This window comes from Salmo trutta, chromosome 4 (assembly GCF_901001165.1).
Source record: "Salmo trutta chromosome 4, fSalTru1.1, whole genome shotgun sequence".
Lineage (NCBI taxonomy): Eukaryota > Metazoa > Chordata > Actinopteri > Salmoniformes > Salmonidae > Salmo > Salmo trutta.
Genome location: NC_042960.1, coordinates 46098415 through 46242593, shown reverse-complemented (window position 1 = coordinate 46242593; position 144179 = coordinate 46098415). Strand labels below are relative to the sequence as shown.

The 144179-nt window shown below is 41.5% G+C and overlaps 1 protein-coding gene across 2 annotated transcripts; it reads left to right on the top strand.

Annotated features, from left to right (window-relative positions):
• Positions 1-97305: 97305 nt before the first annotated feature.
• LOC115192472 (calcium-activated potassium channel subunit beta-2-like) lies at positions 97306-143677 on the top strand. 2 transcript variants are annotated; one of them, XM_029751006.1, is made up of 5 exons: positions 97306-97340; positions 128153-128272; positions 128977-129147; positions 130189-130384; positions 140924-143677. In XM_029751006.1, exons 2-5 carry the CDS (start codon positions 128220-128222, stop codon positions 141206-141208), a joined length of 705 nt encoding a protein of 234 aa, XP_029606866.1. In that variant the 5' UTR covers positions 97306-97340; positions 128153-128219; the 3' UTR covers positions 141209-143677. The 2 variants fall into 2 exon arrangements, with proteins under 2 accessions (XP_029606866.1, XP_029606865.1); XM_029751005.1 differs by lacking the exon at positions 97306-97340 and adding an exon at positions 125941-125981.
• Positions 143678-144179: the final 502 nt, after the last annotated feature.

The following is a 144179-nucleotide window of genomic DNA, read 5'->3' as shown; positions in this document are numbered from 1 at the left end:
TGTTTCTAAAGTATACTTTTACCCGTATCCTTAAATTGTTTTCCAGTTCTGTCTTGAATATTGATATACTGTACATGACTCCTGACAAGATGAGTCTTGGATGGGATTCTGTCTGTGTGGAAACAAGGACATCACAATCACATCAATCTTCCCTTCCCGGTTTACCACAGGATGTAAACCGGCGGTGTAGCGTCCATGTAGTTGAACAATTCAGAATTCCCCCCCCATAGAGCATAGATCTAGGTAAAGACACAGAATCAAAGAAAATAGGTCATCTGTGAGTTTACTGTCGTCGTTCAGTCCTCTAAGTCAGCAAGTCTGTCTTGACAAAGACTCCCTCATCCAGTTTCAAAGCTTCTCACAGTCACACTGTACAGTACAGTGAGAGTGCCAGAAATTGGTTTACAACACTGTATTAAATTACTGCAGTATGGGCAGAGAGAGGGAGAGGGAGGAAGAGAGAGAGGGAGAGGGATGGAGGGAGAAGTAGAGAGAGAGCGAGAGAGAGAGAGAGAGAGAGAGAGAGAGAGAGAGAGAGGGAGAGAGAGAGAGAGAGCACAACATCTGCTCTTCTTTAGCTGGTTGAAATGCAATCCTTAATGAACATCAGTTTGTACCAAAGAGGAACAATATTTACTACAATCACAATATGTGGAGTAATGTGTTTTGTTCTTGCTGTTATCCGAAATGAAAACATATTTTTTATGGTTTTAGACACTGTATCTTACACATTGTTACACTAACTCACTTTAAGTTTTATTTTTGTGCAGACGGCACAGTGGTTATACCAGTCAAATTAATTTTACAGTCATGTCTCTTCCTGTTTGGTGAATGGCACGATGGCTGTACATTGTTGTGCCGATAATATTACTGTAAATGGCTAGTCTTATAGTACAGTATTATACGTTTTATATAATGTGTGGTCAACACACTTTTGTAAGACCCTCGTCAAATGAGGGCCCTGATACAGTGTAATAGCAGCGATGGCAAGACTACACAGCACAATCGCCTTAGCTGACCCTACCTCCTGTCACCATGTCAGGGCCATGGTGACTTACACCTGCTCAAACCAGTTTGCATCCTGTTTGTGGCTCTGTAGGAAAGCATACAAATTCACATTGACTGGTTAATTCCTAAAGGCTTATAACAATTTACATATATCTAATTCTGTCACTCTTCAAAGGGGGTGACACTCTAGACCCAAACTGCTACAGACCTATTTCTATCCTACCCTGTCTTTCTAAGGTCTTTGAAAGGCAAGTTAACAAACAGATTACCGACCATTTCGAATCCCACCGTACCTTCTCCGCTATGCAATCTGGTTTCAGAGCTGGTCATGGGTGCACCTCAGCCACGCTCAAGGTCCTAAACTACATCATAACCGCCATCGATAAGAGACATTACTGTGCAGCCGTATTCATCGACCTGGCCAAGGCTTTCGACTCTGTCATTCACCACATTCTTATTGGCAGACTCGACAGCCTTGGTTTCTCAAATGATTTCCTCGCCTGGTTTACCAACTACTTCTCTGATAGAGTTCAGTGTGTCAAATCGGAGGGCCTGTTGTTCGAGCCTCTGGCAGTCTCTATGGGGTTGCCACAGGGCTCAATTCTCAGGCCGACTCTCTTCTCTGTATACATCAATGATGTTGCTCTTGCTGCTGGTGATTCTCTGATCCACCTCTATGCAGACGACACCATTCTGTATACTTCTGGCCCCTCTTTGGACACTGTGTTAACTAACCTCCAGACGAGCTTCAATGCCATACAACTCTCCTTCCGTGGCCTCCAACTGCTCTTAAACGCAGGTAAAACTAAATGCATGCTATTCAATCGATCACTACCTGCACCTGCTCGCCCGTCCAGCATCAGTACTCTGGACGGCTCTGACTTAGAATACGTGGACAACTACAAATACCTGAGTGTCTGGTTAGACTGTAAACTCTCCTTCCAGACTCACATTAAGCATCTCCAATCCAAAATTAAATCTAGAATCGGCTTCCTATATCGCAACAAAGCATCCTTCACTCATGCTGCCAAACACACCCTCGTAAATCTGACCATCCTACCGATCCTCGACTTCGGTGATGTCATCTATAAAATAGCCTCCAACACTCTACTCAACAAACTGGATGCAGTCTATCACAGTGCCATCCGTTTTGTCACCAAAGCCCCATACACTACCCACCATTGCGACCTGTACACTCTCGTTGGTTGGCCCTCGCTTCATACTCGTCGCCAAACCCACTGGCTACAGGTTATCTACAAGTCTCTGCTAGGTAAAGCCCCGCCTTACCTCAGCTCACTGGTCACCATAGCAGCACCCACTCGTAGCACGCGCTCCAGCAGGTTTATCTCACTGGTCACCCCTAAAGCCAATTCCTCCTTTGGTCGTCTTTTCTTCCAGTTCTCTGCTGCCAATGACTGGAACGAATTGCAAAAATCTCTGAAGCTGGAGACTCATATCTCCCTCACTCGCTTTAAGCACCAGCTGTCAGAGCAGCTCACAGATCACTGCACCTGTACATAGCCTATCTGTAAACAGCCCATCTATCTACCTACCTCATCCCCATTTATCTTGATCCTTTGCACCCCAGTATCTCTACTTGCATATTCATCTTCTGCACATCTACCATTCCAGTGTTAAATTGCTATATTGTAATTACTTCGCCACCATGGCCTATTTAAATAAATGTGAAATATATATATATATATATTTAAACGTAACAGTCACCTGCCTCTCTGCCTTGTACAGGGTCCTGTGGGATCATTTCTGGATCAGTTTCTATTGTGACATTTGTTTTTTACGTCCCAAAATAGATAATCCTGGCATCATACTAAACTGCTTTTGTTCTTTCTGTCTGCCTTCTTCTAAGAGAACTTGAGGTCATGGTGATGATGATGGTTTATTGCTAATGAAATGGACCATAGACCTTTGCAATTCCTGAGGCCAGCTCCCCCTTAATACTGTTTGACATGTTTGACATCATAAACCGCTAAAGTAATGGGGAGTAAGGGGAATAACGGAATAGCTGAGTAGCTATGTGCGTCTGCCTGAGACAAAGAGCTTAGAAGCAGGAAATATGCCTCTCTCTTCTCTGCCTGCTTGCCTGTGTGTTGTGTGTGTGCGAGAGATAGAGAGAGAGAGAGAGAGAGAGTGAAAATAGTGTAGGTTTAACATGGACAATCATTAAGCACATATTCCCAAATAACATCAGCTTTGTCAGGCTTTTAAAATTAAAACATTAGTGTCTGCAGAGAACTGATTTGAAAAAGGTTGAGAAGACTAAATGGCCGTCTCAAATAGATCTAGTTAAATTAACCACATATGTCCTAGAATAAAAAACTAACTATCTTTAGGACACCGTGTGTTATTGATAATGATCAAGGAATTATGATTTTCTTGAAATGTGCCAATGCTTTCTCTTGAATAACCAATGCAGGTTTTGTTGCTTGTTATGTAAATCCTAGTTTTGTTCTCAATTGCTGTCCATTAGCCCACACAGTCAAAAGCACATGTAGGTCACAGCTAGGAATTTACATTAAACACTGAACATAAATATAAACACAACATACAGTGTTGGACCCGTCATTCATGAGCTGAAATAAAAGATCCCAGAAATATTCCATTTGCACAAAAAGCTTATTTCTCTAAAATGTTCTGCACAAATTTGTTCACATCCCTGTTAGTGACAATTTCTCCTTTGCCAAGATAATCCATCCACCTGACAGGTGTGGCATATCAAGAATCTGATTAAACAGCATGTTCATTACACAGGTGCACCTTGTGCTAGGGACAATAAAAGGCCAATCCAAAATGTGCAGTTTTGTCACACAACACAATGCCACAGATGTCTCAAGTTTTGAGGGAGCATGCAGTTGGCATGCTGACTGCAGAAATGTCCACCAGAGCTGTTGCCAGATAAAATAATATTAATTTCTCTACCTTAAGCCACCTCCAACATTGTTTTACAGAATTTGGTAGTGTGTTCAACCGGCCTCACAACCGCAGACCACATGTATTGCGTCGGAATGGGTGAGCGGTTTTCTGATGTCAACGTTGTGAACAGAGTGCCTCATGGTGGCGGTAGCATTATGGTATGGGCAGACATAAGCTATGGACAATGAACACAATTGCATTTTATTGATGGCAATTTGAATGCACAGAGTACTGTGACGAGATCCTGAGGCCCATTGTCGTCCATTCATCTGCCGCGTTCGCCTCCTGTTTCAGCATGGCAATGCACGGCCCATGTCACAAGGATCTGTACACATTTCCTGGAAGCTGAAAATGTCCCCGTTTTTCCATGGCCTACATACTCACCAGACATGTCACCCAGTGAGCATGTTTGGGATGCTCTGGATTGACGTGTATGACAGCCTGTTCCAGTTCCTGCCAATATCCAGCAACTTCGCACAGCCATTGAAGAGGAGTGAGACAATATTTCACAGGCCACAATCAGCAGAATGATCAAATCTATGCGAAGGAGATGTGTCACACTACATGAGGCAAATGGTGGTCACACCAGAGACTGACTGGTAACTCAGTAAAATCTTTGAAATTATTGCATGTTGCGTTTAAATGTGTTCAGTATAGTTGCAGCCATAAATCAACATAATGTAGGTACCTATTACAATACTTTAAGTAACAATATTGCACAAGTAGCCTATTTGATGGGAAATATTTGCCATCATATCTATGGTGATTAGTCTAGAATAAGTAAGCCTTGTTCCTTTTCTGAAACTTTCGATAAATAAATTACATTTTAAAAGTGAAGGGTCAAAGGTATCAGGTCATCCAACCAACCCTGTTTTAATATACATACCATAGTCATAAACTCAGAAAAAAAAGAAATGTCCTCTCACTGTCTAGTATGTTTTTTTTCAGCAAACGTGTAAATATTTGTATGAACATAACAAGATTCAACAACTGAGACATAAACTGAACAAGTTCCACAGACATGTGACTAACAGAAATTTAATAATGTATCCCTGAACAAAGGTGGGGTCAAAATCAAAAGTAACAGTCAGTATCTGATGTGGCCACGAGCTGCATTAAGTACTGCAGTGCATCTCCTCCCCATGGACTGCACCAGATTTTCAAGTTCTTGCTGTGAGATGTTACCCCACTCTTCCACCAAGGCACCTGCAAGTTCCTGGACATTTCTGGGGGGAATGGCCCTAGCCCTCACCCTCCGATCCAACAGGTCCCAGATGTGCTCAATGGGATTGAGATCCGGGCTCTTCACTGGCCATGTAAGCACACTGAAATTCTTGTCTTGCAGGAAATCACGCACAGAACGAGCAGTATGGCTGGTGGCATTGTCATGCTGGAGGGTCATGTCAGGATGAGCCTGCAGGAAGGGTACCACATGAGGGAGGAGGATGTCTTCCCTGTAACGCAAAGTGTTGAGATTGCCTCCACCTCCAATCAATACCGCTCCAGAGTACAGGCCTCGGTGTAACGCTCATTCCTTCGACAATAAACGTGAATCCGACCATCACCCCTGGTGAGACAAAACCTTGACTCGTCAGTGAAGAGCACTTTTTGCCAGTCCTGTCTGGTCCAGCGATGGTGGGATTGTGCCCATAGGCGACATTGTTCCCGGTGATGTCTGGTGAGGACATGCCTTACAACAGGCCTACAAGCCCTCAGTCCAGTCTTTCTCAGCCTATTGCGGACAGTCTGAGCACTGATGGAGGGACTATACATTCCTGGTGTAACTTGGACAGTTGTTGTTGCCATCCTGTACCTGTCCCGCAGGTGTGATGTTTGGATGTACTGATCCTGTGCAGGTGTTGTTACATGTTGTAACGGCTGTCTTTGGAAGAAGAGGACCAAGGCGCAGCGTGGTGAGTGCTCATCATTTAATATATATTCTGAGAACACACTATACAAAGAGAAAACGACAGCCAACCAGTTCTGTCAGATCTACAAAACACTAAACAGAAATTAACCACCCACAAAACCCAAAGGAAAACAGGCTACCTAAGTATGGCTCCCAATCAGCAACAACGATGTACAGCTGTCCCTGATTGAGAGCCATATCAGGCCAAAACAAAGAAATACAAAAACATAGAAAAAAGGACATAGAATGCCCACCCTAGTCACACCCTGGCCTAACCAAAATAGAGAATAAAACCCTCTCTATGGCCAGGGCGTGACACACGTGGTCTGCCACTGCGAGGATGATCAGCTGTCCGTCCTGTCCACCTGTAGCGCTGTCTTAGGTGTCTCACAGTACGGGCATTGCAATTTATTGCCCTGGCCACACCTGCAGTCCTCGTGCCGCCTTGCAGCATGCCTTAGGCACGTTCACATAGATGAGCAGGGACCCTGGGCATCTTTCTTTTGGTGTTTTTCAGAGTCAGTAGAAAGGCCTCTTTAGTGTCCTAAGTTGTCATAACTGTGACCTTAATTGCCTACCGTCTGTAAGCTGTTAGTGTCTTAATGACTTTTCCACAGGTGCATGTTCATTAATTGTTTATGGTTCATTGAACAAGCATGGGAAACAGTGTTTACACCCTTTACAATGAAGATCTGTGAAGTTATTTTGATGTATACGAATTATCTTTGAAAGACAGGGTCCTGAAAAATGGATGTTTCTTTTGTTGCTGAGTTTAGTTAGTGTAGTGGTTTTTGTTTTGTTTGACTGTAGACAGGGTTTTGAAAAAACATATTTGTATCTGTGCTCACATCTACAGCACTCTACTTGGACACTGTACAATGCAAACCAACGGTACACTTCATATAAGCACTTGGACTTGGATGTACTAATGTACAAAATAGTTATGTTTTATCTTGCTATTAGAATATCAAATATGGCCAGGTCTAAAATAAAATAAACATTGACTTAAACCCAGGAACTTGTTCAAATTAATTAAGTACTTTTACTCCCCAAAGCTTCAAACAAGAGATTCGCCCCCTGGTAACTATCCTTGGCACTGCCATTTATAACCCAGATCCACATGCTTGAGTGTGCTTTAACGCCATGCCATTTCTGAGATAAATCCAGTGAGAGGCTTTGAGCTTCTTCTCAAGCTGCCATGAATCCTTTGATCTTCCCTCTCAATTATCTGTGCCTTCATCTGGGGCTCTCGCTCAAGCCTAATGAACAAATCCATTTGACTTGCCATTTAGATTTCAGATGAGCAGGACACCCTTTTTCCCTTCAACTCGCTGCGGGCGAACATGGTATTATAGGGGTAGAAGCTAATGGACAGCCTCCATCAAATGCACCTCACAAAGCTGCTCAGTCCCTTTGAACATGACGGTGTGTTGTTTTCCAAAATAATCTTTATCTTATTATGGGAGGTCACAGAGGAAAAATCGTATTCCGAGAAAAAGCAGTTTTTGCTGCCCAAGACACTGAAAACAAATCAAATCAAATGTATTTATATAGCCCTTCTTACATCAGCTGTACAGAAACCCAGCCTAAAACCCCAAACAGCAAGCAATGCAGGTGTAGAAGCACGGTGGCTAGGAAAAACTCCCTAGAAAGGCCAAAACCTAGGAAGAAACCTAGAGAGGAACCAGGCTATGAGGGGTGGCCAGTCCTCTTCTGGCTGTGCCGGGTGGAGATTATAACAAATGTTCATAAATGACCAGCATGGTCAAATAATAATATTCACAGTAGTTGTCGAGGGTGCAACAAGCCAGCACCTCAGGAGTAAATGTCAGCTGGCTTTTCATAGCCGATCATTGAGAGTATCTCTACCACTCCTGCTGTCTCTAGAGAGTTGAAAACAGCAGGTCTGGGACAGGTGGCACGTCCGGAGAACAGGTCAGGGTTCCATAGCCGCAGGCAGAACAGCTGAAACTGAAGCAGCAGCATGGCCAGGTGGACTGGGGACAGCAAGGAGTCATCATGCCAGGTAGTCCTGAGGCATGGTCCTAGAGCTCAGGTCCTCCGAGAGAGAGACAGAAAGAAAGAGAGAATTAGAGAGAGCATACTTAAATACACACAGGACACTGGATAAGACAGGAGAAATACTCCAGATATAACAGACTGACCTTAGCCCCCTGACACATAAACTACTGCAGCATAAATACTGGAGGCTGATACAGGAGGGGTCAGGAGACACTGTGGCCCCATCCGATGATACCCCCGGACAGGGCCAAACAGGTAGGATATAACCCCACCCACCTTGCCAAAGCACAGCCCCCACACCACTAGAGGGATATCTTCAACCACCAACTTGACAAGGCCGAGTATAGCCCACAAAGATCTCCGCCACGGCACAACCCAAGGGGGGGCGCCAACCCAGACAGGAAGACCACGTCAAACACCCATAGATGTTCCATACAAACAACATCTTACAAACTGAAAAGTTTGTGTAATCTTTCCAATCATGCCAATACATTAGAATTTGTGTGTTTTTCGATTTGGTGAAAATGACTGCCGATCTGCTTTAATAAAAGCCATTTGTGGTGTTTAATTTCATATGACATAGCTGATTAAAATACAGCTCTAGCTATCTTGATATCATCAAAGACCATGTTTGATGGGAGTCTTCCTTCAGCAGAGCTTGGTCCCCACGGAGCCTCTGGTGAAATGACTGCACTGCCAAAGTAAACACACTGCTTAGTAGGCGTGAGGGGAAAGGGAGAATAGAAAGTCTAACAAAGGATTGTGAGCTTCTCTCTCTTTCCCTCTTTCTCTCTTTGTCAGCAACCATGCAGAGCTTCAGAAGTGTCAATCTTTGCATTTGTTTGCTATTTTATTCTATAGATACAGAAATATCAGTTTAATAAATCTTCCATCCACACATAGTCAAATATATGAAATGGCAGTGCAGGATTGAAAATCTGAATCTTTTCCATAGAGGACCAGTCAAACTAGTCCATGTGCAACCACACACACAAACGAAACAATCATAAACCTACAAATGGACACTTCTATCTTGTCAAAAGAGGATAAACATTTGCTTTGCTTTCATCCACAATCTCACTATGAGCCTGTTCTCCTACATTTTGTAATTTTTTCATGCTGCTGTCAACCCTCTTTCAAACCCTGGTGTAGGAGTGTGTCACAGGCTAATGATCACAAACGTAAGTAAGTAAGTATTAGAACGTTATAGTAGATGGTTAGGTCTCACAGCTGTCAGCTAAGGCTAAGCTATCTCTTAGCTAGCCTATCTGTCTCAGTCCTGATGTTAACGTTACTTACGTTAATGAACATTGGAAATTGTAGTCCTATTACTCCACTATGTAGTCAGTCAGGTCCTACCTTCCCCCTTCTTTGACTAAGACCCTAAGTCAAGATAAAGTCATGGAGTCTAGTAGTAATGGCTCCCAAGTGGCACAGTGGTCTAAGGCACAGCATCACAGTGCTAGAGGTGTCACCAAAGGCCCAGGTTAGATTCCGGGCTGTATCACAACCGGCCGTGATCGGGAGTCCAATAGGGCGGTGAACAAACTGGCAGAGCGTTGTCCTGGTTAGGGTTTTGCCAGTGTAGGCCGTCATTGTAAATAATAATTTGTTCTTAACTGACTTGCCTGGTTAAAAAAAAGTTGTATTCTTCGTTCACGAGCTGGTTGTGGATCTGCTTGAGGTTCTTCTTGTGCTCTTTCTTCTTGTCTTTGTCCTAACCCTAACCCTAACCCTATCCACCATACAGGCCATTTCCCATGAGTCTATAGGGTTAATGAACCTTGACAATTGTAGTCCTATAACTAAACTCTGAACTATGTAGTCAGTCAGGTCCTACACCTGGCTCATTTATTTTTTAAACTTACTAGAAGAAATGTCACAAAATATTACATTTAAACTTCTTCAGGATCGGAGTCCCTTCCACGGGATGGTTGAGCTAATGTAGGCCAATGCGATTAGCATGAGGTTGTAAGTAACAAGAACATTTCCCAGGACATAGACATATCTGATATTGGCAGAAAGCTTAAATTCTTGTTAATCTAACTGCACTGTCCAATTTACAGTAGCTATTACAGTGAAAGAATACCATGCTATTGTTTGAGGAGAATGCATCATTTTTAACATAAAAAGTTATTAATAAACATATTAGGCACATTTGGGCAGTCTTGATACAACATTTTCAACAGAAATGCAATGGTTCATTGGATCAGTCTAAAACTTGGCACATACACTGCTACACTGCTACCATCTAGTGGACAAAATCTAAATTGCATCTGGGCTGGAATAATACATTATGGCCTTTCTTTTGCATTTCAAAGATGATGGTATTATCTTTGTATAATCTTTTACCAGATCTATTGTGTTATATTCTCCTACATTCCTTTCACATTTCCACAAAGTTCAAAGTGTTTCCTTTCAAATGGTATCAAGAATATGCATATCCTTGCTTCAGGGCCTGAGCTACAGGCAGTTGGATTTGGGTATGTCATTTTAGGCGAAAATGGAAAAAAGGGGGCATATCCTTATTAAGCAGCCTTCTCAAGTATGAACACTCGGGGTAACATGAGGGGAGGAAAACAACCCGAAATGAAAGCAAAAAAAACAAACTGTGCCAACAACACACAAACACGCATCTGCACACACCCACATCCAACCGCTCATGCACACACAGACACAGGGGTTATGATGGTGAATTGGTCATACCTTTCAGTTATGTCAAACGAGATGCATGAAGGCATTAGTCACCTCTAAACCAACAGCAAACCAGATGGGAAAATAAGTCATTCTTGTGCTTTCAGACCTACAGTACCAAAGAAAACCAGACTGGTTCATATTGACATTTTGTATTTTGTATTTTTATTATGGATCCCCATTAGCTGCTGCCAAGGCATCAGCTACTCTTCCTGAGGTCCAACGAAGTGTGTTTGGAGATAGAATTGAATTTTACTGCATTAACCACACAATATTATTATTTTTTCTTTTCTTTTTTATTTCACCTTCATTTAACCAGTTAGGCCAGTTGAAAACAAGTTCTCATTTACAACTGCGACCTGGCCAATATAAAGCAAAGTAGTGCGACACAAACAACAACACAGAGTTACACATGGGATAAACAAACGTGCAGTCAATAACAATAAAATCTGTATACAGTGTGTGCAAATGATGTAAGGAGGTAAGGCAATAAATAGGCCAATAGTGGCGAAGTAATTACAATCTAGCAATTTACACTGGAGTGATATACGTGCAGATGAGGATGTGCAAGTAGAAATACTGGTGTGCAAAAGAGCAGAAAAACTAAAACAAATGGTAGGCCACACAAGCTCACAGAACAGGACCACCGGCTGCTGAAGCGCATAGTGCGTGAAAATTGTCTGTCCTCTCACTACCGAGTTCCAAACTTCCTCTGGAAGCAATGGCAGCACAAGAACTGCTCATCGGGAGCTTAATGAAATAGGTTTCCATGGCCGAGCAGCCACACACAAGCCTAAGATCACTATGCGCAACGCCAAGCATCAGCTGGAGTAGTTTAAAGCTTGCCACCATTGGGCTCTGGAGCAGTGGAAACACATTCTTTGGAGTGAGGAATCATGCTTCACCATCTGGCAGTCTGATGGACGAATCTGGGTTTGGTGGATGCCAGGAGAATGCTACCTACCCCAATGCCTAGTGCCAACTCTAAAGTTTGGTGGAGGAGGAATAATGGTCTGGGGCTGTTTTACCATGGTTCGTGCTAGGCCCTTAGTTCCAGTGAAGGGAAGTCTTAGCACTACAGCATACAATGGCATTCTAGACGATTCTGTGCTTACAACTTTGGCAACAGTTTGGGGGAAGACCCTTTCCTGTTTCAGCATGACAACGCCCCCGTGCACAAAGCAAGTTCAATATGAAAATGGTTTGTTGATATCAGTGGGGAAGAACTTGACTGGCCTACACACAGCCCTGACCTCAACCCCATCGAACATCTTTGGGATGAATTGGAACCCCGACTGCAAGCTTGGCCTAATCGCCCAACGTCAATAGTGGTTAGAGCGTTGGGCCAGTAACTGAAAGGTTGCTGGATCGAATCCCTGAGCTGACAAGGTAAAAATATGTTGTTCTGCCCCTGAGCAAGTCAGTTAACCCACTGTTCCCCAGGCGCCAAAGATGAGGATGTCGATAATGGCAGCCCCCCACACCTTTCTGATTCAGAGGGGTTGGGTTAAATGCGGAAGACACATTTCAGTTGAATGCATTCAATTGTACAACTGACTAGGTATCCCCCTTTCCCTTTCCAATGCTCGACCTCACTAATGCTCTTGTGGCTGAATGGAAGCAAGACCCCGCAGCAATATTCCAGCATCTAGTGGGAAGCCTTCCCAGAATAGTGGAGGCTGTTATAGCAGCAAAGGGGGACCAACTCCATATTAATGCCCATGATTTTGGAATGAGATGTTTGACGGGTAGGTGTTACATACTTTTGGTCATGTAGTGTAGTTTGCAGTTGGCATGAGCCCCAGACAACAGTAGCAGTATACTTCTCTTCCCTCTCTGTTCTACTCTGTAACACTACCTTTCACACTTTCTCCAGGCTGTACTCTCTCTAGTCTTTGAAGCCCCATACAACTATAGTGTGGCTTCAGTGTGAGTGAGTGCAGAGAGGTCTAGAGAGGGAGAGGGGAGAGGATTCTTCACTTCCCCCACTCCACCTCTCACTCATCCTGCCCCCTCCCTACTCCTCCTCACTCACTGGCACTACCGCCCTCTCTCTCACTCACTCGCTGGCAGCTGGAGGGAGCAAACAGCAGTAATACATCATCTATATTTTAAACCTGCTCGTTGAGCGGAGAGAGAGGAGGAAGAGGCGGAATCTCAATCTTAAAGATACAGCTGTCTCTGTGACTCAATTTATTTTGATAGTCAAGAGAAAAAAGACGTGGCTATTCTGTCTGTTGTGAGAACACATATGATCAGAGAGTTTTGCAGCCTCATGGTGTTGGTCCACGTAGGAATAGCCTTTGCCTTTACCATATCTACCCCCTTGCCTACACCAGTATTTTGGCTTTTGTTCTAAAATCTATAGAATGATGAACGAAGGATGAGCTATATGCCTGGGCTATGTAATCTCCCAGTTGAGTGCTTTTCCTTCAGCAATACAAACACTGCAGGCTGGGCTGTCGGTTTACCCCGTTAAACTTTCTGACACAATGCTTTTAGCGTTACAGTTTTATATTTCTCTCTCTCTCTCTCTCTCTCTCTCTCTCTCTCTCTCTCTCTCTCTCTCTCTCGTAGGTAAATTTCAATTCCACTGCCTGCCTGTGGTACGAAACATATACACAACATATTCTGCACCATCTTTGTGTTTAATCCAATCAAACCACATCCGAGCCAGCTCTCTCCTACTGTCACCATATTTCATCTCATTTTTCAAAGGACTGTAGGGGCTTGGTTTTCAATAGTTCCATATCCTCTGCCAAATCTACCTTCTGGCATTCTAAACGTTGGCTCGCACATACAGCTGTGTCTAATTGAAATGCTGGATTAAAATATTATTGTGCCCTTTTCCCAACAGAGATTAGTTTCCTATGCAGGTTGTTGAGATGGAATACTCCAGGTAATTAACTCCCAAATATGGCCCTGGTGGAAACAGTGAGGGACATGTTGAGGGACAAAGAACAGAAGCATCTACTGTGAGAGCAGAGGGAGGTTACAGTACATGCCCTGGTGTTGGAGGTCAGGGTTGATCTACTGGCCAACGTGGAATGTCCTAGCTATCCCCACATCCCAACATCCTCCTTCCTTCTGGTGGAGTCATTGAGTGGCAGGGAGGCCCAGTCCTGAGCAGAGCAGACAAGCCAGGGATCTTCCTCCCTGTGGACTGTCTACTCTACTGCATGACCTCATTACAGTTATGAGAAATCCTTTCATATCTCTAGAGTTCTCTACACACTAAACACGGGCCAGGGTCACTAAACTAGGGCTCACGAGGGAGGCACAAGTCTTATGGGTCCAACTGGGATGCAGATCTTTTAGAATTTTTTTTACACACACTGAAGGCTATAGAGTGGTTAGATGATTTCTAGCATTTCTCAATGGGTGGTATGTGCTGCTTTTCCAAGTATCTGTTCATATTCAAGCAACATATCCACCTGTTTAGCATGCTTCTCATGTTGGGGTGATTATTTTGCTCCCCTCTATATGGATGCCAAAAGCAATCTGTTCAGTCTACTTTCATTGTCTTTGATTTCAAATCTGGAATTGACTTGATATTTATATATTCTTTTTATTTTTTATTTGACCTTTATTTAACTAGGCAAGTCAATTTAAGAACAACTTCTTATTTACAATGACAGCCTACCAAAAGGCAAAAGGCCTCCTGCAGGGACGGGGGCTGGGATTAAAAAGAAATCAAAAATATAGGACAAAACACACTTCACGACAAGAGAGACATCACAACACTACATAAAGAGAGACCTAAGACAACAACACAGCATGGCAGCAACACATGAAAACACAGCATGGTAGCAACACAACATGACAACATGGTAGAAACACAACATGGCAGCAGCACAACATGGTAGCAGCACAACATGGTAGCAGCACAAAACATGGTATGAAACTTATTGGACACAAACAACAACACAAAGGGCATGAAGGTAGAGACAACAATACAGTTGTGGCTGATTCGCGTGATGTCAGTAAAAGTGTCCATGATTGAGTCTTTGAATGAAGAGATGGAGATAAAACTGTCCAATCTGAATGTTTTTTGCAGCTCGTTCCAGTCGCTTGCTGCAGCGAACTAAGGAGCGAACTAGGGATGTGAATGCTTTGGGGACCTTTAACACAATGCGACTGGCAGAACAGGTGTTGTATGTTTATTTATTTTACCAGGTAAGTTGACTGAGAACACATTCTCATTTAAAGCAACAACCTGGGGAACAGTTACAGGGGAGAGGGATGAATGAGCCAATTATAAGCTGGGGATGATTAGGTGACCGTAAGAGGGCCAGGTTGAGAATTTAGCCAGGACACCAGGGTTAACACCCCTACTCTTACAAAAAGTGCCATAGGATCTTTAGTGACCACAGACAGTCAGGACACCCATTTAACGTCCCAGCCAAAAGACAGCACCCTACACAGGGCAGTGGAATTGGGATATTTTTTTAGACCTGCGGAAAGAGTGCCTCCTACTGGCACTCCAACACCACTTCCAGCAGCATCTGGTCTCCCATCTAGGGACTGCCCAGGACCTACCCTGCTTAGCTTCAGAAGCAAGCCAGTAGTGGGATGCAGGGTGGTATGCTGCTGGTTACATGGACAGTGAGGGCTGCAGTAGGTATCTCAGATAGCGGGGAAGTGAGGCCTGCAAGGGCTTTATAAATAAGCATCAACCAGTGGGTCTTGTGACGGGTATACAGAGATGACCAGTTTACAGAGTAGTATAGAGTGCAGTGATGTGTTCTATAAGAAGCATTTGTGACAAATCTGATGGCTGAATGGTAAAGAACATCTAGCCGCTCGAGAGCACCCTTACCTGCCGATCTATAAATTACGTCTTCGTAGTCTATAATGGGTAGGATGGTCATCTGAATCAGGTTTAGTTTGGCAGCTGGGGTGAAAGAGGAGCGATTACGATAGAGGAAACCAAGTCTAGATTTAACCTTAGCCTGCAGCTTGGATATGTGCTGAGAGAAGGACAGTGTACATTCTAGCCATACTCCCAAGTACTTCTATGAGGTCATTACGTCAAGCTCTAAACCCTCAGAGGTAGTAATCACACTACATGACCTTTGTTTTGGAGGTGTTCAGAACAAGGTTAAGGGCAGAGACAGCTTGTTGGATACTAAGAAAGCTTTGTTGTAGAGCATTTATTACACTCCACATCTCTAGGCATGGGCAAAGTATGACACTTATGACCACCATTGACAGGGATGTAGGTAGCTCTAACAGACATGAAATAGAGCAGGTATTGCTCTTTTTACAAGACAGTATATTCTATATGAGTAGTAAGCTTGCTTGTATAATCCCACAGTGTATAAAGGTGTTACAGTACAGTAAGAATGATTCATTAATTTCCATTCATATGCTCTTGAGTTTATTCCCTGTCTCTCTTGCAGTAGAAAACTGGAAACTCGATGAGCTGACCTTAGAGCGGATGGTGGCAGGTAGCCAGGAAAGCTAGTGTTCTCCATAAAAGCACTGATTGAAATAGAGGAAGGAGGCAAGCAGGCGGTTCCTTCTCTGTAGAGTGGGGGAAGGGCTGAGGAGTGAGAGGGGGAAGGTAGAGGGAGAGACTGGGGGAGGGGAAGAAGGAAATGCCTTTTTGTTCTACCCCAGACTAGCCTGTCTGGTTTCCCTATACACACTAGAAAATGGGGAACACCCATGGTTGTCATCTCTCTCTACAGAGGACTATACAACTAAATGAGATTTCAGACAGATAGCTAAACTACAGATGTAGGATCTTAACTTCATCACTTTTTTGTTGCTGAGTATTTTTTTGCACAGCAGGAAATGCAAAACGGTTGTGTATTTGTCATGAAATGTCCACTTTAAAATGTCAGACTTAATTTGCCCTGACCAAAACGTCCATGAATTATTATCGACATAATAATTCACATATCCTGTTGCTGCATGATTATTTTCCTGCTGTAGCAAACTGGCTCAAATCAAGACCCTACATCTGTAGAAAAGAAGTCAACCCTATTATTGTATGATCAAGTTTCCAGCATACTCAGAATATCCAAGATTACAACCTCCCCCCAGCCACTTCCCCTTGGCAACACTGTCTTCTGCTTTCACAGTGAGTCCTTTTGATATGGATCTTTGTTGAAATCCCTGAATGGGCTTATTGTCGAAAAATAAAACTCACTAATCAGCATCTTTGGCTCTGTACTCGGTGCATAAAAGCTGGAAGCCTCAAGGGAAACTGCCCTAAATGAACTTAATTGCTCTTTGGCAACTAAAGCACCCTGAAAACAAGACTCTAATATCTAAGCATTCCTTTAGCCACTGTTAATGTGAGGGGGCTTCTAATTTGGGGTGGTAAGTAACCTAGTGGTTAGAGCGCTGGGCCAGTAACCAAAAGATTGCTGGATCGAATCCACGTTCATCTGTACTAAACAATAGTACGCAAGTATAAACACCACGGGACCATGCAGCCATCATACCGCTCAGGAAGGAGATGCATTCTGTCTCCTAGAGATGAACGTACTTTTGTGCGAAAAGTGCAAATCAATCCCAGAACAACAGCAAAGGACCTTGTGAAGATGCTGCAAGAAACAGTGACAAAAGTATCTATATCCACAGTAAAACGAGTCCTATATCAACATAACCTGAAAGGCCGCTCAGCAAGGAAGAAGCCACTGCTCCAAAACCGCCGTAAAAAAAGACAAACTTGACAATCAGTGGGTAAATGGTGAGATCCAAACCTACTTGTTCATTATGACACATAATCATAAATAACAACTTGCCTCAAGAGTTACTTTTGCTTATGGTAATCTTACAGATATTGTTCATAATATCAACGTAGAGACTGTTGTCAGGCTGTTATGTCAGGTTATTACTCTTACATTACTGGCCTATTAATATCAATGCTGAATCAAACACGGGGGCAGGGTGAGGGGGTGGACTTTGCTACACAGCCTAGTCTGTAAACTGCTGCAGGATCCCTTATCTTTCAGCCATGGAGTAGTAAGGTCTGAATATACAACTTCAACATGACACCCTGCTCTCCATTTATTATCTACAGTATAATATGTCTACGGTACAGAGTCCCTAGGGGAAATACTTATATTAGATTATATTGGTACATTTAAGTGTACAAATGCTTTACTCATGGTTTACTATCCAGCATGATGCAGTAAGTTACGCAAAGGCTTGTGCCAGCAATGTGCGAATAAAGTAATTTAACAAAAATGTATGTTAGTTTATCTCTGAACATTGAAACACTAGAGTGAACATTTCTGTGTGCAATCTCAGATCTGTCCTCCAATACATCCTGTGATGGGGAGAAAACTGGGCTGAGAAGGTGCATGTCAAACTCCACAAAGCTCCACATGGTAGCCAAATGGCTTGAGTCTTGTAGAGTAACTGATGCTCATTGGATGATACGTAAAAATCTAAATTGTGTGTGTGTGTGTGTGTGTGTGTGTGTGTGTGTGTGTGTGTGTGTGTGTGTGTGTGTGTGTGTGTGTGTGTGTGTGTGTGTGTGTGTGTGTGTGTGTGTGTGTGTGTGTGTGTGTGTGTGTGCAGCCTGCTTTCGGGTTGAGCCTGGTAGGGGCTTTCTGGGGAATGGCAGAGGGATGTGCAGGTATTGTCTAACTGCCTGGATACAGCTAAGCCAATAAAAGCCATTGCCGTTTCCTTAGCAACAGTATGTAAGTATTCACTCTAAATGAAGCAATGTATGCTCTGAAAATCAGAAAGGGAAAATCCTTGAAGATTAATTCACCTGTTCATACATTGTTGGCTGTTCATACTGTTCATACATTGTATCTTAAAACGCATATGCACTAAAAATGAATCTTATAACAAATACCTAGCGGACACCCAAAGACAGATAAAAGGGAAAGTCTGTGTTGTTGAGCAGGTTTTATATCAACCTACAGGATCCCATGTGTTCCTGCATGCCCAGCAGTTACTAATGAACATCTGCATTCATATGAGCTCATTCATCCTTAGAGACACAATAACACAACACTAGGTTTGAGGACATTCTGCACTGCTCAGTATTATGTGGTGTTATGCCAATATGCTTCATTGAAACGCCTGTTTCTCGATTGGATCCATCTCTATATGTATCAGATATACACTACCGTTCAAAAGCTGGGGGTCACTTAGAAATGCCCTTGTTTTTGAAAGGAAAGCACATTTTTTGTCCATTAAAATAACATCAAATTGATCAGAAATACAGTGTAGACATTGTTAATGTTGTAAATGACTATTGTAGCTGGAAATGGCTGTTTTTCTAATGGAATATCTACATAGGCATACAGAGGCCCATTATCAGCAACCATCACTTCTGTGTTCCAATGGCACGTTGTGTTAGCTAATCCAAGTTTATCATTTTAAAAGGCTAATTGATCATTAGAAAACCCTTTTGCAATTATGTTAGCACCGCTGAAAACTGTGGTTCTGATTAAAGAAGCAATAAAACTGGCCTTCCTTAGACTAGTTGAGTGTCTGGAGCATCAGCATTTGTGTGTTCGATTACAGGCTCAAAATGGCCAGAAACAAAGAACTTTCTTCTGAAACTCGTCAGTCTGTTCTTGTTCTGAGAAATAACATTTATTCTACGTGAGAAATTGCTGTGTACTACTCCCTTCACAGAACAGCACAAACTGGCTCTAACCAGAATAGAAAGAGAAGTGGGAGGCCCCGGTGCACAACTGAGCAAGAGGACAAGTACATTAAAGTGTCTAGTTTGAGAAACAGACGCCTCACAAGTCCTCAACTGGCAGTTTAATGAAATAGTACCCGCAAAACACCATCCTCAATGTCAACAGTGAAGAGGTGACTCCGGGATGCTGGCCTTCTTGGCAGAGTTGCAAAGAAATAGCCATATAATAGACCATCCAACTACCTCATGCCCATACTGTATTTATTTATTTATTTTGCTCCTTTGCACCCCAGTATCTCTGCTTGCACATTCATCTTCTGCACATCTATCACTCCAGTGTTTAATTGCTATATCATAGTTACCTCGCCACTATGGGCTATTTTATTGCCTTACCTCCCTTATCTTACCTCATTTGCACACACTGTATCTGGACTTTTTCTACTGTATTATTGACTGTATGTTTGTTTAATCCATGTGTAACTCTGTGTTGTTGTATGTGTCAAACTGCTTTGTTTTATCTTGACCAGGTCGCAGTTGTAAATGAGAACTTGTTCTCAACTAGCCTACCTGGTTAAATAAAGGAGAAAAAATTATAATAATAAAAATATATATATATCTTAGACTGGCCAATCCAAATAAAATATTAAGATGGGAACACAAACACTGGACAGAGGAACTCTGCCTAGAAGGCCAGCATCACGGAGTCGCATATTCACTGTTGACGTTGAAACTGGTGTTTGGTGAAAGAGTTTTCTAATGATCAATTAGCTTTTCAAAATGATAAACTTGGATTAACTAACACAACGTGCCATTGGAACACGAGTGATGGTTGCTGATAATGGGCCTAGTGTAGATAATGTACGCCTATGTAGATATTCCATATTCCATTTACAATATGAGCAATGTCTACACTGTATTTCTGATCATTTTGATGTTATTTTAATGAACAAAAAATACAAATCTTTAAAAAACAAGGACATTTCTAAGTGACCCCAAACTTTGGAATGGTAGTGTATCTCCAGACATCATAGTGGATGGTTATGGGTGTTATCATGATGGAAATATGGGCATATGCTTTTGATGAGGGACGTGGCAGCTTATGCAGTATATGTATTACATATGCATGCGTCAATATGATTCCACTTAGCTCTCTGATTCTCATGTCTGGGATTCCCCAAGTGCATGCCTGCATAAGGGGTCATGCATCACAGCACATTTAGAGAAGTAACACACAAACAAACAAACACAAACATGAACATACACACGTCAAAGTGCCTTCTAGTGAAAACTGGATATGATTCCAGTCTCCCTCCCTCATTGCTCAACAGTGACTGCCTGCCTCCAATTCCCCATCCCTCCCTGGGGGTGAGATTTTACAGGAACTCAGCCCTGCTCTGTGAAAGAAGCCCTTTCACCTACATTTCAAAAGGGGCTGGGCCTGCCTGGGCTTGTCATGCAGAATGCAGCACTGCACCACAAGACAAGAGTGCTCCCTACAGTGAGAGCTGTTCAGCCATCTGCTATGAAGTACATTCATACAGCAGACATACAGATAAAAAGACGAGCATGATCTCCTATTTAAAAAGTGGAGGAGGATGATTCTTATTCAGAAATAACTCTTACTTAAGAATCCCGTGTAGGCTGTTACTTTTGTTACATATTCACAATATCACTCCCACGCGCTGCCACCCAGTCACTCCTCTACATATACAGTACCAGTCAAAAGTTTGGACACACCTACTCATTCAAGGGTTCTTCTTTATTTTAACTATTTTCTACATTGTAGAATAATAGTGAAGACATCAAAACTATGAAATAACACATATAGAATATTGTAGTAACCAACAAAGTGTTGAGATTCTTCAAAGTAGCCACCCTTTGCCTTGATGACAGCTTTGCACACTCTTGGCATTCTCTCAACTAGCTTTACCTGGAATGCTTTTCCAAAAGTCTTGAAGGAGTTCCCACATGTGCTGAGCACTTGCTGGCTGCTTTTCCTTCACTCTGCAGTCCAACTCATCCCAAACCATCTCAATTGGGTTGAGGTTGGGTGATTGAGGAGGCCAGGTCATCTGATGGTGCACTCCATCACTCTCCTCAGTCAAATAACCTCTACACAGCCTGGAGGTGTGTTGGGTCATTGTCCAGTTGAAAAACAAATGATAGTCCCACTAAGCGCAAACCAGATGGGATGGCGTATCGCTGCAGAATGCTGTGGTAGCCATGCTGGTTAAATGTGCATTGAATTCTAAATAAATCACTGACAGTGTCACCAGCAAAGCTTCAAGGTGGGAACCACACATGCAGAGATTATCCGTTCACCTTCTCTGCGTCTCACAAAGACACGGCGGTTGGAACCAAAAATTTCAAATTTGGACTCGTCAGACCAAAGGACAGATTTCCACTGGTCTATTGTCCCTTTCTCGTGTTTCTTGGCCCAAGCATTTCTCTTATTATTATTGGTGTCCTTTAGTAGTGGTTTCTGATGTTGAGATGTGTCTGTTACTTGAACTCTGTGAAGCATTTATTTGGGCTGCAATCTGAGGTGCAGTTAACTCCAATGAACTTATCCTCTGCAGCAGAGGTAACTCTGGGTCTTCCTTTCCTGTGGCGGTCATCAAGAGAGCCAGTTTCATCAAAGCACATGATGGTTTATGCGACTGCACTTAAAGAAACTTTCAAAGTTATTAACTACCTCATGAATCTGGTTGAGAGAATGCCAAGAGCGTGCAAAGAATCTCAAGTATAAAATATATTTTTATTTGTTTAACACTTTTTTGCTTACTACATGATTCCATATGTGTTATTTCATAATTTTGATATCTTCACTATTATTCTACAATGTTGAAAATAGTCAAAATAAAGAAAAACCCTTGAATGATTAAGTGTTTCCAAACGTTTGACTGGTACATATATATATATATATATATATATATATATATATATATGCTGTATATTTAAACAATAAGCAGTAATATAGGTTCACAGGATGACAGAAAGGACACAAGATCAGTTGGATAACAAAGCAAAATCAATTATGTCTTCCTTTATGCTCAATCATGAGTCTAAATACAAAATCTGGAGTGAATCTGATATATGGTTCATGGGGAGAAGATGATTACAGATGATTTTGGGCATTAGTGTTGCATATTCAAATAATAAATTGTTAATATTTCCTTGTTTTTTGAGATATCAATATACAAGTTTCAAGTTGATAGGCCACTGTGTGGTGGATTTACAGTGGTTTAAATGGACAAAATCAGATTTCTAATTTGTCAATATCTCATCTTTGACCAATCTCAAACTAAGTTAAGGCATGTACCATTGCTCTACATTCATAATTTTGTGTCATTTGGTCCAATTTGTGTCATGTTTCATGAGAAGATTTTTAAAGTATTTTAGCATATCTTTACATATTAGCGTATGTGCCAATATACATCTACTGGTATAGTGTGGCCATCTTTGAATGCATCAACGTTATTTTCTCAAACTCTTTGGGACTATTGAGTCCAAAGACCACATTTGGAGTGAATCTGACTTTTAGTCCATGAGAATAAGATTTTTTATGATTATTTTAAACATTAGCGTTACATAGTCAAAAAAGTGAATCGTTAATACTTTTGTTATTTTTTAAGATATAAATGCCAAACTTAACATGGTTCATCATCTTTGATTACTCTGGTTCATCTTTAAAATTGATTTACAAAGGATTTAAATGGACACAAAGTCTGATTCCCTAATAAACCAATAACTCAACCATCTCTTAACCAATTCCTTAGAACTAAGTTAAAGGATGTACCATGGGCCTACATGGGCAAATTTGTAAAGACAACTACATACGAAGTTTGAAGTCTCTAGGTCAGATATGAGGGTTTAAGTAAGACTCCTTATCATAGCACCACCTATAGGGCAATTGGTGCCATTATTTTTGGCCAAGTCACTCATGGCGTCAAGTTTGTGTGTGTCAAATTAGAAAAAGTTACCAATCTATGCTTCAGTTATTTGACCACGTCAAGGAAAAAAAAGAACAGATGAATAGCAATAGGTTTCAGATTCACTGTGAACCCCTAATGAATGTACGTGCATCTATATACGTTGAAAAAATATAATTAGCTGAATTAATAACTTAATGAGAATGGGTGCATTATGATTTACAAAGTGAGTGGTATTGACAACTCTCACTCTGCATATACTTTATCTCAGGTGTAACGGTATGGAACTAAGTTGTTCAGCAATTTGAAATATTCAATAGAGACCTGTAGCAGGTGGGTGGTTGCAAAAAAGAATTGCTTACCATAGTGACCATGCAAAAATATGAATTACCCGATTCAAATACTGACAGGCTTGCGTGAACAATAGCAAAACCATATTATTACCACTTCGACAGGTTAACGCAACTCTCATGTTTATGTGCTTTCTTTTGCCAAAACATGTTGAGAGCCTCACCCCCTTCAAAAGCTTAGAAACGCTCTCTAAACCTCAAAGTATTAGTGGGCATCTTCATGTAGCACCAGCATGCAGGGCCAGGCTGTGGGTGGATGTGTAGCCTATAGATGACCAATGAGGTGTCTGCACTCTGCAGTTAGTGGAGCGGGTCATTAGTGCGGACTTACCATTAGGCAGAAAAGGCAATTGCCTAAGGCCTCACATCATCATGGGGCATCATAAGCTGGACATAATAAAACATGCATTTTTTTATCTGTCTTTTTAAGATAGAGATTTTCATGTATGAATCTGTTATTCAATGCGTTCAACATCCATTAATCTCCCATACCCATGATGCACTAACAAGGGTGGACTTAGTGATTTGGAGACCCCAGGCAGAGGCAAAAACTGATTTATGTACTTTTTTATACCTACTGAGGTCCTAAAATTCAAAATCAAATAGTCAAATTATCCTTGGTACGACCATATTCAAACCATTCCATATGTTAGCTTATTAGTAGTCTAGCGTTGCCATATCTCCAAAATCACATCGCTGTCACGCCTCCCTTGGAGGTCTGAAGAATTAAGTATTGCAAAAAACATTTTGAATGGACATTTCATTTCAACAACCCTCCCCCACATGCCTGTTGGTGCTACGTGTTGTTTGTCACTGTTTTCAAGCTGGGAAGGACAGATTTTGCAGAGAGTTGTTCTGTATGCTAGTTTGCAACATTGCACAACATTTAAGAAAACTTGGGGGAAAAACTTAATTCTGATTTGTCAGATGTGTGTTCTAAACACAAAATTGACATACATCAACATATTTTGATGGGGTATTATTGCGATTACCATCCTCACCATAGACTTTCAAAATAATCATCACGCACAGTTGCACCTACGACACTAATTGTAGTGAGCACTATTCGAGCTCCACCCAAGCAAGGCATTTGATTGGTTTGACGTGTAGCAAGGAGTCACTGATTTACACTGGGTCTCCACCCTTATTTAGCAGGTTTACCCGTATTAGGGAAGCCTGGTTCTCGATGCGGCTAGCTTAGTAGAAACCCAGTCCCGGGCCCTTAGACTCTAGGAGGATACAATACACATTTCTTTAGTAAAAATTATGGTTCTGCTGATAATACTGCCATCATTGTCAAGGCAGAGGGAGGCACAGGACATGTACAGTTTTCATACCCCTTGACTTATTCCACATTTTATGATACAGCCTGATTTCAAGATGTATTAAATATATATTTTTCTCACCCATTACACACAATACCCCATAATGTGATGTAACGCCCTGGCCATAGAGAGGGGTTTTTGTTCTTTATTTTGGTTAGGCCAGGGTGTTACATTGGGTGGGCGTTCTATGTTCCTTTTTCTATGTTTTTGTATTTCTTTGTTTTGGGCCGTGTGTGGCTCCCAATCAGGCACAGCTGAAGCTCGTTGTTGCTGATTGGGAGTCACACATAAGGAGCATGTTTTTCCTTTGGGTTTTGTGGGTAATTGTTTCTGTTCAGTGTGTTTCCTGTCAGTACTGTTTGGCTGTCGGTTTTCCTGTATAGTGTTCTCTTTGTTTGAATTAAATGTCAAGATGAACACTAACTCCGCTGCACCTTGGTCTCTCTCTCACGACAGCCCTTACATGTGAAAAAATGTTTTTAGAAATGTTTGCAAATTTATTGAAAATTAAATACAGAAAGATCAAATTTACATAAGTATTCACACCGCTGAATCAATACTTTGTAGAAGCATCTTTGGCAGTGATTACAGCTGTGAGTCTTTCTGGGTAAATCTAAGAGCTTTCCACACCAGGATTGTGCAACATGTGCTCATTATTCTTTTCAAAATTCTTCAAGCTCTGTGAAATTGGTGTTGATAATTACAGGTCTTGCCATTCATTTAACATATTTAGTTGAAAACTAACTCAGCCACTCAGGAACATTCACTGTCTCCTTGGTAAACAACTCCAGCGTAGATTTGGCCTTGTGTTTTAGGTTATTATCCTGCTGAAAGGTGAATTCACCTCCTACTGTCTGGTGGAAGGCAGACTGAAGCAGGTTTTCCTCTAGGATTTGGCCTGTATTAACTCCATTCCATACATTTTTTTATCCTGAAAAACTCCCTAGTCCTTAATGATTACAAGCATACCCATAACATGATGCAGCCACCACTATGCTTGGAAATATGGAGAGTGGTACTCAGTAATGTGTTGTGTTTTCCCCAAACGTAACTTTTTGTCCTGAATACAAAGTGTTAATTGCTGTTACGCACTCCTCTTGGAGGGAACGCAACACCCTGCTACACTCAACTCCCCGTGGAGTGAAAGAGGTATGTGACTGCAGGTGCGGGTAAGGATGACAGAGGCAGAATATATTACCGTTTACAGGGAATATATTTCCCCTCACACGGTCATTTGGGGAAAAGGGGCTGGACGGAACCAAAGCAAAGAAAGTAAAAGTTAAGAGCCCCCTCTCCTACCTACCTAACTAGCACCAACTGGCGCACTAACCAAAACACAGGGGATGGTCCACCCAGGTCTTACCTAGTGTGCATAGACATAGTGTCACAACGTCCACAGAAGGTGGCGCCTCTCCTCGGTCGGACGGTGCGCGGCGGTCGTCGTCGCCGGCCTTCTAGCTGCCACCGATCTATGTTTCAGTGTCTGTTTGTTATGTCTGTTTTTTGATTGCACCTGTTTCGTGTTTGTCATTAGTGGGGGGGTATTTAGTTTGTCTGTGTTTAGTTAGGATTCGTGCGGGATTGTTCATTGTTACGTGTGGTAGGGGTTGTATTGTTTATACGTAGTTGTTTTACTACTTATTGTCTAGGCATTAGGGTTACCGGGCTGCGCCCCGTCTGTCTTTTCGAGTGGAGCTTCCCTCTAGTCTTTTGACTGTTGTGATCCCAGCCTTATATGGATTTTGCCCTTGGATATATTAAATTATGTTTTTTCCAACGGACCTCAGTCTCCTGCGCTTGACTCATCCTTCAATTGTTCTATCCGCCCGTGACACATAGTACATACTACAGGTCGCAGGCCTCTTACCTAAGCCCTCCCAAGGTGCCTTCCCCTTCCCCCCTGGGAACAAATTAAACAGAATAATACAAAGTTAAAGTGAACAAGTTAAATAATTAAAACACAGTCCTATGGCATACAGAAACATCAGCAGGACCAACTAAAAAATACTTTACAAAAATTCATACACAACAACACAAGACATACCAAGACTCTCTCTGAGCAACAACCAACACAGGACATACCAAGAAGCTCCCCCTCCTTACAAAGGAACACTGGCTTATAAAGCTGCAGAAGGAGTCTGTAATTGAAGACAGCTGTATCCTTTGACGAGAGGGCGGAGTCAGAGCTCCAATTATCGATGGGGCCGACCAATCAGCTGGTTAGTATCCAGGAAGCCATTTCTTGAAACATACATATACAAGCCCAGAACACAGAAACTGGGGAATGTAACAATTGCTTTGCCACATTTTGTGCAGTATTACTTTAGTGCCTTGTTGCAAACAGGATGCATGTTTTGGAATATTTGTATTCTGTACAGGCTTTGTTATTTTCACTCTGTCAATTAGGTTAGTATTGTGGAGTAACTACAATTTTGTTGATCCATCCTCAGTTTTCTCCTATCACAGCCACTCTGTAACTGTTTAAAAGTCACCATTGGCTTCATGGTGAAATCCCTGAGTGGTTTCCTTTCTCTTCGGCAACTGAGTTAGGAAGGACGCCTGTATCTTTGTAGTAACTGGGTGTATTGATACACCATCCAAAGTGTAGTTAACAATTTCACCATGCTCAAAGGGATATTCAATGTCTGTTTTTTTTTATTTTTACCGAACACCAATAGGCACCCTTCTTTGCGAGATATTGAAAAACCTCCCTGGTCTTTGTGGTTTTATCTGTGTTTGAAATTCACTGCTTGACTGAGGGGTACAGAGATAAGTTAGTCATTCAAAAATCATTTTAAATAGCACACAGAGCGAGTCCAGTCAACATATAATGTGACTTGTTAAGCACATTTTTACTCCTGAACTTATTTTGGCTTGTCATAACAAAGGGGTACTTATTGACTCAAGACATTTCAGCTTTTAATTTAATTTAACCCTCCTGCTGTGTTCCGGTCGAATTGGACCAACTTACAAGTTTTCTCTCTGAAAATGTTGTTCATTTAATCTGATTGTTATAAGGTTCCATGACTTTGTCCACACAGGGCATCTGAGCACACAAAATACATTTTGATGATTTTCATTACATTTCGGGTGTTTTATTTAACTTTTGTACACCTTTGGTGTTCCCGGTCAAATATGACGGGTCATTAGAAAATAATGGGTGAGACTACATTTAGTGTATACAATTGAGTTCAGGCACATGCCCATTCATCAGATGGACACACTTCTTCTCCCAGACCCCCACATGCATGTGTGTTTGAACACACACACACACACACACACACACACACACACACACACACACACACACACACACACACACACACACACACACACACACACACACACACACACACACACACACACACACACACACACACACACACACACACACACACACCTTACTCCCCTTCTTGGCTTCCATGGCACCCCCCATGTAAACCTTTCCCCAATATAATATTTTCCCCATGGGAACCACACCTGTTGGCATTCTCACAAACAATCGCAACATTGTTTCAGTAATATATATATAACTTTTCTTGCAGCTCTGGTATATAAAGCTTTTTTGAGGCCTTGCTCCCAATTCATTCTGTGGCAGCACAATGACCAAACGATATACTGTATGTGAGGCTCTTGATCATATCTTTGATCATGACACTGGTGAGGAGGAGAGAGTCCTTGTTCAACTTTGACACAAAGTAGTCTGTGATAAATAGCACAATAGGTTTCATCTGAGTATTTGTTGTAGTCAAAATAATCCATACATTATGCTTTTTCTTTTACTCAAAAACGAGTTGTATGAGCTCAGGTCAATGAGGCCTACAGGCCATAAATAGCAAATAGAAGTTCAAAACTTGTAATGTTAACAAGAACTTAAGTTGATAAAAAAAAAGATCTAACACGAAATTAGGTGATAATATATGTATCATTATGGATTTATAATCAGCTATAATGGGGCGGTCATTTTGGACTGGGAACACAGAATTAGTTAACATGAAACAAATACAACAGGAGGGTTAATTAATTTGTAAAATTATCTAATAACATAATTCCACTTTGACATCATCGAGTATTGTGTGTAAGTGTCACAGGCGTCAAAATGAGTAGACCAAGGCGCAGCGTGTATAGTGCTCATATTTAAACTTTTAATGAAGACACTCGAACCAAAACAATAAAACGACTGACAACAGTTCCGTAAGGTACACTGACAAAACGGAAAACAACTACCCACAAAAAGCAAAGGAAAAACAGGCTGCCTAAGTATGGCTTCCAATCAGAGACAACGATAGACACCTGACTCTGATTGGAAACCATACCCGGCCAAAACATAGAACACAAAACATAGAATGCCCACCCACCTATCACACCCTGGCCTAGCTAAACAGAGAAAACACAGCTCTCCTAGGTCAGAGCGTAACAGTAAGCCAGATACAAAAAAAACCACCATTTAATCCATTTTAAATTCAGGCTGTAACACAATTTGGAAAAAGTTAAGGCGTGTGAATACTTTCTTAGGGCAATGTACCTGATGTTGTCTGGCCAAAAAGAGTATGGCATGTCATAAATCAAATCAAATCCAATTGTATTTGTCACATGCGCCGAATACAACATGTGTAGTAGACCTTACAATGAAATGCTAACCAACAATGCAGTTTAATAAAATACCTAATAAGAAATAAAAGTAACAAATGATTAAAGAGCAGCAGTAAAATAACAGTAACGAGGCTAAATACAGGGGGCACCGGTACATTTACATTTACATTTACATTTAAGTCATTTAGCAGACGCTCTTATCCAGAGCGACTTACAAATTGGTGCATTCACCTTGTGATATCCAGTGGAACAACCACTTTACAATAGTGCATCTAAATCTTTTATGGGGGGGGGTTAGAAGGATTACTTTATCCTATCCCAGGTATTCCTTAAAGAGGTGGGGTTTCAGGTGTCTCCGGAAGGTGGTGATTGACTCCGCTGTCCTGGCGTTGTGAGGGAGCTTGTTCCACCATTGGGGTGCCAGAGCAGCGAACAGTTTTGACTGGGCTGAGCGGGAACTGTGCTTCCTCAGAGGTAGGGAGGCGAGCAGGCCAGAGGTGGATGAACGCAGAGTCAGAGTCAATGTGCGGGAGTCAATGTGCGGGGGCACCGATTAGTCGAGGTAATTGAGGTAATATGTCCATGTAGGAAGAGTTATGCATAGATAATAGATAATAACAGAGAGAGGCAGCAGTGTAAAAGAGGAGGGGGGGTTTTCAGGAGATGTTCAGGAGTCTTATGGCTTGGGGGTAGACCCTGTTTTGAAGCATCTTTAACATAGACTTGGCGCTCCGGTACCACTTGCCATGCGGTAGCAGAGAGAACATTCTATGACTAGGGTGGCTGGAGTCTTTGACAATTTTTAGGGCCTTCCTCTGACACCGCCTGGTATAGAGGTCCTGCATGGCAGGAAGCTTGGCCCCAGTGATGTACTGGGCCGTACGCACTACCCTCTGTAGTGCCTTGCGGTCGGAGGCCGAACAGCTGTAGAAGCTTTTGAGGATCTGAGGACCCTTGGTTTTGTCGTGCCCTCTTCACGACTGTCTTGGTGTGCTTGGACCATGTTAGTTTGTTGGTGATGTGGACACTAAGGAATTTGAAGCTCACAACATGCTCCACTACAGCCCCGTCGATGAGAATGGGGGTGTGCTCGGTCCTCCTTTTCCTGTAGTCCGCAATCATCTCATTTGTCTTGATCACATTGAGGGAGAGGTTGTTGTCCTGGCACCACACGGCCAGGTCTCTGACCTCCTCCCTATAGGCTGTCTCGTTGTTGTCGGTGATCAAGCCTACCACTGCTGTGTCATCGGCAAACTTAATGATGGTGTTGTAGTCGTGCTTGGCCGTGCAGTCATGAGTGAACAGGAAGTACATGAGGGGACTAAGCACGCACCCCTGAGGGGCCCCCGTGTTGAGGATCAACGTGGCGGATGTGTTGTTACCTACCCTTACCACCTGGGGGCGGCCCATGAGGAAGTCCAGAATCCAGTTGTAGAGGGAGGTGCTTAGTCCCAAGGTCCTTAGCTTAGTGATGAGCTTTAATAGCACTATGGTTTTGAACGTTGAGCTGTAGTCAATGAATAGCATTCTCACATAGGTGTTCCTTTTGTCCAGGTGGGAAAGGGCAGTGTGGAGTGCAATAGAGATTGCATAATCTGTGGATCTGTTAGGGCGGTATGCAAATTGGAGTTTGTGGGATAATGGTGTTGATGTGAGCCATGACCAGCCTTTCAAAGCACTTCATGGCTACCGACGTGAGAGCTATGGGTCGGTAGTCATTTAGGCAGGTTACCTTAGTGATATTGGGCACAGGGACTATGTGTCACGATTCTCTAAAGCTGAACCCAGAAGCAGACCAGGACAAGGTGAGTAAAATGAAGGTGAGTATTTATTTACAGACTCGTGGTGAAAATAGAATAATCCAGGAGACGGAGCAGCAGTGGAGGTGAGTTGATGAGAGTGAGTAGGCAGATCCAATGATGTCACTGAAAACACAGACGACCAGGCAAGGGGGTTGAATGTTCCGGGAGGATGACTGTAGACAGAGTAAACGGGAGTGAGTAACCGGCAAAAAGTACAAAACTAACTCTGGTAACATGAAGCTGATACGCTGACACAACATACTGTTCATAGCTAACGATCCGGCAGGGAATGGATGTCAGGTCAGGGCTTATGAAGAGAAGAGGTGATGATCAGGACCAGGTGTGCAGATGGCTGATGAGATGCAGGTGCGGGTAATCAAGAGTTCTCCCGCCTAGCTTCGTCGCCTGGCAACCAGACAGGGTGCGTTCAGGAACCTCAGGAAACCTCAAAAAAACAGTCAGCTCAGGCAGAAAACAGACTCAGGAAGCGGGATTCCTGACACTATGGTGGTCTGCTTGAAACATGTTGGTATTACAGACTCAGACAGGGAGAGATTGAAAATGTCAGTGAAGACACTTGACAGTTGGTCAGCACATGCACGGCATACACATCCTGGTAATCTGTCTGGCTCTGCGGCTTTGTGAATGTTGACCTGTTTAAAGGTCTTAACTTACATCTAGACGTTCCGCTAGCGGAACACCTGCTCCAATATCCAATGATGGGCGTGGCGCGAAATACAAACTCCTCAAAAATCTGAAAACTTAAATTTTTCAAACATATTACTATTTTACACCATTTTAAAGACAAGACTCTCCTTTATCTAACCACACTGTCCGATTTCAAAAAGGCTTTACAGCGAAAGCAAAACATTGGATTATGTCAGCAGAGTACCCAGCCAGACACCCATTTTTCAAGCTAGCATATAATGTCACAAAAAACAAAACCACAGCTAAATGCAGCACTAACCTTTGAGGATCTTCATCAGATGACACTCCTAGGACATTATGTTATACAATACATGCATGTTTTGTTCAATCAAGTTCATATTTATATCAAAAAACAGCTTTTTACATTAGCATGTGACGTTCAGAACTAGCATTCCCACCGAACACTTCCGGTGAATGTACTAAATTACTCACGATAAACGTTCACAGAAAACATAACAATTATTTTAAGAATTATAGATACAGAACTCCTTTATGCAATCGTGGTGTCCGATTTTAAAATAGCTTTTCGGTGAAAGCACATTTTGCAAAATTCTGAGTAGATAGCTCGCCATCACGGGATAGCTATTTTGACACCCACCAAGTTTGGTACTCACCAAACTCAGATTTACTATAAGAAAAATTGGATTATCTTTGCTGTTCTTCGTCAGAATGCACTCCCAGAACTTCTACTTCAATAACAAATGTTGGTTTGGTTCCAAATAATCCATAGAAATATCCAAATAGCGGCGTTTTGTTGTGCGTTCAAGACACTATCCAAAGGGTAACGAAGGGTGACGCGCCCGGCGCGTTCCGTGACAAAAAATGTCAAAATATTCCATTACCGCACTTCGAAGCATGTCAAACGCTGTTTAAAATCAATTTTTATGCCATTTTTCTCGTAAAAAAAGCGATAATATTCCGACCAGGAAACCCTGTTTTCGTTCAAAGACTGAAAATGTAAACATGGTGGAGTCTCGTGCATGCGCGCCCCAGTCTCATTGTTCTCAGATCGACCACTTACCAAATGCGCTGCTGTTTTTCAGCCATGGCCTGCAAAGTCATCATTCAACGTTCTGGCGCCTTCCGAGAGCCTATGGGAGCGTTAGAAAATGTCACGTTATGCCAGAGATCCCCTGTTTTGGATAGAGATGATCAAGAAGGCCAAGAAATGGTCAGAGAGGGCGCTTCCTGTTTGGAATCTTCTCAGGTTTTGACCTGCCAAATGAGTTCTGTTATACTCACAGACACCATTCAAACAGTTTTAGAAACTTTGGAGTGTTTTCTATCCAAAGCTAATAATTATATGCATATTCTAGTTTCTGGGCAGGAGTAATAATCAGATTAAATCGGGTATGTTTTTTATCCGGCCGTGAAAATACTGCCCCCTATCCATAACAAGTTAACCACATCGGCTGCAGAGAGCGTAATCACACAGTCGTCAAGAACAGCTGATGCTCTCATGCATGTTTCAGTGTTACTTGCCTCGAAACGAGCATAGAAGTAATTTATTTTGTTTGGTAGGCTCGTGTCACTGGGCAGCTCTCGGCTGTGCTTCCATTTGTAGTGGTCATTTGTAATGGTTTGCAAGCCTTGCCACATCCGACGAGCGTCGGAGCCGGTGTAGTACGATTCAATCTTAGTTCTGTATTGACGCTTTGCCTGTCTGATGGTTCGTCAAAGGAGCGCATAGCGGGATTTCTTTTAAGCTTCCAGGTTAGTGTCCCGCTCTTTGAAAGCAGCAGCTCTACCCTTTAGCTCAGTGCGGATGTTGCCTATAATCCATGGCTTCTGGTTGGGGTATGTACGTACAGTCACTGTGGGGACGATGTCATTGATGCACTTATTGATGAAGACAGTGACTGTTGTGGTGTACTCCTCAATGCCGTCAGAAGAATCCCAGAACATATTCCAGTCTGTGCTAGCAAAACAGTCCTGTAGCTTAGCATCTGCTTCATCTGACCACTTTTTTATTGACCGAGTCACTGGTGCTTCCTGCTTTAATTTTAGCTTGTAAGGAGGAATCAACAGGATAGAATTATGGTCAGATTTGCCAAATGGAGGGTGAGGGAGAGCTTTGTGTGTGTCTCTGTGTGTGAAGTAAAGGTGGTCTAGAGTTTTTTTCCCTCTGTTTGCACATTTAACATGCTGGTAGAAAATTGGTAAAACAGATTTAAGCTTCCCTGCAGTAGAGTCCCTGGCCACTAGGAGCACCGCCTCTGGATTAGCGTTATCCTGTTTGCGTATGGCGGTATACAGCTCATTGAGTGTGGTCATAGTGCCAGCATCGGTCTATGGTGGTATGTAGACAGCTACGAAAAATACAGATGAAAACTCTCTAGGTAGATAGTGTGTTCTACATCTTATCATGAGATACTCTACCTCAGGTGAGCAAAACCTTGAGACCTCCTTTGATATCATGCACCAGCTGTTGTTTACAAATATACATCGACCGCCACCCCTTGTCTTACCAGAGTTTGCTGTTCTATCCTGCCGATACAGTGTAAAACCCGCCAGCTGTATGTTATTCATGTTGTCGTTCAGCCACGACTCGGTGAAACTTAAGATATTACAGTTTTTAATGTCCTGTTGGTAGTTTAATCTTGCTCGTAGGTCAACAATTTTATTTTCCAATGATTGCACATTGGCCAATAGAACTGATGGCAGTGGAGGTTTACTCGCTCGCCTACAAATTCTCAGAAGGCAGTCCGACCTCTGCCCCCTTTTTCTCCGTCTTCTCTTCACGCAAATGACGGGGATTTGGGCCCATTCCCGGGAAAGCAGTATATCCTTCACATCGGACTCGTCTGACTCGTTAAAGGAAAAAGCTTCTACCAGTTCGAGGTGAGTAATCACTGTTCTGATGTCCAGAAGTTACTTTCGGTCATAAGAGAAGGTAGCAGCAACATTATGTACAAAATAGGTTAAAAAAATAAGTTACAAATAACGCAAAAAAACGAACAAATTACACAGTTGGTCAGGAGCACATAAAACGTCAGCCATTCTCTCCGGCACCATTCTACAAAAATATATGTTTTATCCGATGAGATAGTTTCAGCCAATTGCAAATTGAAAGAAAGTTGGTGGGTGCACAGCGCACCGTTCATGCACAGAATTATTTTGGGTGAACATGCAAAGGTAACCTACTTTCGAAAGTGACTGGTTGTGTTCATGGCACATTAAAAGCTAATACATTTTTACAGTTAAATTATGTCTTTACTATAAAACTCATAATAAAACACACAGGTTGGGCGGGGGAGGGGGGCTCCAAATCACTAAGTCTGCCCCTGTTAGTGCATCATGGGTAGGGGAGATTGATAGATGTTGATATCACAGAATCACAACAGTGAATACCTCTGTGTGTCTCAGCACTTATCATTCCCCTCGGGCCAGACTGTGGATTGTTTACTCTCAGACCCTGATGCAGCATCGGCCAACTTACAGCAAACAACCTAGACATGGGCATCAGTTGAAACTGGAGATGCAGTGATATCAAGAGCACGGAACACTCATTGGTTTTGGCCTTCTGAAGAGATATGATTTTTATTGAAACAAAAGCCCTGAAAATATGGCGTTCTATTTGTGGAATATAAAAACATTCAAATCAATACCTGCCCAAGTAATCATTATTGGCAATTACTTAATGTCAAAATAAATGCATGAAAAAGTATCACCTACTGATTGAAAAATGAAACACCTTTAACCCAAGGCAGGTGTTCGCCACTCACAGTGAAAACATTCTGAGGTTTCTATCTGTCTCCCCATACAGCCACAAAGGCTTCTACATTTCCACATCACACAACTGTTCTTTTCCTGGAATTATGGTGGACTTACATGAGTAAAATATGTCTAGTAAGATCTATATCTCAACATCAGATGTTCAACTTTTCTGTTTACACTATCCTTACTTTAGCCTTGAATGTGGTGCGGCCAAAGACACATTCCTGCTTCATGTGTGTGTGCATCTACAATCATACCGTAAATACCACATTATATAGACAAACAAAATAAGGATACAGTATACAGGACCTTCTCATCTTAACCATATTGCACATAATGTTGCGTACTTGATTAATGCAATTATTCACAAATGTGTGGATATTTTAAAAGCCTTTAATTTTCTATTTGGCTAACAGAGCAAAAATGCTGTCTACTGGTATTAAGGCAATGAAGGTAATTCTTGCAGGGGAAGCCATTGTCTTTACACTATACCACTCAGAGTGGGGTTTGTGGTTTAGAGGCTTTTGTGCTTGGTTGAGTATAATGATGAATTGCTAGTGAAGAGGGGGTTGTTGGTGACACGGTTATCCTAGGCCACGTTGTCTCACAGGACTTATACTGAACAAAAATATAAATGCAACATGTAAAGTGTTGGTCCCAGGTGTCATGAGCTGAAATAAAACATCCCAGAAATGTTCCATATGCACAAAAAGTTAATTTCTCTCAAATTTTGTGCACAAATTTGTTTTCTCATTTGCCAAGATAATCCATCCATCTGACATGAGAATTTTGCAGTATGTCCAACCAGCCTCACAACCACAGACCACGTGTAATCATGCCAGCTAAGACCTCCACATCTGGCTTCTTCACCTGCGGGTTCGTATGAGTATGTTGTGGAGTATTTCTGTCTGTAATAAAGCCCTTTTGTGAGGAAAAACTCATTCTGATTGGCTGGGCCTGGCTTCCCAGTGGCTGAGCCTGAGAAATCCATAGATTAGGGCCTAATTTATTTATTTCAAATGACTGATTTCCTTACTTGAACTGTAACTCAGTAAAATCTTTGATTTTGTTGCCTGTTGCGTTTATATTTTTGTTCTGTAAACTCAGTCAGTAATTCCTTGAGGTTGTTACATACATAAGTAAAATGGTGCAGTATATTCCCATGGTGTAGATGTCTCCCACACTACCTCTTGAGGTAATGTGGGCGACATCTCCCAGGGATTTGAATCTAGATCCGTCTCTTTACACTAAAAAAGTATCTTCCCTGGGACTAGTATGTGTTGTCAAAGTAGTGTAGTGTAAAGAAGCCTTTACTTTCTCTATCCACCTGCTGCAGTATTTCACACTCTCACTTTCACTCTCACATGTTTTATTATATGTGCTACTGTAACTCCTTTTGTCTGAGGTGTGTAGACTGGAATAGCTTTTTTTATGATATCCACTTTCATCTTGGAGACAACAGACCATTGTCAAACACAGCTTAATATCAATCTCTAATCAGCTACATGTTGTGCAGTGTTTAATTGTGAGTCATGATTTAATCTGTTGTTTCTATGATTAAACTCCTTGTTAACAATACTGTACCTTACATAACACACATGACATAACACAGAACTGAAACACCGATGTACTTTAGGATATGGTTATTTCTCACGAGGGAAAGATCATTTGCAACAACTGCACAACAAGACAGCTATAGGAATATAACAAGATAAGAATTCTGCAGTCTGTGTGCGTTCCAGAATGAGTGTCTTCTTGATCCATGTGGTTATAGATGCTTTCTTCCTGCACTCACTGGGCTGACAGGCGGAGAGGGGGGATAGACAATCAAAAATCGCAGGGGGAGGGAAGCAGGCTGAAATTCTAAATCAGTTTTTTGTGCTTGGTTATGTTTATAATCAATTGCTCGGTTGGTGGTGCCCAGTGGTGGATAAAGTACTCAATTGTCATACTTGAGTAAAAGTAAAGATACCTTAATAGAAAATGACTCAAGTAAAAGTGAAAGTCACCAAGTAAAAATCTACTTGAGTAAAAGTCTAAAAGTATTTGGTTTCTAGATATACTTAAGTATCAAAATAAATTGTAATTGATCAAATATACTTAAGTTAAAGTATAAATAATTTCAAATTCCTCAAACCAGACGTTACCATTTTCTTGTTTTTTAGCCAGGGGCACGCTCCAACACTCAGACATCATTTACAAACGAAGCATGTGTTTAGTGAGTCCGCCAGATCAGTGGCAGCAGGGATGTTCTCCTGATAAGTGTATGAATTAGACCATTTTCCTGTCCTGCTTAGCATTCAAAATGTAACGAGTACTTTTGGGTGTCAGGGAAAATGAATTACATGATTTTCTCTAGAAAAGTAGTGAAGTAAAAGTAAAATTTGACAAAAATATAAATAGTAAAGTACGGATACCCCAAAAAGCGAAGTACTTTCAAGTATTTTTTACTTAAGTACTTTACACCACTGGTTGTGACAGGGTTATCCTAGGCCACTCTGTCTCACAGGACGTGTATTGGGCTCTGTAAACCCAGCCAGTAGTTTAAAGAATATAACGGTGCAGTGTATTACCATTCCGTTTCTAATTATGAGTCAAACATGTGTAGGGTTGCAGAATCTGTTAACTTTCTAAAAGTTCCCAGGTTTTCCAGAAATCCTGGTTGGAGGATTGCAGATTTCCTGGTTATTCCCTTACGATTCTGGGAATCTTCCAAATGAGATTTTAATTTAAGGAAAATAACAGGAATTTTAAAACCTTAAGCAAGTGTGACACACAGCATCACTTTAGAGTGGTCAAGTATTAATGCACAGTGGAGAGAACCAATAAATCGTAGGGAGAAAATCCCACAGTTGAATTCCATAGCCTGACAAGAGGAATGAGTGTGCCTTCTGTCTGTGCTGCTATCTTCTATCAAGCATTTTTAGAAGGTGCATTTATAGTATGCCATTTTCACACATATCACAACAAACGTTTTACATGCAATTAAATCGTTTTTCTTCTCATGCAAATTACACATTTGCCATACTTTTTATTTTTCTAATGTAAAGATATAATTTTTAACTGTTATGAATATGGTTAAGGTTAGAAGTAATCTAACTATAAATACCCTATAACTAATACCTTGAAAACCAAGCACAAAAAGAGTCAAAAAGCAAGAGTAGCATGAAATGTAAAATGTACAATGTGAAATGTACATATTTGTCACAGAACACGGATGCTGATTGTCAGTCGACATTCATGTTCATTGTTTTCAATTTTCAAAACTAAGAAACTAAGTTAAATCCCCAAGTAAATTCTCCATGCCTACTTTCAATTATTTAAACGTTTTAGGATTTATATGGTACACCAATGAAATTAAATGCTTTGAGAATCTACTAAACAGCATCTAAACATTGTGAGAATACCAGGGGAAAAGGCCCAGAAACACTTATAAATCCAGCTCATTTGATCAAGCTTGATGCCAGGCACACAGAGTTTCTTCCAAGTCTTTTTGGAAGTCATTCCAGTCATGGATAAAATGTATGAAGGCTTGGTTCTAGTTAATGTGGAAAGGAATGAGAATCAGCTCATTTTATGTCTCCCAGTAAGCCCTCTCTCATAGTTTCTCTGCAGTAAAATCACCACAGTGGGATGGAGCCTTTCCAAACACTTTTACATTAAACATCTGTCAGGATAGTCACTTCTGTTGGAAAGAACTGAGATGTAACTGATAAATAAGACTTGTCTGTTGTGTGGACGTGACACCAACATCAATTTTGCAGAAAAAAACATTCTCTTCAGATTTCCTATGTGCTAACCTCTCTACATTGTCCTCAGATGTGCTACTCTAAACGTTCCATTTGTCAAGGACATTTAGCCTTGATGAATTTAACCATCATGACAATTACCCCCTAGCTATATATTGTTTTGCATCCACTCCGATGTATTCGGGTTAGAGACTGATGCCATTACTATAAGCTGTCCAACCATTCTACCTGCACACATTACCACAGTCTTCTGACATAAGAAGCATATAGGTCCTAAGTCTTCTTGAGTTCAGAGAGCCAGGACCTTTCAGCAGGCAGTCCTATCACTCAAGCTAATATTTCAACAACCCAGGGCACAGGGTTGAGAATGCATTAGTAACGGGATAATTGGAGAAAGATAAATGACAGATGCTTAATTAGAAATGCTGCAGAATTAGCAGAGGTGATTAACCTTTAGAGGCTTCATATCAATCTCTGCCCTCCACATTCACCAGGATATCCACAACATCTCAATTTAAGCCTACTAGAAAGTTTGTGCCCTCAGGCCTGGAGGGAAGCAAAAGTTATTCCCCTACCTAAGAATAGTAAAGTCCCCTTTACAAGCTAAAATAACCAACCAATCAGCCTGTTACCAACCCTTAGTAAACTTTTGGAAAAAAGAGATACAATGCTATTTTACAGTAAACAAACTGACAACAGACATTCAGCATGCTTATAGGGAAGGACATTCAACAAGCACAGCACTTACACAAATGACTAATGATTAGTTGAGAGAAACTGATGATAAAAATATTGTGGGGGCTGTTTTGTTAGACTTCAGTGCAGCTTTTGACATTATCAATCATGGGAAAACGTATGTGGTATGGCTTTACACCCCCTGCTATATTGTGGATAAAGAGTTACCTGTCTAACAGAACACAGAGGGTGTTCTTTAATGGAAGCCTCTCCAACATAATCCAGGTAGAATCAGGAATTCCCCAGGGCAGCTGTCTAGGCCCCTTACTTTTTTCAATCTTTACTAAACGACACACTTTGAGTAAAGCCAGTCTCTCTATGTATGTGGATGACTCAACAATATACACGTCAGCTACTACAGTGACTGAAATGACTGCAACACTTAGCAAAGAGCTGCACTTAGTTTCAAAATTTGTAGCAAGGAATAAGTTAGTCCTAAATATTTCAAAAACTAAAAGCATTGTATTTAGGACAAATCATTCACTTAACCCTAAACGTCAACTACATTTTGTAATGAATAATGTGGAAATTGAGCAAGTTGCGGTGACTAAACCTCAAATCAAATCAAATTTATTTATATAGCCCTTCGTACATCAGCTGAAATCTCAAAGTGCTGTACAGAAACCCAGCCTAAAACCCCAAACAGCAAGCAATGCATGTGAAAGAAGCACGGTGGCTGGGAAAAACTCCCTAGGAAAAACTCCTGAGAAAGGCCAAAAACCTAGGAAGAAACCTAGAGAGGAACCAGGCTATGAGGGGTGGCCAGTCCTCTTCTGGCTGTGCCGGGTGGATATTATAACAGAACATGGTCAAGATGTTAAAATGTTCGTAAATGACCAGCATGGTCAAATAATAATAATCATAGTAATTGTCGAGGGTGCAACAAGCACGTCCGGTGAACAGGTCAGGGTTCCGTAGCCGCAGGCAGAACAGTTGAAACTGGAGCAGCAGCATGATTTGATTTGATTTGATTTGATTTGATTTGACTAAACCTCTTGGAGTAACCCTGGATTGTAAACCTTCATGGTCAAAACATATTGATACAACAGTAGCTAGGATGGTGAGAAGTCTGTCCATAATAAAGCACTGCTCTGCATTCTTAACAGGACAATCAACAAGGCAGGTCCTACAGGCCCTAGTTTTGTTGCACCTGGACTACTGTTTATTCATATGGTCAGGTGCCACAAAGAGGGACTCAGCAAAATAGCAATTGGCTCAGAACAGGACAGCACGGCTGGCCCTTGGATGTAAACAAAGAGATAACATTAATCATATGCCTGTTAATCTCTCCTGGCTCAAAGTGGAGGAGAGACTGACTTCATCACTACTTGTATTTGTGAGAGATATTGACATGTTGAATGCACAAGCTGTCTGTTTGAACTTCTGGCACACAGCTCGGACACCCATTCATACCCCACAAGACATGCCACCAGAGGTCTCTTCACAGTCCCCAAGTCCAGATCAAACTATGGGAGGCGCACAGTACTACATAGAGCCATGACGACATGGAACTCTATTCCACATCAAGTAACCCATGCAAGAAGTAAAATTAGATTTAAAGAAACAGATACAAATGCCCGTTATGGAACAGCGGGGACTGTCAAGCAACACATCATAGACACAGACACACGCATACTAACACACGATAACATAGGCACTATACACACACGTACACATTGCTTTTGTGTTGTAGAGATGTGATTGTAGGGTAGGGGCTTGAGGGCACACACTTAGTATGTTGTGAAATCTGTTGTGATTTTATTGGAATATTTTTAAAATTGTATAACTGTCTTAATGTTGCTGGATCCCAGGAAGAGTAGCTGCTGCTTTGGCAGCAGCTAATGGGGCTGCTTAATAAATACAAATCTCATACAAGGCACTGAAGAACTACTGCATTGAAGATCATGCTTAGAGTGAAATGGTTTTCTTGTGTTTAAAATACTACTTCAGATACTGAAATATTATGTTCAGTATATAAAACACTAATATTTTACCAACATTGTAGTTGTAATTGATAACATGCGCCATTCAGATACAGTTGTAGTTGGAAGTTTACATACACCTTAGCCAAATACATTGAAACTCAGTTTTTCACAATTCCTGACATTTAATCCTAGTAAAAATTCCCTGTCTTAGGTAAATTAGGATCACAACTTTATTTTAAGAATGTGAAATATCAGAATAATAGTAGAGTGAATGATTTAGTTCAGCTTTTATTTCTTTCATCACATTCCCAGTGCGTCAGAAGTTTGCATACAATCAATTAGTATTTGGTAGCATTGCTTTTAAATTGTTTAACTTGGGTCAAACAATTCGGGTAGCCTTCCACAAGCTTCCCACAATAAGTTGGGTGGATTTTGGCCTATTCCTCCTGACAGAGCTGGTGTAACTGAGTCAGGTTTATAGGCCTCCTTGCTCGCACACACTTTTTCAGTTCTGCCCACAAATATTCTATAGGATTGAGGTCAAGGCTTTGTGATGGCCACTCCAATACCTTAACTTTGTTGTCCTTAAGCCATTTTGCTACAACTTTGGAAGTGTGCTTGGGGTCATTGTCCATTTGGAAGACCCATTTGCAACCAAGCTTTAACTTCCTGACTGATGTCTTGAGATGTTGCTTCAATATATCCACATAATTTTCATGCCTCATGATGCCATCTATTTTGTGAAGTGCACCAGTCCCTCCTGCAGCAAAGCACCCCCACAACATGATGCTGCCACCCCGTGCTTCACGGTTGGAATGCTGTTCTTCGGCTTGCAAGCCTCCCCCCTTTTCCTCCAAACATAACAATTGTCATTATGGCCAAACAGTTCTATTTTTGTTTCATCAGACCAGAAGACATTTCTCCAAATAGTACAATCTTTGTTGCAAACCGTAGTCTGGCTTTTTTATGCCGGTTTTGGAGCAGTGGCTTCTTCCTTGCTGAGCGACCTTTCAGGTTGTCAATATAGGACTTGTTTTACTGTGGATATAGATACTTTTGTACCTGTTTCCTCCAGCATCTTCACAAGGTCCGTTGCTGTTGTTCTGGGATTGATTTGCACTTTTTGCACCAAAGTACGTTCATCTCTAGGAGACAGAACGCATCTCCTTCCTGAGCGGTATGACGGCTGTCTGGTCCCATGGTGTTTATACTTGCGTACTATTGTTTGTACAGATGAACGTGGTACCTTCAGGTATTTGGAAATTGCTCACAAGGATGAACAAGACTTGTGGAGGTCTACAATTATTTCTCTGAGGTCTTGGCTGATTTCTGTTGGTTTTCCCATGATGTCAAGCAAAGATGCACTGAGTTTGAAGGTAGGCATTGAAATACATCCACAGGTATACCTCTAATTGACTCAAATGATGTCAATTAGCCTTTCAGAATCTTCTAAAGCCATTAAATAATTTTCTGGAATTTTCCAAGCTGTTTAAAGGCACAGTCAACTTAGTGTTTGTAAACTTCTGACCCACTGGAATTGTGATACAGTGAATTATAAGTAAAATAATCTGTCTGTAAACAATTGTTGGAAAAAGTACTTGTGTCGTGCACAAAGTAGATGTCCTAACCGACTTGCCAAAACTATAGTTTGTTAACAAGAAATTTGTGGAGTGGTTGAAAACGAGTTTTAATGACTCCAACCTAAGTGTATGTAAACTTCCGACTTCAACTGTAAGTACTTCATGTAAATGATGTATTTGGATATTATAATATTCTCGCTTAATAATTTGCCCTTAAATATTGTTTTTCCTTAGTGATGTTGGCTCCCCTTATGAAATGCAAAGACAAATCGGTAAACACTGCAAGTTGTGCCGAGATTGATAAATGGCCTTGATGGTGCGTAGTACATGAACTTATCCACATTGTTCATTATGAAGTGCTGTTCAAGCTAAAATTACCTGGAGAGGCCATGTAGCTGAGACACGTTGAGAATATCTTTAACACACAACTTAATTAACATCAGACACAGTATCTGTCACCATCAACATCCATACATCTCTCTCACACACACAAAGGGAGTAATTTAACTGTCCAGTCTTGATCTTGGGAAGCCTAAAAGCTTGAGAGATGTATTTCCTTTCTTGTTAGGAAAATTCCCCCATTTTAATTGAGACTTACTGATCAAGCTGATAAAATGTGTGCACTCTGATGGCCTGCTTCTGAAAAAGTTCTCTATACGTTTCTGGTTGAATGTGGATTCTGTCATACATGTGCAGACAGAACGTAGTGAGAGGGATATAAGCCAAAAACCAACAAGCCTGCTCAGATGACGAATGAGGATGATATCACACAATACTCCAACCACTCCAGGCATTACATTCTGCCTCAGTCATTTTCTTTATCCCAGAGTGAGAGCATGGAAACATTTCCATCCACAAAACCTTGACAAGTGACCCAGTTTGGGGAATATACTGAGAGCATTTTTGATACTGAGAGGTCTTTGGAACAAGTCAACATTTATCTTACCAGTGTGCATATAGTTGGATTTTGTTAGTGTTGATACAGATGTAGGATTTAAATTTCATCACCTGTTGAAGGAGACATTAAAAATGTATTGTGTATTTGAGGTTTAAAAAGATTTCAGAAGTTTGTCATTTCCATTTTAACATTTCAGAAAAAAAGTCTCAACCCCTACAAAAATGTAAATAAATTATAATCCACATGATAATTCACGTTTCATGTTGCTGCAGGATTGTTTTCCTGCTGTAGCAAACTAGCTCATCTGTAAATGTATGAAGTCATAGTCCATGTCGTATTACTTTCATTCTCAATTTTCTTTTTTTAATGTCAATTTCATTGGACTCAGATCCTTCACAGGGAGTTGAATTCCATAATTGCCAGTGGTGATGTAATAATCCATGTGGAACAGCATGCTATGTGCACGTTCCTTGAAAGGTAATTCCCTCCAGTCCTTAGGATTCCTAACAAAGGAGGTTGGTGGCACCTTAATTGGGGAGGACGGGCGTGTGGTAATCGCTGGAGTGGAATCAGTGGAATGGTATCAAATACATCAAACATATGGTTTGATGCCATTCCATTTGCTCTGTTCCAGCCATTATTATGAGCCGTCCTCTGCTCAGCAGCTACCACTGATTCCTAATAAAGGCTGAGGGGGCTGGGCAGACGACTGGGGAGACAGACAATGACATCCATGTTGAGTTAATTGATTATCGTCCCCCAAAGGACCAAACCGCCAGACTATAGTGTCTTCTCTTCTGATTCATTGGGGTCTGCATGACTACATGTTTCTGTTATGGTTTTTATGTACACTGTATATAGAGTAAGCAGAAGCTGTGGTTTGTTTTATCAAGGTAGAGAAGTGGTATTAATCATCCACTAGCTTGGACATGATGAAGGATGCAGACTAAGGAAAAGCACAAAGAATAACAACATGGGGTTGAGGAGGGTAGACAACTTATTCACATCTTCATATTTGCTTTGGAGATACTTTATTTGGAGCGGTATAAGACAATATGAATTTTTCACATTTGTGTTTTGTCATCAGAAATCATTGCTTATGGGTACATTCATCTGTGTGTAAAATATTACTGTTCTCAGATTTGTTTTATTCATAGATTTTAGATGTGAATTAAAATGTGTTTTTTTTGCAAAACACTATACATCTATTGTTTAGTTGGAATTAAATGTTTGTATCCTATATATTTTACTCGGATATGGGGCTGTCTCAACCAGCTATCTTAAGATGAATGCACAGTAAGTTGCTCTGGATAAGAGGACCTGTTAATTGACTAAAATGTAACATGTAAATGTTTTACATAAAGATCTAAAATAAATTTTATAGATTGATGTCACAAATGTATCATTTAACAGTTCATTATTAAAAATGTTGTTATTTGTTACATATGACTGCGTAAAACCTAGCAGTACTACTTATTTCTCAGAGAGTGAGGCGGATATATAGTGTTCCCCAAAGACAGGATTATTTGTCTCTCTGAAATGAAACCATCAAGTGATAGATTTTAAACAAATACATGTTTGTCATTGAACAACCCATTCATTATTAGACAGTGAAAAAACAAGTTCTTAAAACAATAAAATCTAATTTACCAACATTTCTGATAATGGATATAACGTTTTGGAAATAAACTCTTCATATACTGTACACACATTCAAGTATTGTTTTTGTTTCAACTGACATCAATTTCAATGTCTTATTGACATAATCCCACTTGCATGGTATTGCACTCCAATTAATGTTGTTCTCTCAAAATGTATCATAATAAACCTAGCTTCATGTCCACACCCCAGCTCAACACTAACCCTAGCCATAACCCTAACCCTAGCCATTACCCTAACCCTAACCCTAGCTTCATGTACCCATCCTGGCTCAACACTAACCCTACCCATTACCCTAATCCTAATTTATACAAATCACTTAAATGCAGTGTTGGGGAGTAGTGAACTACATGTAGTTCAACTAGTAATTAACCTCTAAAAGGGTTATACTAAGCTAACATATGGAATTGTTTTAAGATGGTTATACCATGGATCATTAAGCTATTTCATTTAGAATTTTAGGAGCGCTGTATGTATAAAACAATATATAATAATAATAGTAATAATTTGATAAAATAACTTTTGAACAGAAATGCAATGGTTCATTGGAGCAGTCTAAAACTTTGCACATACACTGATGCCATCTAGTGGCTAAAATCGAAATTGCACCTGGCCTGGAATATGACATTATGGCCTTTCTCTTGCACTTCAAAGATGATGGTACAAAAAAATACAAAAGAACAGTTGGTTTTTTCTTTGTATTATCTTTTACCAGATCTATTGTGTTATATTCTACTACATTCCCTTCACATTTCCAAAAACTTCAAAGTGTTTCCTTTCAAATGCTACCAAGAATATGCATATCCTTGCTTCAGGGCCTGAGCTACAGGCAGTTAGATTTGGGTATGTCATTTTAGGCGAAAATTGAAAAAAGGGGCTAATCCTTAAGAGTTTGTATCTGTCCTATATCTAGGAGATATAAGAAAGCTCACATATTTAACCCCCTTTTTTTACACACAAAACTACCTCCATCCTTCAATTAATTTGTATGGGTTACCTTCAGAAGAGTCCCATGACACTTGTGGGGGATGTAGAGCAAAAGGGAGAACACCATCGTGTTTGTGAGTCTCATCTTTGCATAGAGTGGTCATAACCATTTGGACGCTACAGACATTTTTGTGAGAAGGCCAATTTTTTTTATGTCTCCAGGTCTGACAAACAGTGTTGTAGCTCTGCCACTTTCCACCGCAGAGGCAGAATGCAGAGGCGGAATGCCAAAATAGACGGATGCAGTGCATTGAGACACAGCACATGCAAAACAACAGAAATCTTTAGCTTAAACTGATGGATTTTGATGGGGATTTTTCTATTATGTTAAGTAGATTGGCACACACGCGCTTCAATAGCTCTTAATGTTTTAAACTACATTTTGCAGTAGCTTGGTGGTAGTTGAACTAAATTCTAATCTGGGTTGTGTTTTGGGTATTTAATTACTTTTTTGCCATGTAGTGGTATTGCTAACTACTGGAACTACACACAACTTTTTCGCAAAAATGAAATATGGGTGAAGTAGGCAAGATTTTCCTTTCTTTTTCTGCATCAGACCTGCCTGCATAGTGATCTGTTTTTGCAACTTGCATTCTATGAAATGTTACATTTATAAATTATGATTTTTCACTAAGTAGTTTGGAAGCAGTGATACAGTACCTTGTGATAGTTTCAACCTATAAACAGTGACACTGAGGGGGATGTGTCACTTTAAACCCTCCTGTGCATCAGCGTGTCAACATGGCAGCATTCCTCTCCTCAGCAGCAACACGGAGGAAGAGTGTGAGGTGACCTTGGTTTTGAGGTCAACGCATCCTCTGGCAGCTTTGGCAAAGCAAAGCAGGAAATCAATACCAGATGGACCAGAGATCAATAAGTGTAACAGAACGCCAGGATACCATGGGTAGAAGTCAGGGGAAGGGAGAATATATAGGTAAGCAATAGGTGGATTTATACTGCTGTCCTATTCTATGTAATTTCCTTTCTGTGCATCCTTTATTGATAATATGGCAGCTTAAAATGTTTTTTTTGTTGTTGGTATAATTAAGATAATTTTGTAATTATCTTTGAAGATTCAGTTGTCGGTTAAGTATGATTTGAAATCATACCATCAAAATACCAAGCTTCTTAATTCAGAAAGCATTAAATGTGGAGTGACATGAAGGCACAGTGAAAGCTATGACTAACAGGATGGTGAAAAGCAAAATATCTCATAGCTTTCGTCGATTCTAAACACAAATGTGAGCCAAAAACAAAACCATCCCAGAGCCATTTTTGATTGATAAGACCATATGAACTGTATTGGAAAATTAACATCAAATTGCTTTGCTGGCTTAGTCTGAAGTCAAATAACACTAGAATAATACACTCTTGTAGATTCATGTGTTTCTGTTTTCTGTTTTCTCCATTATGGACATAACACGCTGACCACACACTTGCCTGTGACAGATTTAGGCATAGGCGACATGGGCAACCGCCCAGGGCGGCATCTTGCCGGGGGCGGCATGGGGTGCCCGAACAATATTACATTTTTTTAAATGTATAATATATTTTTTTAATAAATGGTGATATTTGCGCAATTGGTTTTCTACCTGGACGCCCGAGGTAGGGGGAGAAGGGGAATCTATCAAATAGCTCACCTCTAACTTTTTACAGTACTAATGCAATTAGTAATGCAATTAGTTGTGCAATTTAATTAGTGTGTTTCTTGTTTGAAGTGCACTAGTGTAATAATCAGGTTCTCTTCTTTATAAGTGTGTTATTCTATTTGTGTATTTGTGTGATATAGGATTTGTGCAATTCAATTTTATTTGTGTTTTTTGTTAGCAATAGGGTAATAGTGTAAAAATTCGATTCTCTTTTTTATTTGTATTTAAATACTACAATTTCTTTCTATTTGTCTTTGTTACTTCTTTTTGATATTTATGAGTCTTATTTGTGTATATATTTTCATATTTATATAGTTTTAAATGATTATGATTATGATTATTTATTTGTGTTGTTCCAAATGTCTGAATAAAAATTACAGTTAGTGCAGAAGGTGCTTTTTTTGTGGGGGGGTTAGCCCAGGGAACCATACAAGCTAGAACACCACAATCACTTGCATTACGTGCGCGAGCGTTGCAAAATAAATGTAGACATACATGTTATTCAATAATTTCATCCTAACTGCTCACACGCGTCAACGAGCGTCTGCATAGCCAGACGTTAAAATAGAACTTGGTTCTATTTTTTACGCTTCATGCGCAGCAAGTCCCACCTCTCCCATCTCCTCATTGGTTTTTAGGAGCATATTCCCACGTGGGTGATTGAAAGATGAACTGAGGTCCACACTCCAGTCCAATTGGTGGTGGTAATACACCTTAAAGTTGGTTGCCAACCACCATATAAAGTCCACAGAAGAAGAAGAAGACTGAAGGAGAGGTTACTGGAAACTAACTAGGTTTCCCCTTTTAGCTGTGGATTAATTGTCGGAGTAGACAACACACAATTTTGTGTGACTCAAAATGGGTCAAAATTCTACCAGATCCAGAAAAAAGGACCTTGTGCACTTCAGGTAAAATAACAACCCAATGTTAATATCCAAGGACAAATTAGCTAGCAACAGCAAGCTAGCTAGCTAAATGGCCATGAATGTTTGATGTATTTCAACCTTTCCCTAAATTAATATAGTTGGTTCAGAGTTTTTTTTTATATTTCAATCTGCGTGTTCTGATTGCGTCTGGTGTGGATGGACAAAATCAACATGCATGAGTGTGCCAGGTCTAGTCAGCATGTAACACTTTGAACATGGTGATTTTGCAGCATTGGGATAATCTCGGTCCCCCCTACCATTTGTGCTGACATTTTGCAAATATCAAACCATCCAGTGCACTCTCTCTCTCCCCTTGCCCTCTCTAATCAAAGGGAATTTGTGAATTGATTATCCTCTCTATTGTTGGCTTGAAGCAGCATAAATCAAAATATTGAATCTCCACTGCGTCCTGCAGTTCTGCCTTCTAACGCATTCTAATAAATCACGTCTTTAACAGCTAAGATGCAGCTTTTGGCTAACTGTGGACACAAAATACCCCTCTGTACTCATAGTAGTCCACATTACATTGCTAGAAAGCAATTACCTTGGAAAGGGATCAACTATGTTCAATACCCATGATTGAAAGCTATTTGATTCAAGATATAATATTTCTCCGCTCTTTAAAAACCTATAAGGGGTTGGTTATAACACTCATACTAATTGACTATATACAATAGTTGATGGTACTATTCTGGGTATATATCCTGCTGAGTAGAGGAGATGCGTCCTCGATGGACATTTCCAGATAAAGTAACAGTCGTGACAGCCAGCCACAGTAGACTGAGAGACCCAGCCAGTGCATAGAACTGGGTATTTTTGGAATGAGGAGAGAATTAATCATGCATCAAGGACACAGTTTCATACTCTACATATTTCAGCACCCCCTCATAGTTGGAGACTTGCTTTCCATTTGAATATTGCCCGTTACATTTTGAGGAGAACAAAGCAGAAAGACACACCATGTTTATATGGGAACAGCTGCTCCCTGCCCTGGGGAAATGAGAGGACAGATCACTGCACCTCATCACATGTCAACAGTGATCCTCTAACACACTACTGTATCTAAGGCAAGTTTAGCTGATTAAACCCACAAAACAGACTGCTGTCTGAGATTGCTCTATGAGTGCCTAGTGGTGACATGCCAGAGATAGAGCCTGCTACAAACCTTGCCTGTTTGCTAGGATGGGAGCTCAGAATTACCGATAGACAGACAGCGATTAATCCCCAAAACGGAATATTCCTCTACAGTTGAGTCCTGAGAATTATTCCACACACTGACCTAAATGCATTGAATACCTCAACATGACGTTATGCTCCCCTTCTCTAATGGATATCCGAAACAAAACGACCATAAAAACATAGTAGGATATTGAATAACTGGATTAATATGATTTTATCTTCAGGATTGGCATTCAATAGTGTTGACCTCTACTTGAAAAATGTGTTAGGGAGTGTAATTCACCTTTTTAGTCCTTCTTGGCAAGCTCTAGCTTTCTCTATTGTCCAAAACTTGGCCAAGATGCCTTGTTTTGTGCGGTTATGAACCCTACAGTCTTAGAAAAAAAGGGTTCTTCGGCTGTCCCCATAGGAGAACACTTTTTGGTTCCAGTTAAAACCCTTTTTGGTTCCATGTAAAACCCTCTGTCAAAAGAGTTCTACATGGAACCCATAAGGGTTCTACCTGCAACCAAAAAGGGTCCTTCAAATGGTTCCCCTATGGGGACAGCCGAAGAACCCTTTAAGGTTCTAGATAGCACGTTTTTTTTCTTAGAGTGTACTGAATGTTTTGTGTAAATGTAAAGACTGAGTCAGGAAAAAAAATATGTCTTTACCTTGATGTAGGAACGTTATCATGATGAAACACCTATTTTGCATTGGATTCAAGCCGATACTGTACATAGTAACTTGACAGTGACTTGAAATGAGATTAAGGTATTTAGCTCTTTTGTTACAGTTGTTTTCATGTTATACTCGTGTAAGGTACAGTGATATCTGCTGTATAGAGTGCTATCTGATATCCTGCTCTCACAGTGTACAGTGTAGTGAAACTATATCACAACGATCCCTTTTTCACTGGGTAAAGATGAAAACCTTGGCTGACATTCTGAATTTAATGTAAATGATAGTCGGGGAGGAGGAGAGATGGAGAGAGAAAAAGAAAGAGAGAGCCTGTACATTCCTGGCAGTGTCAGCAGCAGAGCTGAGCTGAGCTAAGCGCTCAGCAAGGCTATTTATAGAGCATTGGTAACAGGCAAAACTAGACCAGGAGCAGGAGCACTGCAGATAACAGAGTACATTTATGGGGCCTAATCTGCCATTACAATGCGGCTGATTGCTCTCCAAATGCTCTCTCTCTGACTTTTCTCTTTCGGCTACAATTGACCCTGTGAAACACGACTGGACGGTTTGGTTTAATGCTACGTTTAATATGATGATGTCTCTGGGTTTACATAAAATTGCATATCAATAGTGTGTGGCACAAGATGATTCAAAATGGTACACATTACGGCGGCTGATGCTGCTAGGGAACATTCGCAGAGGCAAAGCATGTAAACATTGCAGACAGCATTCTAGATTGGTGGAATAAAAACATGAAATTACAATGTCATACAAACTAATTAAGCTAATTATGTGTTTGAGATCTTGAAGAGTATGTTTCAGTTGAATGGCTTTCCTCATCAATACAGAAGATGGTCTTCCCCTTGCACCCAGTTATACTCTTGACCAGTGATGACTACAGAATCCCCTGATTGTCACCGGAGAGGACGGAACACCTGGGAGCAAAATATGACCACAGGACATAGGTTATAATTCACAGCCATAGTGCACTATTTACAGCTGGTACAGGTATATTTTTTCTCTCTCTCTCTCTCTCTCTCTCTCTCTCTCTCGACGTCCTGCAGCAATGAAATAGAGCGTCTCTACAAAGTCATGCAGAGAATTTGCACTGCATGATAACAGGAACAAGAGGAACTTTGCTGCATCTGTTATCACCAATTACTTTTAACCTTAGCTTTAGTGGATTACACAACTGCCTCTGTCTGTCTTCCATTAGCCTGCTGCATCTTGTTTTCCTTCTAACTCAGGGGCTACAGCGAACAGCCATGGCAGCATACAATACAGCTCTCAGACCTCTAGACTACAGCACCCTTTTTTTAGTTGACTTGATCTTAATTACTCAAAAAATAGCCCAGGGCCAGGATGGTAGACATAACATGTTGGTGTAGGACCTCTACTAAATCCCTTTAGAACACCACCCATCCCCCCGACTAGTCAGGCCAGTCAGAAGCAATGTTTCTAGAAGTCACTCACCATTTTAAGGTTCAGAGAGCAGGACGGAAGGTGAAAATAGCCCCACGTCATCCATCAAGAACAACTGCACTCAGTGCTCCCCGGCTACACAGCCAATACTGGAGTGGTAAAATGACGAGCTACAGAATATATACAGTATATATGAGTTATACAGAGATTGAATACCCATTTGGGTTTTTTTCCACCTATTGTGTTATTGACTGTACATTTGTTTATTCCATGTGTAACTCTGTGTTGTTGTTTGTGTCGCACTGCTATGCTTTATCTTGGCCAGGTCGCAGTTGTAAATGAGAACTTGTTCTCAGCTGGCCTACCTGGTTAAATAAAGGTGAAATAAAATGTTTTAAAAAAAAGGATGCTAGCATAATTTGTGCTTTTGGTAAGGACAAATAAAAGGGCAATAGAGAGAGGGGAGCGAAGGATAAGAAATGTCCTCAAATGTTATTTTTTTCTGTGGTGGCTTTTCTCACCACAGTTCATCAGTGGCAATGATAGTAAGAGGGTGTGAAAACGGATTGTTTCATTACATTATCACTCTGCTGTTTCTCTGGACATCCCAAGTTACACTTGGCCTGGCTAATGGATACTCTGGTACTTTACACACTGTGAACCTGCTGGACTTATGTGTATCCTCATTTATACACAGGTCAAATTCTCATTGATTCACAAAGCAGTGATACAGTGCCCTCAGAAAGTTTTCACACCCCTTGACTTTTTCCACATTTTGTTGTGTTCTGGGTAAGTCTCTAAAAACTTTGTACACCTGGATTGACCATTGTTCTTTAAAAAAATTGGCAAACTCTGTCAAGTAGGTTGTTGATTATCATGAGACAGCCATTTTCAAGTCTTGCCATAGATTTTCAAGCCGATTCAAGTCAAAACTGTAACGAGGACACTCAGGAACACTCAATGTCATCTTGGTAGACAACTCCATTGTATATTTTGCCTTGTGTTGTAGGTGATTTTGTCTCCCAGTGTCTCTGTTGGAAAAGCATATTGAACCAGGTTTTCCTCTAGGATTTACCTGTGCATAGCTGTATTACATTTATTTTTATCCTAAAAATACTCCATTGTCCCTGCCGATGACAAGCATACCCATAACACGATGCAGCCACCACCACGCATGAAAATATGAAGAGTGGTACTCAGTGATGTGTTATGTTGGATTTGCCGCAAACATAACGTTTTGAATTCAGGACAAAAAGTTTATTTCTTTGCCACATTTTTGGCAGTTATTAGTTATTTAGTGCCTTATTGCAAACAGGATGCATGTTGGGAATCTTTTCATTCTGTACAGGCTTCCTTTTCACTCTGTCATTAATGTTAGCATTGTGGATTTATATTAGCATTGTTGATCCATCCTCGTATCATCCTCGTCTCACAGCCAATAAACTCTGTAACTGTTTTAAAATCACCATTGGCCTCTCTTAGAGGTTTCCTACCTTCCAACTTATATTTAAAGCACATTTTTACTCCTGAATTTATTTACTGTATGCTTGCCATAACTAAAGAGTTGAATACCTATTGACTCAAGACATTTCAGCTTTTCATTTTTTATGAATTTGTAATCGTTTCTAAAAACAGAATTCCACTTTGACATTATGTGGTATTGTGTGTAGGCCAGTGACACAAAATCTCAATTTAAACTATTTTAAATTCAGGCTGTAACACAACAAAATGTGGAAAAAGTCAAGGGGTGTAAATACTTTCTGAGGGCACTGTACTGTATTTGATGCATTGACTATACATTCACTATGCAGTTAGATGTTCAGTGCAAAGTATGTGGGAATAAATCCAGCTAATTTCATACAACTTTCATCACTTGGGACCTCACTGTTAAAATATACAGACCAAAAAATGAATAATGTTGTAAAACCATAAAAAGTAGTACACCTAAGCTGAGATCTGGTGTTTGAATGTAAACCCAATGTAAGTGTTATGATACACTGAAAGTGTTTTAAAACAGAATGGAAGTACTCTGAAACACCCAAAGTGGTTCTTCCATCTGAATAATTGTGTTTTTAAGAGTGTTCTGAAAAAACTTTTTGGTGTAAAAGGCAGAATCAAAACACAAAAAGAATGTGTGTCTCATATAATAACACAAAAACATGTACAAATGGTTTATAGCATGAATATTGATTGATTATAAACATTTTATTTAATTTTCAGTCAATATTTTGAATGACGTTTTAAAGAAGACTGGGATGTGGATACTTTTCCTATGGTAGACTTTGGCACTAATTATAGGCTACAGTTGCGAGGCAACTTTGTGAGATTATACATAATGTTATTTTCAGAATGTTTAGGAAAATGTAAGTTATAGCAGAAGTAAGATGTATAAAGTGTGCCTCCATTACTGGTATTCATGTGAGAAGGTGGATGTGAACCCGGGGCTCCTACTTGTCAAAACACTGCCTTAATCCTCTCAGTCAGTCTTCAGGACTACACTGAGCACATGGGACCCTATTCAGACTTGAGATAAGTAGACTTAACATGGACTCAATAAAACATTTACTGAAGTAAACAAATTAATCAAGTCCACGTTAAATCAACTTATCTCAAGTCTGAATATTTTTTCATGCATTCATATCAGAATAATTGTGAACTTCAAACATTGTGCTGCTGTTCTGTTCAGAATTCTCCCAGTCTGAGGAATGGAGGTGGAGAGAGGGCATTCGTGGGAGGTTTGCCCTCTCGCAAACTCTATGGCCATGTATAAAACAAGCAAGTTTGAGGGCATCTCCTTACACCAAATACTCAGATGAAACTTTCCAAAACAATCGAAGAAAATATATGTGTCAATGAAAATGTGAGTACACAATGTTGTCACATTGAAGAAAGAAACAGAAAAGGAATTCACTCAATAAGAACATTTGTTTTGTGTAGCATTTTGGCCGCTAATGCCAATAGTCCAAGTAAAACAGCCATTTTGATTCATTGATCTGTTTTATTGATGCTACATGTAGTTGTTAATTGACACGTCATTGTTTGCACCTTTTGTGCACTTGTTTTTTTTATGCAAATCATGGCCTGCTTTTTAGTTAATACTGCAGACTTTTTTGCCAACTAACTTTCCTACTAAGTTTTATCTACAGTTTGATGTATACCCCATATGCTAAATTCCACACTAAATAGCCACTGCCATTTTAGCCTGCTCTAGGTTTGGCCTACCTCACTACATGTTATTGAATCCCACTTTTGGCATTCATATTGTTATCTTATTGTTATATTTGTATAGTTTAATCACATATATGCTTTTTGCATATTGCTATTGATATGTTTAATAATTGTATTCATATTGTAATTTATTTATATTATAGCATTTGATAACCTAATTTTGCATTCATGTACTATCATTATTGTTTATAATATCTCGGTCTCGCTACATAAAAACATGCATACTGTACAAAGTGTACTACAGTACCCACCAGTTGGCCAATCCTAACCAAAGCCAATCAAGACAAGGATCACAGAATAATGGCAACTAAACTGTCAACTGTCAATCATATCATGCCATGTACCATCATCTGAATATAAAGACTCAGGTCAGGACATTAGCATAATGGATGAATGGTGGATTGCATTGAGCTCTGGGCTGAGGTTTTGTACACGTTTTGTATGAGTGCTACTGCTAAAATGATCAGTCATTAGCTAGGTTTCTACCCAATTGGCGACAGATTTTCATACAAATATTCTAAAATCTGCATATAAAACTGTGTGCATTTTTCCACCTGAGATGTTTCCATCAAATTGACTTGTTGCGGAATAAAGGCTGTGCATGATGACATAGTACACATACAAATTACTTTTGTGGTTAAATTCCCATGTACCGAATAAAAAATACAAGTTAAATGGGTTTCCATCACATTTTCAACTCCACTGAGGGTTTTGTCACAAGGTCTAAATATGTGCCGAAGCCTGAATACTAATAAACTGTTCACCAGGTTTTACCCCTGCACCTCAGCTTCAGTACTCCTAGAAACCAGGTCTACACCTTTTGACTGAGTCCCGATACTATTATTAAACCAGATCTACTAATGCATCTCAGCCCAAATACCCATACGAACCAGGTTTAGACATGTGACCATATCCCAATACTCTGATTAACCAGGTCTACCCTTGTGACTATTCAGCAAAACTCCCATAAACCTGCTCTACCCTTGTGCAAGAGACAATAAGCAAAACTATTGACATTCAATATTTGTTAAGTTATTACACTAATTCGGTTTACGGTTCTATGCATGGCTAATTCTCCCTGAAATAACAAAATATTACGTTTTACAGACAGAATCACTGATTGAAACATTTGTAATGTATAATGGTAAAATCCTCTGTAAAATAATCTTGATCAAGTAAATACATAACCCAACTCCACTTCAATCTACTGAAGAAAAAAGAACATCTGCTATGATTAAATATATACAGTGCCTTCGGAATGTATTCAGACCTCTTAACTTTTTCCACATTTTGTTACATGACAGTATTATTCTAAAATTGATGAAATAAAAAACAAATCAATCTATACCCAATACCCCATAATGACAAAGCAAAAAAAGGTTTTTAGACATGTATCCAAATGTATAAAATATTTAAAACAGAAATACCTTATTTACATAAGTATTCAGACCCTTTGCTATGAGACTCGAAATTGAGCTCAGGTACATCCTGTTTCCATTGATCATCCTTGAGATATTTCTACAACTTGATTGTAGTCCACCTGTGGTAAATTCAATTGATTGAACATGATTTGGAAAGGCACACACCTGTCTATATATGTCTATATCATTTTCCACAGTTGACAGTGCATGTCAGAGCAAAAACTAAGCCACGAGGTCGAAGGAATTGTGTCACGCCTGCTCCCGCTCTTCCCCCTGGTGCTCGAGGGCGCCAGGCTCCCCAGCATTGCGCATTCCTGCCACCATCATTACACACACCTGCCTTCCCCGTCACGCGCATCAGCAACTATTGGACTCACCTGGACTCAATCACCTCTGTCATTACCTTCCCTATATATGTCTGGTTCCCCGCTCCGTTCCCTGCTTCAGCATTAATTGTCGTTTGTCTTTGTTAACCCATGTGCTGATGCTGTTCCTATTTTGTTACGTGTCTGTTCCTGATTTAAATGTCGACTCCCCGTATCTGCTTCTCATTTCCGGTGTCGGTCCTTACAATTGTCTGTAGACAGGATTGTGTCGAGGCACAGATCTGGGGAAGGGTACCAAAAAATATCTGTCGCTTTGAAGGTCCCCAAGAACAGTGGCCTCCATCATTCTTAAATGGATGAAGTTTGGAGCTACCAAGACTCTTCCTAGACCTGGCTGCCCGGCCAAACTGAGCAATCAGGAGAGAAGGGCCTTGGTCAGGGAGGTGACCAAAACCTGATAGTCACTCTGAGAGAGCTCCTGAGTTCCTCTGTGGTGATGGGAGAACCTTCCAGAAGGACAACCATCTCTGCAGCACTCCACCAATCAGGCCTTTATGGTGGAGTTAACAGACGGAAGCCACTCTTCAGTAAAAGACATTACAGTCCGCTTGGAGTTTTCCAAAAGGCACCTAAAGACTCTCAGACCATGAGAAACAAGATTCTTTGGTCTGATGAAACCAAGATTGAAATCTTTGGCCTGAATGCCAAGTGTCAAGTCTGGAGAAAACCTGGCACCATCCCTATGGTGAAGTATGGTGATGGCAGCATCATGTTGTGGGGATGTTTTTCAGCGGCATGGACTGGGAGACTTGTCAGGATTGAGGCATAATGAACGGAGCAAAGTACAGAGAGATCCTTGATGAATGTCTTTGAGATGCCAAGCCAGAGCCCGGACTTGAACCATAACAAATATCTTTGGAGAGACCTGAAAATAGCTTGAGAGGATCTGCAGAGAGGAATGGGAGAAACTCCTCAAATACAGGTGTGCCAAGCTCATAGCGTCACACCCAAGAAGACTCGAGGCTGTAATCACTGCCAAAGGTGCTTCAACAAAGTACTGAGTAAAGGGTCTGAATATTTATGTAAATGTAATTTTTTTTTAATACATTTGCTAAACATTCTAAAAACGTTTTTTTTGGGAATACTTTCCAATGCACTGTATTCATATATAAATTAGAGCCACTGTATTTTCCCATTGGTCACAAATGTGATCGCTAGATATTTTCATACCATGAGCAGTGTGGATTCAATATATTGAAAATAAAGACACATATGTAAACTAGACCCTTTTAAACATTATATTTACAAACAAAATATTTTAACATTACAACAATGTATTTGTTTTTAAAGTTGTTGAATGCAGACTTTGTCTGTAAATGTACAGCTTGGTGAAACGTGACCATTTTGAGAAATCATTTCAAACTTCTCTAAATCATACTAGACACCTTAATAATGCATAATATGACACATCTGTTGATAAGTACAACTAACTTCTCTAGAGCTTGTTAAGTACAAAAGCTTTGTGCTGGCACTACTGTGACCCATGGGATTAAATGGGTTAAGCCATCTGCAAGGTGAGGAACAGAACATTAGGTTATTGGATGAATAAAATATGATGCTGGAGGAACTCAGCCAAGTTCTGAGATGAAGAAAAATGTGCAATGCACTCAGTATCAGGGCAGGATGAAAAAGAGAGCTGCCTACTCAAGCTAATCCCTGAACAATTTACTGCTCACTAAATCGTGCCTGTGTATCTTCCCCCAATATACAGAATTGCAATTCTTTACAAAATAATGTTTACTTCCTTTAAAAATAATATAAACATTCCCAATAAAGATATAAAAAAAATAGTTTTTAGTGTTTCACTTAAAAGGAACTGTGTTTGGTTATGATGCATTATGAGTGCATTATATTGATTATGTTGAATTAAGTAGTGCATTATAGTGAATTATACACTGGATGGTTCAAGCCCTGAATGTTTGGCTTAAAGCTGTGGTGCATCAGACCGTATACCACATGTATGACAAAATATTTATTTTTAAATTTGTTACTAGTTTATAATAGCAATAAGGCACCTCGGGTGTTTGTGGTATATGTGTTGAGTCATGTGTTTGTGTTGCGTCGTGCCTAAGAACAGCCCTTAACCATGGTATATAGGCCATATACCACAACCGCTCAGGCCTTATTGCTTAATTATAACATAAGCAGTCATAAACGTTTGCAGTAGTAGAATACATTTTTATTTAAATTTTTTACCCATCCACAGGGATACACATCTTGTTTGTTTTTCACAGCTTTTCTGCTACATATACATACATTTTACATATACATTTTATATATTAATTTTGCATACACATTTTACATACATGGTACTTTTATACAAAGCAATCACATAACAATAATACATTACCAAACATAAGCTCTTTAATCCAAGCCCCTCAGCCACTCTCAGCCCATCCCTCCTATCACCATAGACCATCCTCGTTTGGTTTCCATGTGCCATATATTTTTCAATTGTGCTGTGATATTTTTTTCATACATTTTGAGCCTTTCTAATCGTATAGTATCCACAGATTGTGAGCTAAAGATGAAAACCATTCCTACAAGTATTATTATATTATTTATTGACTGACTATGGCATTCCAAATTGCTCAACACTGCTATTTGTAAGGTTCATTTTAAGTGAATGTTGTGATTTTTTTTAACCATTCCTGAACCTGTGACCAGAAACAAGATACATACAGTATGGGCAAAACCAGAATAAGTGATCTAGTGATTGTCTCTACGCAGCAAAATCTACAGAGCTGAGATTGTTGTATGCCCTATATATATAACAACAATCTCAGCTCTGCAGGTTTTGCTATATACTGTATATAGCATTTTTTTGGTTGCAAGAATTTTGTATAACAATTTAAATTGAAAAAAGTGTTGAATCAAGTGTTGTTTTTTGTACCAGTTCATAAACAATGTGCCATGGAATCGGTACATCAAAAATCTCTTCCCATTTATTTTGCCACCTGTATGGCACAGCTGTCAACATTTTTGTCTTCAAATTAAACTGGTATATTTTTATATTCATACCAATTCCTTTCAGCCAACTTGTATCTTTAATATATGGCAGGCCAACAAGTTCCCTACCTTCTCCCTTTTCCACTTGCTTCCTCCATTTTTGTGGTAATGCTGCAATCAGTTGGTTCGGATTGAGCGGATTTTCGATAGCTGCATATGTGACATAACTCCACCGTTTACATTCATAAAAACATTAATAAATATAATACCAATAAAAAAAATTCATAAAGAATATTTTTTGTTTTGTTTAATCATAACATTTGTTGTAATGTTTGTTCTATTTTTTTTCTGGAGGATAAAACTGAAATTGTCACCAGCTTTGTATGGCTTGTTTAAGAAAGGGTGAAACTTTAAAAAAAAATATAATTTTAAATTAGTCAGAAATGAGAAGTTGTAATCTGCATAAAGGCAAAAATGACATTTTTGAACAAAGGAGAAGACTCTTAAAAATCTACTGGAGAACCATTTTGAGTTTAAGTATAACTTATGTATGCGTGAAGCTTTTAGTGAGAGGTTTAAAGTTTTAATATTTCAAAATTTTAGCCCTCCAAACTCAAATTAATGATAGAAATAGGCACGTTTAATTTTGTCTGACTTAGCATTCCAAATAAAATGAAATATTTTTGCTCATATGATTTAAAAATTAGTTGTCTGGAGTAGGCAGTGCAATTAGTAAGTAAGGACCAAAGAGTTAATCAATAGTATTTACTATTGTATTTACTTCTCCGTGGTTAAAATATCTTATCTATTTTTGCAAATTTTCAATTGAAATTGATTGTGGTAAGTTCATTTAAATTTGTTTAGATGTGAATACCAAGTATGTCGACTTTTTATTGGTAAACTACAAGGTAGTGTAAACATTGGGTCTTTTAACGAGCCAATATGTGATATTGTACACTTTCATAATTAAGTTTTAGTCCAGAGAGGCTAGAAAAGTGATCAAGATCTTCAATGAGACTGTGCAGGGATCCAGATTGCGGACGTAAGAAAAAACTTGAGTCATCGGCACACATTGACACTTTTGTTTCTATAGCCTGGATTTCTAACCCATTGATGTTCTTGTTGGATCTAATTGTAAATGAATAGATATGGAGACAACGGGCCGCCTTGTTATACTCCTCTTAAAAGCTCAATACTTTCTGAGAAGAAACCATTATTTAGAGATTCATCGAAATTAAAGTAATCCAGGCATTTATATATAAATTCTAGTCGTACTTTATCAAACGACTTTTCAAAATCTGCTATGAAGACCAGGTCTGGTATCTTTGATGTTTCATAATGTTAAATTGTTTCAAGTAGTAGAAGACTTAACGTTTGCAGAAGACTTTACTTGGACAAACTAGTCTGACTAATCAGAGTTTGTACTAGAAGTATGAAACCGCGTGGAATGCTCACGTGTGTGCATCGGTTCGTGTGCATGCATATACACTCTATACAGTTGAAGTCGGAGGTTTACATACACCTTAGCCAAATACATTTAAACTCAGTTTTTCACAATTCCTGACATTTAATCCTAGTAAAAATTCCATGTCTTAGGTCAGTTAGGATCACCACTTTATTTTAAGAATGTGAAATGTCAGAATAATAGTAGAGAGAATGATTTATTTCAGCTTCTATTTCTTTCATCACATTCCCAGTGAGTCAGAAGTTTGCATACACTCGATAAGTATTTGGTAGTATTGCCTTTAAATTGTTTAACTTGGGTCAAACGTTTCAGGTAGCCTTCCACAAGCTTCCCACAATAAGGTTTGTAGGCCTCCTTGCTCGCTCATGCTTTTTCAGTTCTGCCCACACATTTTCTATAGGATTGAGGTCAGGGCTTTGTGATAGCCACTCCAATACCTTGACTTTGTTGTCCTTAAGCCATTTTGCCACAACTTTGAAAGTATTCTTGGGGTCATTGTCCATTTGGAAGACCCATTTGCGACCAAGCATTAACTTCCTGACTGATGTCTTGTTTTGAGATGTTGCTTCAATATATCCACATCATTTTCTTTTCCTCATGATGCCATCTAGTTTGTGAAGTGCATCAGTCCCTCCTGCAGCAATGAACCCCCACAACATGATGCTGCCACCCCCATGCTTCACGGTTGGGATGGTGTTCTTCAGCTTGCAAGCATCCCCCTTTTTCCTCCAAACATAGCAATGGTCATTATGGTCAAACAGTTACGTTTTTGTTTCATCAGACCAGAGGACATTCTCCAAAAAGTACAATCTTTGTCCCCATGTGCAGTTACAAAAAGTAGTCTGGCTTTTATTGCTGTTTTGGAGCTGTGGCTTCTTCCTTGCTGAGAGGCCTTTCAGGTTATGTTGATATGGGACTCGTTTTACTGTGAATATAGATACTTTTGTACCTGTTTCCTCCAGCATCTTCACAAGGTCCTTTGCTGTTGTTCTGGGATTGATTGGCACTTTTCGCACCAAAGTACGTTCATCTCTAGGAGACAGAATGCGTCTCCTTCCTGAACGGTATGACGGCTGCATGGTCCCATGGTGTTTATACTTGTGTGCTATTGTTTGTACAGATGAATGTGGTACCTTCAGGCGTTTGGATATTGCTCCCAAGGATGAAGCAGACATGTGAAGGTCTACAATTTATTTTCTGAGATCTTGGCTGATTTCTTTTGATTTTCCCATGATGTCAAGCAAAGAGGCACTGAGTTTGAAGGTAGGCCTTGAAATACATCCCCAGGTACACCTCCAATTGACTCAAATGATGTAAATTAGCCTATCAAAAGCTTCTAAAGCCATGACATAATTATTTGTAATTTTCCAAGCTGTTTAAAAGCACAGTCAACTTAGTGTATGTAAACTGACCCACTGGAATTGTGAAAGAGTGAATTATAAGTGAAATAATCTCTGTCAACAATTGTTGGAAAAATTACTTGTGTCATGCACAAAGTAGATGTCCTAACCGACTTGCCAAACTATAGTTTGTTAACAAGTAATTTGTGGAGTGGTTGAAAAACGAGTTTTAATGACTCCAACCTAAGTGTATATAAACTTCCGACTTCAGCTGTATACAAAAATATATTAACACTGCTTCAAATGAATGGATTCGGCTATTTCAGCCACACCCATTGCTGACTGGTGTATAAAATCGGGCACACAGCCATGTAATCTCCATAGACAAACACTGGCAGTAGAATGGCCTTACTGAAGAGTTCACCGTTATAGGATGCCACCTTTCCAACAATTCAGTTTGTCAAATTTCTGCTCTGCTCTGCCCTGCCCTGCCCTTCCCCAGTCAACTGTATGTGTTGGTATTGTGAATTGGAACGTCCAGGACCAACAACGGCTCAGCCGCGAAGTGGTAGGCTACACAGACTCACAGAACGTGACCGCCGAGTGCTGATGTGCATAGCACGCAACAATCGTCTGTCCTTGGTTGCAACACTCACTACTGAGTTCCAAACTGCATCTGAAAACAGCAACAGCAAAAAAACTGTTCGTTGGGAGCTTCTTGAAATGGAGTTCCATGGCCAAGCAGCCGCACACAAGTTTAAGATCACCATGAGCAATGCCAAGCGTCGACTTGAGGGGTGTGAAGTTCGCGGTCATTGGAGCAGTGGAAACGCATTCTCTGGAGTGATGAATCATGCTTCACCATCTGGCAGTCCGACGGAAGAATCTGGGTTTGGCGGATGCCAGGAGAATGCTACATGCCAAATTCATAGTGTGAGCTTTAAAGTTTGGTGGAGAAATTATGGTCTGGGGCTGTTTTTCCCTTGTTCGGGCTAGGCCCCTTAATTCCAGTGAAGGGAAATCTTAATGCTAAAGCATACAGTGATATTCTTGACGATTCTGTGCTTCCAACTTTCTGTGCTTCCAACAGTTTGGGGGAAGGCCCTTTCCTCTTTCAGCATGACAATGCCCCCGTGCACAAAGCGAGGTCCATACAGAAATGGTTTGTCGGGATCAGTGTGGAAGAACTTGACTGGCCTACACAGAGCCCTCAACCCCAACGAATACCTTTGGGATGAATTTTAACACTGACTGCGAGCCAGGCCTAATTTCCCAACATCAGTGCACGACCTCACTAATACTCTTGTGGTCGAATGGAAGGAAGTCCTCGCAGCAATGTTCCAAAATCTAATGGAAAGCCTTCCCAGAGGAGTGGAGGCTGTTATAGTAGCAAAGTGGGGACCAACTTCATATTAATGCCCATGATTTTGGAATGAGATGTTTGACGGGTAGGTGTCCACATACTTTGATCATGTAGTGTATGTGAGCATGAATTTGTGGAATGAACATTACCGTAATAGCATGTGACAGATCCAGGCCATATTCCAGCTTTCATAAAAGAGCGGCGAGTGCTATTGATCCTGGTATTTTCACTGGGGATTTTCTGCTCTGGTCGACTTAGAAGACATCTACTAAAACTGACAGAGCAGAGATAGGAGAAGGAGGCTTCGCGGCAGACCCCTGCTCACACGCTGTGGCTACTGTAAAGACGTAAAATAATATCAACCATTGGCATAGTTTTATGAAAGAATTACATTATAAAAAATGGTGTCATAATGACTTGTTATTACAGATGACATAAGGAAATGTACCTCATTGCTATGGCTGATGCTAACTGGCATACAGTAAGGCGCCTTAATGGTCAAGTTCCCCTCTACCTCCAACTGCACCTCTCAGGGAAGTACTTTCCTACAATACTTTACACCCAATATTTTCATCTGAGAGAGGCATTTTAAATCTGGGTAATGTTGACTAACAAAAGTTTATTTCTAAGGAGTGGAGTGGACCATGGCTCTCCTGCCTCTTCACTATGGTAATGACTCTTACATAATTCCTTAATCTGCATATAGGTGTTGACACTATTATTATTACTAAGTGATGAAAACATGTTTGGGTTTTGTGTTAGGGTTTGTTATCCCTGCGTGGGTTTATTGGCTAATTATTTTCCAGAGTAAAGTACATTATTTTACTCAGTTCTGTGTCCTGTGCCTGACTCCGTCCTCACCTCTGCACAACTGACACCTGACAGAATCACGCACCACTTTTTTATGGAGTCAGCAGGTGCACCCAGTCATCCGGTATCAGTGGAGGAACGCGTCCAGTAGCACGCAACGATGCATCTTGGCACAGCCATGGATCGCGTGCTACTCACCATAGAGCGATGGGAAAAAGTTTTTTTTCCCACAACCCCATCAACTTCACTCCAACCAACACCACAACCCACACCGCTGTCCACCCCTCATTAACCTGCACCCAGTGGGATTTGGCTCTCGCTCCCAAGCGCTTATGATGGGACAGGTGCCAGGGGTTCCTGCTCCAGTTGGAGTTCTACCTGGCGACCGTCCACCCGGCTCCCTCGGGATAGGAGAGCGTGTCCGCCCTCATGTCATGTCTGTTCTGGATGGCGCTTGAGTGGGCCAAATCGGAACGGGTGAAGTATAGACGCCAAATTTGTCCACTATGGGGATTTCACCCGGTCTTCGATCATCCACCTGAGGGGAGAGCGGCGGGGGGAACGCTTGTTCCATCTCAGACAAGGGATGAGGAGCGCACAGGCATTTGGAATGGAATTCGCACTGGACTTCAGGACACTGGTTGCTAGCGCGGGATGGAATGAGAGGGCCCTGATCGACCATTACCGGTGTAGTCTACGTGAGGACGTTCGTCAAGAGCTGGCCTGCAGGGACACCACCCTTACCCTCGACGAGCTGGTGGATTTATGCATCCGGCTAGATAACCTGTTGGCTACCCGCGGACGTCCGTATCGGGGTCCGTCTATTCCATCCCCCAGCACCTCCGATTCTACACCTATGGAGCTCGGAGGTGCTGCTCTAAGGGTGACCGGAGGGGGGGCTGTTTCTTGCACTACCTGTGGCCGCAGAGGACACACTGCTGGTCGGTGCTGGAGAGGTTCCCCAGGAAGTCGAGGCAGCAGGCAGGGCACTGGTGGATCATCCCAGGTGAGTATGCACCCAACTCACCCAGAGCTTCCTGTTCCGCACATGTATATATCTATAGAATTTCCTGAGTTTTCCCCGCATTCCCAGCATAAGGCACTACATTTACATTTACATTCACGTCATTTAGCAGACACTCTTATCCAGAGCGACTTACAAATTGGTGCATTCACCTTATGATATCCAGTGGAACAACCACTTTACAATAGTACATCTATATCTTTTTAGGGGGGAGGGTAGGGGGGGGGTTAGAAGGATTACTTTATCCTATCCCAGGTAGTCCTTAAAGAGGTGGGGTTTCAGGTGTCTCCGGAAGGTGGTGATTGACTCCGCTGTCCTGGCGTCGTGAGGGAGCTTGTTCCACCATTGGGGTGCCAGAACAGCGAACAGTTTTGACTGGGCTGAGCAGGAACTGTGCTTCCGCAGAGGTAGGGAGGTGGATGAACGCAGTGCCCTTCTTTGGGTGATCAGAGCCTGAAGGTACGGAGGTGCCGTTCCCCTCACAGCTCCGTAGGCAAGCACCATGGTCTTGTAGCAGATGCGAGCTTCAACTGGAAGCCAGTGGAGTGTGCGGAGGAGCGGGGTGACGTGAGAGAACTTGGGAAGGTTGAACACCAGACGGGCTGCGGCGTTCTGGATGAGCTGTAGGGGTTTAATGGCACAGGCAGGGAGCTCCGCCAACAGCGAGTTGCAGTAATCCAGACGGGAGATGACAAGTGCCTGGATTAGGACCTGCGCCGCTTCCTGTGTAAGGCAGGGTCGTACTCTGTGAATGTTGTAGAGCATGAACCTACAGGATCGGGTCACCGCCTTGATGTTAGCGGAGAACGACAGGGTGTTGTCCAGGGTCACGCCAAGGCTCTTAGCAGTCTGGGAGGAGGACAAAATGGAGTTGTCAACCGTGATGGCGAGATCATGGAATGGGCAGTCCTCCCCCGGGAGGAAGAGCAGCTCCGTCTTGCCGAGGTTCAGCTTGAGGTGATGATCCGTCATCCACACTGATATGTCTGCCAGACATGCAGAGATGTGATTCGCCACCTGGTTATCAGAAGGGGGAAAGGAGAAGATTAATTGTGTGTCATCTGCGTAGCAATGATAGGAGAGACCATGTGAGGATATGACAGAGCCAAGTGACTTGGTGTATAGCGAGAATAGGAGAGGGCCTGGAACTGAGCCCTGAGCCCTGGGGCAGCGCAGCTGGGAACTTAATTGACCGTTCGTTTGCTCGTAGATTAGGTATCCCTATTGTTCCTGTTGATGTGCCCTTCCCTGTACATTCCTTAGATAGTCGTCCTTTAGGGTCGGGTCTGATTAGGGAGGTCACAGCTCCACTATGTATAATAACGCAGGAGGGTCATGAGGAGAGAATTAGTCTCTTCCTGATAGATTCTCCTGCATTTCCTGTGGGGTTGGGGTTTCCCTGGTTGGCCCATCATGACCCCACTATTTCGTGACAACAGAGGGCTTTCAAGGGATGGTCACGTCAGTATTCAGGGAGGTGTAATGGTGTCTCCATAGGTGCAACTACGGTGGAGAGTCCAAACCAGGTCTCCACCATGCACATCCCCCCTGAATATGCCGATTTGGCTCTCGCCTTCTGTAAAAAGAAGGCGACTCAACTACCACCCCATCGACGGGGGGATTGTGCGATAAATCTCTTGGTAGACGCAGCACTTCCCAGGAGTCACGTGTATCCTCTGTCACCGAATCTCTGGGACAGGGATACATTCGGCCTTCCACTTCACCTGCCTCCTCGAGTTTCTTTTTTGTGAAGAAGAAGGATGGAGGTTTACGCCCGTGCATTGACTATAGAGGTTTAGACAGTTTGCTTGGCATGTCCTGTTTGAATGGGCAGCGTCCCCTAAAAGCGACCAGACACTCATCCACTGTGATGTCTGGACTTGGGTTAGATCACGGTGAAGTATAGTTACCCTCTGCCTCTCATAGCCAGTGTGACCAAGTCATTGCATGGGGCGCACTTCTTCACCAAATTGGATCTCAGGAGTGCTTACAACCTGGTGCGTATCTGGGAGGGGGATGAGTGGAAGACGGCACTTAGTACCACCTCTGGGCACTATGAGTTTCTCGTCATGCCGTACAGGTTGATGAATGCTCCATCCTCTTCCAATCCTTTGTAGACAAGATTTTCAGGGACCTGCACGGGCAGGGTGTAGTGGTGTATATAGATGATATTCTAATATACTCCGCTACACGCGCCGAGCATTTGTCTCTGGTGCGCAAGGTGCTTGGTCGACTGTTGGAGCATGACCTGTACGTGAAGGCTGAGAAATGTCTGTTCTTCGAACAGTCCGTCTCCTTCCTAGGATATCGCCTGTCCGAGTCAGGGGTGGAGATGGAGAATGACCACATTTCAGCCGTGCGTAATTGGCCGACTCCAACCACGGTAAAGGAGGTGCAGCGGTTCTTCGGGTTTGCCAACTACTAACGGAGGTTTATCCGGGGCTTTGGTCAGGTAGAGGCTCCCATTACCTCAGTGCTGAAGGGGGGACCGGTGCGACTGCAGTGGTCAGCTGGGGCGGACAGGGCTTTTGGTCACCTGAGGGCTCTGTTTACCTCGGCTCCTGTGTTGGCTCATCCTGATCCCTCCTTAGCGTTTATAGTAGAGGTGGACACGTGCGAGGCTGGGATAGGAGCTGTGCTGTCTCAGCGCTCGGGTAAGCCACCTAAACTCCGCCCCTGTGTGTTCTTTTTGAAGAAGCTCAGCCCGGCGGAGCGAAACTATGATGTGGGGGAACGGGAGCTGTTGGCTGTTGTCGGGGCTCTGAAAGAGTGGAGGCATTGGCTTGTGGGGGCTAAACACTCTTTTCTAATTTGGGCTGACCACCGCAATCTGGAGTACATCCGGGCGGCGAGAAGAATGAATCCACGCCAGCCAAGGTGGGCCATGTTTTTCACCCATTTTGTGTTCATTCTATCCTACAGACCAGGTACCCAGAACGCTAAGGCAGATGCACTGTCTCAGATGTATGACACAGAGGAGCGGTCCACGAATCCCACTCCCATAATTCCGGCTTCTTGCCTGGTGGCACCGGTGGTATGGGAGGTTGACGCAGACATCGAGCGGGCATTACGTGCGGAGCCCACTACCACCCAGTGTCCAGTTGGACGTAAGTACGTTCCGTATGATGTTCGTGATCGATTGTTCTGTTGGGCTCATACATCACCTTCCTCTGGTCATCCTGGCATCGGTCGGACAGTGCGCTGTCTTAGTGGGAAGTACTGTTGGCCCACTTTAGCTAAGGATGTGAGGGTGTATGATCCCTCCTGCTCCGTGTGTCCCCAGTGCAAGGCACCTAGACACCTGCCCAGAGGGAAATTACAACCTGTACCCGTTCCACAACGGCCGTGGTCACACCTATCGGTGGATTTCGTGACGTATCTCCCTCCGTCACAAGGAAACACCACGATTCTGGTTGTTGTGGATCAGTTTTCTAAGTCCGGCTGTCTCATTCCTTTGCCCGGTCTCCCTACGGCCCTACAGACTGCGGAGGCCCTGTTTACACACGTCTTCCGGCACTACGGGCTGCCTGAGGATATAGTGTCTGATCGGGGTCCCCAGTTCACATCAAGGGTCTGGAGGGCGTTTATGGAATGTCTGGGGGTCTCGGTCAGACTGACCTCAGGGTTTCACCCCGAAAGTAATGGGCAGGTGGAGAGAGTTAACCAGGATGTGGGTAGGTTTCTGCTGTCAGGACCGGCCGGGGGAGTGGTCGGCTTTCATCCCCTGGGCAGAGATGGCCCAAAACTCCCTCCGCCACTCCTCCACTAACCTGTCCCCATTTCAGTGTGTACTAGGTTATCAGCCGGTTCTGGCACCGTGGCATCAGAGCCAGATCGAGGCACCTGTGGTGGATGAATGGTTTCGGCGCTCGGAGGAAACCTGGGACGCTGTCCATGTACACCTGCAATGGGCCATCAGGCGACAGAAGGCGAGCGCTGACCGAGCGCTGGCCCAGGTCTGGCTCTCGACCCGAAACCTGCCCCTTCCCCTGCCCTGCCGGAAGCTGAGTCCGCGGTTTGTGGGGCCATTTAACCTCTCTAGGGCCGGCGGGACGAAATCGTCCCACCTACGTAACAGCCAGTTGAATCCCGTGGCGCGTTATTCAAATACCTTAGAAATGCTATTACTTCAATTTCTCAAACATATGACTATTTTACAGCATTTTAAAGACAAGACTCTCGTTAATCTAACCACACTGTCCGATTTCAAAAAGGCTTTACAACGAAAGCAAAACATTAGATTATGTCAGCAGAGTACCCAGCCAGAAATAATCAGACACCCATTTTTCAAGCTAGCATATAATGTCACATAAACCCAAACCACAGCTAAATGCAGCACTAACCTTTGATGATCTTCATCAGATGACAATCTTAGGACATTATGTTATACAATACATGCATGTCTGTTCAATCAAGTTCATATTTATATCAAAAACCAGCTTTTTACATTAGCAGGTGGCTAGCATGTGACTAGCATTCCCACCGAACACTTCCAGTGAATTTACTAAATTACTCACGATAAACGTTCACAAAAAACATAACAATTATTTTAAGAATTATAGATACAGAACTCCTCTATGCACTCGATATGTCCGATTTTAAAATAGCTTTTCGGTGAAAGCACATTTTGCAATATTCTAAGTAGATAGCCCGGCATCACAGGGCTAGCTATTTAGACACCCAGCAAGTTTAGCCTTCACCAAACTCCGATTTACTATTAGTTTACTAATACTAAAAGTTTGATTACCTTTGGTGTTCTTCGTCAGAATGCACTCCCAGGACTTCTACTTCAATAACAAATGTTGGTTTGGTTCAAAATAATCCATAGTTATATCCAAACAGCGGCGTTTTGTTCGTGCGTTCAAGACACTATCCGAAGTGTAAATAAGGGTCACGCGCACGACGCATTTTGTGACAAAAAAAATCTAAATATTCCATTACCGTACTTCGAAGCATGTCAACCGCTGTTTAAAATCAATTTTTATGCCATTTTTCTCGAAAAAAAAGCGATAAAATTCCGACCGGGAATCTGCAATTAGGTAAACAGACGAAAGAAAATAAAGCATGGGGTCGACTCGGGCACACGCCTAAGCCCATTGTCCTCTGATCGGCCACTTGTCAAAAGCGATAATGTGTTTCAGCCTGGGGCTGCCTCGATATCGTTCAGCTTTTTCCCGGGCTCTGAGAGCCTATGGGAGCCGTAGGAAATGTCACGTTACAGCAAAGATCCTCAGTCTTCAATAAACAGAGGCAAGAAGAACAACAACTTGTCAGACAGGCCACTTCCTGCATGGAATCTTCTCAGGTTTTTGCCAGCCATATGAGTTCTGTTATACTCACAGACACCATTCAAACAGTTTTAGAAACTTTAGGGTGTTTTCTATCCAAAGCCAATCATTATATGCATATTCTAGTTACTGGGCAGGAGTAGTAACCAGATTAAATCGGGTACGTTTTTTATCCGGCCGTGTAAATACTGCCCCCTAGCCCTAACAGGTTAAAGTCCTGAGGAGACTAAACGAGGTATGTTATAGGTTACAGCTTCCCCCTGATTATCGTATTAACCCCTTGTTCCATGTGTCTCTCCTCAGGCCGGTGGTGGCTGGTCCGCTCCAGCAGTCTGAGGTGCGGGAGGTTCCTCCGCCCCCTCTGGACATCGAGGGGGCCCCGGCGTATACTGTGCGAGCCATCATGGACTCAAGGCGTCGGGTGAGGGGCCTTCAGTACCTCGTGGACTGGGAGGGGTACGGTCCGGAGGAGAGATGCTGGGTGCCGGTGGAGGACATACTGGACCCTTCCTTACTGCAGGAATTTCGCAGTCTTCACCCAGATCGCCCTGCGCCTCGTCCTCCGGGTCATCAACCGAGGCCGGTGTTGGCGCGCTGCTGGAGCCGCGCGTCGGGGGGGGGGGGGGTACTGTCACGACTTCCGCCGAAGTTGGTGCCTCTCCTTGTTCGGGCGGCGTTCGGCGGTCGTCGTCTCTGGCTTTCTAGCTGCCAACGATCCACGTTTCTTTTTCCATTTGTTATGTCTTGATTGTTCGCACCTGGTTCCCATTACGTCATTATTATTTCCCTATTTAAACCTCTGGTTCTCATTATGTTTTGTGCGTGATTGTTTCCTGGTTTTTGTGTTAGTCTTTTGTGTAAGGGTTTGTTATCCCTACGTGGATTATTGGCTAATTATTTTCCAGAGTAAAGTATGTTATTTTACTCAGTTCTGTGTCCTGCACCTGACTCCGTCCTCACCTCTGCACAACTGACACTTGACACCCTGGCCTGGACTGTGTCGAACAGGGCAGAGCAGAGAAACTCTCAGTTATTAATTCAATTATGAAAACGGGGCAACCCAGAACCTCCCTGTGCATCCAACAGATCTGCTGTTTGTTTATGGAGAAGAGGGTCTGCGAAGGGATAATTATCTTTAAGGAGGACAGGCCAAAGGATTATTAAACCGAAACAAGATAGATGTAAGAGAAGGAGGTGAGAGAATTTACAGATGCTCTACCCCTATAGAGTACTGAGCATTTTGATGTGGTAGGGATCCAAAATAGAGAACGGAGGGGAGGAAGGGAGGTTGCTGTAGGATATTCAGGAGAAAAACATAAGTAATTGAAACGATCCACAATGTTGAAGTTCAAATGAAGTTTATATGAATAAAATTACGCAATGAGCTAAGCACTTCCATCACTCCTATTTTTTTTCTCTCTCACAATTTCAGTCTTCAATACAACCCTAATTTTGTATTCAGAATGCTGTTTGGAGAATACGATCAGTATGCAATCTAAGTATTTATTAATCACACAAAGACCCCTGATATGCTCCCCTCTTTTCCCCTCACACCATCATATTTCACACAGTGTCAAAGCAACCCATGAGTTCTTTGTCATGAATTTATAGGCCGGCAGCAGCTAAAAAAAATCTTCCTGCAGAATATGATAGCCTGAAGTGCAGTGACATAGATAAGTTCCTCATTAGTAATCACTTGAAATATTCATTAGAGGGGGCGATGCAGCAGGATGAGCAGCATGTTTGAAAGTTCCAGAGGTCAAGACACTCACTGTTTTCTGGTATATTATACAGCAGACTACACATATAATGATGCATTATTGATGCTTAAAGTCTTATAATGCACTAGGATTGTGATAAAGGACATCGTAAATTAATTGTACCACAAATGTTTAGAAATATGCTGTATTACAGTGCAGTACGTCTAGGTTTATTTCAGGCAAGTCATTTGGCAGTCTTCATTTTCACTATGGTAGTTCTCTGCTCTCTCTTCAGCTACTCCTTAGTCTAGCCTTGCATCCGTTCAGTAAGTACAGAGACCGAAACTGGAGACCAGATTCTTCTGATGGTTCTAAATGAGACCATAGAACCATAATCCTGTGTTGCTATCAGACTGACACAAAGTACTTTTTAATACCGCCATTAATCAGGATGTATAGTCATTTTTGGGCCTAAGCCATCCTGATATGTGAACATGTTTAATATGGGCTTTGTTAAGCCAAGGTCCTCATCATGTCTGGATGTGAATTGGAGTGTTAGGGAGGATGGAGATACAGACAGAACACAGTCAGGGGATTAGCGCCACTACCTCAAATGACACTAACATTTCCTTAGTTGTTTTTTACTATCTGTCTCTAGTTAATTTACGAACCCACCATATAATTATACACAGTAGCTTAGATTAATTAACGTAAAAGGAAAGGACCAACAGACCAGCTAATTTACATAGCTTGGTCGATATCAAACTCTAGTCCCAAGTCAAATCCAGTGTTTGGTATTGGTGTTACAGGTTGAATAAGGGATGTCCTGAAGGCATTATGGAAAGATCCCTCTAATCCCATCAACAACATTCATCCATTACCAGGTTCCATCCTGGGAATACAATGTCCTTGGTCACAATGGGTTTACCCACACTCTTTTGTTGTCTCTCCTTAGAGGTGGACAGGGGACTATAAATAGTGTTGTTGTGTACGTTAGGATCCTCTGAGCTAATGGTGACAAGGATTGTGAGTGAGTCCGTTCCAGGAACCAAAGGCTTAGTGGGCTGGCCTGCTTATGGAGGTAACCAGGTTCAGAGTCACCAGCCCCATCAGCCTCGCCTCATCGGCTTTATCTCCCTGAGCAATCAGTGAAAGGGGATCAGAGGTCGATGACCTCCTTTAACATGCTGCATAAGCATCATGACCTATGTATGTGTCATTAAGGAAAACACAATGGAGCATATGCTGGGTCAGGCTTAGCAAGGCGATACAAAAACATTGAGGCATGTTTGCTGTATGATGAGCTATGGACTGTAAAACTTAAAAAGGTTTGCATTAGAGATTAGTAATCTGAGAAGTTATAGGTTGAAGGTTTAGGATCAACTGTAATCACAGCTGCCTGGACACACAATAACATAGGGAAGGCCAATATCCTTGAGATTAGATGCAGCAATCAATCAATGTGGCACAGCAGTCACAATGTTATTCTTCCCTTGAGCAGCATTACCCCAGTGCAGGTTTGATTTAATTTCTGCTTTTGATTGCCAACAAAGCCAAATCCAACAATCATATTTCAGTTAAGCTCACTGCAGCATTGTGAAAATACCATAGTCATACATAGCAAACGGATTCAATAGTTTTCTCATCACAATACACAACTCACAAAGCACAACACTTCAGTAAAAGCTGCTGAATCCAGCTATCCATTTTATACAGTGTCTTGCAAAATTATTCACCCCCTTTGCATTTTTCCTATTTTGTTGCATTACAGCCTGTAATTTAAATTGATTTTTATTTGGATTTCATGTAATGGACATACACAAAATAGTCCAAATTGGTGAAGTGAAGTGAAATGAAAAAAAAAATAGTAAAAAAAAAATGAAAACCGAAAGTGGCGGATGGTGGAAGCATCATGCTGTGGGGATGTTTTTCATCAGCAGGGACTAGGAAACTGTTCAGAATTGAAGGAATGATGGATGGCGCTAAATAAAGGGAAATTCTTCAGGGAAACTTGTTTCAGTCTTCCAGAGATTTGAGACTGGGACGGAGGTTCACCTTCCAGCAGGACAATGACCCTAAGCATACTGCTAAACATTTGTATTCACCCCATTTGCTATGAAGCCCCTAAATATGATCTGGTGGAAACAATTGCCTTCAGAAGTCACATAATTAGTTAAAAGTACTTAAAATATTAAATAAACTCCACCTGTGTGCAATCTAAGTGTCACATGCTCTCAGTATATATACACCTTTTCTGAAAGGCCCCAGAGTCTGCAACACCACTAAGCAACGGGTATCACCAAACAAGCGGCACTATGAAGACTAAGGAGCTCTCAAAACAGGTCAGGGACAAGGTTGTGGAGAAGTACAGATCAGGGTTGGGTTATAAAAACATATCAGAAACTTTGAACATTTCACGGAGCACAATTAAATCCATTATTAAAAAATGTAAAGAATATGGCACCACAACAAACCTGCTAAGAGAGGGCTGCCCACCAAAACTCACAGACCAGGCAAGGAAGGCATTAATCAGAGAGGCAACAAAGAGACCAAAGATAACCCTGAAGGAGCTGCAAAGCTCCACAGCGGAGACTAGATTATTTGTCCATAGGACCACTTTAAGCCGTACTCTCCACAGAGCTGGGCTTTACGGAAGAGTGGTCAGAAAAAAGCCATTGCTTCAAGAAAAAAATAAGCAAACATGTTTGGTGTTCGCCAAAAGGCATATGGGAGACTCCCCAAACAAATGGAAGAAGGTACTCTGGTCAGATGAGACTAAAATTGAGCTTTTTGGCCATCAAGGAAAACGCGTCTCATCACCACAACACCTCTCATCACCCCGAGAACAACATCCCCACAGTGAAGCATGGTGGTGGAAGCATCATGCCGTGGGGATATTTTTCATCAGCAGGGACTGGGAAACTGTTCAGAATTGAAGGAATGATGGATGGCGCTAAATAAAGGGAAATTCTTCAGGGAAACTTGTTTCAGTCTTCCAGAGATTTGAGACTGGGACAGAGGTTCACCTTCCAGCAGGACAATGACCCTAAGCATACTGCTAAAGCAACACTTGAGTGGTTTAAGGGGCAACATATAAATGTCTTGGAATGGCCTAGTCAAAGCCCAGACTTCAATCCAATTCAGAATCTGTGGTATGACTTAAAGATTGCTGTACACCAGCAGAACCCATCCAACTTGAAGGAGCTGGAGCGGTTTTGCCTTGAAGAATGGGCAAAAATCCCAGTGGCTAGATGTGCCAAGCTTATAGAGACATACCCCAAGAGACTTGCAGCTGTAATTGCATACATGAAGGGAACTCACGTGCGCAAGCCGTATGGTTAGTGAGAAAGTCCATATTGCAAATGTACGCTCCCTTACTAGACATCCGACTACGTCCGATAATTCCGCGGACGGCGTCGGGCCGCTCACAGGGGCCGGATCTTCCAGGAAGTCATCGAACGGAGTCTCTCGGACCTTCCGTTTCCGTTTAATAAAATTTTCAAATTTTGGTCATTTCTTTGCAGTCCCGGATTATTCCACGAGAGGGCGAACGGAATCATATTGCAAATGTAACATATATCACCGATCACGACGCGGATTTTTCTCCTAAACGGAAAAGAATTCGGAGACGAAACTCGGTCAGCGTGGGTTTGGCATAATGGGCAGTTGGCCCTGAACAGGATGGAGTTGAGGCCTCGACGCTTTTCGAGTTAAGGCTATTTTTCTGGGATTGAAAGTCAAACAGGAAAATAGAGTGCTGATTTGACCGCTTCACATCAAACTACATGAGCCTACGGTGTCAGGAGAAAAGGAACCATGCATTTACCAATGTTCATTTCAGAGAAATTGTACAATGACACATTGGTGATATTCAACAATAGGAGGGGTTTTTTTCAAAAAAGTTACATATCCAGTTGCAGCGTGTTCAGATGAGTCCGTTAAGGCGGGTTTCGGAGCTCTGCGAGATTTCTGTGATTTTCTGTGATTTTCTGAAACAACACACAGTTGTTCAACCCTCTGTAAATAAGTCAGTTCTTAACAGACACACTTAAAACTCAATATTATATAAGAGCCTAACGTTCAGATTCCTGTGTCAACCAGAAATGCCTTAAAATGGTGTCATAGGGGCTGTTTTGAAGGGTTAAAAAGGTCAGATCTTTCCACAACTTCATATGTGTGACTAGGCAACCCTCATGAACTGTAAATCAGTCATTTATCCCATCAGATGTCAAAGAAAAGCTCTCTCACACACACACACAGCAAGGACGGAGTGACACAGTGCGGTGCTTAAAGACACAAAGAGCCTGCAATGGCATTACCATTATCTCTAGGCTGAGACGAGTTCAACGAGATGCCCCGCTTGACCGTAGCTCGTTCGGTCTGAGCGCAGCGACCGTGAGAAAACTAGGCCCAAAATGATGCCTGCACCAATATGTCAAGTGCTTTTGGGTGACAGTGAGAGAACCGTTAGGGTTAGAAGCACAATTCAACCTCAGGAGCGTTCCTGAGGTCCTCCCGATCTGTGCAAGCCTAACCTTAACCCTGTGGCATTAACCCTTCACAGTGAAAAGAAGGTGTTTAGATCAAAAAGTGTGCAATGACTTCTCTCCCCATAGGAATACATGGGGAGAGAAGGTTCTCAGACCGAGAAACCGCCTCGTGCATTTGCAGTATGTTCAATTCATTTTGAATATCACGGACATGCGACATGTAGAAATGTCCCAGAGTCACAAGACTAGGTGCATTGAAACCGCCTCGGCCCATAGAGACGGACCCCAATGTCTCTGTCCGATAGCTCATTCAGGGACCCCGTAGTAACGCCCTGAAAAAGTAGATTTTCAGCACCAATTAAGGCCATTGCTCGGGCACCGAATGACCTATCGAGCCGAAACTTGGGATTCGGGGTCGCCTCACATAGGCCTACACATAATGTCAGAGTTGGACCCGCAGCTATAACGTAACTATGTGTTTTATGTTTTTTTATGGTTAAAATTGAAAGCAATGTGAATTATGGGCCTTCTCTGACATATGTGATAGTTGGCTTCTATACGAGTTGGAAAAAGTGAATTTGGTGTCAGATGGTATCAGTTTGGTGTCAGAATGACATCTAATTGACTGATGGACGCTGACTGCTGGGTGACGAGCAATGGAGAGGAACCACAGTCACTGCCCGGCCATCCCGAGTTCATCGAGCCAGTCAATTATGCATTTCTGCAGTATTTTTGAGCATGCCTAAATTCGTGATGCTAAATGCCCATTGAATCATATTGCAAACGTAACGCGCAATATTGCAAATGTAACGCGCATTTGCAATATGATTCAACAGCAAAAAATATCACCAAAGTTGACATGATGAAATCAACACAACGAGCGATGGAGAGGAACCACAGTCACTGCACGGCCATCCCCAGTTCATCGGGACAGTCAATTATGCATTTCTTCAGTATTTTTGAGCATGCCTAAATTCGTGATGCTAAATGCCCATTGAATCATATTGCAAACGTAACGTGCAATATTGCAAATGTAACACGCATTTGCAATATGATTCAACAGCAAAAAATATCACCAAAGTTGACATGATGAAATCAACACAACGAGCGATGGAGAGGAACCACAGTCACTGCACGGCCATCCCGAGATCATCGGGCCAGTCAATTATGCATTCTGAGCATGTCAAATTCGTTAAAAATGTTAAAAGCAACAGAGTCCCACTTCTCCCTCATCATACATGACAAGTAGACCGTCTGTGTTGATTAATGGCTTCACATAGGGCTATATATCATTTGGGCAGTATAAATTCCATTTGGACCATGGTTCACTGACTTTTGGGTTTGGAAACCGACTTCCTATGATCGTACATGGCAAATGGACAAACATCCTGATTTGGCACATTCAATACTTTCATACATGTATAATTGACAAAAAAAGAATTGGACATTTCATTTGCACATTTCTAATGGCATTTGGCAAAAAAAAGAAAAAAATATGTCACTTTTGACTTCCTATGAAATCATATTCCAAATGCACAAACATATGCCTTATGCACAAGCAAATATGTCACTTTTAACTTCCTATGAAATCATATTCCAAATGCAAAACATATGCCTTATGCACAAGCAAAAACAACCCAAAAAATTATTTCAATAAAATATGTCAAAAGTATGTCCATACAGCTCTTATACATGTGTAATTGACATAAAAATCGAAAAAATTTCGAAAAACGGTCCAGAAACCACTTTTTAAGGGGTTGAAAAGTTTTCCAAAAATATGTTATTTTTTCAAAATTTGACTCTTGGGTCTTGAATTGTGTTACATTTGCAATATGAAAATTCACTGCGGAGAGCTCTAGCCATCTATTGGATATTTGCTGTGATTTGGCACATGCAATACTTTCATAATTGACAAAAAAAAGCATTGGACATGTCATTTTGCAAAAAAAAAGAAAAAAAATGTCACTTTTTTCCTATGAAATCATATTCAAAAAGCACAAAAATAAGCCTTGGTTGCAAAAGCAACCCAAAAAACGACGTCAATAAAAAACGTCATAAGCATGTTCATACAGCTCTTATACATGTGTAATTGACATAACAATCGAAAGAATTTCGAAAAACGGTCCAGAAACCACTTTTTTAAGAGTTGATAAGTTTAAAAAAAAATATTATTTTTATCAAAAATCTGACCCTTGGGTGTAGACTTGGGTATCATTTGCTGTATGAAAATCCACGGTGGAGCGCGCTCGCCATCTAAAGGAAATTTGGGGTGTTACAATTGGCAATTGCCATCGGAAAATTGCCATATGATTGGCCCGGAGATGGGCCGCTTTCGGTGGTATTTACAATCGTGTGTATGTTTCGTGCTATGCCAATATGTTCCCATGTTATTTTGTCCAAATCAGGGGGGTTTTCCCTTACTGCAATAGGTGGCTCTACAAAGTATTGACTTTGGGGGAGTGAATAGTTATGCACGCTCAAGTTTTCAGTTTTTTGTCTTATTTCTTGTTTGTTTCACCCCAAAAAATATTTTGCATCTTCAAAGTGGTAGGCATGTTGTGTAAATCAAATGATAGAAACCCCCAAAAAATCTATTTTAATTCCAGGTTGTAAGGCAACAAAACAGGAAAAATGCCAAGGGGGTGAATACTTTCGCAAGCCACTGTGCCTTCTGAAAGTATTCACACCCCTTGACTTATTCCAAATGTAGTTATGCTACAGTCTGAATTCAATTTTTTTCCTCACCCATCTACAATACCCCATAACGATAAAGTGAAAACATGTTTTTAGAAATTTTTGCAAATTTATTGAAAATGAAATACAGAAATATCTAATTTACATGACTATTCACCCCCCTTAGTCAACACATGCTAGAATCTCCTTTGGCAGCGATAACAGCTGTGAGTGAGTCTTTTTGGCTAAGTCTCTAAGAGCTTTGCACACCTAGAATGTGCAATATTTGCACATTATTGTTTTTAAAATTCTTCAAGATTGTTGATCATTGCTTGACAGCCATTTTAAAGTGTCGCCGTAGATTTTCAAGACGATTTAAGTCAAAACTGTTACTAGGCCACTCAGGAACATTCAGTGTTGTTGTGGTAAGCAACTACATTGTGTATTTTAGCCTTGTGTTTTAGGTTATTGTCCTGCAGAACGGTGAATTTGTCTCCCAGTGTCTGTTGGAAAGCATATTGAACCAGGTTTTCCTCTAGGATTTTGCCTGTGCTTAGCTCTATTCCATTTATTTTGATCCTAAAAACTCCCTAGTTCTTGCCGATGCCATGCATACCCATAACATGATGCAGCCACCACCATGTGTGAAAATATTAATAGTGGTACTCAGTGATGTGTTGTGTTGGATTTGCCCCAAACAGAACGCTTTGTATTCAGGACATAAAGTTAATTTCTTTGCCACATTTTTTGCAAATTTACTTTAGTGCCTTATTGCAAACAGGATGCATGTTTTGGAATCATTTATTCTGTACAGGCTTCTTTTCACTCTTTCATTTAGATTAGAATTTTGGAGTAACTCAAATGTTGTTGATCCATCCTCAGATTTCTTCTTTCTCCTAACTCTGTAACTATTTTAATGTCACCATTGGCCTCAGGGTGAAATCCCTGAGCAGTTTCCTTCCTCTCCGGCGACTGAGTTAGGAATAACGCCTGTATCTTTCTAGTGACTGGGTGTATTGATGCACCATCCAAAATATTATAACTTCACCATGCTCAAAGGGATATTCAATGTCTGCTTTTTTTGTTGTGAAAAATTATAAAAACATAATTCCGCTTTGATATTATGGTGTATTGTGCTACATGGGGCTGTAGTCTTGTTAATCCTCTGGAGCCTGTGGCCATGGGAGGTGTCACTGGTCCTTTTGTAATGAGGAATCTGTATGGGGTGGTGTTGAGCTGGAGGGGAGTAGCATGACACAGCTCTCCCATAATGGTGACAGGCCACCCTGCAGGTCTATTAACAGAGCTCAGATAACCCATTGTGACATCTCTCCACGCCAGGCTGTCCCTGAGGGTGAGAGCTACCTCACCCCTTTTTTTTCTCTCCCCTACTTCTCAATTTTTACAACTTGGCCGGCTTGCCACAGTGCAGCATCAAACTGCGGTGCCGACACATAGCCGGAGAACATTCTGTCTTAAATGAGAGAGGTCTGAGACTAGCACCCACACTGGCACAGTACACTATGTTCCAGCCAGGGAGGTTGGTTATGGAACAGATAATAGAGTCATGATGGCACATTCACTATTCCGCACACAGCCTCTGCGTCAGGCAACCCCTAAGCTATGGCTTCTGTCCCAAAACATTTTATATTTATGCAGAGTGTACGTGCATCGAGACTCACTATTTAATCTCATCAGATCCACAGTCAAAACACAGGACAGTTTTGGTGTGCGCTCTGACAAAACAGGTTTATTTACAGCGTCCTCAAAACAGGTAACAGGTGCGTGACAAATATGTAATATCTGACTACATTACAGAGATGAGGAAAAAGCTAATTTACATTTCTCTATGTCTAGGTCTTTGTGTTGGAGATATCAGACAGTTTTTATCCTCATCACAATGAAACCGGATGATCGAATATCCTGCTACTAAACGTGTCATAACCCCATTGATCACAACCAACGTTCATTATGTCCTTTACCAAATGGCCCTACCCAGTAGTACATGCAGTCCTGTACTGTTTTTAGAGTGGGTTTGGAGGTTTTGGTTTGTTTGGTTCTTTTGTCAGATGTTCCTGGCATGGTACAGACATTTCCACAGCGTTGCGAGGCGTGGGTGTTGATCCTCCTGAGGTGACCACTTTGTAGCTCTACACCAGCCATCTACTGCAGACCCAGTGTGGGTGTGAGGAGCATGGTTACACCTGATGCCAACAATCAGAAGGCTGAAGCCAAGCTGCAACTACAGAACAGACCCCTTGTGTAGGTGCCAGATGCACAAATGGTACTTGGGGAGTTACTAGGCTATGTAAAACAAAAGTATTACTGTTAGTCTGCCAGGGAATGATCACTGTTTAATCTAACTGCTCTGTCCAATTTACAGTAGTTATTACAGTGAAAGAATACCATGCTATTGTTTGAGGAGAGTGCACAATTTTGAACATGGAAAGTTATTAATAAACAAATTAGCCACATTTGGTCAGTCTTGATACAACATTTTGAACATAAATGCAATGGTTCATTGGATCAGTCTAAAACTTTGCACATACACTGACACAATCTAGTGGCCAAAATCTAATTTGCACCTGGGCTGGAATAATAACCGTTTTTTTCTTTGTATTATCTTTTACCAGATCTATTGTGTTATATTCTACTACATTCCATAAACTTCAAAGTGTTTCCTTTCAAATGGTACCAGGAATATGCATAACCTTGCCTCAGGGCCTGAGCTACAGGCAGTTAGATTTGGGTATGTCATTTTAGGCTTGTGAAATATTTAAACTTAATAGGCATTTATACTCACATCAACGGTTAGCCAATCGATGTTTCATTTTGGCAGGTAATGACTTCTGAGCATTACAGAAATGTCTTAATTGTGTTCAAACTTGGCTTTCAAGTGTTCTCCTGTTATTATGCATTTACTCCTCTACACCGTTTCATGGCTTGTCGCTGGGGATAAGTGTCAACTAAATCACACAATGCAAATATTCCCCGGCAGGTTATTCAGATTCAGGGGGGAGGCAATCTGGTTTGCATCTCAGTTACTATTTCTAGTTGTCCCACATATAGTTCATTGCATTTTCTCTCACCTCCAATATTCAGAAAACAACACACTAAGATGGTCACATTTAGCATGATACTGCTAACAACTGCTTATTAAACTAAAAGTTCCTCCAAAGGCAATTATCTTGAATTTGATACCTCTTCTGGATGTGTTGAAGAAGAAGTAATTTGGGTTGGAATTATTTGTCATCGGCTTCTCAAAAGAACACGTTATCTCAACTGTTGTGAATTTCTGAGTAATTTGGATGCAATCTGCTGCTCTTTCCCTTCTCTAAACACAGAACAAGTTAGGCAATCATTCAGGGAAAATAGGTCATTCACAGCAGACCCAAATTATGCAATGCACAAATCTCCTAAAGGAAAATGTCTGGGGCTCCAAAGCACTTCACATTTTACAGAGACTTGAGGGAGAGGGGCACAGGGCAGGCAAACACTTCAGAGGACTAAAAGCACAATGACAACAAAGTGTGTTTATATGAAGAGATAAGGACATCCTGTGCGGCTACCCCATCAGGGAGTAATCCAGTTAAACTCTCTTTAGTCATTGACCATCCAAAGAAAACAGTTGACTATTCGGTTTTTGGAGCATGTGGCGGAAAAGGGAGAAGTCTGGCAATGAAATATAACCTCTTGTCTCAGAGGTGACTGTAATTCTGGAGCCAAGATTGCAACAGCCCAATGATGGGTGAAGTGGGTTTCTCTGCACCATTCCCATGGCAACCAGTCACATGACTTCTGGGAAATGGCAGCATGGTCTCTTATTTCATTATGATGAGACAGACGGCCCCTCCTCCACAGCTCCTCTCTACACTATCCACAGCTCTCATTCAATTCACATATTGATTCACTAACAGAAAAAGAGCTACACACGTAAAATGCTCCTTCTTAAAGCAGAAGATTTTAAAGCTCTTACTTGAATTCTCTGAAATGTACCTAATAATTCTAGACAGCTTCCATGCATTATTTACATGAGGTAACCAAGAGACAGACTACTACTGATCATACAGGCACGTTGTTCATGGAAAAGGCCTGTGATGAGGTGATTCATAACAAACTGCCTGGTTTAACACATAGGGAAGCTGAATGTCCAGTCAACCAAAATAAATACTGAATAAATTAATCATGAACGTAATGGGCTCTAATGAAAATCACTGTGTCTCAGGGGGCCAGAGCTGAGACCACTTAGGTAGGAGGGGAAATTGTATAATTGCCTCTGACATAATAACAAATGATATGATTGTTGGTGGTGATATGTGTGTGTGTGTGTGTGTGTGTGTGTGTGTGTGTGTGTGTGTGTGTGTGTGTGTGTGTGTGTGTGTGTGTGTGTGTGTGTGTGTGTGTGTGTGTGTGCGTGTCCGTGTCCGTGTGTGATGAATGGAAAAGGTTCTCTCGTTTATACAGATTATGGTTTGCAGAATTTGACAAGTATGTTATGCTTTCAGATGTCAAAGCTCCCTCATCCACTCAACACCCAACACCTAACTCCCTAGCCACCACCCCCAGACCCGGCGCCATTAAGTCACGGCAGTTTAAATCAGTGAGGGGGCACAATTTTGAGGGTTATTGTATTGGAATTATATTGAATTCTGCTTATATCAAGCTATACCATAATAAACATAAAGTTAAAATGCCTAGACTCCAAAATCATTGAGTGCTTTTGATGTGACAGGTAGGCTACAGATTTTGTGCCAATCTCTGCTGCGCTATCAGCACAATGGACAGCGACCTACATGCTAAAGCACGGCCGTTTTGGTAATGAATATAGGCAAAAAGATAGATGGGGTAATTCACCTATTACAAACAGCCTATGTGAATGCAACCATACACACAGTTGTCTTCCCAAAACAATGCAAACTACATGCTGAAAGTAGTAGCCTAGTTATTCATGCATACTAACAAAAATACATGCATACAAACAAAAATACAAATGTGAACGCAAACAAATTAATGTCAATAGAACAAAACAGCGATATCAAGTAGTAGGCCTAGTAAACAAAACATAAAATCTATAAAGACATGACACAATCTAGATTTATTTAGGCTAGTTACATTAACATTAAACAAATGCAGTAAACAAAAGGCAAATGGAGATCCAAATAACCAAAACATAGCCTATTACATTGAGATGCAGCAATGCACAGCTGTCTTAAATAAATAAATAGAACTATAGGCCCGCTTCAAACATGGAAAGTCATGCTGCTCATGAGTTCAGCAACATATTGTGATATGGCACAATACACTTCTGTGAATCAAATTCGAACACGTTTCCAATACATACAGTTCCATTTACAACCATGAAATCAAATAGGCTACAAGAAACCCGTAATAGAATGTATCTATGTCTATGATGAAATAAACCCAGGGGCGTCATTTGGGTTCTTGTATTGTAATTATATTGAATTCAGTTATTTATTTATTTATAAAACATTTATTTCACCTTTATTTAACCAGGTAGGCTAGTTGAGAACAAGTTCTCATTTGCAACTGCGACCTGGCCAAGATAAAGCAAAGCAGTTCGACACATACAACAACAGAGAGTTACACATGGAATAAACAAACATACAATCAATAATACAGTAGAAAAATCTATATACAGCATGTGCAAATGAGGTAGGATAAGAAAGGTAAGGCAATAAATAGGCCATGGTGGCAAAGTAATTACAATATAGCAATTAAACACTGGAATGGAAGGATGTGCAGAAGATGAATGTGCAAGTTGAGATAGTGGGGTGCAAAGGAGCAAGATAAATAAATACAGTATGGGGATGAGGTAGATTGGATGGGCTATTTACAGATGAGCTATGTACAGGTGCAGTAATCTGTGAGCTGCTCTGAGAAATGGTTCTTAAAGCTAGTAAGGGAGGTAAGAGTCTCCAGCTTCAGAGATTTTTGCAGTTCGTTCCAGTCATTGGCAGCAGAGAACTGGAAGGAAAGGAGGCCAAAGGAAGAATTGGCTTTGGGGGTGACTAGTGAGATATACCTGCTGGAGCGCGTGCTATGGGTGGGTGCTGCTATGGTGAGCAGTGAGCTAAGATAAGGCGGGGCTTTACCTAGCAGAGACTTGTAGATGACGTGGATCCAGTGGGTTTGGCGACGAGTATGAAGCGAGGACCAGCCAACGAGATCAAACAGGTCGCAGTGGTGGGTAGTATATGGGGCTTTGGTGACAAAATGGATGGCACTGTGATAGACTGCATCCAATTTGTTGAGTGGAGTGTTGGAGGCTATTTTGTAAATAACATCGCCGAAGTCGAGGATCGGTAGGATGGTCAGTTTTACGAGGGTATGTTTGGCAGCATGAGTGAAGGATGCTTTGTTGCGAAATAGGAAGCCGATTCTAGATTTAATTTTGGATTGGAGAAGTTTAATGTGAGTTTGGAAGGAGAGTTTACAGTCTAACCAGACACCCAGGTATTTGTAGTTGTCCACATATTAGTCAGAACCGTCCAGTGATGCTGGACGGGCGGGCAGGTGCCGGCAGCGATCGGTTGAAGAGCATGCATTTAGTTTTTTGCATTTCAGAGCAGTTGGAGGACATTGAAGCTCACCTGGAGGTTAGTTAACACAGTGTCCAATGAAGGGCCAGAGGTATACAGAATGGTGTCGTCTGCGTAGAGGTGGATCAAAGAATCACCAGCAGCGATAGCGACATCATTGACGTATACAGAGAAGAGAGTTGGCCCGAGAATTGAACCCTGTGGCACCCCCATAGAGACTGCCAGAGGTCCGGACAACAGGCCCTCCGATTTGACATACTGAACTCTATCAGAGAAGTAGTTGGTGAACCAAGCGAGGCAATCATTTGAGAAACTAAGGCTATTGAGTCTGCCAATAAGAATGTTATGATTGACAGAGTCGATAGCCTTAGCCAGGTCGATGAATATGGCTGCACAGTAATGTCTCTTATCGTTTAGGACCTTGAGCGTGGCTGAGGTGCACCCATGACCAGCTCTGAAACCAGATTGCATAGCGGAGAAGGTAAGGTGAGATTCGAAATGGTCGTTAATCTGTTTGCTAATTTGGCTTTTAAAGACCTTAGAAAGGCAGGGTAGGATAGATATAGGTCTGTAGCAATTTGGGTCTAAAGTGTCTCCCCCTTTGAAGAGGGGGATGACCGCGGCAGCTTTCCAATCTATGGGAATCTCAGACGATACGAAAGAGAGTTGAACAGGCTAGTAATAGGGGTTGCAATAATTTCGGCAGATAATTTTAGAAAGAGAGGGTCCAGATTGTCTAGCCCGGCTGATTTGTAGGAGTCCCGATTTTGCAGCTCTTTCAGAACATCACCTATTTGGATTTGGGTGAAGGAGAAGTGGGGGAGGTTTGGGCGAGTTGCTGTGGGGAGCGCAGGGCTATTGACTGGGGTAGGGGTAGCCAGGTGGATTTTTTTTATACCAAGCTATACCATAATAAACATGGTATAGCATAATAAACAGGTTAACGTGAAATCTCCACTGTGCTCTGTCAGCACCATGCACATCGCCCTAAAAACTAAAGCAAAGTTTTGAGAAAAAATAATCAGCTAGATTGCTTCTTACCTTTTCAGAAGAGCCACATTTACAAGTCCTTAAAAAAAATTGTGGTTCAATCTGTAGAATATGCCAAAACTTTATAGCCTACTGTTTTATTGGTTGCTAAAACAACAATTGCCCAACTCACGGTTCAGCTGTTTTGAGCACTAAATGCATCAGGGCATTAAATGCATAAGCCTATTGGCTTAGGCGTCCACTGTATTAATATCAAAAAAAATATATACAGTACCAGTCAAACGTTCGGACACAACTACTCTTTCAAATGTTTTTCTTTATTTTTACTATTTTCTACATTGTAGAATAATAGGGAAGATGTCAAAACTATGAAATAACACATATGGAATCATGTAGAAACCAAAAAAGTGTTAAACAAATTGAGATTCTTCAAAGAAGCCACTCTTTGCCTTGATGACAGCTTTGCACACTCTTGGCATTCTCTCAACCAGCTTCATGAGGAAGTTACCTGGAATGGATTTCAATTAACAGGTGTGCCTTGTTAAGTTAATTTGTGGAATTTCTTTCCTTCTTAATACATTTCAGCCAATCAATTGTGTTATGACAAGGTAGGTTGTATACAGAAGATAGCCCTATTTGGTAAAAGACCAAGTCCATATTATGGCAAGAACAGCTCAAATAAGCAAAGAGAAATGACAGTCCATTATTACTTTACGATATGAAGGTCAGTCAATTCGGGAAAATTTCAAGAACTTGTAAAGTTCCTTCAAGTGCAGTCGCAAAAACCATCAAGCTGATTTGAAACTCATGAGGACCAGCACAGGAAAGGAAGACCCAGAGTGAACTGTACCTCAGATTGCAGCCCAAATAAATGCATCACAGAGTTCAAGTAACAGACACATCTCAACATCAACTGTTTAGAGGAGACTGCTTGAATCAGGCCTTCATGGTCGAATTAATGCGAAGAAACCACTACTAAAGGACACCAATAAGAAGAAGAGACTTGCTTGGGCCAAGAAACACAAGCAAAAGACATGTCCTTTGGTCTGAGATTTTTGGTTCCAACCACTGTGTCTTTTTGCAGAGTAGGTGAACGGATGATCTCCACATGTGTGGTTCCCACTGTGAAGCATGGAGGAGGAGGTGAGATGGTGTGGTGGTGTTTTGCTTGAATTCAAGGGACACTTAACCAGCATGGCTACCACAGCATTAGTGGGATTATCATTTGTTTTTCAACAGGACAATGACCCAACACACCTCCAGGTTGTGTAAAGGCTATTTGACCAAGAAGGAGAGTGATGGAGAACTGCGTCAGATGACCTGGCCACCACAATCACCCGACCTCAACCAAATTTAGATGTTTTGGGATGAGTTGGACCGCAGCATGAAGACAAATCAGCCAACAAGTGCTCAGCATATGTGGGAACTCCTTCAAGACTGTTGGAAAAGTATTCCAGGTGAAGCTGGTAGAGAGAACACCAAGAGAATGCAAATCTGTCATCAAGGCAAAGGGTGGCTACTTTGAAGAATCTAAAATCTAAAATATATTTTGATTTGTTAAACACTTTTTTGCTTACTACATGATTCCATATGTGTTATTTCATAGTTTTGATGTCTTCACTATTATTCTACAATGTAGAAAATAGTAAAAATACAGATAAACCCTTGAATGAGTAGTTTTGACGAGTACTGTGCTGTGCCTTCAGAAAGTATTCAGACCCTTTGACTTTTTTCCACATTTTGTTACGTTACAGCCTTATTCTAAAATGGATTAAATAAGAAAACTCCTCGGCAATCTAGACACAATACCCCATAATGATGAAGTTAGAACAGGTTTTATAACATTTTTGCAAACATATAAAAAAAAACGTATTTACATAAGTATTCAGACCCAGGTGTATCCTGTTTCCATTGATCATCCTTTAAAATGTTTCAACAACTTGATTGGAGTCCACCTTTGGTAAATTCAATTGATTGGACATGATTTGCAAAGGCACACGCCTGTCTATATCAGGTCCCATATTTGACAGTGCATGTCAGAGCAAAAACCAAGCCATGAGGTCGAAGGAATTGTCCATAGAGCTCCGAGACAGGATTGTGTCGAGACACAGATCTGGCAAACGGTACTACAACATTTCTGCAGCATTGAAGGTGCCCAAGAGCACAGAGGCCTCTGTCATTCTTAAATGGAAGAAATTTGGAACCACCAAGACTCTTCCTAGAGATGGACGTCTGGCCAAACTGAGCAATTGGGGAGAAGAGCCTTGGTCAGGGAGGTGACGAAGAACACGATGGTCACTCTGACGGAGCTCCAGAGTTCCTCTGTGGAGATGGGAGAAACTTCCAGAAGGACAACCATCGCTGCAGCACTCCACCAATCAGGTCTTTACGGCAGAGTGGCCAGACAGAAGCCACTCCTCAGTAAAAGGCACATGACAGCCCGCTTGGAGTTTTCCAAAAGGCACCTAACGACTCTCAGACCATGAGAAACAAGTTTCTCTGATCTGATGAAACTAAGATTGAAATCTTTGGCCTGAATGCCAAGAATCACATCTGGAGGAAACCTGACACCATCCCTACAGTGAAGCATGGTGGTGGCAGCATCATATTTTGGGGATGTTTTTCAGCGGCAGGAACTGGGAGACTAGTCAGGATCGAGGCAAAGATGATTGGAGCAAATACAGAGAAATCCTTGATGATAACCTGCTCCAGAGCGCTCAGGACCTCAGACTGGGGCGAAGGTTCACCTTCCGTCAGAACAATGACCCTAAGCACACAGCCAAGACAACGTAGGAGTGACTTTGGGACAAGTCTCTGAATGTCCTTGAGTGGCCCATCAAGAGCCTGGACTTGAACCAGATCGAACATCTCTGGAGAGACCTGAAAATAGCTGTGCAGCGACGCTGCCCATCCAACCCGACACAGATTGACAGGATCTGCAGATTAGAATGGGAGAACTCCCCAAATACAGGTGTGCCAAGCTTGTAGTGTCATACCCAAGAAGACTCAATGCTTCAAGAAAGTACTGAGTAAAGGGCCTGAATACTTATGCAAATGTGATATATATATACTGCTCAAAAAAATAAAGGGAACACTTAAACAACACAATGTAACTCCAAGTCAATCACACTTCTGTGAAATCAAACTGTCCACTTAGGAAGCAACACTGATTGACAATAAATTTCACATGCTGTTGTTCAAATGGAATAGACAACAGGTGGAAATTATAGGCAATTAGCAAGACACCCCCAATAAAGGAGTGGTTCTGCAGGTGGGGACCACAGACCACTTCTCAGTTCCTATGCTTCCTGGCTGATGTTTTGGTCACTTTTGAATGCTGGCGGTGCTTTCACTCTAGTGGTAGCATGAGACGGAGTCTACAACCCACACAAGTGGCTCAGGTAGTGCAGCTCATCCAGGATGGCACATCAATGCGAGCTGTGGCAAGAAGGTTTGCTGTGTCTGTCAGCGTAGTGTCCAGAGCATGGAGGCGCTACCAGGAGACAGGCCAGTACATCAGGAGACGTGGAGGAGGCCGTAGGAGGGCAACAACCCAGCAGCAGGACCGCTACCTCCGCCTTTGTGCAAGGAGGAGCAGGAGGAGCACTGCAAGGGCCCTGCAAAATGACCTCCAGCAGGCCACAAATGTGCATGTGTCTGCTCAAACGGTCAGCAACAGACTCCATGAGGGTGGTATGAGGGCCCGACGTCCACAGGTGGGGGTTGTGCTTACAGCCCAACACCGTGCAGGACGTTTGGCATTTGCCAGAGAACACCAAGATTGGCAAATTCGCCACTGGCGCCCTGTGCTCTTCACAGATGAAAGCAGGTTCACACTGAGCACATGTGACAGACGTGACAGTCTGGAGACGCCGTGGAGAACGTTCTGCTGCCTGCAACTTCCTCCAGCATGACCGGTTTGGCGGTGGGTCAGTCATGGTGTGGGGTGGCATTTCTTTGGGGGGCCACACAGCCCTCCATGTGCTCGCCAGAGGTAGCTTGACTGCCATTGGGTACTGAGGCCTAGCCCCAGAAAGAGAGAGAGAGACAGAGATATGCCGGCAGCATGCTATTGACACTGACATGAATTTCTTCATACTTGTCAGATAGGCTACTGCGTCTGCTATACAGATATAGGCATTCAGAAGGCGGCTATATTGTTTGTTATTCTGGTAGGCCTAAAACATTCTTCCACACCTCAAGTTCAACAGTTAGAGCTGTCGGAGTCATTCCGGATGAAAAGCATGCCCAAAATAAACTGCCTGTTACTCAGGCCCAGAAGCTAGGATATGCATATGCATGGTGGTATTGGATAGAAAACACTCTAAAGTTTCTAAAAATGTTAAAATAATGTCTGTGAGTATAACAGAACTGATTTGGCAGGCGAAACCCCGAGCACAATCCATCCAGGGAATCTTTTTTTTTAGGTCATTTTGTTTTCCAATGCTTTTCTATGGGAAACCTCATTTATTAGGGCCCAGATTGCTGTTCCTATGGCTTCCACTAGATGTCAACAGTCTTTAGAAATTGTTCGATGTTTTCCTTTTGAGAAATGAAGAAGTAGTCCTATTCTTTCCATGTGTCACTCAGATGGACTCAAGTCTTTTGGTGCGTGTCAACAGGAGCGCGCTCCTCGTTATTTTTCTCCGGTATTGGAAACAGTTTATCCCGTGTTAAATTGTATCGATTATTTACATTTTAGGGTACCTGAGGTTGGATTAGAAACGTTGTTTGAAATGTTTGGACCAAGTTTACAGGTAACTTATTAGATACTTTGTAGTCATGTTGGGCGAGTTGGAACCGGTGTATTTCTGAATCAAATGCGCCAAATAAATGGACATTTTGGGGATATAAAGAAGGAATTTATGGAACAAAACGACCATTCATTGTGTCACTGAGACATTTTGGATTGCAACAAGATGAAGATCTTCAAAGGTAAGGCATTTATTATATCGCTATTTCTGACTTTTGTGTCGCACCTGCCTGGTTGAAAAATGGTTTTCATGTTTTTGTATGCGGGGCGCTGTCCTCAAATAATCACATGGTGTGCTTTCGCCGTAAAGCCTTTTTGAAATCTGACACAGCGGCTAGATTAACAAGAAGTTAAGCTTTATTTTGATGTATTACAGTTGTATTTATATGAATGTTAAATATTTATATTTCTGTAGTTTGAATTTGGCACTCTGCAATTTCACCGGATGTTGTCAAATCAAGCCCGGTAACGGATTCGAGCTTAATGGATCCCTAAGAGGATTTATATAATAGGCTAATAGCCACAACAAACCTTCACAAAAGATTCTAAACTTTACTAGGGTAATATAAAAAGTAAGTCAAGCCGTTGTTTATAGGGAAAATAAAAGCAGGATATTATATTGCGGCAAACACAACATTACAGTTGGAACTTAATTTTGCAAAAGAAAATGGCTTGAATGAAACAAAACACTTGATCTGGTTTAAACCTTCACAAAAGTTTTGAAGAGGCTATTTTGCAGCAATTAACAAGAAAGGCTTGTGCCTACCATAAGCAAAAATGACAGCAATAGACTACTGATATTTATTTTACAATAGGCCTACTAATAACTCATCTTAAACTAAATACTGATCACACAATTAAAAAACAAAAAACAGATCAAACAATTCAGCCAACAAAAATGTCTCAACACAACAAAGAACAGGTTTGGATTATTAAATAGGCCTGCAATAATAACAATGGTATACAATAATGATAAAACAAATGACTACCAAAACAATCTATGAATTAAAGTTCCAAAATGGCATCCTACCTGAATAGCGAGATGCACAATAGCCTGCTTTGGCTGCTCCAACATTCTTCTCATCTCCAGGGCTCCAGACTAACAATTTTCATTTGGTGGCACCAGCCCATAATTTGGTCGCAGCAATTTTTTGGTGCAGCATCATGCAATAGAAAACACTAGTAGGCCTTTCATCTTATGAAGTCATTCACAGTGCTTTATTAAAAACTGTAATAGACCACTGAGATGGTATTGAAGAAATATGTTATTTCATAATTGTGTGATGTGATTCAACATATTTTAATGTGTAACTTCTCAGTGAATGTCATGATTTTGGATAGAGAATTATGCTACTGTTAGATATTTTTTGTTGAAAAAAAAAGATATATATTTTTTTTAACATTCAAATAGAAATACACTTGCCAGCATCTTTATTTGCTCTAATATAATAGGCTAATTTATTTGGGGCTAATTCACCACCTAAGTAAGTGGAAATTCAAAACACATTAGCTAGATCACTAACTCTAAAGATAATATCCACTCATAGTAGCCATGTATTAATCAAACAGTACATTTAATGTCCAAATGAGGACAATGAACTCGCAATGGTGGGCATTTTGCATGCCCCATATCTCAGTCATATCAAATATCTTTGTAAAATAGTTGCTATTGAGGTCATCATTGAGTTGAGAAATAAAAAGTATGCCTAAAGAAAGGTGAGAACATCCTCTCTCCATCTGTGACAACAGGATAGTTATTTTTCCCAGCAATTGGATTTTAAAATGTTATACAATCCGAACACTTTTCTTTCTCCAGGAGCATTTTTTGCCCCCAGGAAAGGAGAGAAAAAGAACGGCTCACTCAACACAGCAGCAGGCCCCAGCAAAACAGGTACAGGGGCAGGCAGGCAGACACTTTCATTACAGGATAATGTACTTTACTGTTTGACCAAATCATGGTTTTTGCCACCTAAAAAATAGAATGTTTTTAGTGGTTAACACTTTCACACGTACCATCATACGGGTGTTATCATTCTACAGTGGTCCCTGAAGCGTACGATCACACCCGTGTGATTAGAATGCTTATTTAGAACGCTTATTTAGAATGGCCAGTTTCAAATGACGCAACAATCAGCATTTGAGCTGGCCATACTTTTTTCAGAAACTATTTACACAAACACTGTCCTTACAAAGTTCTGTCCAGAATGTGAACAGTTTATTTTTGGATGCAATGTTCAGATATTCGCAGAAGTATCTATAGCATGACACAATCATCCAAACCAGAAAAATGTAGGCTACAGTTGTCAAATTTTATAACTCTCGGGTGACATAAACTACAACATGAATTAGCTAATAGAAATTACTATTTATAATTAATCACATCACGGATGAGCTCACCATTGATCTAAATAATTGAGTAAAACACTTTCTAGAGATCAAAAGTAATCCAACGATGATTAGTTTCAGTGCGCCGCCATGCTTTTTTTCCTCACAGAAACCAAAAATAAGAGAAGACAAGATGAGTTTGGTCTGTTTATAGTATGCATGTTGAAGGGGTGTGTCGTCTACCATCGTTCACATCCCACCATTCACTTCTTGAAGTTCTCAAAAAAAGAGTGAACCCTTACTCACCGCCTTTTGTTATAGCATCTTTGGTCCGACAGACGACGACGTGAAACCCAGAATTCATTGTATGTCAACAAACATGGCTCCACACATAGCTGGAATTAGCTTAGCTCATCATAATCAGTACAACCTTTAAAAAAAGTATTTTACACATATAACATCACCGGTACTTGAAAACATGTGAATAAAACAGTAAATATATCAATAATTACCACACAAAACATTTTCTGATAGTGATTTATTGATACAAATGATGCGTGCAGGCAGTCAATCACGTAACCTCTCACTCCCACTCTGAGCCATTCAGTGATGTTGTTTATGTATGTAGCTAGTGAGCTAAGCTGTAGCATTAGCAATGTTTTTCAAAAGGAGACAACTCACAAATGTGGAAATTCTTGAGATTTTTTAAGTCAGGAATCAGATTCTGATAGTGACAGTGAGGAGCTTCCCCCAGCCATTGACAACCCTGAATCTGAGGATCCCTTGTCCACTGACGAAGTTCCAGGTCCCTTCGAAGATGCTGGTGGTGATGGAGGCAGACCGACAGTGGATGAAGTACAGGAGTTCTGTGGTAGCTGGAAGGCTGCCAGCCATTTCACCCCTCCTGGCCCTGCTGTTTGCTTTGATGAGTCCCAGTCTGGAGTGCAACGCCCCTTGCCATTTCCATCTGAGGCAGAGTGCTTCAAGTTGTTTCTGACAGAGGAGCTGGTGGGAGACATAGTAGAGACCAATCGCTATGCCTTGGAGCTACAGGAGAAGAGAGAGCCAGGAGTGGGGGGGACAACCACAACTAGTATACCTTCCTGGTGACAGTCCTTCTCATGGGGATAGTAAAGAAGAACTCCCTAAGAGAATACTGGAGCACAGATCCTATGTTTGCAACTCCCTTCTTTGCCACCCTCTTTTCCCAAGACTGCTTCCTAATGCTGCTGTGATGACTGCATTTCATCAACAATGCTACTGCCATCCTAAATGACCCGTTATACAAAATAAGAAATGTCAACAGCTGGCAGTAAAGTGGCATGACAAACGAGACATCCATGTCCTCTCCACTGTCCATACAGCAACCATGTCGGCCACAGGGAAGGTGGACCACCTGACGGGAGAGAGAAAAATCAAACCAGACTGTGTACTTGACTATAACCTCAAAATGGGGGCAGTGGATAAGGCGGACATGATAAACAGCTTTGTGGAATGCACTCAGAAAACAACCAAGTGGTATAAGAATATATTTTTCCATCTGATCAACGCAACCCTCAATGGCCACATAGTTCACTGCCAACTAACAGGTGAGATGATTGCTGAACAAGGGACTTTTTGTAGTTGGACAAACAGTTCACATGCAAATCACATACAGAAACTATTAACATATTAAGGCACTTACTTTGATAGAAACACTGCCTGGATTTGAACCAGGGTGTCTGTAGTGACACCACTAACACAGATGCTGTGCCTTAGACAGCTGCACCACTTGGGAGTCATAAGGGCAGGGTAGCTTCAAAATACAACAAGCCAATACTTCTCTGATGCAATTAGCATTGTTTTTCAGAGTAAATAGAAGAATGTAGCCAGCTACAGAAGCACGATTGAATATAACACCATAAAGGTTATGAAATGAGTAACGTTACCTCGCGTGTCCACGGTTATAAGGAATATAAACAAATATATTATGCTCCATACACACAGTGAGCTACAGTATAACACAACATACAGAAACTATTATAACGTAATAAGGCACTTAGTTTGATAGAAACGCAGTCTGGATTTGAACCTGGGTGTCTGTAGCAATGCCTCTAGCAGATGCTGAGACGCTGTGCCTTAGACAGCTTCGCCACTTGGGAGTCGTAAGGCTCCTCTCTCGCTTTCTCTCTCTATCTCCTCAGCAGAAGGGCAAAAGCGGACAATATGGCTTGCTACAATTTTATCTGCTTTTTATTTATTTGATCGTCCAAAAGCCAGCAATTACCAGCTAACAGAAATCCTGCGACCCAGTGGCTTTCCATAACCCCTCAAACACTGCGACGCGCTCTGTTCATTGTGTTGACACAGCGCAGTGGAGATACAGATTTTGCACCAACTTGTCAATCAATCATTTGAACTTTTTGGTTATTTTTATATAGGGACATAAAACTTAAACTGTGGTTGCACAAATCTCAACTGAGGGGGCTAAGCCCCCTTTTGCCCCCACATGGATCCAGGTATGCACCCCCTTACTCTAAAGCAATCCCCATTTCTCTGTATGGTATAACGGATACCTTATATGCCAAAATACATCTTGGAGTCCACAGTTGTGTACTAATCATTACATATTGTAGGACATTCACACACAGACCCACACTCATACACAGCTACACACAAACACACATGCAGTACAATACACTTCTGTTTCCACACACACACACATACACGCAAACGCGCACACACATTCCCAAACACAAACAGACTGTCTTTGATGAGAGTGCAGGCTTGACTGGGTTGCCATGCCAACAGGATAGAACAAAGACTGAAGCCATAATGCCAGCGTTCATGCGAGATGTAACAGCTATCGCTGTAGCCTCTGAGCAACCAGAAATAGAAAAGCAATTAAATCGTTCAATTCGTGTCTGTGCTTTTTACTCTTATTTTTCTGCTTTACGTAACCTAGATTGATTTCTCTAACAGGTTGTATTCTGTATTCGACTGTGGCTTGAATGAGATATCTTCTAATCAGAATAGGTTTCACTCCAGCTGGGCATCTCAGTGAGAAAATGATTAATGTGGTGGAGCTGGTGAGATATCTCAGTCATAGTGAAACACCAAGAGCATGCAAAGAGGAATCACCAAAGGCCTTATCTTTCCCCATGCTGTTTTGAACTTGCAAATCCTAGCAGGTTTTCCTTTCGTTTGAAATGTGGGAGGTGCGGGATGGAGCATCCCACTGCGACCGTCGCTGACAACTTGTTTTTCAGATGCCACTCATATCTCCCTGTGGGATAAGCCTCTAGTGTCCTCTGTTCTGTTCTGACTGCAGCAGCATTTCATCAATTCACATAACACCACAGTTAAAGACCAACCCCCATTTAAAACACCTGAACACCACTGATATATTGTATTCAACACTGACAACATGCTAATTACTATCTGAGCGTGGCGAGCATGACCATAAACATACAGTATGGCCCTTGTAATGCACGGCAATAAGCACATGGCTTCCAGGGCACATACAGTACATTCTTTTGATCTGTGTTTGAGTCTGCGCCAACATATCCTCTGCATGAGAGAGTTTCCGTGTCAAAAGTCCTAGCTATTTTTATCTCAGTCTTAGCTGGTATTTTCAGTCCTGGGGGATTTGCAGTGAAGTGCAGTGCCAATGCTAAACAGTTTGAATTAGTCTATAATGCAGTGGCATATTTACAATAAACAAAAATAAAAATGCAACATGCATCAATTTCAAAGATTTTGCTGAGTTACAATTCATAAGGAAATCAGTCAATTGAAACAAATTCATTAGGACATAATCTATGGATTTCGCAACTGGGAGTACAGATATGTATCTGTTGGTCACAGATACCTTAAAAAAAGGTGGATCAGAAAACCAGTCAGTATCTGGTGTGGCCACCATTTGCCTATTGCCGCACGACACATCTCCTTTGTATAGAGTTGATCAGGCTGTTGATTGTGGCCTGTGGAATGTTGTCCCACTCCTCTTCAATGGCTGTGCGAAGTTGCTGGATATTGGCGGGAACTGGAACACTCTGTCTTTTACACGTTGATCCAAAGCATCCCAAACATGCTCAATGGGTGACATGTCTAGTGAGTATGCAGGCCATAGAAAAGCTGGGACATTTTCAGCATCCAGGAATTATGTACAGATCCTTGCGACATGTGGCCAAGCGTTATCATGCTGAAACATGAGGTGATGGTGGCGGATGAATGCCACGGCAATGGGCCTCAGGATCCCGTCACGGTATCTCTGTTCATTCAAATTGCCATCGATAAAATACAATTGTGTTTATTGTCCGTAGCTTATGCCTGCCCATACCATGACCCAACCATGGGGCACTCTGTTCACAATGTTGACATCAGCAAATCACTCACCCACAGACGCCATAAACGTGGTCTGCGGTTGTGAGGCCGGTTGGACGTACTGCCAAATTCTCTAAAATGACATTGGAGGAGGTTTATGGTAGAGAAATGAACATTCAATTATCTGTCAAGTGCTCCGATGGACATTCCTGCAGTCAGCATGTCAATTGCAAGCTCCCTCAAAACATCGGTGGCATTGTTTTGTGTGACAATACTGCACATTTTAGAATGGCCTTTTATTGTCCCCAGCACAAGGTGTACCTGTGTAATGACCATAATGTTCAGCTTCTTTATGTGCCACTCCTGTCAGGTGGATGGATTGTCTTGGCAAAGGAGAAATGCTCATTAACTTTTTAGGGATAGGGGCAGTATTCGGAACTTTGGATGACTGAGATGCCCAAAGTAAACTGCCTATTACTCAGGCCCAGAAGATAGGATATGCATATACATGGTAGTATTGGATAGAAAACACTCTAAAGTTTCTAAAACTGTTAAAATAATGTCTGTGAGTATAACAGAACTGATTTGGCAGGCGAAATCCCGAGGACAATAAATCCAGGAAATTTATTTTTGAGGTCATTGGACTTTCCAATGCTTTTCTATGGGAAAGCCTAATTATTAGGACCCAGATTGCAGTTCCTATGGCTTCCAGTAGATGTCAACAGTCTTTCGAAATTGTTCAATGTTTTTTTTTTTTAAATGAAGAAGTATTCGTATTCTTTCTAAGTGTCACTCAGAAGGACTGTAGTCTTTTGGTGTGCGTGAATGAGTGCGCGCTCCTCGTTGTTTTTCACCGGTATTGAAAACAGTTTATTCCGTCTTAAATTTTATCGATTATTTACATATTAGGGTACCTGAGGTTGGATTACAAACATTGTTTGAAATGTTTGGACCAAGTTTACAGGTTACTTTTTACATTCCTTTGTAGGCATGTTGGCTGAGTTGGAACTGGTTTATTTCTGAATCAAACGCGCCAAATAAACTGACATTTTTGGGATATAAAGAAGGACTTTACCGAACAAAACAACCATTCATTGTGTAACTGGGACCTTTGGGATTGCAAAAAGATGAAGATCTTCAAGGGTAAGCGATTTATTTTATCGCTATTTCTGAGTTTTGTGATGCATCTGCTTGGTTGGAAAATGTTTGTGACGCGCCCTCACTTGGTTATTGATCTCCGGTATTGAATATACTATTTTCTGTCTTAAATTATATAGTTTATTTACATATTAGGGTACCTGAGGATTGATTAGGAATGTTGTTTGACATGTTTGGACCAAGTTTATTGGTAACGTTTGGGATTCATTTTGTATGCATTTTGAACGAGGGGAAATAGGTGGATTATTGAATGAAGCGCGGCAAATAAACGTACTTTTTGGGGATAAAAAGGACTTTATCGAACAAAAGGACCATTTGTTATGTAACAGGGACCCTTGTAATTGCAACCAGATGAAGATCTTCAAAGGTATGGGATTTACTTTATCGCTATTTCTGACTTTCGCGATGTATCTGCTTGGTTGGAAAATGTTTTTAATGCTTTTGTATGCTGTCCTCAGATAATTGCATGGTATGCTTTCGCGTAAAGCCTTTTTGAAATCTGACAAAGCGGCTGGATTAAAAGGTTGACTATAAGAGATATTTGTACTGAGGCGAGTTGGGAATCACCATTCACTTTTGTGAGGTTTGAAGGTTTGAATCCGAGCCTCACGCTTATCACCTGTGGAAGATTGGACTTCCAGCAAGGCGTGGATTTCCTTTGCCCTGTCAGGCTTGATTGTAGATGCTTCAACCGAAGTCGCGAGTGTGGCTCCCCATAATATTTTGTACCATATTTCCCTCCTTCAGGGAACAGTAGTCATAGTCATAACCTTACCATTTACAGTGGTAGCATTTATGCATGGGGCATACCCTCACCAGCTCTAACACAATGGGTCAAACCAAACCACACCACAGCAGAGCATGTTGAGTCAGCCACATGCAGCCAGGGGAGGGCTGAGGAAGAGGGGCCTCTGTGGGAAAGTGGGTGTCACATGGTAAGCCACACCGCCCCTAGGCATCACTGCCACAGTCTGACTCCTGCCAGAAGCTCCTTTTCCTGAAAACAAACCCCTGCCACATGTAGTGTGGACAAGGCACTGTCAAGAAGAAAGTTAAACAACCTACATCTCTGCTCTGTAATCCCACTCTCTTATTCCGTCTCCCCTCTCTTTCGCTCACACACTCCCCCTCTCTCTCTTCCTCTGCCGCTCTCACTCTTTCATGCGCTTTTCCGTCATGAGATTCACCGTTGATGGTGGAGCCACTTGGTTGGTCGGCTCACATGAATAAGCAATTGACTTTCCCTGAGCATGATCATGGCTGGCCTGTCTCTAGATTCCACACATTTTGGAAGGAGGGTGAGGGCAGGCATGTAAATAGCAGTCTTATGGGTGGCTAAGAGAGGCCTCCAGTTCCAGGCCACGTGGGTCTCCCTCCAATGCTCCACTCCACCAATCTGACCTACATTGTCTGTACTACAGTACCTCTCCCTATCACCAACATGAGCTCAACACACCACAACTACAATGGATCCCCCTCAACTACCTACACCTCATTACTGATCATGCCGGCATCCAGGCTACATCACTTGCCTAGTTAAATAAAGGTTCAATAAAAAATGTAAATAATAATAAATAAAATAAATCCTGTGTTAATTTGTTCACACACGCATTACGCTGGTTAATGGTGTTAAAATGGTCTCCGTAATTGGAAGTCAGTGGATATATGTGATTTCACCATTCTAATATGTTTTGTTGATCCCTCTAGTGCCAATGTTTGGGGACTTTTTATGTGAGTTTGACCACATCAGAAGCCATTCACGTTAAGAGGCCTTGATTTAAAAACTAAGCAACACCTTAAAATCAATGTTCAATGTATGGTTTTGGAAAATAGAGGACCAAACCCAAGGGGGGGAAATAAAAAAGAGACGTCACTGCTGGAGTTTTTATGGAAACAGACACCAAATTGAAGGCAGCTGAAGCACAAACTGTTCAGAAGAATGGGAAAAAACTGTAGGCTGTGCCCAATAGAAATGAATGGTAAATCATTTATTGTGTCATTTTGGAGCCACTTTTATTGTAAATAAGAACAGGATATGTTTCTGAACACTTCTGCATTAATGTTGTTGCTACCATGATTACAGATAATCATGAATGAATGCTGAATAATGATGAGTGAGAAAGTTAGGCACAAAGTTCATACCCCTAAAACCGCTCACCATTAACCATAACAAGTGAGGTTAGCAGTTTTTTTGGGGGGGGATTATATATATATATATATATATATATATATATATGTACATTTCACACTAAGTGAAAGTGTCCAAATACTTATGCACCTTCAAATGGGTGTACTAGGGCGGCAGGTAGCCTAGCGGTTAGCCGAGTGTTGGGCCAGTAACTGAAAGGTTGCTTGTTCGAATACCCGAGCTGACAAGGTGAAAAATCTGTCCATATACCCTTGAGCAAGGCACTTAATGTCAAGTCTCTCTACGAGAAGTGGGTGTAGAAGTCAGGCGCAGGAGAGGGGTAAATACGAAGAAGGCGGATTTATTAACAGTTCATAAAAACTTACAGGCACAGACTAAATGGCAGTCCACAAAATCATCTAGAACATAGTCTAGGAAAAAACACCTGTAAAGATGAACCAAAGAAATACGCCACCCAAAGACAGGAAAACACAAACAAACCCGCATGAAACAAAATGGGCAGGGCGAGATAAATACCCCAACTAATCAACCTAAACTAGACACAGGTGAACAATCAAAACAGACATGACCAAACGAAAAAGGATCGGTAGCAGCTAGTAGACCGGCGACGATGACCGCCGAGCGCCGCCCGAACAGGGAGAGGAGCCACCTTCGGTGGACGTTGTGACACTTAACCCTAATTTGCTCTAGTAAAACAACACATTTAACTGCACCTATATGACAATAAACCATCCTTTTAGATACATAAAGTGCTTTAATTTCTAAATGGTAAAACAGATAGATACTGATACTGAACAAGAATATAAACGCAACATGTAAAGTGCTGGTCCCATGTTTCATGAACTGAAATAAATGATGCCAGAAATTTTCCATATATTCCAAAAGCTTTTTTCTCTCAAATTGTGTGCACATATTTGTTTACATTCCTGTTAGTGAGCATTTCTCCTTTGCAAAGATAATCCATCCACATGACAGGTGTGGTATATCAATTAGCTAAATAAACAGCATAATCATTCCAGACACGTTATACTGAGGACAATAAAAGGCCACTCTAAAATGTGCAGTTTTGTAACACAACACAATGCCACAGATGTCTCAAGTTTTGAGGGAGCTGAATGCTAGAATGCCCTCCAGAGCAGTTGTCATGTTCATTTCTCTACCATAAGCCGTTTCCAACGTTGTTTTAGAGAATTTGGCAGGACGTCCAACCAGTCTCACAACTGCAGACCACGTGTAACCACACCAGCCCAGGACCTCCACATCCAGCTTCTTCACCTGCAGGACCGTCAGAGACCAGCCTCCCGGACAGCTGATGAAATTGAGGATTGTTTCTGTCTGGAATAAATCCCTTTTGTTGGGAAAAACTCATTCTGATTGGCTGGGCCCTGCTCCCCAGTGGATGGGCCAGTCTCCCATGTTGTCAATATCGGGTGTATGAGAGGCGAAGTCAGGTGCAGGAGAGAAGCGAAATGTAACCAAGCGCACTTTATTATAGTTCCAAAATACGAGAGCACTACATAAAATAAAAATGCGCTCAAAACCACGGAACATAACCAAAGTAAAGCACATAAATCAAACACCATGAAAAACATGAAACAATTACACACAAAACATGATGGGAAACAGAGGGTTAAATACAAGTAGATTGATTGGGGAAATGATAACCAGGTGTGTATGGAAACAAGACAAGACAAATGGATAATAGAAAAATGGAGCGGCGATGGCTAGAAAGCCGGTGACGTCGATCGCCGAACGCCGCCCGAACAAGGAGAGGAGCCGACCTCGGCGGAAGTCGTGACACATGTGAGTGGGCCTATGACACATGTGAGTGGGCCTCCCAGGCCCACCCATCGCTATGCCCCTGCCCAGTCTTGTGAAATCCATAGATTAGGGCCTAATGAATATATTTAAATTGACTGATTTCCTTATATGAACTGTAACTCATAAAATAATTGAAATTGTTGGATGTTGCGTTTATTTTTGTTCGGTATATATGAAAGTATCATGAAAAAGAAGGTGACATTCTGGAATGTCACCTCATATAAAACATTTGATCTCAAATCCAAAAGTTTAGAGCCAATACCAATAGGAGTGTACACCAAAATACACGGTGGTTTTATGTGTTGAATGTGCCATGTTTATGAAAGATCATGCTGTTATTATGGCAGTGTTAAAATGCCTCTAATGTAGCCTTGTGTATCATGTGATGTGATAGCAATTTTAATCTGAAAGCCAGACTTTGCCTCACTGATAAATGCATTAAACTTCACATTTTATGTTGTGTTGTGTTGTACATGATTTTCCAGATAAGTTTCTGGTGAAACAGCCACTGTAAGAACATAATGTAATCTTCCTGACGTATGAATCCATACTGTACAACCCTCTAGTGGAATAAAGGAATACAACTAAACATTTTTGTTCCTTTCATATCAGAATATGTCTCACTGCTCCTCCTACTGATGAAATCAGGACACTGAAGTGTGGTTACCTGTTTCCTGTAGCCCTTACAGGATTTACAGATATGTAAAACAAGAGGCTGCCGGTATATATTTAAATGTATAATCAGTACATTATGCAAATGTAAATAAAATAGTCCCAATTAAAGAAGCATAACATACCCATATACTCATAATATCCTCATCTGTATGCAGACAGCAACACTCGTGCCTGTTCATTGATCATTTATTTGACATGAGGTAACAGACAGTGAAAGTACAGTAAAGGATGATACTGTACTATCTATACAGACAATTGGTCAAAGTCCACTCGCAAATGCCCACTAGCAAATTTGGCTTGACATGCAATTTGTTACCATGGCTCTTACTAGTGACCTTTCTGCACTAACATAAGAACATCCTCCATTTCTTGTAAGAAAAAAAACACTTCAGGCCCTAGCAGAGTACAACGCAATGAAACAAAGCAGTTACACCAGGCGACACAGAGAGAGAGTGGGGTCAGCTCGTCTTCTTTTTTTATTTAGCCTTTGAAGAAATTATTATTGTGGCTCCTGTTGATGGACCTCTGATTACTCTTAGCTGTCCTGTACTATGACTCTAGATCAGTGCTCTACAAGAGGGTACTATTAGATTAACAATTAGGACAAACATGATAAGGAATTAAGATATTACACTATCACTTTTATGTAATGACAATTACATTTCGGGTCTTTTACTATCTGTAAGCCTGATTTTAGGAGTGTAGACCAAACAAGTGAATGTCCAATCACATACACCTGTCATAAAGCCACTCAGTCAGGGTTCATGTTGATGTTCAGTTACATGTCTGGAACAGTGTTCTGGAGCATTATACTGTCTCTTATAACTCAGGATTGCATTGGTGTACTTCTACCACTAGATGGTAATAGAGGAGTGAGTAGAGACATGGTCCTCATTAGACATAGCTGCTGTCACTGTGCCCATATACCTTACATTACATACATTCAGTGGATACAGCAGGACGGTAGAACGTTTGCTATTGCTTAAATACACTTGTGACAAAACATTTTCTAGTTATGTTTTTTTTTATAATGCATTGGGTGTATGACCTCTCACTTTCTGTCTTGAATAAGGGTTTATTAACATTAAACAAATGTCTGACTGAAAATCCAAACTATAAGTCCAAAATATGGACTTCAAGAGCCAATATTCAGATGACTTTGCTTCTGTCAGAAATCCACACAAAAAAACAAGACACAGCATCTCTTTCTCACACACACACACACACACACACACACACACACACACACACACACACACACACACGCACACACACGCACACACACGCACACACACACACAAACTAATTTTAAGCATGAGTGAGGGGTAGACAGTCCATTGTGCCAATCACTCACATTGCACTGTAAGTTATGTCAAACATTTTGAGCACACATGCTTACAAAAGGAGTTAGCGGGGCTATGTCACTAATAGTCCTCAGAAACGGGCTTAACTGCAGAGAAGTTCAAGCAACTGCTAACAGTCTCATCTCCTCAACTTGGTATGGGATTATCAATAAGAGAAGTTTAAGTAAAAAAATCTAGACAGATTAAGGTAGGACCTGGCAAAGTCTCAGCACCAAAACGAAACACTGTCTCTACTGCCGTTTCCAACTGCTTTGGGGGACTTAGACAGATAGATGGAAATGCTCTTGTGAACTGTTACTAAACATAGTTATTGTACATTCATTGAAGATCTTAGCTCATTGTTTGATACATTGTTCATGACTTAATTGAATCACTGAGAGTAATGTAACTGGTCTTTCCTTCTGTCAGTCCAGTGTTGTGTATGATGTTGCTTCTTTTGCATGAACTTGCAATGGCATTTTTTCAGTTTAGTTTGTGAGTTTGTTTGATTGCTTGCAAGGGGGCAGAGAAAGAGTAAGTCTAAATGCCATTATGTGCATCCATACCAAATGCTAACAGCCTAGAGATATGAAAGAGATAATGTTACTATTTTCCACTTTCACCCTCATATTTAGGATTCCTCTACATCCCTAATTAGACATAGAGTACTTTTTGAAGGTTCCTGAAAGTTTTGCACTGGGATAGCTGTATGCAGTGTGCACCATAGCTAAGGGCAATCCAAGGTCGGCTTACTTTGCATGTGTCCATCCATGATTTAAAATCATTGTATTACATTTGTATACATATGCACCACACAGAACGCAGTGCAACTGCCTCTGCAACACAATGCTGCAAGGCAAACGCTGCATTCCAATGGAAATTAATATATTTCTGGTGTACCAAAACGCAATGACGCTGTTGGTGTGTTCAAGGCGTTACCGCACAGTCTGCGCAGACAGCCAGAGCAGCCCAGCCCGTTAGCATGTAGTACGCGGGAGACGCTGGCACGCTCACCACAGACATCCTTGTCAATCCAGCTGGGGAAATGAATGGTTCAGGTAAATATAGCCTATAGAGGAAGTAATGCCTGCCCACCTCTTACTCTGAACTCGACCCGGTTCGAGCCAACACACACTCTGTTGATGATTCTGAATGGATTTGTTCATCTGGGGTTGGTATTGTAGCTCAATAATATCCAGTCATGTGACGACTAAATTATATAAAAATGGCTTGAAAGCCTTCTGGTGAATGGATGCAGTAATGGTCCAACGATGACCTCTTTTCCCCTTGTCTTTGGGATTCTTGATATAAATCTAGAGATGTTATCACTTTTAATGAATAATGATCAATAATACATGCAAGAGCTTCCAAGTCCCAAAACATCTGTATGCCTGTACGGCAGCAGTCCAATTAACTAAACTACATAGCAGGACTGCTTCATATGTTCCTGATATGCAATACAGCTGTCAATACTGTCTTCACTGTTAGTATTCGGTACATTTCAAGTAATCAAATAGAAAGCCTAAAGGTATGCTATTTAACTTCTAACACAAAGGAAAGAATACTGTCTCAAGCCCATGCTGACTAAACAGTCAGGTGCCAAGTGCAAACTGCACATCCAGCAGACAGAAATAGCACTCCAGAAACAGTCAATGACATCATGGGTTTTCTCTAATGGGCATAATGTGGGGGGTGTTTTAAATGATGAACATTTAAACTACGATAGCCACACAGTTTTAGCATATGACAACACCAGTCTGTTCAGTGTTCACTCTGTTTGCCACCTGATGCTCAATGTCTTGTCGGGAAACTCTTATTTTCTTTTTTATCAGCGCGAACAAGTCCTGGTGGGTTATTTGTTGTTGTGATACATAGTGGGGACGAGGGATGACTTTTGACAAATATTTTGGCAAAAAAAATGTGTTTATTCTCCACAATATACACCTCGCACTGTTAAGAGTCAGCTGCCTCCCGCTCTGCTGTGTGTTGGCGCTACTATTAGGGGAATTCCTGTCCAACATGCAGACCATTTAAGCTCTGGATAAGAGCGTCTGCTAAATGACTTAAATGTAAATGTAAATGTAAGCGTTTGACCACAGAGCCATGCCCGCCGTGCCCCTGTGACACTAGAGAAAGGCACACGCTGCCAGTGACCTTTTTAAGAGAGGTGATTATGAAGGCTATTTAAAATAACAACAGTCACCAATGAAACACTATAATATCCCACTATCTGAATTTTTTTTAAAGTATAATTTAACTAGGCAAGTCAGTTAAGAACAAATTCTTATTTACAATGATGGCCTACCCCGGCGACACTGGGCGCTGCCCAATGGGACTCCCAATCAGAGCAAGTTGTGATACAGCCTGGAATTGAACCAGGTTCGGAAATGAAGCCTCCAACACTGAGATGCAGTGCCCTAGACTGCTGCGCCACTCGTTCAGACAATCATACAACAATCCATTTATACTGCATGTTTCGTGGAATCTACGCATCTTTCCGTAATTCTGATTGCCACTGTTTGATGGATTGGGGGTAGTGATTTGAGTGGAACTTTTCTGGTAATGCAGAAGAAAACACCTTTGTGTCAATACTGTGTCAAATTGATTTTGGGACAAAAGACACAGTGGAGTAGATTACTGCTGTGGAGCTCAAAGAGTTTATTGAGGTGAAATGGATGCTGAATGGAACTTCATAAGTGCTTTAATGACAGCGATTCTGATAGTGGGAGGAGAAATATCAAGGAACATTTCCAGAATTTGCCTTAGTAGGGAGCTGCTGCCAGCAGTAGACAATATACAAACAAGTCATCTTACTCTGCTCTCTATACCCACAGCACAGATATCATGGCTTGGTCTGAGCTCACTGAATAGCGACTACAGGTGTGAAGACTGCTATTGGTCTACAGGAGAGTCTTGTTATTGTGCTCTGCTCAAGACCAGGATACTGGAGACATCTTTAGCTACAGTGCCTTCAGAAAGTATTCACACCTCTTGGCATTTTCCCACATTTTGTTGTGTTACAGCCTGAATTTGAGATTTTTGTGTCACTGGCCTACACACAATACCCCATAATGTAAAAGTATAATTATGTTTTTAGAAATGTGTACAAATTAATACAAAATGAAAGGCTGAAATGTCTTGAGTCAGTAAGTATTCAACCCCTTTGTTATGGCAAGCCTAAATAAGTTCCGGAGTAAAAGGTTGCATGGACTCATCTATCTGTAAGGTCCCTCAGTCGAACAGTGAATTTCCACCACAGATTCAACTACAAAGACCAGGGAGGTTTTCCAATGCCTCACAAAGAAGGTCACCAATCGGGGGTGGGGGGGGGGGCAGAAGCTTAATATCCCTTTAAGCAAGGTGAAGATATTAATTTTACTTTGAATGGTGTCACAACAATGATACAGGCGTCCTTCCTAACTCAGTTGCCGGATAGGAAGGAAACCACTCAGAGATTTCACCATGAGGCCAATGGTGACTTTAAAACAGTTATAGAGTTTAATGGCTGTGAGAGGAGAAAACTGAAGATGACAACAACTTTGTAGTTATTCCACAATACTAACCTAAATAACAGAGTGAAAAGAAGGAAGCCTGTACAGAGTAAAAATATTCCAAAACATGCATCCTGTTGCAATAAGACAAAAAAACTGTGAAGAAAAACTGTCAAGAATTTGAAGAAAAAAAAAAAAAATCTAATCAAATCAAAATCAACTTACGAGCTCCTAACCAACAATGCAGTAAAAAGAAATAAAAGCAATTAGTAATTAAAGAGCAGCAGCAAAATAACAATAGCGAGACTATATACAGGGGGGGTACCGGTACAGAGTCAATGTGCAGGGGCACCGGTGAGTCGAGGGTAATTGAGGTAATATGTGCATGTAGGTAGAGTTTTTAAAGTGCCTATGCATAGATGATAACAACAGAGAGTAGCAGTGGTGTAAAAGGGGGGGGGGGCAATGCAAATAGTCTGGGTAGCCATTTGATTAGATGTTCAGGAGTCTTATGGCTTGGGGGTAGAAGCTGTTTAGAGGCCTCTTGGACCTAGACTTGGCACTCCGGTACCACTTGCCGTACAGTAGCAAAGAGAACAGTCTATGACTAGGGTGGCTGGAGTCTTTGACAATTTTTAGGGCCTTCCACTGACTCCGCCTGGTATAGAGGTCCTTGATGGCAGGAAGCTTGGCCCCAGTGATGTACTGTAATGGGCCATTCGCACTACCCTCTGTAGTGCCTTGCGGTCAGAGGCCGAGCAGTTGCCATACCAGGCAGTGATGCAACCAGTCAGGATGCTCACGATGGTGCAGCTGTAGAACCTTTTGAGGATCTGAGGACCCATGCCAAATCTTTTCAGTCTCCTGAGGGGGAATAGGTTTTGTCGTGCCCTCTTCACGACTGTCTTGGTGTGCTTGGACCATGTTAGTTTGTTGGTGATGTGGACAACAATGAACTTGAAGCTCTCAACATGCTACAGCCCTGTCGATGAGAATTGGGACGTGCTCGATCCTCTTTTTCCTGTAGTCCACAATCATCTCCTTTGTCTTGATCACGTTGAGGGAGAGGTTGTTGTCTTGGCACCACACGGCCAGGTCCCTGACCTCCTCCCTATCTCGTTGTTGTCGGTGATCAGGCCTACCACTGTTGAGTAATCAGTAATCTTAATGATGGTGTTGGAGTCGTGCCTGACCGTGCAGCCATGAGTGAACAGGGAGTACAGGAGGTGACTGAGCACGCACCCCTGAGTGACCCCTGTGTTGAGGATCAGCGTGGCGGATGTGTTGTTACCTACCCTTACCACCGGGGGGCGGCTCGTCAGGTCGTCCAGGATCCAGTTGCAGAGGGAAGTGTTTAGTCCCAGGGTCCTTAGCTTATTGATGAGCTTTTAGGGCACTATGGTGTTGAACGCTGAGCTGTAGTCAATGAATAGCATTCTCTCATAGGTGTTCCTTTTGTCCAGGTGGGAAAGGGCAGTGTGGAGTGCAATAGAGATTGCATCATCTGTGGATCTGTTACGGCAGTATGCAAATTGGAGTGGGTCTAGGGTTTCTGGGATAATGGTGTTGATGTGAGCCATGACCAGTCTTTCAAAGCACTTCCTGGCTACAGACGTGAGTGCTATGGATCGGTAGCCATTTAGGCAGGTTACCTTAGTGTTCTTGGGCACAGCGACTATGGTGGTCTGGTTAAAACATGTTGGTATTACAGACTCGGACAGGGAGAGTTTGAAAATGTCAGTGAAGACACTTGCCAGTTGGTCAGTGCATGCTCGCAGTACACGTCCTGGTAATCCATCTGGCCCTGCGGCCTTGTGAATGTTGACCTGTTTAAAGGTCTTACTCACATCGGCTGCAGAGAGCGTGATCACTGTCTTCCAGAACAGCTGGTGCTCTCATGCATGTTCCAGTGTTATTTGCCTCGAAGCGATCATAGAAATAGTTTAGCTCGTCTGATAGGCTCGTGTCACTGGGCAGCTCTCGGCTGTGGTTTTCTTTGTAGTCTGTAATGGTTTGCAAGCCTTGCCACGTAGTACGATTCGATCTTAGTCCTGTATTGATGCTTTGCCTGTTTGATGGTTCGTCGGAGGGCATAGCGGGATTTCTTATAAGCTTCCGGGTTAGAGTCCCGCTCCTTGAAAGCGGCAGCTCTAGCCTTTAGCTCAGTGCAGATGTTTCCTGTAATCCATGGCTTCTGGTTGGGGTATGTACGTACGGTCACTGTGGGACGACGTCATCGATGCCCTTATTGATGAAGCCAATGACTGATGTGGTGTACTCCTCCATGCCATCGGAGGAATCCCAGAACATATTCCAGTCTATGCTAGTAAAACAGTCCTGTAGCTTAGCATCTGCTTCATCTGATCACTTTTTTATTGATCGAGTCACTGGTACTTCCTGCTTTAATTTTTGCTTGTCAGCAGGAATCAGCAGGATAGAATTATGGTCGGATTTGCCAAATGGAGGGTGAGGGAGAGCTTTGTATGTGTCTCTGTATGTGGAGTAAATGTGGTCCAGAGTTTTGTTCCCCTCTGGTTGCACATTTAGCACGCTGATAGAAATTTGGTAAGACGGATTTAAGTTTCCCTGCATTAAAGACCCCGGCCACTAGGAGCGCCACCTCTGGGTGAGCGTTTTCCTGTTTGCTTATGGCGGAATACAGCTCATTGAGTGCGGCCTTAGTCAGTCTGTGGTGGTATGTAGACAGCTACGAAAAATACAGATGAAAACATTTTAGGTAGGTAGTGTGGTCTATAGCTTATCATGAGATACTCTACCTCAGGCGAGCAAAACCCAGAGACTTCCTTAGATATTGTGCACCAGCCGCTGTTCTATCCTGAACTTTATGTCCTGAATACCAAGTTATATATTGTGGAAAATCCAACACAACACATCACTGAGCACCACTCTTCATATTTTCAATTATGGTGGTGGCTGGATCATGTTATAGGTATGTTTGTCATCAGCAAGGAGTTTTGTAGGATAAAAATAAATGGAATAGAGCTAAGCACAGGCAAAATCTTTGAGTAAAACCTGGTTTATTCTGTTTTCCAACAGACACTGGGAGACAAATTCACCTTTCAGAAGGACAATAACCTAAAACACAAGGCCAAATGTACACACAAAAAAATAATATACACTACCATTCAAAAGTTTGGGGTCACTTAGAAATGTCCTTGTTTCTGAAAGAAAAGCACATTTTTTGTCCATTAAAATAACATAAAATTGATTAGAAATACAGTGTAGGTATTGTTAATGTTGTAAATGACTATTTTAGCTGGAAACGGCAGATTCTTTATGGAATATCTACATTGGCGTACAGAGGCCCATTATCAGCAACCATCACACCTGTGTTCCAATGGCACGTTGTGTTAGCTAATCCAAGTTTATAATTTTAAAAGGCTAATTGATCATTAGAAAACCCTTTTGCAATTATGTTAGCACAGCTGAAAACTGTGGTTCTGATTAAAGAAGCAATAAAACTGGCCTTCTTTAGACTAGTTGAGTATCTGGAGCATCAGCATTTGTGGGTTCGATTACAGGCTCAAAATGGCCAGAAACTCGTCAGTCTACTCTTGTTCTGAGAAATGAAGGCTATTCCATGCGAGAAATTGCCAAGAAACTGAAGATCTTGTACAACGCTGTCTACTACTGCCTTCACAGAACAGCACAAACTGGCTCTAACCAGAATAGATAGAGCAAAAGGACAAGTACATTAGAGTGTCTAGTTTGAGAAACAGACACCTCACAAGTCCTCAACTGGCAGCTTTTTTAAATAATACCCACAGAACACCCGTCTCAACGTCAACAGTGAAAAGGTGTTTCCGGGATGCTGGCCTTCTAGGCAGAATTGCAAATAAAAAGCCATATCTCAGACTGGTCAATAAAAAGAAAAGATTAAGATGGGCAAAAGTACACTGGACAGAGGAACTCTGCCTAGAAGGCCAGCATCCCGGAGTTGCCTCTTCATTGTTGACGTTGAGACTGGTGTTTTACTTATGTAAGTTAGATATTTCTGTATATACTGTATATATACATACAGTACCAGTCAAAAATTTGGACACACCTACTCATTTAAGGGTTTTTCTTTATTTTACTATTTTCAAAATTTTTACTATTTTCTGCCATCTGCTCGGTACAGTTGAAACCGAGATTCATCCTTGAAGAGCACACTTCTCCAGCATGCCCTTGGCCATCAAAGGTGAACATTTTCCCACTGAAGTTGGTTACGACTCCAAACTGCAGTCAGGTCAAGACCCTGGTGAGGACGATGAGCACACAGATGAGCTTCCCTGAGACGGTTTCTGAAAGTTTGTGCAGAAATTCTTCGGTTGTGCAAACCCACAGTTTCATCAACTGTCCGGGTGGCTGATCTCAGACGATCCCGCATGTGAAGAAACCGGATGTGGAGGTCCTGGGCTGGTGTGGTTACACATGGTCTGCGGATGTGACGCCAATAGACGTACTTCCAAATTCTCTAAAATTATATTGGAGGTGGCTTATGGTAGAGAAATTAACATTACATTCTATGGCAACAGCTCTGGTTGACATTCCTGCAGTCAGCATGCCAATTTCACACTCCTTCAAAACTTGATACATCTGTGGAATTGTGTTGTGTGACAAAACTGCACATTTTAGAGTGGCCTTTTATTGTCCCCAGCTTAAGGTGCACCCATGTAATGATCATGCTGTTTAATCAGCTTCTTCATATGCCACACCTATCAGGTGGATGGATTAACTTGGCAGGAGTATAAATGCAGCTTAACGTGCTGTGTCCTCTTGGTTAGGAAGTCTGTGATCCACCGGCAAATACATTCAGCTGGGTGAGTTTGTGCTGTAGCAGGTCCGAAATGATTGTGTTGAACTGCTGGACTAAAGTGAAATAAACAATATCCTTATGTATGTCCTTGGATTCTTGAGGGGTTGTAGGATGTAGTGAATGCCCATGTTGACGGCATAGTCCACAGACCTATTGGCTCGTTAGGCGAACTGCATGGGGTCAAGAAGGGCGTCAGTGGTGGTTTTGAGATGGGACAGGACGAGGTGCTCAAAAGGTTTTTATGGTCATTAAAGATTGTTGACAAACAATTCTGTATTTAGCTTATTGTGCACAGAAGGTGATGGGATGTTTTGTTTGTGTTCTATCGGTGTTTAGTCTTTCCTAAATACTGTTTGACTAATTGGCTAATTCCTGAGAGATATTCTGCAAATTACATTGAATCAAACTCTGAATCAGTCATTCAGAACTTCTGACAAGCAAAACAAAAATAAGATATTTACAGAACTCAAGCAACCAAACCTATCCAAGTAACGTATTATTCAAGTTGCTTATTTGCTTTAGGGTGATGTAAACAGTAGTGTAAAGTACTTAAGAAGAAATACTTTAAATCAAATCAAATATTATTTGTCACATGAGCTGAATACAGCAGGTGTAGTAGACCTTACCATTAAATGCTTACTTACAAGCCCTTAACCAACAGGCAGCCTAGTGTTTAGAACATTGGGCCAGTAACCGAAGGTTGCTGGATAAAATCCCCAAGCTGACAAGCAAGGCAGTTAACCCACTGTTCCCTGGGCGCCTGAAGACGTGGCTGTCGATTAAGGCTGCCCCACGCACCTCTCTGATTCAGAGGGATTGGGTTAAATGCGGAAGACACATTTCAATTGAAGGCATTCAGTTGTACAACTAACTAGGTATCCCCCTTTCCAATGCAGTTCAAGAAATAGAGTTAATAAAATATTTACTGAAGTTCTAAGAAAAGGTAACACAAGAAATGTACATAACAATAACGAGGCTATATACAGGGGGTACCGGTACCAAGTCAATGTGTGGACGTACAGGTCAATGTAAATTGTGCGGGTGGCCATTTGATTAGTTTAGTTGTTCAGCAGTCTTATGGCTTGGGGGAAGAAGCTGTTAAGGAGCCTTTTGTTCCTTTACTTGGCGCTCCTGTACTGTTTACTGTGCAGTAGCAGAGAGAACAGTCTATGACTTGGGTGACTGGAGTCTTGACAATTTTTTGGGCCTTCCTCTGACACTTCCTAGTATATAGGTCCTGGATGTCAGGGAGCTTGATCCCAGCGATGTACTGGGCCGTACGCACTACCCTCTGTAGAGGTAATGCAACCGGTCAGGATGCACTCGATGGTGCAGCTGTAGAACTTTTTGTGGATCTGGGGACTCATGCCAAATCTTTTCAGTCTCCTGTGGGGGAAAGGTGTTGTCGTGCCCTCTTCACAACTGCCTTGGTGTGTTTGGACAATATAGTTGGTGATGTGGACACCAAGGAACTTGAAACTCTCGACCCTCTCCACTTCAGACCCGTCGATGTTAATGGAGGCCTATTCGGCATTCCTTTCTCTGTAGTCCACGAACCACTACTTAAATAGTTTTTTGGGCTATCTGTACTTTACTTTACTACAGTGGCTTGCGAAAGTATTCACCCCCACTAGCATTTTTCCTTATTTGTTGCCTTTTAACCTGGAAATAAAATATTATTGGGGGGGGGGGGTTGTATCATTTGATTTACACAACATACCTACCACTTTGAAGATGCTAAATATTTATTTATTGTGAAACAAACAAGAAAGAAGACAAAAAAACTGAAAACTTGAGCATGCATAACTATTCACCTCCCCAAAGCCAATACTTTGTAGAGCCACCTTTTGCAGCAATTAAAGTTGCAAGTCTCTTGGGGTATGTCTCTATTAGCTTGGCACATCTAACCACTGGGATATTTGCCCATTCTTCAAGGCAAAACTGCCCCAGCTCCTTCAAGTTGGATGGGTTCCACTGTTATACAGCAATCTTTGTCATACCACAGATTCTCAATTGGATTGAGGTCTGGGCTTTGACTAGGCCATTCCAAGACATTGAAATGTTTCCCCTTAAACCACTCAAGTGTTGCTCTATCAGTATGCTTAGGGTCATTGTCCTGCTGGAAGGTGAACCTCCATCCCAGTCTCAAATCTCTTGAAGATTGAAACAGGTTTCCCTCAAGAATTTCCCTGTATTCAGCACCATCCATCATTCCTTCAACTCTGACCAGTTTCCCATTCCCTGCTGATGAAAAACTACCCACAGCATAATGCTGCCACCACCATGATTCACTGTGGGGATGGTGTTCTCGGGGTCATGAGAGGTGTTGGGTTTGCACCAGACATATCATTTTCCTTGATGGCCAAAAAGCTACATTTTAGTTTCATCTAACCAGAGTATCTTCTTCCATTTGTTTTGGGAGTCTCCCACATGCCTTTTGGCGAACACCAAACGTGTTTGCTCATTTTTTCTTTAAGCAATGGCTTTTTTCTGGCCACTCTTCCGTAAAGCCCAGCTGTGTGGAGTGTACAGCTTAAAGTGGTCCTATAGACAGATACTCCAATCTCCGCTGTGGAGCTTTGCAGCTCATTCAGGGTTATCTTTGGTCTCTTTGTTGCCTCTCTGATTAATACCCTCCTTGCCTGGTCTGTGATGTTTGGTGGGTGGACATCTCTTGGCAGGTTTGTTGTGGTGCCATATTCTTTAAATTTTTGGGATGTTCAAAGTTTCTGATATTTTTTTATAACCCAACCCTGATCTGTACTTCTCCACAACTTTGTCCCTGGAGAGCTCCTTGGTCTTCATGGTGCAGCTTGCTTGGTGGTGCCTCTTGCTTAGTGGTGTTACAGACTCTGGGGCCTTTCAAAACAGGTATAAATATACTGTGATCATGTGACAGATCATGTAACTCTTAGATTGCACACAGGTGGACTTTATTTAACTAATTATGTGACTTCTGAAGGTAATTGGTTGCACCAGATGTTATTTAGGGGCTTCACAGCAAAGGGGGTGAATACATATGCATGCACCACATTTCCGTTTTGTATTTTTTAGAATCTTTTTAAATAAGTTATTTTTTGGATTTCACTTCACCAATTTGGACTATTTTGTGTATGTCCATTACATGAAATCCAAATAAAAATCCATTTAAATTACAGGTTGTAACACAACAAAATACGAAAAATGCCAAGGGGGGTAAATACTTTTGCAAGGCACTGTATTTATTAAACTTTACTTTTACTTTATTCCTAAAGAAAATAATGTACTTTTTACTCCATACATTTTCCCTGACACCCAGAAGAACTCGTTACATTTTGACAGGAAAAATTGTCAAATTCACGCACTTATCAAGAAAACATCCCTGGTCATCCCTACTGCCTCTGATCTGGCAGACTCACTAAGCACAAATGCTTCGTTTGTAAATTAATGTGTGCCCCTGGCTATCTGTAAAGTAAAAAAACAATACAATTCTGCTGTCTGGTTTGCATAACAAACTCAGCAAAGAAATAAACGTCCTCTCACTGTCAACTGCGTTTATTTTCAGCAACATTCACATATGTAAATATTTGTATGAACATAACAGGATTCAACAACAGATATAAACTGAACAAGTACCACAGACATGTGACTAACAGAAATGGAATAATGTGTCCCTGAACAAAGGGGAGGTCAAAATCAAAAGTAACAGTCAGAATCTGGTGTGGCCACCAGCTGCATTAAGTACTGCAGTGCATCTCCTCCTCATGGATTGCACCAGATTTTCAAGTTCTGCTGTGAGATATTACCCCACTCTTCCACCAAGGCACCTGCAAGTTCCCAGACATTTCTGGGGGGAATGGCCCTAGCCCTCACCCTGTGATCCAACAGGTCCCAGACATGCTCAATGGGATTGAGATCCGGGCTCTTCACTGGCCATGGCAGAACACTGACATTCCTGTCTTGCAGGAAATCACACACAGAAGGAGTAGTATGGCTGGTGGCATTGTCATGCTGCAGGGTCATGTCAGGATGAGCCTGCAGGAAGGGTACCACATGAGGGATGAGGATGTCTTCCCTGTAACGCACAGCGTTGAGATTGCCTGCAATGACAACAAGCTCAGTCCGATGATGCTGTGACACACCGCCCCAGACCATGACGGACCCTCCACCACCAAATCGATCCCGCTCCAGAGTACAGGCCTCGGTGTAATCCTCATTCTTTCGACAATAAACGCAAATCCGACCATCACCCCTGGTGAAACAAAACAGCAACTCGTCAGTGAAGAGCACTTTTTGCCAGTCCTGTCTGGTCCAGCGACGGTGGGTTTGTGCCCATAGGCAACGTTGTTGCCGGTGATGTCTGGTGAGGACCTGCCTTACAACAGGCCTACAAGCCCCCAGTCCAGCCTCTTTCAGCCTATTATGGACAGTCTGAGCACTGATGGAGGGATTGTGCGTTCCTGGTGTAACTCGGGCAGTTGTGATGGTGTGCAGGTGTGATGTTCGGATGTTCCGATCCTGTGCAGGTGTTGTTACACGTGGTCTGCCACTGCGAGGACGATCAGCTGTCCGTCCTGTTTCCCTGTAGTGCTGTCTTAGGCGTCTCTCAGTACGGACATTGCAATTTATTGCCCTGGCCACATCTGCAGGCCTTAGGCATGCCTTAGGCACGTTCACGCAGATGAGCAGGGACCCTGGGCATCTTTCTTTTGGTGTTTTTCAGAGTCAGTAGACAGGCCTCTTTAGTGTCCTATGTTTTTATAACTGTGACCTTAATTGCCTACCGTCTGTAAGCTGTTAGTGTCTTAACGACCGTTCCACAGGTGCATGTTCATTAATTGTTTATGGTTCATTGAACAAGCATGGGAAAGAGTGTTTAAACCCTTTACAATGAAGATCTGTGAAGTTATTTGGATTTTTACGAATTATCTTTGAAAGACAGGGTCCTGAAAAAGGGACGTTATTTTTTTGCTGGGTTTATTATAAGGAATTTGAAATGATTCATTATTTTACTTTTACTTTTGATACTTAAGTATATTTAAAACCAAATACTTTTAGACTTAACTCAACTAATATTTTACTGGGTGACTTTCACTTCTACTTGAGTCATTTTCTATTAAGGTATCTTTTATTTTACTCAAGTATGACATTTGAGTACTTTTTCCACCACTGGATATAAAACATATCAGTGTCACATAAAATCTTTCATTAAACCTTTGCCTCAATAGCAAAACAGTTGACACAAACAGTTGAGACAAAGGCAGTTGTGCTTGAGAATGTAGCTGAAACGGTGAAGGAAATGACACTTTCAGGATACGTATTATTATTGGCCAGTCGTGATACATGGTCTTTGTCGGTGTGTTGCTGCAGCAAGGCCTCTGTGAATGGGTCTGAATGAGTGTGATTAAAAGCCTGCTGGGTGGATTCCTGCCTGCAGGCATGGCCTGAGGAACACCACAGGTTTTACATTAACCAATTGATGGCTGCTGCCAGAAGCCTCCTCTTTCCACTCACAACAATATTGAGAAATGCTCAGACTGCATTGACAAGAGTGGTGTGTAAATCTTGCTGCCTGTCGCTATCGAATAGTCTCCTGGCAGACAGTGCATGGGAAGTCCCAGTGGTAGTGTAGCAAGCGGCCATGTTGGATGACTCACCAGAAACACTGACCCCTGACTCTGCTGCATGCCCACCCTCTGGAACAAAGGTGAGATTCAGGCTGTTTTGATACTTAGGGTTAGGGCTATTCTCAGTCTGGTTTCTCCTCTGCTGCATGGTTAGAAAAGGCTGAAAACTCTGTGAAACAGGCAGGGCTTTACCATGAAGAGCCTGAGTCACCTGAGTGCATGCTCACCATCAAACAAATATTTACAAGGACCTCGCTTACATTGATCACACTCATTTCTTCAGCAGCTACAGTATGTCTTTCATGACACATTTACTAATAAAGTGAACATGCTGTTGGAAGGTTTCTTTGTTCAATATTTAGTCCAACGTACTAACTCCCATTCCAGTTATAACCAGGTTCTTACAAATGGTCCCAAAAGACCAACCATGATGTCACATGATTGTAAATTGGGAGTGATTGTGTACTTGGTATAAAATTAAGATATGGATGAGGAATGTTTGAATCAATACTGAAACAAACAAGGTAAGCTACTGTGTATCCACTACATTTCTCTTTTTGAAGTGAACATTCTACAATATAATCTCTTTGTAGAATCAACAAGCCTTGTGTATTGATGGTCCTGGGTATATAAGCTGCATGTGTTTGTTGCCTTCTACTTTTACAGTGTCCTGCTTGACACAAATATTTTAAGAAAATGTGTTGAACATGTACTGTCTGGGCTACTACATCCTACACTATATGATGCCCCAAAACTGAAAAAATATATATAAGTCTAATTTAAGCTTTTTTTTATTGTTCCATGGTAAAAAGCAGAGTCCTAATTAGTCTTAAACGAACAATGCATCCGGTCTGGATATAAACACTTGCAATGTGTTCTTTATTCAGTGTGTGCCTTATTACAAAAAGTAGAGTGAGTAAACTTAATTCCCAAAACAACTCTGAATTTCTTACAATTATGTATTTTCCCTATGATAAGTCACGGGAGCATGAACTGTTACTTTTTGACACATACTGCATACTTCATGTCACACTGCTATTAAGTTGTGTTTGTTGTCTCACTACTAGGATAAGACATGACATTGAACAGTCAGTCCAAGAGAACTACTTTGTCCCTCACAGATTTGTCTTTAATGGAGAATGATTGATATCAAAATGACAGGAAGAATAGAAGGATCTTTTCAAGATGCCTCAGAGGAAGGTCAAAAACACAATTACAATCATAATGACACTGCCATAGCCTGCTATTTCTAAATCACGAGAACTAAAAATATCAAATATATAACACACACCATGTTCCAAGTGCTACTGATTCAATGACATAAATGTCCTCAGTTTGAAAGCTTAACTGGGGCGCTAAATGTTACCCCTGTGCCCAGTTATCATTCCCTAATCATGCCCTCCATGGACAGGCTCTGCCCACCCTGCCTGGGTCCCTGTAATTTGGCTTCCCAGCAGCTCTGGAGAGAAGCCTGGACCAATGGATTGCTGTAGTGGCCCGGCACCAAGTCCTTAGCCTCTATTTACAGACCACAAATAGTACAGCACCTGCCTTTTAAACACACCCCCTGCTCTCCATCCATCGATGTAGAATTCCAACCCCTTCACCCTCCTCACTGACTCTGTTACTATCACATAGGATCATGGTGGTATTTGGGAGTGATTATGGGAGTGATTGATGTACATTTTGTGTTTTTGAAATCCAAGGAATGTCTTATTGACGCTATGTTGCCGAAGCCAGCCCTCTTTCCCCGTACAGGAGCTGTCAAAGATCTTCTGGCACTATGCACCTTCAGGAAGCCCAGTAGGGTACTCTCTCCCCTTTCTTACATTACTTTGAACTTGACGAATTTGAAATAAACTGGCTTTTTGTGAGGAAAAATCTCATACTGGATTCAAGCCATTACTGTAAGAAAATGTTTAACATTGAGACAGAAGCCTCAGCCCAAAATGGCCACTCAGGCAAGCAGAGCTACAGTAGTTTAGTGCTCAGGTGGAACCAGGTTGATGCTTAACACATTTAAGCATTATGGATTTGTTTTTATGAGCTCATTAAAGTCTCTCTTTTTGGCAGCTAATGCCTAATTAAAGGCAAACCACTTTAGTTCTAATTTTGCAGATGCACTGCCATGGCCAAGCTGGAAAGGACTGCAAGTGGACGCAGGGCTTTTAGATGTAAGCAACTGGCTGGCAATGTATAAAGATGAGCGAGAGGGACGGGGAATGGAGAAAACTCTCTACATTTTCCAGAGAACAACTTTATTGAAAGCCATAAAACATTTTAAGGGTTCCCCATGTTTTGGTTATTTTGCTTAAATAGTACAAGTCTGCCTGCTGGTAGCCTACACTTTAAAGTCACTGCATTACTCATGCACTTTGAAGGCACTATTTGAGTTCTGATGAGGATACTGTGGAATATAAATGTTTGTCTCAATTTAGCTAAAAGAAAGGAAAGTGCAAAGGGAAATACGTAGGGGTTGTACAGAAGATCTGTCTGGGGAAGTTTTTAAAGATATTCATTTAAGGACAAACCTGAAAGTCACTGTGTGTGGCACGCTGGTGTCCAGGGAGTGTTGCTCAGAAAGCTCTGGAGGAGTTTCACCCAGCTGACCTTGACATATTTTCTGAATGAACAACATGGTTTTTCCACATGGCCTTAAGGCTTAACACAGTGGAATGGTTGGCATATGCTGCTGCCTGCATGTCAGCACCATGCGCTGTCTTGGAGCACTGTCCTGTTTTACTGTGACACCCCCCTGAGTCATTGATGATGCGGTCTGGCAGATGCCTCCTGGTAGTTCTCTTAAATCAGGATTGTAAAACATGAGAGCACACCATGGTCCTGTGTGTGGAGACACCTGTGTCTGCCTATATGTCCCAGACAGCAGAGCTGTTGAATGCTCCTGTTCACTCTGCAGCCATTAGCCTCCGGCAGTGGATAAAGTTTACATAATACAATTCTAATTAAAGCAATAGACCTGAAAAAATGCTCCCATTAAAAGATCCTAATAATTGCCTGATGATGACAGTAGATGAATACATGCAGACAGGACAAGGTTTGCTTTATTATTGTGTAAAACTTGCAAGAGAGTGTGACAGACAACAAGCATCTAAATTAAATGTAGTACTAGTGGCACAGGTTCATTGAATTAATACATCTTTGTAGACAGTCTTCAATAGACGGCTAAACACATTTTACATGTGCAAAGGCAGACTTTAGTGAGACAGACAACAATGAGCAAGCACATTCCAGTGAATCCCCTCATGTCATTTATCGTATTACCCCAGACTCCTGACTTTTCTGTCAATACTTCATGACACTAGGCACAGACTCAAGATAAGGCATCAGTCTGTGATCACTCTGATTCATCTAATTGGTCTGCTGTGAACAGAGATGCAGCTATTTCACAGTAGCCAGAAATACTGTCAGCATCTAAGTGAAGGCACAAATTAAATAATAGGATACAATACCGCTTTATCTCTATGTTTTTATCTCATCAACAATGTTCTCCTTTGGAGTTTACCTTTGGTAATGTCATTAGCGCAATTTCATGCAAGATTAGGCATGTAATTATGTGTTAAATATGGGAGGTGAGCAAATCACAGGGCTAATGAAGCCATCTCTGCCAATGGGACACTATGGACACTAGTGATGCAACATAGCTAATCATCCTGCTACTATAATAGGAGGCAACAGGTTGCCATTTTAAAAACGGGATGCATTGTTTTCTACATTTGGTCTGACTCAACAGCAGGCATATAAGGTGCATTCTAGTTACAGTGTGTAGTGTACTGTGCACATTGTGTTGGTCTCATGTACAGTACCCCTCTTGATGAACTTGTCAACAATTGCCCTTTCATAAAGACAGAGCTCATATGCAGGACTGTCCCTAAAAAACACACTGCTAAATAGATTCTCCTATGTGCCACATCAGACATCCGGCAGGTAGTTAGGTGAGAATAGTGCAATAATCTGTTCTCGTTTCAATGTGTCAGGGCTCCAAAAGGCAGCATTAGCACATCGCTTGGCTAAAGACACCGTGACAGAAAGGTACGCCCCCTCAATCTGCTTCCAGGCATCCCCTGACTAGTGTGTGGAGCCATGAAATAACAATGTTTATTTAGAGAGAACCCTATTGAATGTAGAGAGAGTATGGTTACATGTACTGATTGGTTTGAAAGCTTGAAATTCAATGTCTGATATTTTGTTTATTTATACAAGTTTTAATCTGTAATCACTGTGCTTCATCTAATAGCACAACCAAAATGACCTGGATTGCAGTTGAGATTACATTAAAGTACATGGTGCAAGTCATAAATGCCTTGCAGAATATCATAGCATTTGTGAAGATTTCCATAGACCTGCGACCTTGAACATGCAGGCTTTCTATGATTACATAAGAATATATTTATTGATACAGTAACCTCGAAATGTGGCCATGGTGTGTTACTCATTTTAAGGATGAATAAATACTGTTACATTCGATTGTAAGATATCCTTAATTGTAGGCTACTTACTATATTACAAAGGTAATATTGAGTTTGGTTGTGTTTGGTTGACAACGCAACCAAATATCAACATTTAAAGGAGACGTATTTACTGCTGGGATAGTTCCATCTGAGCTACTTGCTTAATTATACTCTTTCTGTCACGTCCTGACCAGTAGAGGGTGTAGTTGGGTCAGGACGTGGCAGAAGAGTGTGTTTTGTGGTTTCATTAATTTTGGCCGTGTGACTTCCAATCAGGCACAGCTGTAGAGGGTTGTGGCTGATTGGGAGTCACACATAAGTGGCCTACTTTGCCTTTTGGGTTTGTGGGGGAATTGTTGTGTGCACTGCGTTTGGATGAGCATGCAACACTGTTGTGAGTTTTGTTTGTTGTTTTAAGTGGATGCTCTACTCCTTTTTTGAACATTAAAAATATGAGTATCCACACTTCCGCTGCGCTTTGGTCCTCTTTCACTGAAGACAATCGTGACACTTTCACTTGTATTTTTGGTTGAGAAGTAAATCCAACATAACATTTGTTAACTTGTCAACAAGTTAATAGGTTATTTACTGTATTGCAAAACTGATATTGAATATTGTTTCTCAATGCAATCAAATATCAACATTTGAAGAAGATTTATCTTCTGCTTGGATAGTTCCATCTGTGCCACTGACTCTGGCTTTAATTCCAGTTTGTCTACAAAGGAATAATTGATATGTTGGATTCACGTCTCCATTTCAACCAAACAAGTTCAAGAATAGGACTAAATCAAATGTTAAATACAGTTTGATTTAGTCCCCCTCCTCACATCACTATGATATATGATTGAAAAGGTATGTATGCTTACATTTAATTTGCTCTGTTATTTAAACCTACCCTTTGGAATAACTTTGATAGCAACAGTGAATCTATTAAGTGGAGATTTCTCAACCGTCATTCTCACGATAGCACATTGGTAATAGTCAGTGACAATTATCAAAAGTAAGCAGGGCTGGCCTTGGTTAAAACCCTGGATGGGTGACTAAAAGGATAGCTGTAGATAGATGACCAACGCTCCAATAAGAGGTGCTGCCTAGCCTGTAGTTTTTTTCTCATAGTGGATATTACGTTGAAGATCTGACTTTGTTTCAAAGGTAGGAATTCAACATCTTATATACAAGGTTTGTCTATGTTGAAAATTGGTTACCATAATGATATAACCCTGTGGTTGAAATTTAAAAAAACAACATGATTACTTTTTTCAAATCCAATGTATTTTCCACCTAGATTCTACGTCACAATACATTGACAAATTACGTTGAAACAACGTTGATTTAACCAGTAGGTACCCAGTGGGCACTTAGCACTATTAGGGCAACAATTAAGACATTTAAAAACACTGGAACAGTGATAAACTTGCGTCCAATACCAGGCAAGTTTATCTTTCCCCCATGCACATTGAGGAAAATAGTTCAGGAGGCAAAGAAAAATCCAAGGTCCAAAGTTGGAGAATTACAGAACTTGGTCGCATCTTTGCGTTACCAGGTCTCCAAATAAAATTAGACGCCACCTCCATGCCAATAGGCTCTTTGGAAGGTTTGCCAGAAAATATTTTTTATTGAGAGCAACCAGCAAATGTATCATCGCTCATTCAATAGCCAAGCATGCTCGAAAGTAAGTATTCAAAATATTTCACAGTATGGGTAGACTATTCCTGTGCGATAGGAGCACAACAACAGCCTATTTATTAATCTCAGAGTCTTTACTAAGGCAGGAGATAGAAACACAATAATCTATTGATAAGCAAAGACAGACACACACAATCAAAACCTTCTCTGTGAACCTTATCTACATAATGAGAGTGGATGTTTGTTTAAATCTCCTAATATGAACAAAAAGGGTCTTGGCAATCCCACTACTTTCGTTACTACTCCGAGCAGTTATTCATTTTCCCTGAACTCCAATGCAACTACATTGCTAGGAGGCTCTCCATTATGACCAATCAACAGAGAGGTTGGGGAGGAGGTTCAGGGGAGGAGGGAGGCTTTGAATGCCTCTCGCCTCAAACTGCTGAATAGTCGGAAGGGATCAATGCTTTCGCAAGTCCTCTGCGCCTTGAAACCTCATTATTCCACCAGCCCGTCGCCGTTGCTCAGACTATGAATAGTCAATAACAAATGAACAGGCAGGAAATTAAGTGCCAGACGAGTGGGCTTGAAGCACACAGGAAGGCGTGTGTGCCATGAGTGCTGTTCGTGTGCCTCAGGTGGATGCGTGCTGCTGCTGCTCCCTCTCTGCCTCTGAACTCCGGCTCTTCAAACATTCAAAAGATGATTCGCCTTGGTGACTATCCTAGTAGATGGCGAGTGGCTCTAAACTCTGTGGAATACGTGGCTTTTTCTTTCTGCAGAAGATGAATAGGGTTGATTTAAGTCCTTCAGTGAGAACTCTTCTCACCTGGCTGTGGGGTATCCTGACCAGGCTCTGAAGGGGTGGCACTTCCAGCATAGGTGTGTGGAGACTGAGGGGCACATGGGTCACTGAGTGTTTGTGTCTGTCCCTGGCAGGTGGTCTCAGCAGCCCTGTGTGACGCCCTCTGTGAGTGGTAGTGGGCACAAAGAGTCCTCAGAGAGGATGTTCCTATGGGCAGGAAGCAAAGGAGCTCAGGGATCAGGAAGTGAGAGAAGGTATGGTACCCTTTATACTTTACACAGCACAAAGAATCATGGGGCAGATCTATGATGCACTTCTGAAAAGTTTGGCATTTTGTTTTTGAGAGGGAACAACAAACTTGACATTAAATTTGTCACCGTAACAAATGCTTGGTAAATCTGACAGTTTTATATTTGTTTTTTAAATCAGAAATCTAGTTAATGTCATTATACTTACATCTGTAACAAGCTTTGCTAAGATTGGGATGTGCTTAATTCTACAATGTCAGATTTTTTTTTGTTGGTTTGTAAAAGCTTTTCAGCTTTATTACATCAATGAGAATCAAATTTGTGCACCCAGCTTTAAGCTACAATAATTGTGAATAAAAGGGAAAATCTGTCAGTTTGCATTTGGAAAAACTCCACCCCTGAAAATAAAAACGAATATCTCATTATCTACTGGTCTACCAGTCAACAGTAATATTAGCTATGACGTTTTCGCATTATTCGTGATGGAAAGTAAATCACATGGTCACTGTGCAAAATGTAAAAAATCATTTATTTCAAGCGTTGCATGTCCATGCCCAAGAGAAGAGAATTAAATTCATATTGACCCTTAAAAGGCTATTAATTATGTATTGATTTGACTAATGCCATTTGGTCAAGCCAGATGACCTCATGATGCAACCCTGTTAAGTGTGTGTGTGTGTGTGTGTGTGTGTTGGTAATGTATGAATCAGGACTATTTATCAGAAGGTCCGGGAGTATGACGTGCTAGACAAGAGGAAGACAGTGACAGCGCTGAAGGCTGGGGAGGACAGAGCTATTCTCCTGGGACTCAGCATGATCCTCTTCTCTGTGATGATGTACTTTGTGCTGGGCATTACCATGGTGCACTCCTACTCAGACAGGTAATTTGCTCTCACTCACCAAGTCAATCACAATGTCCTGAAGTTTGTTTTCTTCATGTAGCCACATGCATGTCAAAGAAAAAGCTGCTGTTAGATCTTCATGTGTCACCATGTGTATATTACTTTGGCTAGTCTAGGATAATGGCTCAAATGCTGTCTGAACTGTCACTGAAACACACCTGTTAGCCAAACTGTCTTTAAAGTGCATGGCAAACTATACAATCCCCCTATATTAGCCCCTCCCGGGAGCTAGAACTCAGTAGCTAAAACTGTGCATTCCAAATGGTGTGGTCCCTCTATACTTTAGTTGTGGACATAAATTGCAGTCAGAGGCATTTGAAATGCCAGCTGAGGCTTATGAGTGGCATTTGCGCTATGAGCTCAATGTAACTGTTACAGCATGAAAGCAGGGGACACAGGGGACAAACTTCAGTACACAATGGCCTATTACAATACAGCACCAATTACACTGCAAGGCACCAACGTCATTCCAAACCACAGAGTGTGCTGCAATTTTTTATTTAATTCCACCTCAAGTCGTTCCTTTTCTATTTGGATCCAGTGAAAAAGTAGTGCAACATTTATCCTTAAAGAGAAAGTTCAAAGCAAGTTATTCAGAATATTACTTTTCCCAAGATCTAAGATTAATAAAAAAATGTCAGTATGTAGACTATAAAGCATGCTGGGCTATTCAAGAGGTTAAGATACACCGGTAAAGTGGACAGACTTTGTAATTCAGCTGGAGATAATCACTATAATTTGCTAGTGTTGTCGATCTTTTCTCCCATTTCTACTACTCAACTGATTCAGTCTGCTTCATATCATGCAGTATCCTGAAAATTCCTACAACTTCTCCTTTTCATTTAATTCATTGTTAGTCATGGGTGTTGTGTTGTTGGATACAGTTGTTGTTGATGTTGAACTTGCTTGTGTGGCATCCAGACAGCAATATGTCAGAGGGCACCGGGGTAGAGCTAGCTATACACAGGTCAGTAACTCTTTAATTTTGCTCCCTACCCTCCCCACCCCTATGCCATGTAGTGTGTGGACGGAGGAATCCAGCTGCACTGTGCTCAACTCCACCATCGTGGCGGAGATTAACTGTACCTACAGCTGCGGTTCCGAGTGCTGGAAAAGCTCCAAGTACCCGTGCCTACAGGTGTTTGTCAGTCTCAACACATCCGGAAAGGTTGTCCGACTCTCCCACAATGAGGAGGCACAGGACGCCAACCCAGAGGTGAGACAGAGGACATGCCTAAACGTAACATGTCTAACAGTAACCCTATATTTCATTATCTTGCTTCAGCTACAGTAATATACACCGGGTTTGATCTTTACTAACAACTTATGTGGTAGCAATCTGCAATCAAATGATTCAATACAAAACAGTATATAAGCACAACTATGAAATATGTATTTACCATGTCATTAATTTAATGTAGGGCAGTTCCATGGTAACAGAATGATGCTGAGACTCAGATTTTTTTACTTAAAAATGTCTAACAAAAACCAATGATTGCAAAGTTAAACCATACAACTCTATGCACAAGGACTACTTTTAACAATTTCCACAGAAAATTGTATAAAAACATATTTACTTGAAGAGCAGTGCAGATGCGAAGTTTGGTAACAGAATGGCGGCACCAACAGCACAAAACCGTCATTCTGTTACCATATTTTGCATTCCCACTAGGCACAAATTGGTTGAATCAATGTTGTTTCAACATAATTTGTCAGCGTATTGTGATGTGGAATTTAAGTGGAAAATACATTTGATTTAAAAAAAAGTTAGCAATTCTTGTTTTGAGGCTGAAATTTAAAGCACAGGATTATGTCATCACTATGATCAATTTTCAACATAGGCAAACCTGCCATAAAATATGTTGAATTTGTACCTTTGAAACGGTATATCCACTATCAGAAAAACAATTATAGTTGGGGAGCACCTCTTACTGGTGAATTGATCTATCTACAGCTATTCATTTGGTATCCCATCCTGGGTTTTAACTATGCCCAGTCCTGCTTAGCTTTGATATTTGTCACTGACTAATACCAATGTGCTACCATGAGAATGATTGTTGAAAGATCTCTTAATAAATCAATATATTCACTGTGTTGCTATCAAAGTCATTCCAAAGAGTAGGCTTACCAAAGCAAATGAAATGTTTCCATACTTTATATTCATGTATATCATCAATGATACGATTTAGGCCTATACAGTGCATTTGGAAAGCATTCAGACACCTTGACTTTTGTCACATTTTCTTTACGCTACAGCCTTTTTCTAAAATGGATGAAATAGTTTTTTCCCCTCAACAATCTTTGCACAATACCCCATAATGACAAAGCAAAAGCAGTTTTTTAGACATTTTTGCAATCGGTGTCATGACTTCCGCCAAAGTTGTTCCCTCTCCTTGTTCGGGCGGCATTCGGCGGTCGAAGTCACCGACCTTCTAGCCATCGCTGATCCTCTTTTCATTTTCCTTTGGTTTTGTCTTGTCTTCCATCACACCTGGTTCCAATCCCATCAATTACATGTTGTGTATTTAACCCTCTGTTCCCCCTCATGTCCTTGTCGGTGATTGTTTATTGTAAGTGCACATCTGTTCTGGTGTGCGTCGGGTTATGTACCCATTATTTGGTTGTTCTGTTTTCCGGTGTTTTTTTTTTATTAAACTGCGGCGTTTGGAAACACCGTTTTTGCTCTCCTGCGTCTGACTTCTCTGCCGCCAGTACGCACCCTTTACAATCGGTCTGAATACTTTCCGAATGCACTGGGAAGAATTTGCAAAGTCATCATCAACTATTGTTTCAATTCAACCTAGGGTTCAACTAAAAATAGACAACACATATCGGCATAGGGTTTCTGAACTTTGGTTGATTTCAAATGTAATCTTCAAGTTAATCATTAATATGTTGGATTCACGTCTCCATCTCAAACAAAAATCAAAGTTATAACCCCCTAAGGTCGATGTCCGCGCCCCCGCGGAAATCTAATTAGCATAATAAAAAAATCCCCATATTCATGTCAGTTTAAAATAGAGATATCTGGTTTTGCATTGGATGCGTCTCAATCAACCGCATTCGCTTATATCGTACTTCCACATCTGGGGTAAAAAGTGACAGAGCTAGAGAGCAGTGTTGATCAGACCATGATACATCCCGAAATTCACACAAAATCGTCTGTAGCGTCTAAACGGTTTGGCCTACAAAGTATTATGACCACTCTGTGGAAAGATGAGATACACAGAACCAGTCAAAAGTTTGGACACACCTACTCATTCAAGCGTTTTTCTTTATGTTTACTATTTTCTACATTGTAGATGCGTTTGAGCCAATTAGTTGTGTAGTGACAAGGTAGGGCTGGTATACAGAAGATAGCTCTATTTGGTAAAATACAAAGTCCATATTATGGCAAGAACAGCTCGAATAAGCAAAGAGAAAAGACAGTCCATCATTACTTTAAGACATGAAGATCAGTCAATCCAGAACATTTCAAGAATTTAAAAGAATTATTCAAATGCAGTCACAAAAACCACCAAGCGCTATGATGAAACTTGCTCTCATGAGGACGCCACAGGAAAGGAAGACCCAGAGTTACCTCTGCTGCAGAGGATAAGTTCAGTAGAGTGAACTGCACCTCAGATTGCAGCCCAAATAAATGCTTCACAGAGTAACAGACACTTCACAACATCAACTTTTCAGAGGAGACTGCGTGTATCAGGCCTTAATGGTTGAATTGCTGCAAAGAAACCACTACCAAAGGACACCAATAATAAGAAGAGACTTGCTTAGGCCAAGAAACACAAGCAATGTACATTAGACCGGTAGGAAATCTGTCCTTTGATCTGATGAGTACAGATTTGAGATTTTTGGAGCAAGGAGGAGGTGTGGTGGTGCTTGCTGGTGACACTGTCTCCAACTAAACCAAAAATAAAAGTCACAGAATAGGATTAAGCCAGTGGCTCAGTTGAAACTATCCAGGCATTAGATATCCTCCAAATGTTGATATTTGGTTGCGTTGTCAACCAAATACAATTTATTATTTATTTTGTAATAACCTTAAATTGAAGCAATTTACTTTGTCTTACAAACTTATGTAACGATATTTATTCAACCTTAAAATGAGTAACACATCCATGGCTACATTTTGAGGTTAGCCTACTGTAACTATAAATGTCTTCTTATTAAGTAATCATAGAAATGTGCATGTTCAAGATAGCATGCAAAGGTCACAGGTCTGTGGAGATCTTCATAATTGCTATAACTGCAGACACTAGGCACTCCATAGAATTAGTTTGACACCCCTGTTTTAATGTAATCTCAACTGCTATCCAGGTCATTTGGTTGTGCTATTAGGTGGAGCACTATCAGGTTTCAGGTAAGACCCAAGTGCATACTGTGTTGAAGTAACAATGTTTATTGCACAACAGGGGCAGGCAAACGACAGGTCAAGGCAGGCAGGGGTCGATAATCCAGAGTAGTGGGGCCAAGGTACAAGATGGCAGGCAGGCTCAGGGTCAGGTCATCCAGAGGTCGGTAATCCAGAGTAGGGGCAAAGGCACAGGATGGCAGGCAGGCTCGGAATAAGGACAAGCAAGGGTCAAAACCAGGAGGACGAGGAAAAAGAGAGACTGGGGAAAAGCAGGCGCTGAGACAAAACGCTGGTTGACAATCTAAGCTTGATGCCCTTCATCTCACACAAATTATCAATGAACCTAACAGGTACAACCCCAAATCCGTAAACATGGGCACCCTCATAGATATCATCCTAACCAACCTGCCCTCCAAATACACCTCTGCTGTCTTCAACCAGGATCTCATCGATCACTGCCTCATTGCCTGCATCCGTAATGGGTCTGCAGTCAAACGACCACCCCTCATCACTGTCAAACGCTCCCTAAAACATTTCAGCAGGCAGGCCTTTCTAATCAACCTGGCCCGGGTATCCTGGAAGGATATTGATCTCATTCCGTCAGTAGAGGATGCCTGGTTATTCTTTAAAAGTGCTTACCTCACCATCTTAAATAAGCATGTCCCATTCAAAAACTGTAGAACCAGGAACAGATATAGCCCTTGGTTCACTCCAGACCTGACTGCCCTTGACCAGCACAAAAAACATCCTGTGGCGTACTGCATTAGCATCGAATAGCCCCCGCGATATGCAACTTTTCAGGGAAGTTAGGAACCAATATACACAGGCAGTTAGGAAAGCAAAGGCTAGAAATTTGCATCCTGTAGCACAAACTCCAAAAAGTTATGGGACACTGTAAAGGCCATGGAGAATAAGAGCACCTCCTCCCAGCTGCCACTGCACTGAGGCTAGGAAACACTGTCACCACCGATAAATCCACGATAATTGAGAATTTCAATAAGCATTTTTCTACGGCTGGCCATGCTTTCCACCTGGCTACCCCAACCCTGGTCAACAGCCCACAGCAACTTGCCTAAGTCTCCCCCATTTCTCCTTCACCCAAATCCAGATAGCTGATGTTCTGAAAGAACTGCAATACCTGGACCCCTACAAATCAGCCGGGCAAGACAATCTGGACCCTCTCTTTCAAAAATTGACACCTGAAATTGTTGCAACCTGTTCAACCTCTCTTTCGTATCATCTGAGATCCCCAAAGATTGGAAAGCTGCTGCGGTCATCCCCCTCTTCAAAGGGGGAGACACTCTAGATCCAAACTGCTACAGACCTACAGTTGAAGTCGGTAGTTACATACACTTAGGTTGGAGTCATTAAAACTCGTTTTTCAACCACTCCACAAATTTCTTGTTAACAAACTATAGTTTTGGCAAGTCGGTTAGGACATATACTTTGTGCATGACACAATACATTTTTCCAACAATTGTTTACAGACAGATTATTTCACTTATAATTCACTGTATCACAATTTCAGTGTGTCAGAAGTTTACATACAGTAAGTTGACTGTGCCTTTAAACAGCTTGGAAAATTCCAGAAAATGATGTCATGGCTTTAGAAGCTTCTGAAAGGCTAATTTACATAATTTGAGTCAATTGGAGGTGTACCTGTGGATGTATTTCAAGGCCTACCTTCAAACTCAGTGCCTCTTTGCTTAACATCATGGAAAAGTCAAAAGAAATCAGCCAAGACCTCAGATTTTTTTTTTTACACATCCACAAGTCTGGTTCATCCTTGGGGGAAATGTCCAAATGCCTGAAGGTACCACGTTCATCTGTACAAACAATAGTACGCAAGTATAAACACCATGGGACCGCGCAGCCATCATACCGCTCAGGAAGGAGACACGTTCTGTCTCCTAGAGATGAACGTACTTTGGTGCGAAAAGTGCAAATCAATCCCAGAACAAAAGCAAAGGACCTTGTGAAAATTCTGGAGGAAAGAGGTAAAAAAGTATCTATATCCACAGTAAAACAAGTCCTATATCGACATAACCTAAAAGGTCGCTCAGCAAGGAAGAAGCCACTGCTCCAAAACTGCCATTAAAAAGCAAGACTACAGTTTGCAACTGCACATGGGGACAAAGATTGTACTTTTTGGAGAATGTCCATAATGACCATCATTATGTTTGGAGGAAAAAGGGGGAGGCTTGCAAGTCGAAAAACACCATACCAACCGTGAAGCACGCGGGTGGCAGCGTCATGTTGTGGGGGTGCTTTGCTGCAGGAGGGACTGGTGCACATCACAAAATAGATGGCATCATGAGGAGGGAAATTATGTGGATATATTGAAGCAACATCTCAAGACATCAGTCAGGAAGTTAAAGCTTGGTCGCAAATGGGTCTTCCAAATGGACAATGACCCCAAGCATACTTCCAAAGTTGTGGCAAAATGGCTTCAGGACAACAAAATCAAGGTATTGGAGTGGCCATCACAAAGCCCTGACCTCAATCCTATAGAAAAGTTGTGGGCAGAACTGAAAAAGTGTGTGCGAGCAAGGAGACCTACAAACCTGACTCCATTACACAAGCTCTGTCAGGAGGAATGGGCCAAAATTCACCCAACTTATTGTGGGAAGCTTGTGGAAGGCTACCTGAAATGTTTGACCCAAGTTAAACCATTTAAAGGCAATGCTACCAAATACTAATTGAGTGTATGTAAACTTCTGACCGACTGGGAATGTTGAGGCCACGGGTTAGCAATGAACCCTGAGACGGGATTGCTAGCAAGGCTGGAAATTCAAAACATCAAAAATCTAATAATTTCAATTTCTCAAACAATCAACTATTTTACACCATTTAAAAGAAACATCTCCTTAATCTAACCACATTGTTCGATTTTCAAAGAGGCTTTACGGCAAAAGCATAAAGTTAGATTATGTTAGGACAGTACATAGCCACAAAAGTACAAACATCCATTTTCAATTCAAGGTCAGGCGTCACCAAAAGCAGAAACCAGCTAAAATTATGCACCAACCTTTGACAATCTCCATCAGATGACACTCCTAGGACATTATGTTATACAATACATGCATTTTTTGTTCCATCAAGTTCATATTTATATCCAAAAACCGCATTTTACAGTAGCGGTGAAATTCTGATTTTTTTCTTCTCTGAAATGCTTCCGGTGAACAACGTTACAATTTTCAAAATTACTATTCGAAAACATTGGTAAATTATAATATTGTCATTCAAATAATTATAGTTTAACATTTCGTAAATGATACTGTCTTGCCAGATTTCAAAATAACTTTACTGGGAAATCACAAGTTGCAATAAACCAGGTGCTGTGCTAAGAACAATAAGCTAGCCTAATTAGCTTAGCATCATCTTGTAACCATGTAATATCAATAATACTATTGTCAATAATCCATTACCTTTGATTATCTTCATCCATTGGCAGTTCCAGGAATTCCAGGTCCACAACAAATGTGGTTTCTTTTGACAAAGTTCATAATTGATGTCCAAATAACTCCAAGTTGTTCCATGTTGTTAGCGCTTCGGTGGCTACTAAAAAGTAGCGCGGGGGGGGTGTGTGAAGTCACGGCAAAAAGTTACAAAAGTTACAAAAATAATCTATTTATGTTTGTTCAAACATGTCAAACGTTGTTTAGCATCAATCTTTAGAGCCATTTTTAACGTGAAACATCAGTAATGTTTCAACCCGACTTCACCTGTGTCTAGAAAAACGTTTTTTTAAAATGTCTCATGATTGCGCAGGTGCAGGCCATAATGGAAGTGACGACATCCCACGGACGTCAACTTCAATGCATTCTAATTTGCTCCCTGTTAATCATGGAAGCTTCAAACAACTTTATAAAGATCGCTGACATCTAGTGGAATCCGTAGGAGTTGCGAACTGAATCCTTTCTCACTATGGTATCTAATAAACAATGACACTAAATAGTACAGCCACAAAATTCTCATTTTTTTAAATCTATTTTTCTCAGGTTTTTGCCTGCAATATGAGTTTTGTTATACTTACAGACACCATTCAAACTGTTTTAGAAAATTCAGAGTGTTTTATATCCGAATGTGTTAATAATATGCATATCCTAGCTTCTGAATTGGTGTAGGAGGCAGTTAAAAATGGGCACGTATTTTTTTCAAAATTCTCAATACTGCCACCGTGGCCCGTAGAGGTTAAAGAAATAAAAGCTGAAATAAATCATTCTCTCTACTATTATTCTGACATTTCACTTTCTTGAAATAAAGTGGTGATCCTAACTGACCTAAGACAGGGAATTTTTACTAGAATTAAATGTCAGGAATTGTAAAAACTGAGTTTAAATGTATTTGGCTAAGGTGGATGGTAACTTCCGACTTCAACTGTATATCTATCCTAACCTGCCTTTATAAGGTCTTTGAAAGCCAAGTTAACAAATAGATCATCAGGCCCTACACCCAAACAAGGGCACTGCGTTCATCCACCTCTGGCCTGCTTGCCTCCCTACCTCTGAGGAAGCACAGTTCCCGCTCAGCCCAGTCAAAACTGTTCGCTGCTCTGGCACCCCAATGGTGGAACAAGCTCCCTCACGACGCCAGGACAGCGGAGTCAATCACCACCTTCCGGAGACACCTGAAACCCCACCTCTTTAAGGAATACCTGGGATAGGATAAAGTAATCCTTCTAACCCCCCCCCCCCCCCCTATAAGATTTAGATGCACTATTGTAAAGTGGTTGTTCCACTGGATATCATAAGGTGAATGCACCAATTTGTAAGTCGCTCTGGATAAGAGCGTCTGCTAAATGACTTAAATGTAAATGTAAATCATCGACCATTTCGAATCCCACCGTACCTTCTCCGCTATGCAATCTGGTTTCCAAGCTGGTCATGGGAGCACCTCAGCCACGCTCAAGGTCCTAAACGATATCATAACCGCCATCGATAAGAGACAATACTGTGCAGCTGTATTCATCGACCTGGCCAAGGCTTTCGACTCTGTCAATCACCACATTCTTATCGGCCGACTCAACAGCCTTGGTTTCTCAAATGACTGCCTTGCCTGGTTCACCAACTACTTCTCAGACAGAGTTCAGTGTGTCAAATCGGAGGGCCTGTTGTCCGGACCTCTGGCAGTCTCTATGGGGTGCCATAGGGTTCAATTCTGTATACATCAATGATGTCGCTCTTGCTGCTGATGATTCTCTGATCCACCTCTACGCAGACGACACCATTCTGTATACTTCTGGCTCTTCTTTGGACACTGCGCTAACTAACCTCTAGACGAGCTTCAATGCCATACAACTCTCCTTCCATGGCCTCCAACTGCTCTTAAATGCAAGTGAAACTAAATGCATGCTCTTCAACCGATCACTGCCCGCACCTGCCCGCCCGTCCAGCATCACTACTCTGGACGGTTCTGACTTAGAATATGTGGACAACTACAAATACCTAGGCGTCTGGTTAGACTGTAAACTCTCCTTCCAGACTCACATTAAGCATCTCCAATCCAAAATTAAATCTAGAATCTACTTCCGATTTCGCAACAAAGCATCCTTCACTCATGCTGCCAAACATACCCTCGTAAAACTGACTATCCTACCGATCCTTGACTTCGGCGATGTCATTTACAAAATAGCCTCCAACATTCTACTCAGCAAATTGGATGCAGTCTATCACAGTGCCATCTGTTTTGTCACCAAAGCCCCATATACTACCTACCACTGCGACCTGTATGCTCTCGTTGGCTGGCCCTCGCTTCATATTCGTTGCCAAACCCACTGGCTTCAGGTCATCTGTAAGTATTTTTCTAGGTAAAGCCAAGCCTTATCTCAGCTCACTGGTCACCATAGCAGCACCCACCCAAAGCACACACTCCAGCAGGTATATTTCACTGGTTACCCCCAAAGCCAATTCCTCCTTTGGCCGCCTTTCCTTACAGTTCTCTGCTGCCAATGACTGGAACGAATTGCAAAAATCCCTGAAGCTGGAGACTCATATCTCCTTCACTAACTTTAAGCACCAGTTGTCAGAGCAGCTCACAGATCACTGCACCTGTACATAGCGCATCTGTAAATAGCCCATCCAACTACCTCATCCCCATGCTGTTATTTATTTATTCTATTTTCTTTGCTCCTTTGCAACCCAGTATCTCTACTTGCACATTCATCTTCTGCACATCTATCACTAAAGTGTTTAATTGCTAAATTGTAATTATTTCGCCACTATGGCCTATTTATTGCGTTACCTCCCTTATCTTACCTCATTTGCACACACTGTATATAGACTTTTTTTCTATTGTGTTATTGACTGCATGTTTGTTTATTCCATGTGTAACTCTGTGTTGTTGTTTGTGTCGCACTGCTTTGCTTTATCTTGGCCAGGTCGCAGTTGTAAATGAGAACTTGTTCTCAACTAGCCTACCTGGTTAAATAAAGGTGAAAATAAATAAATAATAATAAAAACTTGAACAAACAAGACGAACTGGCACAGACAGACAGAAAACACAGGTATAAATACTCAGTGGGGAAGTTGGGCGACAACTGAAGGGGGGGTGGAGACAAGCACAAGGACAGGTGAAACAGATCAGGGCGTGACAGTGCACAGTGATAATACATTAACTTGTTGTATAAACACAACATATCTGACATTGTATTACCATTTGAACTTTGTTGTGCTTTTAAATTGTTGGAAGCGCACTGAAAACACATTTAGATGACAACTAAACCAAAATCAGACACTGTTTTTCTATTGGAATTTGGTTGTTCTTTTAAAGATGGTTGAAAGCATAGTGATAACACATTGGGAATTCAACAAACTTCTGGCTGTCTTTTTGAGTGGGTGAATAAAGGTTAAAATCTCATTGATCAACTTTTCAACCAAATATTACCCACATTTCCACGTTGAAATGATGTGGTGTGCCTAATTCTTCATGTTAATGTGTTTTTGTAAAATTGACTGTAAAAATTGTTAAAAGTAGTCCTTGTGCATAGGTATTGTTTGTTTAACTTTGCAATCATTGGTTTTTGTTTGACATACATTTTAAAGTGAAAAATAAAATCAAAAAACATTTTATTAACTGTGATCTGATTCTCAGCATCACTCTATTATCGTGGTATTGCCCTGTAACAATGAGAAAACAATATGGTTTAATCCACCCTAATTCGCTAAAAATAAATAAATCGTTTATCACAATGCACCCACATAAAAACACTGGAAACAGAAGGACCTTGAGTTCTAATTAACTTCACACGACTCCATCTCAATACATTACTTGAGGTGAGGGGAAATGGGGGAAAAAACTTGCAGCTGACAACAAATTCTAGAGGTTACATTTCAATTCAACTCATCCAAAACACGCAGTTAACCCACTGTATTCATAATAAATCTGTCTTTGTTCTCTTAGTGCTTCTATGTGCCCAAATGCCAGAAGGACTTCAATGCGATCCACACTGTAGTCATGAAAATCTTGGAGCGTCTGAAAACACAGCAGCAGGTGCTATGTTACATGGACCCAGGTGAACAGCAGGACAGTGCTCTACTGACACGCATCTATGGACGATTGGCAGTGTTCCACTCACTCTTTTGGCCAACCTGCTCCCTCATTGGTGGAACCATCATCATCGCCATGGTGAAGCTCACCCAGTACCTGTCCATCATGTGTGAACAGGTGGGCAGGATCAAAAGGTGAGAGACAGTGGACAGGGGCTAGGCTACAAGGCCAGGGGACAGGGGCCAGGCTACAGGGGCCAAGGGATAGGCTACAGTAGCAGCACAAGGCCCTGGTTTTCATACGCAGCCTAGGAATCTTAAGGAAGCTCTTTATATTCCATTTGTGCTAAAGACTTGTGTATGAGAGCTGAGCAACAGGGGATCTGGGGGCTTATATTCCCCACATGATTCTTCTAGGTCTTCTGAGGAAATCAATAGGACTGATATGAGCTCCCGGCAGCTGTGTCATGGCAGGTGAAAGTCAATGACTTTGGGGCACACTGATTTTTCATGGGATCTCTTTTCTGCACCTCCATAAGTGGCATAATCATACAAAGTGATGGCTTGGACCTAATCTGCCCTTGAACCCATAGTCAGCATTGATGATCCGTTCACACTGCGACAACAAGGCAGTGACGCCAAGCGAGTTTGACCGAGACAACTATGTCGAAGCATTTGTCCAAAATACTGATCTAAAATTGGCTCCTTGTGTTACTGGTATTGGGTGGAGGGTTACACAACTACAGGCGGCTGGGGGCGACACCCCTGAACGAGGTGTTGACTATCTATGCTGTAACCCTGGGTCTGTAGAGACTCCATTCCAAGCTAATAGTTTGGGATAAACACTTCCTTGCAATATGGTGTAGCAGTAATTACACATCACAATAGGTCTTAGTCACTAGGATGCTTAGATCGAAGTACAATGCAACTTCCCAGGGCAACTGTTCAATACAAAATGCCTTAATTTCTGGCCCTAAGACTGTGATAGATTGCTCAGCATTTCAGACAGGAATTCTGCAGGACCTTCTCTGAAATGGGTAGATATACTGAAGCAAACTGTATTTTCAGTGCCTGGGCCTGGCTGCATAAAACACCTTAAGTTAATTTCCCCCTCATCTTTTCCTTTAAAGTTTCCTAAACTTTAAGTCAGTTGCACAAAACATTTTAAGGTGAATTTCCCCCTTAAATTTTGTGAAAATGTAAGGGTTCCAGTGAGGTCCTTTTAAGTGTTTAATTCACTATGGATATCAATGTAAACAGCATTTGTGGAGGTGAATGTTGCTTTCATCTGCTCTGGTGACAAAAGGAAAACATCAACCAGCTAGCTACTTAGCTAAACAATGGAAGGTGCACAATCCATGGATACAAAGCTAGCTGGCTAGTTAGCTATAGCTACTCTGTAAGCTACTGTGGCTTGACGTACTATAAAGCAATATAAACAAGTTGAGAAAAAAGTATCTACAAGAAAAGCGGTTTATTATCTTCTGAAGCAATGTGATTATCCTGTCTTGATTGTAGAGGTTATATTTTGCTTTCTTACAAAATCAAAGCATCTCTTTGACCAGACATTTATTCAGTGAATCAGGCTGTCTCCATGGTAACAAGATACTCTTTCTGCCATACATGCCTTCAAACTACCATAAAGCCCCTTTAAGTATGCCCTTAACTAATCAAATATTTGAAATGCCCTTAAACAATTCCCTTAGGTAAGGGGAAATTATTCCTTAAGGTAAACCCTTAAAGGAAACTCTTAAGATGTTTTATATAAAACACCTTAAGTATATTCCTTACCTTTAAGTCAGTTGCCCTGGTTGCAAAAGGAAAATATCAACCAGCAAGCTTGGTGTATAGCTAGCTAGCTAGCTAGCTACATAGCTAAACAATGGAAGGTGCACAATCCATGGCTATAAAGCTACCTGGCTAGCCCGCTAGCTACCTACTAAGTGCGTTAACTTGATGTGGTAGAAAGTAATAGAAACAAGTTGAGAAAAAAGTAACAGCAAGAAACGTGTTTTTTCTTCTGAATCAATTTGTTTCTCCTCTGTTGAATGTAGAAGTTCTATTTTGCGATCTCCCAAAATAAATGGGATTTATTTGACCAGAGATCACATTCAGACAGTGAATCAGGTCATCTCCATGGTAACCAGAGACTATTACTGCCGTACATGCCTTCAAACTACAGTAACCCCCCTTCAGTATGCTCTTACCTAAGGGAAATCACTGAGGTGCTCTATGCAACGCCCTTATAGAATTCCCTAAGGTAAGTAGAAATTATTACTTAATAAGGGAAAGCCTTAAGGGAAACACATAAGATGTTTTATGCAACCAGGCCCTGGAGCACACGTTTAATTGAGAAGAAGCACAAATCCATGATGGAAATGAGTCATGGCACGTTTTACCACAAATATTTACAGAATGATGATTGCACACATTCAGACCAAACTGGGTAAATATTGACAATATTTCATTATTGGTTCCATGATCACTATTATTACTGTTTGTTAATATTATTTTGCTGTCACTGTCATCTTATGCGGTCATCAGCAGTTTATCCCTGACTATAATTGTTACATTATTGACTGTTGCTTACTTATCAATTGATACAAACCAATTGTAAATACAATCTTGTCTTGCATTCGTACATTTAAAGGCAAACTCCGCAATTACAGAACATCTCTGGTTTGTATTTAGTGATCATTGGGTTGGTCAAAGCAGTTCTAAGGTTCAAGAAATCTACTAAAAACTGAGCCTTACTATAAGACTAACGTCTGTTAACTGTGAAACCAGGTCAAATTTGCTGGTATACTGCCTTACTTTATGATTGATAGAGTGTGTGGATGAACAGCTCATGTCTGTCCTCCATTAATCCTACAGTTTACTGTACAGCACGGTCCTTGGGATTTGAAGAGTTTCATTCCAAAATGCTATATATCCATTTCCATTAGCTTTTGTTGTTTAAAGAAACTGTTAAAGAGATTGGGGTGTTTTTTTACGATCTAATCATAGTTTGGAGTTGTTCAATGACAGACATGTAGTTGTTTAAAATGTATCACTTGATGGTTTCATTTCAGAGAGACAAATAATCATGTTTTCTTTGCAAAATGCTATATATCTGCCTCACTCAGAGAAATAAGTAGTACTGCTAGGATTTACACAGTGAAATGTAACAA

What these genes read in the sequence shown, in the direction of transcription:
- LOC115192472 (XM_029751006.1), top strand. Translation starts at nt 128,220, where the DNA reads ATGTTCCTATGGGCAGGAAGCAAAGGAGCTCAGGGATCAGGAAGTGAG. An exon ending in GGATCAGGAAGTGAGAGAAG is followed by an intron (nt 128,273 to 128,976) that starts GTATGGTACCCT and finishes TGTATGAATCAG; the next exon opens with GACTATTTATCAGAAGGTCC. An exon ending in CACAGGACGCCAACCCAGAG is followed by an intron (nt 130,385 to 140,923) that starts GTGAGACAGAGG and finishes TTGTTCTCTTAG; the next exon opens with TGCTTCTATGTGCCCAAATG.